The sequence below is a fragment of the Acinonyx jubatus genome, chromosome C1 (genome assembly GCF_027475565.1).
Source record: "Acinonyx jubatus isolate Ajub_Pintada_27869175 chromosome C1, VMU_Ajub_asm_v1.0, whole genome shotgun sequence".
In the NCBI taxonomy this organism is placed as follows: Eukaryota; Metazoa; Chordata; class Mammalia; order Carnivora; family Felidae; genus Acinonyx; species Acinonyx jubatus.
The window spans coordinates 69,299,400-69,443,578 of record NC_069381.1 but is presented as its reverse complement, the minus strand read 5'-3'; the positions used below and the strand labels follow the sequence as shown (position 1 = coordinate 69,443,578).

The 144,179-nt window shown below is 41.0% G+C and overlaps 2 long non-coding RNA genes across 4 annotated transcripts; one reads left to right on the top strand and one right to left on the bottom strand.

Moving 5' to 3' along the window:
• The first annotated feature begins 38,126 nt into the window (after positions 1-38,126).
• Positions 38,127-82,774, top strand: LOC128313909 (uncharacterized). 3 transcript variants are annotated; one of them, XR_008295006.1, is made up of 4 exons: positions 38,127-38,420; positions 61,126-61,311; positions 78,668-78,876; positions 80,921-82,774. It is a non-coding gene; the product is annotated as an uncharacterized LOC128313909 (long non-coding RNA). The 3 variants fall into 3 exon arrangements; XR_008295007.1 differs by lacking the exons at positions 78,668-78,876; positions 80,921-82,774 and adding an exon at positions 77,831-78,251; XR_008295005.1 differs by lacking the exons at positions 78,668-78,876; positions 80,921-82,774 and adding an exon at positions 71,431-74,994.
• A 9,211-nt stretch (positions 82,775-91,985) lies between these two features.
• Positions 91,986-99,680, bottom strand: LOC128312042 (uncharacterized). Its single transcript, XR_008290815.1, has 3 exons — positions 99,101-99,680; positions 95,986-96,238; positions 91,986-92,340 (listed from the first exon to the last, which is right to left on the bottom strand). It is a non-coding gene; the product is annotated as an uncharacterized LOC128312042 (long non-coding RNA).
• Positions 99,681-144,179: the final 44,499 nt, after the last annotated feature.

Sequence of the window (144,179 nt, the reverse complement as noted above, 5' to 3'; positions counted from 1 at the left end):
CTCGGTAAAAATAAATATTTATAAAAGACATATGCACAAAGGTCTTGCGGTGTTTCTGCATAAAACTTTATTTACCAAAGGCTCAGTTAATGGCACTATGATCCACCCTATTGTCCAGGCCTGAAAATCTTGGAGTCATCATGAATGTTTCCTCTTTCCCTAATCAGTCACTGAGTCTTGTCATTTTTACTTCCTGACCACTTCTCAGCCATGTCTTTTCTTCTGCTTTTCCACTGTCACCGCCTAGTTCAGGAGTCAGTCACCTTGCCACCGAAAACATGCTCCATGGACAGGAGCATCAGCCTCACCTGGGCGTTTGTCAGAAACTGAGAATGCACGGCCGCCTGGGTGGCTCAGTCGGTTAAGCGTCCGACTTGGGCTCAGGTCATGATCTTGCAGTTTGTGAGTTCAAGCCCCATGTCAAGCTCTGTGCGCCTGGAGCCTGCTTTGGATTCTGTGTCTCCCTCTCTCTCTGCCCCTCCCCGGCTCACACTCTATCTCTCTCTCTCTCAAAAATAAATAAACATTAAAAAAAATTTTAAAAAGAAACTGAGAATGCAGTGACTCCCTCAGCACCGGGAAAAATCCAAATTTGCATTTTAACATGCCCCCTAGGTGATTTGTGTGCACGTTAAAATTTAAGGATCACTGAGCTAGACTACCAGGGGCGGCTGTATAGTTTGCTTCCACCATTCGGTTCCTTTCCGTCAGCATTCTCCCACACCTTTCTTTATGAGAGATTGATCTGATTATGTCACTCTTCTGCTTAAAATGTTTCTATACCTTAAAATGTTTCATTATCTGCAGAATAAAATCCTATAGCAGATAGGATGTTTTCAGTCTTCAATACGGAGTGGTCCCCAAAGATACAACCTTGTTTTTGTATACAGACCATAACTTCCATGTCAGGTTTTCTATACTCCTGATGGTGGAAAATGCTTCTAGTTAGTTCTAGATGAGCCCAGTCACTTTGTGTTTTTCTTCGTCATTTCACATCAAAACTCAGTTGGTCGTGATTTGCCCTTCTTTACTTTTCACCTCACTTCTCCTGGCATCAAAATTTCTAGGGAATTACATAGTTGTATGGCATTGTCTGAAAGTTCATGGGCCATTCAGCGGTGTCTGTCTGTGCCGGGGCAGGTCTTGGGGCATGATCACCGCCCCTTGTTGGTGTCCATCAAGCAGCCAGATTCCCGTGTTTCTATACTGTCCCCGACGTTATGGTCTTTGCTGCTTTCTCTTGTGGTACTTCTCTGTGACAACCAGGGAGTCATGTTTGGGCCAGCTGGCTTTCTCTCTTTTTCAGTTAATTTATGAGCCCATCTTGGGGGATTGGAAAGACTTCAGTGCTTTTTTTGTAGTTGAGAGAGATGTAGCGGGGCTGCCCGGATCCTCTGTAATCTAGACACTTCCACAGCTGTCTCTATTATCCTCTAGCATTTGTGCCTGGGCACCTGAGGCTGTTTTTTTTAATCTACTTTTCAGCTCTTCTTCTCACTTCTTCTGCCACCCAAAGTGTAACACTGTGCCTATTGGAACGTTTAGCAACTAGAATAGCAGATTTCTCCTCCGTACCATCAGTTTTTTGAGAACACGCCTTTCACAGACATTGCATATAGGCTCACAATCAATGGATCAATCATAAAGATATCCTACAATATATTTATAAAATGTTTTGTGCATTGCACAGCTCTTTAAAATTCTCACCTTCCCCCCCCCCCAACTCATTCCATTCACATAGAAGCCCTGTGAGATAGGCAACGTAGATATCCCAGGATATCACCCCCAGATGGAGAAACCTTATTTCAGAGAAGTGAAATAACTTTCCTGGAATCACCTGATGCCTCAAAAGTACAGGGAAAAATAACCTTGAGGACTTCTGACTCTGGACCTACCAGTATTCCTTGCAATGTACTATACAGAAAACTAATTTCTAGTTCTCCCACTCAGCTCACGAGGTTTTTATGCAGATCGCTTGGATTCTCTGCATCCCTTGCCAATCACATTGCGAAATGCTTATGAGAATGATACTTTCTGCCAGGTAATTATGATGTGCTGTGAGCCCCCTGGGAAAGAGAAAAACTGTAGGTAGCATTTGCATTTCTCAATTCCTCATATTTTGTCCAGAAATTTCTTTCCACTTTATTTTTACACATTTTATTTCACCTCTTAGATATTAGGCAACCTGTTGGGAAAGGACTATTTCCATGCTTTCTTTTACATCTTCCTGGTAATTAGTGCAATATGGGGTAGACAGTTGGTACCTAATGAATGCATATCAAATTAATAAATAAAGAGAATCCTGTTCCTGTATTTGCTGAACCATATGAAAGGCTCTATATCTCTGTGAAGTTTGTGATATGTCTTGTTGCTTTATTCAAAAGTGTCTTAATTTTAATATCACAAGCTGTTTCTTAATTTAAACCACTGACACTCAACTTCAGAGTTCCAGCTGTATCTTGCCAGAGGGTAACATCAAGTGTTCTTGTGGAGGGCAACAGCCTTCCAGAATGAAACAGCCAAAAAGTTTCACTTTTACTTGTGTAAAAAAATTACTTATTACTTGTGCATATACTATTTATTTATTTATTTATTTATTTATTTATTTATTTATTATAGGCAACAATCTATTGTTCTCTCATTTTGGAACCTCTAAGTTCAGCTGTTGACACATAATTAATCACAGAATTTACTTATTTCCCCCTGATTTACTTAAATCCTTTCCAGAGAGCAACTTCTGGAAATCTTACCTAATTTCTCAAGACCTGATTTGAAGTTTCCATCTCCATGAAGCTTAAAATCCTTTTTGTTGGTCTCAAAAGAATGTGATCCTGTATTTTAAAAAATTTACTGTATTTTAGCATATGTATACTTTTACTGTTTTTCTGACCAGATTTGTGTTCTTTTAAGATCAGAAACAGTATGTTGCTTCTTTTTATGGCCTACAAAATGCCATATTTAACTGTCCAGAAACTATTTGAATTTGGTTAACTGAAATAATAAGCTTTTCTAGTTTTATTTTTGAACATGAGAAAGAGATTATTTCTTGGAAGGAATATTATGGTAACTATCAATTAATATTTTAATCGTATAGCCTACTTCTCCTTCTAAGATTCCATCTTAGTAACTGAGCTCTCAAGAAATACTGGAATACGTTTCAGTGAATATGCTATTTGCAAGAAAATTATGGGAAGAAGGGAAGGAGGAATCTCTGATTTTTTCCCCCTAGTGCCAGACTGTTCTGGGCTTCAGGATAGAAAGAATTTATGATTCACTCAAAGTTGTTTTTCACATATTAATACAATGATTTATATACCTCTCATTGCCAGTGCCTTAAATCATGAATGTGTCAATATCTGATATTCATTCTGCTCCTCTAAGAGTCTACTTAAACTTTCTGGAAAAATAGTCATGGATCTTATGAACTGATAATGGGTAGCCCGATTGAAGACCCAAATCAAGAAAATTTCCTCTATAGAGAGAAAGCTACCTTTTAAACTAGATACTATCAGTTATGAAATACATAATCCTAGTTAATGTACTTAAAAATGAGATTGAGACTACATTTTCAGTGTCAGGGAACACATTGAAAACAGGTGAAACTATCTTCTCTATGTTACAGAAATAAGATAAGACAAGTTTAGGACAAATAGGGGGTAAAATATTATAGTTGTTGAGAGTACTGAACTAGCTTGAAGGTATAAATGGGCTGGGGTTTTCCTGATACACTCAGAGTTAAGACCTGATGAGGAATGATGTGACGGTAGAGTTAAACTCCTATGTCTAGCAGTCTGGGCTGTGCACTTTTCAAATGATCAAGTATTCAAGCTGGCCAACACATCTCAGTATACGGTGGATCTTGGTGTTATAGACTAAATATTTGTGTCCCCCCAAATTTATATGTTGAGCACCCCCCCCCACACACACTATGTGATGGTGTTTGGAGGTGGGGCCTTTGGGTGGTAATTGGGATTAGATGAAATCATGAGGGTGGAGCCTCCCCGATTGGAATTAGTGCCCTTATAACAATTACTGAATCTTGCTTCCTTCTGCTGTCTGCTGTGTGAAGATACCATCTGAGACCCAGAAGAGGGCTCTCACTAGCACTGGACCATGCTGGCACCCCGATCTCAGACTTCCAGCCTCCAGAACCGTGAGACAGAAATTTCTATCGTTTATAAGCCACCCAGTCTATAGAGCTTTGTGCCGGCAGCTTGAATGGACTGAGACACTGGTGCTTCCTTCCTGAGTACTCCCTTTGTTAAGTAGAGTATGGTAAGCAGAATACGAGGAGGATGTTCAGGGAAAAAAGAAATTGTACGTGGAAGACCAAAAGCATTAGTGAAAAACCACATATATCCCTCCCCAGCTTCTTTCTGGGGCTTAGTGGTATGTATGGGTTTAGAGAAAAGCCAGACTGCCTCCCATGAAACAGCGTATCCAGGAACTTCTGTTAAATGATGATCCCACTCCTTGGCTTACCCATGGATTTCCTAAGGGTCATTCTAAGGACACGTTGTTTCCTACTGAATGTAATATGAGGAAAGGGAGGGTTCATATGGCTGGAAGCTCTAGTTGCTGTTAAAAGGAGTGCTGTGGGTTGAAGAGTGTGGTGAGTTACATAAGCCAAGGATGTGGCTGGGTTTGCTATGTGTGGGAACTGGGCAGTGGGCACTGGGCAGTTATTCTTCAAGGATCCAATTTATAATAATTGATTGTTAGCCTTAGGATGGGTAAATCAAAACTTGGACAATATTAAACAGTTCTCTTATGAGTTTCGAGACCTTCCAGGAGCTGCAGTTGAATTTTCTGTAGCACAACAGTCCACAGAAGCAGGAAATCTCTTCAGTAAGCAGGGGTGGCAGTAACAGGTTGGTGGAGATGAAATCTCTCATATTCTTGTTTCTAATCTAGGGCTTTTATCTACTATTCTGACGTACCTGATACTTGTGAAATGGAAAAGGAAAAGTGCTTGAAAAATGATGACGTCCCCCCCACCCCAGGATTCCAGAACAATGTCACCTGCTATAGTCTAATAGCCTGTAATGGGATAAGCTAAGAGGCAATATGAGATTTTCAGGAGTCAGACATCCAGAAGAATACCAACTCAAGTGGAAATAGAGGCTCCCGGTACTAAACCTCTCTAGACCTACTCGCCATATTGGAGAGTGCATGATGTTTGGAGTAAAGAAAAATAAGGTCTTCCTTTCCTGGGATGCAGCAGTGGCCTTTGGGCCACACCAGAAAACAAAATTACTAGAGAAAAATATACAAAAACAGTAGAGAATAAGTGGCCAAAGACAGAGACCCGTGTAACCTGGAGTGGCTCGGTGTCGGTTTGCCCTAATGACATCTGGGGCAGAACCCCCTTCTGGGAACCTTCTGGTGGACAGATTTTATTCCAGAACACCACCTCAGTGTTTTCAAATACACATATCTTAGAATTGACCTGGAGGTGGTAGCATTGGGTAGTTGATAAAGTCTCTGGATCATGAAATGTCAGCTAGACCGAGCATGTTGGCATATCATCAGGTCATGTCTCCTTAGTTTCAGGAGGTTAAGATGTTTAAGATGTTTTTCAATGAAAGCTGGGTTGTGGTAAAGTTGAAAGGTCACCTTTTACTTATCATCAGATATCGATAGGGTTGTAGGTGTCCTGGACATCTCATTTTGTAAAGACTGTATTTTTGGTGCCTCTGGATCATTGGGCACTGATAATGTTCTTAGACAGGTAATATTCACATGGATCACTGGGGTTTCCTGGCAGAAGTAGAGTACCCATTTTTTAGAAAGATCTGGGACCCTTATAGGGGGAATGAAAAGCTTGATGGCCTCCTTCTCTGAGTTGGTGTCCATACACTTGTAGAACATCTTGTTCTTGAGTTTGGAGAGAGATAAGGACATAAAATGTAAATTCTGCATTATGTGTAATCATATTTGCAACATGGGGCCAACTCCTCGGGTTTATTGCTAAATGAACTTACCTAAGAATTTGTAATGGTTGATATTAGAGCAAGGGGAATTCAGTACTCAGTAAGACAGGTAGACAATGATGGTGGCAGATAGTTGAGATCAAGAGAAATCCTGGGTTTGCAGACTTTTTTTATCAGACTCTGGCTGATAAAAGCCTGGAAACAAAGGAAAATATAGACATCAGATAATGGAAAGCACCAGTTTCTCGCCATGCCCAGTTTAATGGCAGTGGTCTCTTAGATTATTGATATCCCAAGAGAGGAGCCAGGGGTTAGGACAAGGCAGTAAGTTGACAAAATGGCCTAGAATCTGGTCTTTGTACCTGCCATTAGCCCCTCAGACTGTGACTGTTCATCTCAAAGTGTCAGCCAGACACTTTGAGCACCATACTTCCCCTTCTGGTGGCTAAGGACTAATGTGTGACAGGGGCTGGAGCTGGCAGCTTTCTATTAGGGTGGGTGGCACTTCTCTGAAATGTAATCTGTCAATAATGGTGGACATCACAGTAAAGGAACAGCTGCTCAATCTGAAGGCACAGGGTATCCTTAGGCATCAATAGGGCTATGACTGACTGGCATAGGTTTTTCTGTCTCTAGGTCATGGTGGCCTGATCTACTAGCTCCTAGGAGCCTTAATTTCAAAGCTTGGGTTTTCTGAGTCTTTTATGTGACTGGACCACTGGGCAAGTGAAGAAGAGGACTCCTTAGAGCAGTGGGACGCATTCCCAATCCCCTTGGATCCTGCCAGTGTATCATTGACTATCTCTTGCTAGGCTGGCCACAGTAATGCCACATGTCTGTGGTCTGTGTGGCCAGAGAAAGACCTCCTCCCTCTATTATCTCTGCCTCATGAAAGGGCCAACATCTGCTGCCTGCTACATGCACACACACACACACACACACACACACACACACTGCATATGCTGCATTTAAACCAGGCACTTAGTGTCAGAATGACTAAAAAGTTAAGGGCGTTTATTGGCTCAAGTCACTTGCTAATAGGAATAGGTTAATCTGGGCCCTTTATAAGTATGTAAACCACCATTTAGTTTTGGTATTTTAAAACAAAATATATATTGATGCTTAAACATACTTATCACTTTTAGAACATTTGGATTGTTCTGAATGAGAATACAAAAGAAATCTTCGTTTTCTACAAATTCCATAAAATATTAGGCAAAGTATAAAAGACTTAGCAATTTGGTCAGATTATTTTGTAAAAAAAATATATTGTGGATGAAGTTGGTTGAAATTACATTCCTTGAGGATTTTGGAAACACTCTATCTTCAAATAGATGCCTGGTCTGCCAGATAGGACCTATGTGAAATCCTGCTTTGATACAGGAGGATAAAACAGAGAAAGTCTCAGAGATCCCTCTGTCTCTACAATACTAGGAAAATGCATAAGAAAGATTCTGCATTCTTCCTACCACAAAGCAAATAGTAAAGCCACACACTTGAAACATAATGTCTTAATCTTACAGGCTGCTGTAACAAAACACTACAGACCAGGCAGCTTGTAAACAATACACATTTATTTCTCACTGTTCTGGGAAGTCTAAGAACATGTCACCAACAGGATCATGTTCTGCTGGAGGCCCTCCTCCTGGTTCATAGCTAGTGCCTTCTTGCTGTGTCCTCACGTGGTGGGAGGGGCTAGGGATCTCTCTGGAGCCTCGTTTATAAGGCACCAATCCCATTCATGAGGGCTCCATTTGTATGACCTAAGCACCTCCCAAAATTTCCTCCTCCTAATGATCTTTGGGAGTTAGGATTTTGCCATGGGAATGTTGAGGGTACACATTCAGACCATAATAAGCACATAGTTTTTGTTGTTGTTGTTGTTGTTGTTGTTGTTGTTGTTTTTGGTGACTTGGTATTATAGTCTAAGACAGTAGATAAAAGCAGGAGACAGGAATCCAGGTAAACTGACTTTTGATCTCTGCTGTGCTCTGTATATGCCAGGTTACTTTGGTTAAATCATGTAACCACTCTTAACCTGTTTCCTTACCTATAAAATGTAGATAATAATACTTACTTTTTTTCTGCCTCATCAAGTTGCCATGAGGATCAAATACAATATGTCTAAAAGTATGTCTAAAAGTGCTATGAAAACTGCAAAGCCTTTCTGAATAAGATATTCTTATTACTATCACTATTATCTTACTGATAAATTTACCTGAAAAAATTTATAGTGTTGGTCAAGCTATTTAACATCTTTTACTCTCATTTTCTATCCTTATCCAGATTGGTCTCTAATAGCTCTTCCAGCTCAGCTTTGTTGTGTTTAATTCTATTTTTTTTTTTCCTGGTAACTATTGAATAATGTTTGCCCACTTGACAGAGTTAAGGGGCACAGCAGATTTACAATGGCCAGCTTTGGCCAATAATGCTGAGGGTCCACAGCAACCACATCCCTGATGCAGTTCCTTGGAATTTAATGATAATAATTATAACAATGCACAGTATTTGTTTGGTGCCCTGAGCTGGTTTATTTTTTACGCGCAGCCTTGGGCGTATATAAGTTTATAGGTTAGTTTGTGGACATGCTTCCTGAGGAAGAATGTGCACGACTCAGAGAACTGATGAGTTAGCCAAGGACATTTAATTTGGTGGCAATTTCAGGATCAGAAATCACATATCTTGATCTTCACAGGGAAGGATTTGCAGTTATTATACTTTTAGTTTTAAAGGAATAACTAGAGGCACCTGGGTGGCTCAGTGGGTTGAGCATCCGACTCTTCATTTTGGCTCAGGTCATGATCCCAGAGTTATGGGATCGAGCCCTATGTTGGGCTCTGTGCTGAACATGGAGCCTGCTTGAGAATCTTTCCCTCTCCCTCCCACTTGTGCTCTCTCTCTCTCTCTCTCTAAAAATAAGATAAAATAAAATAAAATAAAATAAATAATAAAAAAGTAATAACTGAGTTAGTGAGAAAATGGCCTCCAAAGCTAATGCAGAAGGGTTGCCTTTGATGGTGGGATGTTTTGAGCTATCTGGATGGTTAGGAAAATGAGAAAACATCTCAGAGATGTAGGACCTTAGAACAGTGAACTGTTACGTTTGTGAACGAAAGACGTGCTCTGTGAGAAACCTGCCTATGCCTTCATTTTAGACGGAGCTTTTATCTGTTTATGTTTTCAGACTATAAATAGGGGTTCCTCTGGCAGAAATGATGATGGTGATGACAGTCACTCCATAACAATACCATGAATGTGCGTTACTTGTTCTCTGCCGGGCCCTAATATAAGTGCTGTACACATATTCTCCCCATTGATCCTAACTACAATTTCATGTGGTAGGTACTGTTATTATTTTCTCTTTGCACGCGAGGAAACTGAGGCACAGAATGGTTAATTAACGTGTTTGAGAGCACATAGCAAAGTAACGGACAGAGCTGGGGTTCACATCCAGGCAACACTGAAAGCACACTTACCCAGTAGGACATACCACTTAATGCCATCACCACCAATTTGAACAACTAACTCTACTGATGTTTTTACAGTTGTGGGCATGTCACTTGTTAACTTATTTGATCCTGATTACACTCCTATGCAGTGGGTCCTATCACTATGACCCACAGTCTTATAGATGTGAAAACTAATGACCAGAGGAGGGGGCTCCAGAGTTTGTGCTGTTAGCTATTATACTATAACAAAATAATATAAAACAGTGATGGTAAACACCTTAAAAATAATAGCAACAAGTACTTGTTGGGTGATTTTTACAGGCCAGCTATAAAATACATTGTAAATATTATCTATATTATAATTATATTAAGTGGGAATGGCTTTTAATCCCCATTTTACAAAGGACAAAATTGAGACTTAGAAAAATTAGGAAGTTTGCCCATCATCTCATAACCTCATAATTTTGGAACTGGAGAATCAAAACTTTGGAGACTGATTCCAGAGCCCATAATCCATGCATTATTTTATTTATTTATTTATTTATTTATTTATTTTTATTTTAGAGGGGGAGAAAGAGTGTGAATGGGGAGAGAGGCAGAGGGGGAGAGAGAGAGAGAGAGAGAGAGAGAGAGAGAGGGAGAGAGAGAGAATATCAAGCAGGCTCCATGCTCAGTGCAGAGCTTGACGTGGGGCTTGATTCCATGACCTTGGGATCATGACCCGAGCCAAAATCAAAAGTCGGATGTTCAACCGACTGAGCCACCCAGGGCACCCCTGAACACGGTTTTGAACTATGTTCAGCTCTGGATTTGAGATACATCATTATGAAGGATTGGTTTTGACCATGACATTTATTCATTTATTCATTCAACAAATATTTATTGGGCACCTATGTACCAAGTGGTATGTCCCCATGGCTTCTAGATAGGTTAAAAAATAGTGCACAGTATTTCCTCAATCATAGACAGCCTCCAGAACGATAAATAAATTATGGCGAAGATGTTTAATCAAATGCAAAGGTAGGGGCGCCTGGGTGGCTCAGTCGCTTAAGCGTCCGACTTCGGCTCAGGTCATGATCTCGCGGTTCATGAGTTCAAGCCCCGCGTCGGGCTCTGTGCTGACCGCTCAGAGCCTGGAGCCTGTTTCAGATTCTGTGTCTCCCTCTCTCTCTGACCCTCCCCCGTTCATGCTCTGTCTCTCTCTGTCTCAAAAATAAATAAACGTTAAAAAAAATTAAGATAAAAACAAATGCAAAGGTAGATCATTCTAGGCTTGATCCCAGAATATACTTAAATTCACTAATTTCATCTTAAAACAAAATATTTAAGTTAAGCAGCAGCCAAAAATTCACAAAAATACAAATATAAACTGATCAGGGTAACAAGTTCAAACGCTTTCATAAAGAGCCCCCTTCACCACCACCCCCCATTGCAATAACTAAGTCATTAAGTCACAGAAATTACCTCATTCTGGGTTTTGAAAGCTCACTGCATAGGTTCTCCCACTATTACTTCCAGAGTGTGAATTGGAGAAGGCCTTGGTCTTTGTGATGAGAAACTGTCTGGGAGCCACGAGTGACAACGAGAAAGTCAGTCACTTTATGACTAGGAGAGGTCACAGGTGTCCTAGCCAAAGGGCCTTTGGGTGATCAATCCTATCCTCCCTCCCCTGTTGACCTTTTATTTACTTCTAGTGTTTCCTACCTGCTTGATAGCCTTGGGTTTTTCATTTCAAGGAAACGAATTTCTTGGCAGGTGTTTTTCATTTAAGTGTAGGAATAAGTCTAGTTGTTTTTTTTCTTCTGAGTTTTAAGAACAAAACTATTTCCTAATTGTGCATTAGCTGTGAACTATACAGGTTTCATAAAACTTTTGTTAACTAACCAGCTGGCAGAAATAGGGCTACGTGGCTAAGGGTGTGTATCTATCTATCTTCCTCTCAATTTCAAACATGTGGCATTTTTCCAGTAGTGCCTTCTAAATAGTAGGTTTGTTAATATATGCTTGCTGATTTGGAATTTAAAATTTAAAAAAAATTTTTTAATGTTTATTTATTTTTGAGACAGAGAGAGACAGAGCATGAACGGGGGAGGGTTAGAGAGAGAGGGAGACACAGAATCCGAAGCAGGCTCCAGGCTCTGAGCTATCAGCACAGAGCCCGACACGGGGCTCGAACCCACGGACCGTGAGATCATGACCTGAACCGAAGTCGGACGCTTAAGTGACTGAGCCACCCAGGCGCCCCGGAATTTAAAATTTTTAATTGGCATATAATTAACATACAATGAAATGCACACATCTCAGTTGTTCATTTGATGAGCTCTGACAATTCTTTCCAACCCTGGAAGCACTGCTCCCACCAAACACAGAACATTTTCACCACCCTCAAAGTTTGCTCACGTCTCCTCATCAGGTCCCACCCCATGCTTGAATTCAACCACTTCCTACTTCCATCTCCATAGATTGGTTTTGCCCATTATTAGAATTCAGACAAATGAAAACAGGCAGGATATTTTTGCATCAGGATTCTTTTTCTCATCTTAATGTTTTTGAAATTCATTTGTGTTGTCACTTGAATTGGTACTTCACTGTCTTATTACTGAGTAGCATTCTGTTTTATGAATATAATACAATTTGTTTATCCATTGTTTTGGGTTGTTTTTAAAGTTTATTTGTTTATTTGGAGAGAGAGAGCCAGAGAACGCAAGTGGGGTAGGGCAGAGAGAGAGAGAGAGAGAGAGAGAGAGAGAGACAGAAAGAGAATCTCAAGCAGACTCCTCACTGTCAGTGCAGAGCCTGATGCAGGGTCCAAACTCATGAACTGAGAGATCATTACCTGAGCTGAAGCTGGATATCCAGTTCAAGCCACCCAGGTGCTCCCATTGTTTTGTTGATAGCCACTTCAGTTGTTTCCAAGTTTTGGCCTATTGACAGTCTGGTGCGATTGTTTTTGTGGATAATTTTCTCTTGGTAAGTCTCTAGGATGGATTTCCAGGTTTATAGGATGGATGTGTATTTGACTTTACAGGAAACTGCCATGCAGTTCTTTAAAGTGGTCGCCCCATTGTACACGTCCACCACTATGAGAGTTCTAGCTGCTCCACATCCTTACTGATATTTGGTGAGGATATTTCAATATTTAAAAATTTCTTCACTATAATGGGTGTGAAGTGGTATCATATTGTGGATTTAATTTGCATTTTCCTGATATTGAGCACTGATGGGCACTTATTGACCATTTGTTTATATTCTTTTGTAAAGTGTCCCAGTCTTTCGCTCTTTTAAAGTTAGCTGTCCTTTTATTCTTGATTTGTAGGAGTTGTTTATGTATTCTTTATGTGTTTATATATTTACATGTCCTTTCAAATAGACATACAATATACATAGGTGTTTTAAATAGTTTTTCCCAATTTGTGGGAATTCATTTCCTCAATGGTGTCTTTTGATAAGCAGAAAAAAATCATTTTGATCAAGTCTAATTTATCAAATATTTCTTTGATGGGAATTGCTTTTCATGTCCTGTCCAAGATATCTTTGCTTAGCTCAGGTTTGTAAAAACATTCTCTTGTGTCTGTGTTTTCTTTTAGAAGCTTTATGGTTCTGGGTTTGGTTTTTGCTTGTTTGTTTGTTTATGTCTGTGATCCATTTAGAATTAACTTTTGTGCATGGAGTGAAGTAGGGACTCAGATTTGTTATAAGTTTTTCATATAGCTATCTGGTTGTTCCCAAACCATTTGTTAAAAAGATGTTCTTTCCCCATTAAATTGGTACTGTGGTCTAAAATCAATTAGCCTTATATATGAGGGTCTATTTCTTGCCTTTTCTTTTTTTTATATTTTACTTATTTATTTTTTAATTTATATCCAAGTTAGTTAGCATATAGTACGATAATGATTTCAGGAGTAGATTCCAGTGATTCATCCCCTATGTACAACACACAGTGCTCATCCCAAGTGTCTTCCTCAATGCCCCTTACCCATTTAGCCCATCCCCCTACCCACTACCCCTCCAGCAACCCTCAGTTTATTCTCTGTATTTAAGAATCTTTTATGTTTGGTCCCTCTGAGGGTCTATTTCTTGACTGACTTTTCCACTGATTTGATAGTCTGTATTAGTACCATGGTATCTTGATTTTTGTGGTTTATAATAAGTCTTGGAATCAGGTAATATAAGTCCTCTGGCTTATTCCTTTTTTAAAGATGTATTATCCTATTCTGTATCTGTCGTATTCCATTTGATGTTTAGAATTAACTTGTCAATTGCTTCAAAAAAGCCTGCTGGAATTTTGATAGAGATTGCACTGGGTAAAAGATATATATAAGTGTGGGAAGAATGGGCATAGAAACACTGTAGTCTTCCAACCCATGGGTATGATATATCTCTCCACCTATTTATGTCCTTATTAACTTTACTGAGCTGTGTTTTATAGCATTCGGTATGGTGCTTTTGCATATTTTCATTAAATTTTTTCCTAGGTATTTGATTTTTTTGGTACTATTGTATATTGCGTTTTTTTTAATTTCATGCTCCAATTGTTCATTGCTAATATATAGAAATGAAATTGATTTTTAATATTGACCTTGTATTCTGTAACCTTACTTACTCAATTCACTTATCAGTTGTCATTTTTGTGGATTCGTGGGGCTTATATTGTCTATGTCTAATGCCAGTTTTATTATTTTTTCAATGGTTCTGTCTTTTGTGTATTTGTCTTCCTTTATTGCACTAGTTAGAGCTTCTCATACAATGGTAAAATGAAGTAATAAGAAGAGTCATATTTACCTTGTCTCCAATCTTAATCTTTGACAATTAAATATGATGTTAGCTATAGGTTTTTCCTAAATATCTTCATCAGAGTGAGGAAATGCCCTTTTATTCTTAGTTGGCTGAGAGTTTTTAATCATAGATTGGTGTTGCCAATTTTTTTTCCTGCTTCTTTTTTTTTTTTAATGTTTATTTACTTTGAGAGAGAGAGTGAGAGAGAGAATGAGCAGGGGAGGGGCAGAGAGAGAAGGGGACAGAGGATCTGAAGCAGCCACAATACTGGGCTTGAACTCACTGAGCTGAAGTTGGGCACTTAACTGACTGAGCTATCCAGGCACCCCTTTTCCGGCTTCTATTTAAATGATCCTCCCTGTCCCCCCCACCTCCATCTTCTGCTAATGTGAATTACATTGATTGATTTTCAAATGCTGACCTGACCTTCCATTCCTGGAGCAAATCCATTTATTTGTTCATGGTATGTTTTGTCTTTTATATATTTCTGGATTTAATTTGCTAATATTTTGTGAAGGATTTTTATATCCATCTTCAGGAAACATATTCATCTGTAATTTTCTTCTCTTGTAAAAACCTTGTCAGATCTTGATTTCAAGGTTATGCTGGCCTCATAAAATTTGTTGGAAAGTATTTCTTCTTCTTCTGTATGCTTGAATAAGTTTTTGTGGGATTAGTATTATTTCTTCCTTAGTTGTTTGATAGTATTCACCATTGAAGTCTTCTGGCCCTGAAGTTTTGAAGTGAGAACATTATTGCACATTCAATAAAAAATGAGTTTTATTTATTTTTGCTGGGATGGCCTTCTGAGGGAGGGAACAGAACATCTTGGGTGTACCTCTGCTTCCTCGGTCTTCTGCTGCCTCCAGAGAGAGCTTTAACACCCTTCACCACCCCCCCCCCAGGTATCCTGCCTCCAACTGACCCTCTGTCCCCCTCATGAATTGTGTTCATCACCCTCCATATTGGAGAAGTCACCCTGTGGCCTGAGGAAGAAGATTGGTCAGACTGAGAAAGGACAGTTTTCACTCTTAGAAGAAGGAAAGGTGGGAAAATGTGGCAGGTGTGAGGAAGCCTGGGGACAATGTCTCCTGTTCTGACCCAGGCCTGTCCTCCAGGTGTAAGTAATTACCACACACTTAGTAGCTTAAAACATCAGGTATTTATTACCTCACACTTTCTGTGAATGAGGAAGATAGGCATGGTTTAGTTGAGTTCTCTCCTTCAGCCTTTCTCACAAGGGTGCAGTTGAGGTGCTGGACAGGACTGAAGTCTCCATGGCACAACTGAAGAAAGATCTGCTTCCAAGCTTATGCGGGTATTGGTGGCATTTAGTTCTTTCAGAAAATATGCGTCTCAATTCCTTGCTAGCTGTTGGTTGGAGGCTCCCTCAATTTCTTGTCATGTGAACCTCTGTACCTGGCAGTTTCACTAAGCTGACAAATGAGAGCATCTGTAGAGAGTCTGTTAGCATGACAGGAGTCACAATCTTATATAACACAATCAAAGAAGTGACATTCCCTCTGTTTTGCTGTATATATGATTAGAAGCAAGTCATAGAGGTCCCAGCCACTCTAAAGGGAAAGGAATTACATAAAGGCATGAATACTAGGAAGTATTGTTGGGTAATTATTAGATTCTGTCCACTACATATGGGGCTACTTCAGATTTTCCATTTATTCCTATGTCAGTTTTGTTAAGGTGTGTTTTTCAAGGAATTTTTCATTTCATCTAAGTTGTCAAATTTATTGGCATTTGGTTGTGCATAGTATCCTCTTATCTTTTTAAATATTCATCAAGTCATATCCCAGTTTCCATTCTTGATATTAGTGATTTGCATCTTCTCTCCTTTCTTTGCTTTATCAGTCTTGCTAGGGGTTCATCAATTTTACAAGTATTTTCAAGGAACCAACTTTTGACTTTGTTGATTTTTCTGTTTTCTCTGTTTTCTAGTTTACTGATTTCCTAATTATTGTATTATTTTCTCTATTTACTTTCGGTTTAATATGCTCTTCTTTTTCTAGCTTCTTTAAGTCAAAGTTTAGATCGTTGATTTTTAATTATTTTTATTTTTTAAAATATAAGCAAAATTTTCAAAACACTGTGACTGTGTGAATAACATTCTTTGGGTTCTAGGCAGGACTTGGGAAGCGCCTATGCAATTGAGAGGCTGAAGCTTCATTAGGCTCATAATAATCCACCTCTTCTATTACCGCCTTTCAGTTATTTTAAGATGGACATTTCTGCCCCCTGACCCCACATTTTAACGTCTCTGAAAATGGAACATGGCTTAGAAGCTGTGGCATCTTGTAATTGCTGTCGGCCAGGCAGAAGTCATGGCACAGTCGTTGTTGCCTATCTGCACGACCTTCGTCATGGCTGGCTATCCACACCGTCACCACGTCTGCTGAGTCAGACGCAGTTTTGGTACCTATGTTGAGTTTCAGTGTGAAATATCGCAAAAATGATTACATTATGATTCAGCACAGAAATCAAAAGGTAGTGTCTGTCCAGAAAAGTTAAGAAAAGTCAGTAAAATGTAATGTTCATGAAGCAAATGGTATAGGAGGACCGCTCATAATAAAGCAACAACCAATTTATTTCACTGTGTTTTCCTTTTTATGTATGTATAATGGTAATATTGGAGAGAAGCTATGTCTAAATCATAACGAAAATGAAAATTTTTAGTGATAAGAAGGCGGTGAGCCATAGTTTAATCGGTTGTTTTTCTTTTTTCTGATGTGACTTATACGTTGACTATGCCTTCGATGGATGAAATATTAGGTAGCTCATTTAATTCCCACATAAATGCCCATGAACTGACTTACTAGTATTATCCATTTTTAGAGATGAATAAACTGAAGTATTGGGGGTTGACTTGTCCAAGGTCACAGCTAGTCGGTGACAGATCTGGGATTAGAACATAGGAGTCTAAGGCTTAGGTCTACGCTCTTCAGAGCCCACTATGTTGTCTTGGTACATAAGGGGAAGGGAGGAGCAGTTTCTCTTTTGAGATTCTCATCAATTAAACATATTAGATATTCCATGGGGAGCCCGGATGACTCAGTCAGTTAAGCGTCCGACTTCGGCTCAGGTCATGATCTCATGGTTCATGGGTTCAAGCCCTGCATTGGGTTCTGTGCTGACAGCTCAGAGCCTGAAGCCTGCTTGGGATTCTGTGTCTCCCCCTCGCTCTGCTCCTCCCCCGCTCATGCTCTCTCTCGCTCTCAAAAATAAATAAACATAAAAAAATTTTTAAATATTAGATTTTCCAACTATTGGCTTTGTCCCTCTCCTACTGAGAATTCTTCATTAGCTCTGTTTTATTTTTAAGTTTATTTATTTATTTTGAGAGAGAGAGAGAGAGAGACAGAGAATGTGGGCACACGAGTGGGGGAGGGGCAGAGAGAGACGGAGAGAGAGAGAATCCCAAGCAGGCTCCAAGCTGTGAGTATGGAGCCAGAAATCATGACCCATGAGATCAAGACCTGAGCCAAAATCAAGAGTTGTACACTTAACTGAGTTACCTAGGCGCCCCTAATTGATCTTCCTTTCACTCTTAAAAGCCTCTAGCTATTTTTTGCTTATCTGAAGTTGTTCATGTTAACCCCTTGTGCAAAAAAGAGTTGATATAGCAGTCCTAACAGCTATCATTTGTAAGGCCTAGTTACAAGGTTGTCCCTGGCTGGCATCTGGAAATGTGGATTTCAGGAGGGTTCCAACCATTCCTAGAGCTGATAATTATGCAAATAATATGGTTCATGCTGAACACTAATTTTCCTTCTAAGAGTCTGGAATGTTGGTGTGTTCAAGATAGAGGATGCCTGCGTGGCTATCCTCCAGTAAAACTCCTGGGCTCTGTGTCTCTAACAAGCTTCCCTGGTTGACAACATTTCACACATGTTGTCACAACTCTGCTGGGTGAATTAAGCAGACCCTGGGTGACCCAGTTGGGAGAAGACTCTTGGAAGCTTATTTGTGGTTTCTCCTGGAACCCCGCCCAGGGGGTTCTCTTTGTATCCTTTCACTGTAATACTTCACAGCTGTGAGTATATGCTGAGTCCATATGTCCTTCTAGAGAACCATAAAACCCGAGGAGGGTCTCGGGGACCCCAGTGCAACCCCTCCACTCGAAATCCCTATTTACCTGCATAACCTTTTCCGAGGAGCTGCCTCTAAATCTCTGTCACAGCATCCTGCTGTATTTGGTGTTTTTCCTTGGAACTATTGTAATATACTGTCGCTGTCTCTATTATTGTACTTACCATATCATTTTATAATTGTAGGGGCATCGTCTTTTAGTCCCTTGAGTTTCTTGAGAGCACAAACTGTGTTGTTCATCTTCGTATCCACACACCTGTCATGTGGTGGTGGTGGATTAATATTTTTTGAATAAATGAACACTGGACAATCTGGGATGCCTTCTGATTGTTAGTAGCATCCATAATAAAAATAATTGAGATAGAAGTTAGGAATGTGCTTTGAGAACACTTATTTTTCTTTTTGCATATCCTTGCCTACATAGTTAGTTATTAAATTGTTTCTTCATTCAGTAGATGCTTACAAAACACTTATGTGTCTTTTATGTTAGACGGGGGCTTGGGGTATTTAAAAAGAAAGGAAACCGATAAGAGGTCTGAGTTGATGTTAAGAAAATTAGGAGAATTAAATGTAGGCCTCAGCTTTGTGATTCTGCAAAATGGTGCTAAGGATACCTGCTTTGATTTAAACCCACAGTCACGACGAGAGATAAAGTAGCCTAGGGTGATGCTTTGAGAGGAGGTACAAGGCAATTCCAAGTATTTATTAGTAACTCGTGCTTCATTAGTTCCAAAGAAAATACATCTATCTTCTTTCATAGACTGCTCATTGGCTGGAAACGTATACTCTTACTCTGGGGCACTTCATTTCTTGATACCTTCATAAAGATGGTATTTAGATTTATTTTTTTCCTTCCTTCATTGTTTGCTAATGCCTTACTTTTCCCTCCCACGGTTATATAATCAGCTTGCTATTTTTAATACTGCTTTTCTGACAAAACCAAGTCTAAGCTTTAAGAGATACATTTTCATATCTTGGAAGTTGCCTCAATGATTCACTCTGCTATGAACTGAATACATTATACATTTTTTGATTGTTCTTACTCTTAAAAGGGATGTTGGGTTTCCTGAGATGTGATTTTTCAAGTTAAAATTAGAACTAGGAACAGATACCCTCCTTTTGGGGGCTGGGGGGCTTGGATAGCAAGGAGTGGAAGTGGTTGGTAACTCAGGATAGACATAGTGTCAGTTAAGCTCAGCCAACATTGTAATTACATCTTGTATTTTCCATTCACAATATGGATGAATATGTGGAAATGCCTGGTGTGGAATTCATCAGTTTCTGCACCATTCATTTTGTTAGGACTTAAACTGATCGCAGTCTGTTCAAAACACCCTTTTTATGTACTCTCCCCGGACATTAATGACCGTTACCGCGTCAAGGAGAAAATAGTGCTTGAGACCCTGCTTTTGGCCATGTGAGGCTCATGAATTTAAAGCCATCTAGAGAATTGCTTACTTCTTCTCTTCCTTTTGGCTTCTATACCAAATCATCTACAATTAAAAAAAAATTATTACACATGGGGCATGGGAATATTTTGGATTATTGTTTTAATACTAGCGAAAGGAGATATTTCATAATAGAAAATCCAAATTGAGGCTGAATAATTCAGATATAAACTTACAGAAACTCCTGAGAAAATCTTTTAAAAACCTTTATTTGAATTTTTGTATTGCTCAAGCATTACTTAATTTTTACCAAGAAAAAAAAATTATGTCTAAGTCAAGTCTATCATCTATATGACACAGGAAAAAATCCACAGAGGCTAAATAATAAAATTGCATTGGGCAAAGAATGGGCAGCCTCACTCCCAAATGTTCTTGCACTGGCTCTCTTTCCTTCTTTCTCTCTCGCTGAATTATACCATGGAGTCTTTAAATTCTCTGTTTTCTAATCAGAAGCTTTTTAACCTCTTTAAAAACACAAAGTCGGCAGACTTTTGGTGACGCTTTGATTTTAAATTTTGACATAGTTTGGGGTTTTCGTTTTTTTTGCTGGATCCATGCACTGGCCCACATTTTCGTTTTGTGCTTCTATTTACAGCTATTGAACGATGCCTAAGTGGTATAGCTTAGTATAATCCTTTGCAGATTTTTCAGATTTTTTAAATTCTGATACAGTCTTCACTGCTGACTGTGGTACTCTTTCAGAAATCCTATCTTCAAGATGTTTCCTTTATGAAAGGAACAACTTCCTCAAATTCTGATATTGCAACATAAAATTACAGTTTTGCATCAGAACGGGAACTGAACCAGTCTCACAAATTGTATGGTGAAGCGAACACAGCATAATAGCTGAGTGATGCCATCAGTCTGCTTGCTTACTTCTGTTTCTTTTCACAATGTTATTGCTCAACTCGGTAAAGAAGCAGGAACAAAGACCTATTGTATTAGCGTAGTTTCTCTTCTACAGGAAAACAGCTAAATGTTCAACATCTCAGTGTGAAAATAACTATTGGAAGAACAAAAGAATCAAAATGAGAATCTCTAACTCCTACTCGAAGAAATATTTTGGCAATGAAGTTTATGCTGCGTTATTCATAGGAAGCTGACTTCTTTCTGGTCCTAAACACTGATCTGTGAACCAATAAAGACTATTCTAATTATTATTGCCTCCTGCCCCAAGATTTCTCATCCTTGCCTTTACATTTCTGATTTCTTATCAGAATCCCAGCCCTCTGAGGCAGGCAGACTCTGGGCACTAACAGCTCTGGGAAACTGAGCGGCGTCTGAATCCAATGATGGATTCTTGCTCTAATTGAGATGGCTTTGAACGAAAAGTTACCGTAGGAGAAAGATTACTTCTTCTAAAACAACAACCCAAATAGTCATATTTTCAAGAACACTGTGGCTTGATAATCATCATTTTTCTACATTTGCAATATATTTGTAAGCCTGAAGAAAAAAACACAGCATTGGCAAAAGACTAATTGAAATGTAAAGATATGCGTCTATTATTAGGGTAGTCAAGGTATTATTTTTCACTGCCTGTTTTATGAACATACATCTCATGTTACACGTTGCTTTAATCTTCTTTATTAAGACTAGCTGAAAGGTCCTGTCATTATTTGTCGTTTCAATGCCTCAGGTTCCATGTTTTGTTCTGAATTTTCTATGCCAACTTCTTTTGACATGAAAGTGAAATATTGTTGTTTGGGTAGATGTGCGAATGGGTCTAGGGTGGGTGTTTTATATAAAAACAATCACAGAAAATCAGTTGTGTGAGCAAATTCTATCTTCAGGCAAAATAACACTTTTGCTGCAAATGCTATCCTACTGCAAATGTTCTCTGATCATAGCTTTCTCTGGGCTAATGTGATCCTTTCTCATCGCTTCCCCTCCCTGCCATGCCCCCCAACTCCAATAAAACTGGAAATAGTATGGTGCAAATGGAGAAATGCACAGACTTCTCCTTTCCAGAGGCGCTTTTCTCGAAAAGGGAATACACCACAAACTGTTTTACCACTTTGACGCGGCTTCTGTAAGGAAGAAAGAGTAACTTCTCGGTCTGCAGCTGATCCGTGCTTAAGCAGTTCACTGGGGCATCATGGTTATAAATGTGATAGAGTATCCCAGGAGCCTTGCATGAGTTTATACTATTTTTCATAAATAAGTAAAAATGCATCAGAAGGCCTTCCCACTTCTCAAGGAATGCACAATTAAAGAAAGTGGGGGCGGGGGGGGGGGGGCAGACCCGGGATATGGACTCCGGTTTCAGTCCTGTGGAGGAAAATGCATTCACTTTTTGTTGCTGTTGTTGTTGTTTGCTTTTGCTTGCCTCAGTCCTCTGATTGAGTAATGACAGTAGTTCAGTAGGAAAGCACACAGAAAGAAAATAATGCCCCAGAGCACATCAGTAGTAAAAGTAATTAGTTCATTGTTAACATCAGGGTGCTGTTAACAAGCACACGGGCCTTGCTCTCTGGCTAAGCTGCCACATACTATGAGAGTCAACTCCAAAATAAAAATGATTTTGTGCAGACGGAAGGAGAGCAGGGATTATAAGCTTGGAAAAGACTAAGTTTGGGGATCGGAGATATTTTTCAAAAGCATAATCAGAATCCACAAATGCAGTCTCGCCTCCCAGATCTGGTCATTATGCACCACATGTGTATTCAAAGCATGCATGCTTATGCGGAACACAGAGACACCGAGAGAAAGAGAGGGAGCCAGAGCAAGCCAGCGAGCGTGGGAGACAGAGCAAAAACCATTATTATACACAGCACCTAGGGAACACAAGATCTAATTGGAGAATCAATAACTGAAACCCCATTTTAAATATTCTGCTCTATTAATTCTTTAGGTTAATAAAAACTGCCCGCATGATGATATTTTGGGATATAGATATTCAGAGTTGGATTACTTTTGACAAGAGCGTAAGGAATCTATTCAAAGCTGATTTTTCCCCCTTTTGTTCACCGAGGACCTGCAGAATCTAAGATAAAAATGGCAGTTGTCCTGAGGGCACCCTGAGGCATGTCATTAAAATCGGAATTTGATCCTCTTTTCATGGTTACTTGGGACAATCAAGCACAGGAAACCTGAAAACTCATCAGTTTTCCAAAATATGACATGCCCTTGACTTTGTCAGTATTGCTGCCATGTAGCAGCCCTGGCTATTTCAAAATCCCTTTAGATGTCACTCTGTCTTCAAGAATGCACGTTGCACATCTTGTGTGAGAAATGAGACTTAGTGCTGCCTCTTGGCGCCTTTGCCCCGTTGAAACTCTCGCTTCTCTTCTTCCCGTCAAAGACAAACTCCATCTCAGTCTTCCAGGAAAAGGCTTGTGTTTAAAAAAGAAGAAGATGAAGAAGAAGAAGAAGAAGAAGAAGAAGAAGAAGAAGAAGAAGCAGCAGCAGCAGCAATTTACTAATTGTAATTAATGTCAGTCTGAGAAGTGTTTTCAATGCACTTGTTCAAGCATCCCAGGTAACGGGTTACTCTGGTTTTTAAAGCTGCAGATTATGTAGATTAGGTGGATTACGGGACCACAGAGAATCTTGGAGATACTTCGTTGCCATATAAAATTATAGGGCTTACTATTGTCCATTTGTTTTTGTTTCTCTGCTCTGCTTTTTAATTTTAATTCCCACTGATAAAGGCTTTTTTTTTTCCATTTTCTTGTTTGAATTATGCAAAGTTGGTGACTCCATAAAACTAGAAATGTAGCCAACTTGAAGCGTTAGGAAAATGAAATGTGCCGCAAGGCACTCTCCAGGCACCAAAGTTTTCTTTTAACTAAAAAATTCTTTTTTTTTTTAACTAAAAAATTCTTAAACAAATCTTTGAACCAAGGCCTCTTCCCTCCTTCTACCCTAACACTTGTTTTTCCATGAATGGTGAAGAGAGTCCACACCTCTGAGCCTCCTGTATTACCTTGCCCTGAGAGATATTTGAATATTCCCAGCCTTGAGAACAGCTTTTCATGAGGAAAGGCCAAAACTCTAACCCCAGGGCAAACAGAAGGCCTCCCTGGGGAGGGAGCATATAGGTTACCTATTTTGCCCCTTGGCTTAAAAACGAATTTTGCTATCTATAGAAGTGAAAATAAGAAAAGAGGTTTGGCTACAGAAGTTTATCTGCCCATGAAAGCCACCTGCATTTTGGTAGATGCTGCCTGTAGCCGTCAGTTCAAGACTGTACAAGGGGCAGCCATGTGACGAACCTGTGTGGACTATAGAATGAAGGTAATTCAGCATTGCTGGCGAGGACATTCTTGTTGTGCTTGGGCCTTATACTTGGGATACTCCTCTGCTTACATAGAATTTTATGTGGTGGAATTAAAAAAAATTTTTTTAATGTTTATTCATTTCTGAGAGAGAGAGAAAGAGAGAGCATGAGCAGGGGATGCACAAAGAGAGAGGGAGACACAGAATCCAAAGCAGGCTCCAGTCTCCAAGGTGTCAGCACAGAGCCCGACATGGTGTCGAACTCACCAGCCATGAGATCGTGACCTGAGCGGTAGTCAGATGCTTAACCAACTGAGCCACTCAGGCACCCCTTGTTAAATGGAATTTGATTGGTTAAAGCTAGTGTAGCAACAGGAAATTTCTTTGTGAATTTAGCTCCTTTGTTGCCATGAATCTACTATCCATCATATAATAAAATTCACCTTTGGCAAACATGGTTAGGAAGAACCATTTCCACAAATCATCTCATTCCACAGGGCTAGCTTCTCGGAACTTTTTGTTAGACTATGGTTCTAGTTCTTAAGCTAAATAATGTGTACAAAAAAGAGTAACTTTGAGCGAACAAGGTCTTGTGCAAATCTTTGATATTGTGCCTTGTTATTTACCAACCGTTTCATGTAAGCTAATCTACTTGTCTTTTGCTTTGCTTTGTTCTATGGCTTTGCATGTTTTCCCTCCCACCTGGGATGCCTTTTCTTTTCTCTTCCCCTCTACATACTCCGCTCTCAAAAACCAGCTCTAAAATCAGCTCCTACTAAAAGCTTTTCCTGATACATTCGACTTGACAAGGATCACTCACCTGTGCTTCTCATTTTATCATTGGGGTGATGTTAAATCTCATAGTTTATTACTGCAGAAACTTGAATATATTGTAGGTTAACACATGTGCCCCTGAACCTAAAAGGAACATTCTATTATAACATTTTCTGCTGCCTGGTGTTAACATTATCAAGGGACTGCTGTGGACCAATTAGACCTCTGGGTTTGTTTCTTGAAAAACTCTTTTCTCAGGTGTGCTGTTGAGCATAAGTAATCAAGGCCACCGTCTTCTTTTCCTTTATGTTCTGTAGGGTGCATAATATAGTGCCTAGCACAACTTATAACTCCTCAAAGTAGTACTGAGCACTAACTACGTACAAAGCCCCTGAGATAACATGATAATGATGACATATCGCTCTCTGGTGGTCACTTAGATATTAGATCAGGGATTGACAAACTGTACAGCCCCAAATCTGACTTGCCATCTATTTTCTAAAATAAATTTTTATTGGGGTGCCTGGGTGACTCAGTCAGTTAAAGCATCCGACTCTTGATTTCGGCTCAGGTCATGATCTCATGGGTGACGAAGCCCCACATTGGGCTCTGCACTAACAGCACGGAGCCTGCTTGAGATTTTCTCACATGCGCCCTCTCTGTCCCTTTCCCACTCGTGCTCTCCCTCTCTCACAAAATAAATAAATAAACTTAAAATGAAATAAAATAAAATAAATTTTTATTGACACCCAGCTCAGCCCATTCATTTGTCTACATATTGTCTTGCTGATTTTGTACTCCAGTGGCTCAGTTGAGTAGTTTTAACAAGGACCATATGGCCCACAAGGCTAACTTATTTATTATCTGGCCATTTACAGAAAAAGTTTGTTGACCCCTGACCTACATCTTTGCATTGACTATAGTAAGAAGACAATTACTGGCTTCAAGTACAATAAAGACTAGTGTAAAAATCAACCCGAGTGAACCATTAAAAGATAAATTATACAAATGTACAGTCTTGGACAACTTTAAAAGGCAGCTGCTTTCTATAAATAAATATTTTGGAACTTGTATTTTCAATGGGAAAAAAAAACCCAAAACAAAAACCCAAGGCCTTGAGAGTTGGGGTTATCATTCCTCAGATCTACTTAGAACAAGTGCTGTTCATATAACTGCCTATGAAGTAGTCATTCCATGTATTTATTCAGTAAGAATTTCTTGAGGACTTGTTTTGTTCCAGGTACTGATGCCTGGAATTCACGGTAAGCCAAAGTGGGAATCAATACTCTATTCCGCATTTCTGTATGAGAAAACTGAGTATCTGCAATAAATGGCATAGCCAGGACCAGATCCAAGAATCATTCAAGTCAGTAATCATTGCTATGAGATATGAAGGTTGGGAAAAATATTGTACAGATTCATTACAAACATCATTTGTTCATTACAACAAATTCAATGGTAAATTTATTGGTTGGTGGTACCATGTGTATTTTTTTTCACATGGTTTTGACACTAACTAGCTGTATGACTATAGTTTTTCCGAACCTCAATTTCCTCACCTGTATGATAGGGGTAAACAATCTCTAACTTTTAGTTTTTGGAAGGTAATATGGAAGGGCACTGTCCACAATAACTGAAAAGCATAGTCTTGAGCCGTTTAGTGTTAAAAATCAGGACTTTTAACCCTAAACTTAGAGAATCTCTGCCACCAAGTAGAACATATATAGATACAGATTTATGCCGATCCTCACAAATATTCATGGAGAGCCTACTGTATGTAATCCAGCCTGGCACTCTCATTTGCCAGCTTGTGACCTGCTTGCTTAACTCCTAATTTGCTTAATACTTTTTCTTCATTGTAAAGAATGGGGAGAAACAATACTGGCCTGACAGAGTTGTGAGTATTGTCATGAGATACATCCATCAGGACGTCAACTCTGTACTAGGGACTCAACATATGTTAGTTCTCTCTTCTGCCTGTACCCTCTTGACTATTAAGGTGTTATTCCCACAATATTAGAAAGCAAATCAAGTTGTAAAAATATGAAAGGGAAGAGAATGACTACATTTCTTACTCTGCCCAGGTACATGGTAAAAGTGGTCATATTTTCCAAGGTGATGGTGTTGATGAAAAAGGCAGGAAATTCCATGTGATGAACATCCCTTCAAAAAATCGTGTTTCTCTGCCTTGGCTTGAAATTTGAAGACAGAAGAAAATCCCTTTTATCACATGAGTCGCCAGGAGTGATTAGACAAATCACACATAAAAATAATATTTAAGGGTCAGGCGATGATTCTAGTAACTTGGGGGAACTATCTTCGTATTAGAAGGAGCACTCCCTCACCTCTTCTCAGTCCTGAAGCCTAAACTTCTTTAGTGCCAGCGTGCTTTAAAATCAGATGCCACCGCTGCTGGCTGTCGTTCCATGATGTTAGAGAAAGTGTTGAACGCTTAACGAATTCAGGGGTGTGTTTCTAGTGATGATAAGTGCTGTCTTGTGTTAACAGTGTCAGTACGAGAGACTTGAAGGCACAAAAGACTATGTTTATGTAGGTGCTCTTTCATGTCGGGTGTTATACTTATTGCTTTTGATTAAGATGTATGATTGAGTTACTGGATATGACATTTGTTGAGAGAAGGAAGATTACCATGGGTGAAGTGCGAGAGAGTAAAGAATGAGGTGGTGGATGAAGTGTGAATGAAAGGTTACATGCACTGATGTCTTGTTTATTTGATTTAGGAGTTTGAGATAGAATTAATCTATTTCATTTTTTTAGCATGTTAGGAGAGCTATCTTAAAAATATGCTTTCCAATACATAACTGAAATATATCAAAACAGAATTCGTAAAGTAGCTTTAACTCGGTTTTCGTTGTACAAAAGTGTGTGTTGGGGAGTGGGGATAAGAGCCGGGACTCTGTTCTTAGGAAAGCCTAAACTGCTTTCACGTGTATTATTCTACTTCTATTCACAGTACTCCAGCGCAGTAGGGAAAGCCAGATTTTTTTTTTCATGAAGTTTAAATATTCTCAATGAAAACCCATCTTATCTGTGATTTTTCTGGAACACTGTGAACGCAAACCCAAACTCATCATCCCTGAACACAGAAATTAAAGAATGAAATGGGCTATAAACTGAAGCCGAACAATCTAATTTCACTGTTGCAGTTAATATGGTGAGAAAACCCTCAAAACCATGGACATTTAACGGACAGAAAATAAATGCAGTGTTTGAGGTTGAATTCTCTAAATAGCACCTGGATTTTGGCAGCTGAAAACGATGCTAGAATTCACAATGAAGAACTTGAAATTCTCTCAGAACGAATCATGCCCTGAATGTTGATGCGCCCTTTCTCAGACCGTTTGCTAATTCTGCTTTGCTAAGGGGTAAGCTGGGCATATTACTGCCCCCATTTTGCAGATGGGGAAAAAGAAGAGTGGAGTTCTAAACTGTCCCAATTTACGAAATGATTCCATGGCAGGGTCAGAATAGACCTCTCGGTCTTCTCACTCGCAGGCCCTCCCTCTGACCATTCTAAATACGTTGGTTTATTTGCATCTACAAAATGGAGCACAAGTGGCCGGATAAACCTGCAGTGCCCTTCCACTGGCCTGGGCTGGCTTCCCACTCCCAGATGGCTGACATCCTCAGAGGAGACCTCGTGCCCCTGTTCTGGTTTCTAGCAGTACTGTCGGCTTCAAAGCGGTCTCCCCCACCCTGAAGCCTATATGCTTCATTCTGTTTTGGACAGTATTACAAAATGACTAAATAGTTCTTGCTAAATTAAAAAAAAAAAAAAAAACGTGGAAAAGTGGAATATAGTTTTTCAACTGTGTATGTCTTCATTTTAGAAAATTTTGAAAGTAGAAACAAAATAAAATTTCATAGTTCACTAGGAAGTAAGTCCTATTACAAACAAAAGAAAACATCTTAATTTTCATTTTTCACTAATTCAGATGGTTTTCCTTTTTGGTTTAAAATTGGTTTAAAATGGGAAGTGTTTATTGCATAGATACATGTGTATATATGAATGCATATGCCTTTATAAATACTTATACACATACACAGAATCAAAGGAAATATTTATCCTTTCCTACTCTCCATTACTATTATTTTTTCTCGATTTTTCCATCCATTTAAAGAGAATGGTGTTGCTAGAAATGTGAGGAGGAGGTCAGTAAGTCGGGTAGTGAACTTCCTTTGAATCCCAGGGCACAGAAACCAGCCCTAATAAACACTCCATTTTTCCTTCTCCCCCATACAAGGTAATTTAAAATTGCATTCATTTTAGGATTTCTGTTGAAACACACAGAACCAAAGGCCTGAAACTGTCTATCAGAACAGCCTGGAATTTAGAGATGCCAGCCTTGCTCAAATGACTGCCTGACTCACTGGGACCCCTGATCAAGTGATGTGCCAGAGGGCATGGACAGAATCTGATATTAAGGCAGCCTATTGATTCTTTAGATTACCTCCTTGGGAAAATAATTATCATTTAATCTTTATATGGGTGAATTTTTATATTTTAAAGTCTACTTTTTTTTTTGTCAACAAGAGAAATATTAGTTTTGATCCTCAAAGTTCTTGTCTCTGATTTTAAAGGGATATTGCTTTAGTTCTCCATCCTTTATGGTATCAATAAGCTAGTGGAAATGGTGGCGAATAAATCCCATAGAAAGTAGTTAGAGAAGATCAAACATAACCTTCACTGCAGCATAGAGGTGCCTATTCTTTTTTACTGAAAAAAAAAAAAAGATCCTGACTTGGAGATGCCCTCTTCTTTCAGAGAGCCAACGTATTCTCTTCTTCTTTCACTAATATTTACACGAAAATAAACTGTTTTATTGTCTGCTGTAATGGAATGAAAACTGATAAATAGGGGCAGATTTAAATCACAGACCCAAAAGCTCTATTAAGTGTGTTCTTAACCAAGTATCATTATAAAAGCACAAATAATACCATATGTTTGGCCACTGGAGAAAGAATATTAATAAATTATTAACTTTTAATAAATGAGAGTGCTAAGGATTTTAACACAATTTAATCTTGCCGCGGTGCATTCAGCCGTGTTGTGTTAATAAATTACTCTCCAACTTGAATGTTGGGGGGGTCATTTCATTTTTCAATGCCATGAGCAGAGATTTAAAGATACTTCAGAAAGATTACTCTTTGAAGTGTATTTCATTTACCTTCCTTTAAACACATAAAACATGAGTTTTTCACTTAAAGTTGTTTGTGCCTTTGGAATTTCCGAATGCATACATTTTATCTGCAATATCCTATTATTATTATTCCGGTTCGAGTTTTCATGACAGAAATAACTTAGTGCCTTGGCCAGAAACGTTATCGCAAAGAACTTTATGCTAACGTGGCAATTGGGTAATGAGGGGTTTGTAAACCGAGTCAGAGCATGTAATTCTCGTCATAGGTTGCTCTCTATCTAGATTTTATGACTTTAAGTACTTCATGATCAGTAAATAATAAATTCAATTTACCGGATAGAAGTTTTGTCACTTAGAAATACTCACTTGGAATATATATTTCTTAATTGGCATCAATGGCACATTTCCCAGGAAGCATAACAAAATGGATCATTTAATAGATGCCCAATCTCTCCATCCATCTATCTATCAGTGCGGCACATGATGTTTTGACTTTAATATGGTAATTATCTCAGGCTGACTTCAGAGCAGGAAGCTGCCTCCCACACAGCAGTGCTTAATTACTTTAGACTTCAGCTTGCCAAGTGAAAAATTGACTGTTTTTTTGCACATTGCATGGAATTGAAATGATTTCATTGTCATTTCAGTTGAAATACAGCCTGACATCAGCATAGAATCATGGGAAAGATAATGCAAAATTTCTCTGAAATTCTAAGATGGTCTGAAAGCTGCCTTATTTTTTTATGAAGCTGCATTTCATTTTCAGAATGTTAATGAAGATCCACTTCATCTTGAGAGAAGCAAACTTTTAGGAATTCACTTCTGTGAATAATTCCAACGGCAATTCAATAAAGGGCCTACGTTCCTAAGTAGCTACAACTGAATGTGCACTTTGACAATTAGGGGGCAGGAGGACAATTGGAATTGGTATTGACATAATCAGTAGGAAAAATTGTTAGCTTGGGCATGCAACTAAGAAAATAAAAGCAGTAATAACTGCCTTACTCAGAAAATTTAGGAAAGTGCACCTTTATGCGGATGCTGCCTACTTCTAACATGCTGTTGTGTGACAAAAACTAAACATTTGTCTAATAAAGTGGGAAAGTAAATCCAGGCTATATTCGGTTTGAAATTTCTTAAAACTTTTTTTTTTCTTCAGATTTCAGCTGTCAATCACGTGCTACTAATTGAATACTTTTCATGATACCAAAGGCAGATTTCATGAATAACATGTCCACAAAAATGTTGGAGAGAGGGAGAAAGTAAGATTATGAGGGAAGGCATTGGTGTAATGGAGCAAATCATACGCAAGCTTTTCCTTTGGCCAGAAGCGCTCGGCAAGTAGCAATGACACCTTTGCCATGTAAACCGCAGGGGAAAGTAATTAAATTTAACAGAAGCTGCCCTTGATTTAAAGCCACAGGGGAAGTAATTAAATTTAATAGAAGCCACTGCTTCTAAACAAAGATATATGGTATTTCTAGCACCCATTATCTTGTTAAGCCAATTCGGTGTCCTGGCTTGGGAAGAAACAAAGTTCTCCTTTCCTGAAATGTGTGCTTTTATCATCAGGCTTCTCCAAGCTGGGCCACAGGGACCCATATGTTTTCTTCCACGTTGGACCAGCGCAGCCCTGTATAGGACGCTCACTGAGAATGGTGGTCTTTTCACCAACCCTTCTCCCTGGGCTCTGACAGCCTGAATGAAGGAAAGGGTACCTTCTAAATTTTGTGTAAGGGGGGAGCGTCTGGGTGGCTCAGTCGGTTAAGTGTCCGTGTCTTGATTTTGGCTCGGGGTTGTGAGTTCAAGCCCCTGCATCGGGTTTGGCACTGACAGTGTAGACAGAGCCTGCTTGGGATTCTCTCTCTCCCTCTCTCTCTCTGCCTCTACCCTGCTCGCGTGCTCTCTCTCCCTCAAAATAAATAAACTTAAAAAAAGTAAAAAAAAAAATAATAAAACATAAAATGTTTTGTAAGGATCCCCTGCTCATCAAGCCATGCATCTTCTGGACTTTAACTCACAAAGGCCCATGAGGGCCAGCACAGCAGGGCTGCTCCTGTCTTCCTTTCCACGTTGTGTTAAAGGCACCAACAATAATGGTTTTTCTGCTGTTTTTACCTAATCATATTGGGAGGTGTAGCATTGATATAGGGTGAGAGGATTCATTTCTCTCCCTAAATTTAAGACTAAGAAGACCAGAGATACCCTGCTTCCTTAGAGTCTATGGGAGAAGCAGCAGTGGAACAGGTGTAATCCATAGGAGCGGCCCCGGCGACACTCAGTTGTTAAGACAGTTTCAATTTTAATTCAAGGTAGTTTACAGAGGCAGAGTGAAGAATAGCTGGACTCTGTGCTTCCACTCATTTTATTGTCTATAAGGTGGAAACAATAACAGTATCTACCCTACAGACTGTGGAAAGGATCAAATAGGCTCATATATGTAAAGCGCCCAGAACAGCTCCTGACACACAATAAACACTGTCTAAATGCCGACTCTTATTCCATACAATATATGCTGAAGTTCATTGCCTATTGATGGTAACAGTTCCACATCATACCCAGCACCATAAAAGAATATCCCCCATGGTTTTATTTGAGTTCCACACTCCAAACTACATTGTAAACATGGATCCTTGTATATTATGTTTTAAGTGGACTCTTTATGCAGCCACAGTTCCTTTTGCTCAGATAGAAGAGTGATGGTGGTCTCCCTGGGAAGTTGGGTAGGGGGCCGGGGAAGGAGGGCGGGTGGAGGTATTGAGGGGGTACGATGGAAGATAAGGTTATCTAGGAGGTATAGTGTGAAAGATGGAGGTCAGTATATCTTGGTAAAGCAAAAGCCCAACACTGCTTCCTTTTCAGTTGTGGATTATGCCAGTTTTCCTGGTTAGTCCAGAACCGGCACCACATAAGTGAAATCAGTCACTCTTCCCTCCAGGGCCGAGCGCATAGTCACAACACATTTGTCAGCCATATATTTTCCTGTCAAGTAGTTGTTGGATGGAAAACCACTGAAAAAGAATTTTTCTTTGTCAGATAAACTTTTCACCATAGAAGAATGGAGTGAAGGCTTCTGAAATAAATCTAGTGGCCCTGGGGAGTTTACAAATACTAGCATATTAATATACAGCTAAAATAATAATAAAAAACACCATGCTGCTAAAGATGTTTAGTATTATCAGCTCACTGCAGGAGTTTATTAGAAACTCCTGCTTTCTTTTATTAAAATTTCAATTGGCTTGGTGAATGAGATCCTATGTTAGTGTCATAAAGTGAGAAGCCAGAAGGAGAGGATATTGGCATTTAAGTGCAGATTTCATTTTAAAAACACTTTACATTATAAAAGAAGATTGCATATTGTAAATATTACATATAATGGTAGTGGTGTTAAAAGAAGTGTTAGTAATTTTTAAAAATTCATCAAATTGTCTTTGTTTATGATGATATCTGGCAGATTTTGCATTTCTGTAGTAAAGTGAAGTTTTAAATTTATCCCAAGGTGTTTTTAGTTATAGGCACCAAACATGGTTTTAGAAAAGTTTTCGTGGAATGATGCATGAGTGTGACTTAATGGGAATCCTCTTTGCCAGGAGCACATGACAAGTGCTCAATTTTGTAATTAGCTGATGATTTTCCCTCTGCATTTTGGAAGCTTTTGTTAAACTAACTTAGTTTATCCGGGCAGCTGGATGGATCGCAAACGTTAATCTATGGTGGAATGATGGGCTGGCAGTGTCGGAGTAAATGATATGGAGCACTTGCTGAAGGAAGCCCACGATTTTCTTTGCCGGCATTAAATGGTCACTGTCCCTTTACCTGGTGAAAAGCTGACTGTGACGATAGCAGCAGGCAAAGTCCGAGTTGCAACAGCTGGGAAGCCAACGTGAAAACCTCGCTTCCTCGTCTCAACATCTGGAGTCTTCATGGAAGTAGGAAGTTTGCAGGTTTGCAGCTGCAGCCCTTTCATGACAAGTTCGGTAAATTTTACACATGGTTGCTTGCTTCGAAAATATTTTCCAGATTTAACATGTTTACGGCATTGACATTTGAAGCTGAAGCCCCTTCCTTCTTGATTAGAGCGCAGAGTACTCAGGCTGCGTTCTAACTTTATGGGGCTGGAAATCTGGGAATGGGTCATTTACAATTTTCAAACAAATCAAACTGCACTTTGATCTCTAGTCCAAGTTTCTTTAAATGCAACGAGTAATAATAATAAATTAGCCCAACGTAGCTATTTTCCCCTTAAATACGGTCATTTTTAATGTAATTATTTTATTGCATTCTAAAATCAACCAACATATTTAATCCATCTTATTCAAAGTATATATTTTCTGAGAAGGAACATTAACTCAGCAAATTAGGTAGAGGAGAGGCTGTGAGTGTGTGTGCTTGTGTATGTGTATTTTTACATTTTAAGCTACATGCTCTGTGAGAATATGTATTGATAATAAAAGCAACATTTACTTTTGCATATATTTTCTCATTGGAATCTCTTGCTTTATGTACAATCCTTTAGGTGCCCTGAATGTTGTCAAAGCAATACATGGAACGTTCAGCAATAAGATACATTCAGAACAAAGACAATGTGCTCTTTAACTAAGTTCCCTAGTTTCAAGAAAAATTTTAGTAGGTTTTACATTAATAACATCAGTTGTGGTTAACGTTGATTTTGGTCTTGCATTTGAAATAACATGAGAAATAATTTATATTGATACAATAGAAATTTTTTCTAGAACCATAAATATTCAGTCGACTCTCACAATGCTCCTAAATTGTTAACGGCATGAAAACAGCGTTCATATGATGTGATACATTTTATCATCCTCATCTCCACAAGTGTAAACTCTGTTGCTTTAAACTGGATTTACTGGAGTCTAGATATTTAATCCTAAGAATTTTCCTTAACATTAGTTACATTGTTGAATACAATGTATCTCCTTCATGATTGAAGATAAAGGCTGACACATACCACATGAAAAAGGCTTTCACAGAATAAACTTTAGGTTATGTTGTATCAAATACAAAACAAAAGCCACCTCTATCCCTCCAACAGAGCAAATAAAAGCAAAACGCCTTGCCACTGTGAAAAAGTGCATTAGGTAGGTATCAGTATTGCTCCTATAATTTGGAAGGGGCAAGGACAGTTTGTTCTTTTCTGTGTACTGTTTTCTTCACCTTCCCTCACTCCCAATAAATAGATATTTGCTTTGAGTAACGTTTAACACAGTCCAGCGATGCCTTATATGAGCAAATGGCTTGTGTTGATTTTGAAACTGATACTTGTAGGAGGATATTTTAACAGGTTTTTTTGAAAGAACACAGCACTTCAAAAATCAAACGCATTTGGGACTAATTGCAGAGTCAAACATCTTAATTTGAACTAGGAGAAAGACAAGAACAAATGAAAAATATGAAGATCCATAATGAAAAGCAGTAAAATAATCTAAGTGAATCATTTTATTAAAACGGCTGTTTCACTATAAATAAGGAACCATAAAAAATACAATTTGTATATTCTGTTACAAAAAGCCTCACTCTAGGCAGCCAACTACTAAAATTTTATATGAAAAATAAGATGCTCCCCTAAGGAAAATGTGCATATCTGCTGTTTCTTTTTAACAAAGATTGAGATGCTTATAAAGAACTTAGCAAAGTCTTCTAAAAATAAAACCTATTTCACCGTCCCTCACCCCCTCCACTGCACACACTGTGTATGTGAGGGTTTTCTTTTTTTCCTATTCACGCGGAATTGTCTGACTCCAATTTAAATTGCCAGTCAGTGTTTCACCGCTTTGCACAGCACTTTCTAATCTTTTCCTCTTGGGCATCTCTATTTGAAATGAAGCTTTACTGTCTCTCGTATATCCGAAACAAACAAGTGTACCTACTTGATGGTTTAATCGTAACTGGCTAAGCTCAAAAACTGAGCAGTGAGTTCAGGAAAAATGCATGGGACACAACCAGCCGATGAAATCAAAACCCTCAGCAGAGATGCAAATGATATTTTATTATTTGAAACAGCTGCTGTATAGCCTCAGACACTAATGTTTTTTTTCTTTATGGATTTTTCCTGAATAACTTTATGAAGGTGTGGTATATCCTTTCATGATTTCCCTGGTGACCAAAGCTTTCGTGCCATTTTTACCTTGCTCCAGGTAATTTGGGGAAATACCACAGACATGTATCATTACAGAGTCTGTATTGTTGTTTAGTTGCTAATTGATTCTCAAAGGAAGCAGAATGATGCTGTCACTATAGTACATTAAAAATCCTTCAATTTAAGCATGGGTATTTTCGTGAAATTAAAACTGCTAGCTATTCTGTATATTTGACTGCAGAAAGCTTTTACGGAGGAGGTTATAATAAATTTTGCCTTTTATTAGCCGAAAAAAGGAAATCTGTGCAAGTTTTCAGGACTGAGATGCTTTTCCACTTAAAAAAAAAATTATACTCTGCTTTTAACTGTTGAAGAACTTGATGTATGTCACGATAAAAGCTTAATCTGGATGCTTTTAACCCGTGGTCCAAGAGGACTCATGCCCTGTAATGAGAATCTCACAGGGCTGTGCAATAAATACTTGTTTTAAAAATGGTTTCATCTGTCTTGAGTCTTTACCAGGTAATCCTGTTGTTAGTGTCTGTGTGGTAATGAATGCTGTGATATAATGGAAACTTCCACAAATAAAGCGTCCTTACTTTAAAAACTGAGCCTGGTGTCGATTTTTTTACAGGTACATTATTTCTGCGAATGGGTTTATCAGCAGTACAACAACATTACAAGACAAGCTAAGCCATAAAAAGGATTAAGTGGTGCTGTGTAATACCGATTAAGTAACAGAGCGATACAGGCGAGCTGTGAGTAACTAGTTCTGCCAAGTCTTCTGAAACAACACAGTCATAAAAGTTTACTTTCCTTGCAGACCCGACTCTTTCCTCTGGGACCTTCTCTAACTGTTCAAACGTGAGCTATTCTACGGTCGCTAAATTCTGCCTCCGTTAAAAACAGTCATCAACAACAAAAATCCTTTTTGGGTCTTCCTGTTTTAATAATGCTTCTGTGATATGCAGTTCAATTCGCGGCTGCCACTTCCCCTCGGGTGTGATTCTTAACCTCTTCGGGTTCCTTACCTGTAAAATGAGGGTAACAAGGCTACCTGAAAAGGCCAATGTGAGGATCAAAGAGATAATGCCTAAAATTCCTTAATACAGTACCAAGCCCATTTTAAGCACAGAAAATCTTAACTGTTATTAAGGGAGATAATGGACAAATCATTTTCCCCAATAATAAATATGTTATGAGCAAGAGACCTGCATTTGTCTTTTAAATCTACAGAGACACTTCAAGTTTTATTTTTATTACAACACTGAAGAGTGGCAGATACCCCCAGGAATATCGTATAATGCCGTGCCCTGAAATTTAAGATTGGTGCAAAAGGAGATTTCAGATACACATACATTTAAAATGCTTTTTATCAATGACTTGGGTTATTTGCCCAAATAATATACTTAATGTCACGAATATTCCCAAACTGGAGTTGACTCGCTGACGATCCTTTACCTGTCAGCTGCTTACAAGAATGGTCAGCCAGCTCAATTTTTATGTGAGAAATTAGTTTCAGAAGATAATTTCATCCATATTACTTGAAATGCTTTTCATATGGGCTATGGAGTGTTATAAATTCTAATTTAATATAAGGCAAAGGAAAAAGGGGGGGGGGGGAGAAGTCTGTGGATTTCACACAAGGAATCCATTCCACATTGTTTTCACTAGTTTTTCCAAGACCCTGAGGGAATCCAACAATAGGTTATATCAAGTGCAATTAGAATCATAATGCAGAAGCCAGTAAATTAAGACAGATGTTGATATTTCAAAAACTAGTCTGTTGTCCTTATATTTGGACACAATTCATGAGATGCGTTAGGAAGAAACAGCGTCTCCTCTTCAATGCATCACAATTATTTTCAGAAAACGGGAAGAATCACCCACCTATCAGTGCAACTCCAAAATCTCACCCCGAACCCTGATTCTACAATAGGATGACCGTAGATTACATAACTGTACCCAAACCTGGAACCCTAGATTTTAAGTGTTTAAACTTCACTTTGCCTGTCACCTTTCCGGGCTGTGCTGCAAACAGGTGTGGGCTGGAGTGGGGTGCCTTGGGGAGGAGGCCGGGGACAACATGGGTAATAGGCTGAGAAGCACCGAGCAACGCTTTGTTATTAGACATCAGTGTGCTGTTACCGACAGAGCGAAACTGCCTTTGCTTCGGGAGGGCCTCTCTGCTCCGGCTGGAGAAAACTGGAGAAGGAGGAACCACCGTGGACGTGGGCTGGGGAGGGGGCAGGGTGTCAGCGATGGAAACAGCTCCTGTGGAGGAAGCAAGCTGATGGCAGGCAAGCGGCCCAGGGAGGCAAGCCGAGGGAGAGCAGAGGCACCAGTTCCTGAGCATTTCCTAGAAAACTACTCTTCGGTTTTCTGTCAAAACAGAGAGTAGCAGTGGAGGGACCAGCCCCAGAGGACCTCTTCGGCAAAAGAAACTCTGACTTTGGGAGGTATATTTTTATTTATTATCACAACACAGACTATAAATTTAAAAGCCGATTTGAGTAATTTCCCCGAGGAAGAAAGCTGACCCCATTCCTACGGCTGCCCTGCCCTCCCAGTGCTAAGTGTGCCACAACACGTTTGGAATGCTTTCTTAAAAGTTCCAGATCATTCGACGACTCCCACTTCAGCAAGTCTTTCAGTGCTGGAACTCGGGCTTATGTCGGAGGGCGGGCGGGCAATGGGCAGGCCTGGCAGCAGCTGTGAGGCTGGCCCCCACCCCAGGAGGCTTGGGGCAGGTGGAGGTGGAGCGGGAGGTAATGACCGTTCGGAGACAACCTATTTAAGCCACTGTTTGTTCTATAATAAAAATGACTCGGTGGCTCTGAGCATGAACTCTCAAAGGGAGGGTGCTGCAGGAGGCAGGTGGAGACTTTGTTTTAACCAAATGAACCAACAGGAGCTTGGGGCTTTGTTGTGAGGAGGGCGGGCTTTGCAGTGGGCCTTCCTCCCTTCCTCAGGCTTGTTTGCTCATAAGGCAACTGCTGCCCCTGAGGGACTCTGTGGATGAGGCAGCTGCAACAGAGGACACAGGGTCAAGGATTGGGAAGGGCTAAGCATAACTCAGACACTTCAGGAAGGGGCTGAACGGAACACAGTTATGTGAGCCACCTTCCAAAACACACAGGTACATAGCACGTTGTCTCCCTTCTGTTATGCACATGTTTTCACAACAGCAGGAGCAAAATAACACCCACACCATATCCTAAAGGGCCCAGAGTCTGAGCTGTGGCAACTGTCAGAAGCAATGATTTCCCAGGGCCCCGGGGAGAGGAATCTCATAGGCCTCTGGAGAGGAGAAGCCCAGCTGAACCCAGTCCCCAGGGAGCCTCTCGTTGCTGCCCCAGAGACACCAACCTTCTCCGAGATTGCACGGGCATCAGGATGCGTGTGGATGCTGCAGGGGAATGTTAGCGTCACAAACCCTGAGCCTCGCCCCATAACCTTCCCCCCAACGCCAATCTGGAATGATTTTTAATATGTGCTATTTGCTTATTTCAGGGAAAAGAGTCAATCTAGGTGCAAGAGGAGGGCAAAGAGAGTCCAGAACATTGGAGCAATAAAAGTGAGGTCAGACAAAACCGTGGAGTCTCAAAGCTTTCCTACAGGCAGGGTTTCCGTATGGATTTTTACACCAAACAAAAGACAAACGACCCATTTGGTCCCGGGAATCACAGGGAGGGCAGCTCTGGTGGCGGAGCTGGGCTGTGGAGGGGTGTTCTCATAGTGTCTGCGGCTGCGGGTTGGAACTGCCCCCCCAGCCCCCCAGTCTCCGGGCGTGCAAGGCTAGTGATTGGAGGACTCAGTCTCTGTCGGCCATCTCTCTGAAGCCGATTCCTGGCTCAGAGAATCTCCCTGCTGGAGAGATAGGGAGTCTTCTGCAGGTCTCTCCTGCAAGCTGCCTCGCCCGCTTTGTATTGTCTCCTGGCGTTTGCGTGCGCCCTGCTTGCATCTAATGTATATTTATTCTCAAGGACTGGGAGCCTCAGCGGGCAACTGAAATTTAAGTGAGTGAATGGCACAGCGGTACTGGGGAAGATTCATTATCTGTACATTTCTAGGTTATTTGACGTGGGAGATTTTAAGCAGTTTATGTGGCGAGGAGAAGGCAAAATGACAATGCGCAAACCTCCTATGATATGCAAAAAACATGCAGCCGACACAGAATTGCCGTTTATTAGATAATAAATGTGATGCCAGATTTTTCTAAAGAGCACCAGGGGAAATAAATACTCAAGGTATGGGCCAAAGTCCAAGGGCCAGCGCTGAGTCCTGCCCGTGGCTCTGGCCACCTCCTAGGGGCTCCACTCCTCTAGATGAGATTTGGTTCTCTTCACTGCAGCATTATGAAGCAGGGACACTAAGACGACTCCTTTGAACATGAAAAATAGAAAGAAACCCCTTTTTAATCTTTGTTTTTATGGCTGCAAACATGATTACATAGAGGAAAATCAATCCCTATGGAACACGATAGATAATACAAAGTAATTGATTGGCCTTTATCATTTTCCGTTACGATATTAAAATAACACCATAATATCAAGCGGCAGCCACTGATACATAAAGGAAAACAGGAGCTGATTATGTCTAAGGGTAATCAGGTCAGGGAAGTGTGAAGGTAAGATAAATAAGGTAAATACAAAAATGGAAAAAGGCTTAAAAAAAGCAAAAGGGAGTTGGTGGCAAAGAGTCTACATAATAGAAGGGAGATCTGATGTTGGGAATATCATTAAGCAATAAGCCACGAGAGACAGTCTATTGCAGCTGTGTGATTGCAGCAGGTCTCGGTTGGTGTCCCAAGCCATCGGGGCCAAAGCTGAGTGACTTTAACTTCTCAGGAAGTGCAGTAATCCTTTCAGAATACAATGCCTGCAGCCTGACTGCTATCAGGCTATGAAATTTAGAAAATAAAATAGGGGAAGCATTCAGCAATTGGTATTTCCCAGGCACTGATGCCACCAGCATGGCATCACAAGCAGCCACTTAGAAAACCTGCATTTGCAGCCAACTTCCCAAACTGCCAGAGACCAGAGCAGCTTTGTCAAAACCCCAAATGCCATGGTTTGTGTCCTAATGGCAAGTAACTGAGGCAGAGCCGTTGAGAAAAATTGCATCAAAAGAAGGCCTAGGTACATTATTCTGTGTTCTCGCCTATTTCCTCTTTCCGTGTACATTTATTCTCTCAACATGTATTCATATTGACAAATACACGCATAGAAGTTATTAATTATACCATTTTACACACCTATACATATATATACACACATATATATTTTACATATGTATGTGTGTGTTAAATAACACAAACACATACATGCTTCATGTCTGATCAATAAATAAATACATTAGGAGCTAGTTCATTAAAAATATACCAGATATTTGTTTTGGTCCCTGTGTCACTACCTAAAATGCTTCTAATTTAGATTTCTTAGCACAATGTCATACATGTGTTAAGCAACCATCACAAATAACCCTGTTGTGGCTGGAAGTCAGTTTTTATATTCACATTTAAAACACAGTATAAAAATGTCATGCCCACCAGAGTGATCCAGCCTTTTGGCTAAGCAGCAATCAGGAATATAGCTTAAGGTGGTGAAATAAATCACCGTATGGGCTGTGAGTATTAGAGCACTGGTTAGCTGTGATACCCTCAAGAGATGTGGGAAGTGGTTGTTTACTCAGCAGAAGGACTCCAGATAGTATAGAATTTGTTCTTAACTTTTCTAAATCCTGGGGAGTTGAACTTACTTGTTCATTCATTCACTTATTCATCCCACTAATTGAAGGCCTATTACAGGTCTAGAACTGAACTTGGTGCTGAGGTGGCAGACATGATCTCAAGGGGCATACAGGCAATTAGGGAACATTGCTATATTTGAACAAATATATGAAAAGGTCCTAGTAGATAAGACACAGTTGCTATGAAACACAGGGCAAACAGAAGGCAGGGAAAGGATTCACAGAGGTAGGTATGGATGGAAAGATCATTTATAGACAGAAAAGATGAGGAAGGGCATTTTAGGCAGCATGACATTCATATAAATGGTCCAAAGACATAAAGAGGGGCAATGTGTTGGGGAAAACAGGAATGGCTGGAATGGTGTGCTGAGTGCATGGGATGGAGTGAGGGGAGACTGACAGTTTTCCCTCTACAAAATGAAAAAGCTGTAGATGTGGTTAAGCAGAGATAGAGTCTGATTGGATTCTTTTAGAGTGATGGCACTTTGCTATAGGGTAGAGAACAGTTGGAGTGGGGAAAAGAGGGACTATCACACCATGCAGTAAGACACCGACCTGGGTGAAGCCTAATGAACTAGCTGTGCTAAGTGCAAAACGATCCCATCAAAACAGTCATACCATGTACATCAAATGTTCTCGGCAGCAAATGACAGAAAGCTGAAGCAGCATCTCATCTATGAGAGGTTCTGTATGTGGCCTGTATGTGGCCCTGTATGTGGCCTGTCAGGGTTCCAGCTCCATTTCTCAGCCATTCTCTTAGCCATGCCTCTTCCATGTGCTGACTGTCCTTGGACTGGTGACAATATGGATGCAGCAGTTCTAGCAGACTTATCTGAATATACAATGTCCAGAGGACATTTTTTAGTGTCTCTTTATTAGGAATGAGGAGTCCTTTCCGCAGAATTTTCATCAGGCCTCCCCTCATTTTCATTGGCCATATGAAGTCAAATGCCTATTCCTAATCCAATTACTGATAGATAAGGTTTTATAACAGACATCAGAGAGTCAACTACTATTCATGTTGTGCTTTCCTTTAAACATCTTTCCTTTTAATCTTGTATCTCTCCTACTGAAATAACTTCTAGGTGGTTCTGTAATTAGAATTGCATTATTCCATGCCATCCTGTGTACAAATACTACTTCATTTCTTTATCAAAATCAGATTACATCTGGTTAATCACCATCCATGAGGATTGATGAGATGTCTTCTATCAATTACTATGCATGGTTTTCCTTCCTTCCTTCCTTCTTCTTCCTTCTGATGCATTGGAATCCTACTGTTTACACAGATCTGGAAGATGCAAGAAGGTCCTGGCTCTCAATCCAGGGTGCCTCCCTGTGGTGCGCCTAACTCAACCTGTGAAGTCTACTCAGATGTGGTTTAAGGTCCCCACATTCTCTTAAAACCTGTAAATCCCATCTTATTTTCAGGGCCTGGAGAACCAAGCCCTATCTGGTATGGAGGGTTAAGTTCTTCAGACAAATTCAGTGTAACGGTCTCAGTTGGTATGCATAGGTCTGTTAGTGATTGTCTGCTGAGATCCATCTCCACCTGACAAATTCCCCCCAAACCTTGAGGACCCAAAAACCTGGCACCCTAGCGGGGGAGACAGGAGGTGTGCTGGGGGAAATTAATTTCATTTCTTCCTGATGAGCCTAGAGCCAGCCAAATAAGACATAATTATTCAATTGTGCAATGTACAGCAGTAAGAAATCCTAAATGCCCTGATATAGTGCATCAGTGTATTGAAGGAGTAAACACAGCCATCTTGGGCCAGCTTGAGTCTAAATTGGTCTTTTAGAGGAAGTCAGATTTTGAGGGTTTTCTAATCCTGCATGTCCAGTATTTCCTTCTTCCATGACCTTTGCTCCTCAAGACCCACCCCCCCCCACAAAACCCCAAAATCAATTTCCTGAGTTTACCGATTTGAGGTGCTTATTAGCAGGGAATGATTTGATTGATTAAATCACATGAAATATGAACAACTGACAACCCTGATTAAAGTGATATTCTTACCAGGGATATTTAAAATGTAAATCTCTCTGGGGCACCTGGGTGGCTCAATCGGTTAAGCAGCCGACTTCGGCTCAGTTCATGATCTCGAAGTCCATGAGTTCGAGCCCCGCGTCGGGCTCTGTGCTGACAGCTCAGAGCCTGCAGCCTGTTTCAGTTTCTGTGTCTCCCTCTCTCTGACCCTCCCCCGTTCATGCTCTGTCTCTCTCTGCCTCAAAACATAAATAAACGTTAAAAAAAATTTTTTTTTAAAAAATAAAATGTAAATCTCTAACCCAGATGAATTGACCTGTAATGGTGGTTTTCAGGCATTAGGGAGGAACCTAATTACTAGGAGAGTTGCAGGTGCGACCTCTTAAATTCACACTATGTGGTTGAGCAGCACCTTTTAAAAAACCTCTATTTAAAATATCGGCTGAAGGGGCTTTCTTCCCCACAAAACAGTCACAAAACAGTGACTCCCTTGAGGGGAGGACAATGCCTCAGCCCCTAGCACAATTCCTGTCACACAGCAGCTTCATGTTGTTTGATGGTTGCTTAAAGCATCTTTTTACAATTAATCTGTTACATGGGCTCTGGGGGTATCAAAAGGAAAATGAAGAGATCACTTTTTTTTCTTTTTCATTCATTAAATGATCCATATTTTCTTAATCTCTCACTGCATTTATATTCTGTAAATCTCTATGTTCCAGTTTGAACTGTCTTAACTTCCTCACAATTCCCTTAAAACGCAGAGTTCCCATCAAGGCTTAGTATTTTCTATCTGGATCTTTAAGTGACCAGTGAAGAAATTCCCATGGTTGAAGTATTCATGCATTGGGTTTGTGTACCAGAGGACTTAACTTGCCTCTTAGCTCCTTTAGATGCCCATATGTGTTTCATAAAGATTTCTTCCAGGTAAGATTTCTCTGGATTTTTTATGTCATTTTTCTAAAGAGTTAAAAATCTATTTCGGCATGAGCTTGTGGTTTGGGTTTAAATTTTGAGGGGTTCGTTTCCTTTGAGCTGGAATAAGATTGTAAGTATATGTAGGTTCTAGGGATAATTCTCACTCGTTCTTTAGCAGAGGTGACACTCTTGCAAGGTGAACCAGCATTAAGGCCTCATACACTCCCCTGGCCTACCTCCAAAATGCTTCATGCTTGTTATTTCATGTTATAATAGATCATTGTGTTGTCTGTTCACCATCTTTTTCTCTCACCAATTGTCCCTTCCAACCTGGTGAAGGTGTTGGTCACAAGCTGTTGCCTCCTCTGCCATGGTGGCAGGCATGTGACTCAACCTGGGCCAATCAGGTTACTCTCCTCTGCTCTTGTGATTGTTCCATAAGTGGGCACATGACCCAGACATAGCCAATCAGAGTCATCCTCAGGAATTTTGCTGAATTTGTTAGGGAAGAAGCCCTTCTCTTTGCAATAAACTGTAAAGATGACAGAAGCTTTGAGTTAATTTACTGGGGACTATTTTTGCCACCAGGTGCAAAGAACTTACCATGTACAAAGAGAAATTAGAACCAAGAGATGGATGGATGGATGAAGGGAGGGAGATAAAGAGAAGGATCACTGATGACAATGTTCGGGGGCCTGACTCCAGCCATATCTAAAAATTTGAACAATTATCTTTTTTTTTCTGTTTAAGCTAATTTGAACTAGGTTTCTATAAATTATGTCAAGATGACCCCAAATAAGCCAACAAATATGTTTCCTTTTTATCTATATAAGTACAAATGATATATCTTTACAAGATAAAGGTGGATATATACATTTTTAAATTTTTTTTTAAGAGAGCACACAAGCAGGGGAGGGGCAGGAAGAGAGGGAGAGAGAGAAAGAGCATTCTAAATGTGACAAGAATGGCCTGTTAGTTACTAGAGCTTAATTTCACTTAGCCCACCTAATTTCTCTGTATTATTATTTCCATTATATAGATGATCACATATAGAAAGCTCACAGTGAGCCAGGCTTTAAAACTAGTTCTAACTTCCCAATTCACAGCTCTTTGTACAACACTACTTAGAAGAGTAACTTCAATCTGAAGATTTTTCAAGCAAAGAATAAATTAATTTATAGAATAAATTCTTTATATCCTTGACAAAAAAAAAAAAGATCAATGCATGAATCAATAAAGTTTAATTCAATTACACTCATCTCTCAATTATCAGCAATAGAGAGGTTATGAGGAAAGCAGATTACTTGCAAATTTTATGTGGCTAAAACTCATAAATAATATGTGCATAACTGAAAGCTGCCAACACACGGCACTCTCAGCTGTAAAAAGAGATTGGTTATAAGTGAGGTGTGATGATTGCCATGTTAGGTCAACTTACTCCTCCAGAGTTTATGGCAAATAATTATTTACCAGATGGAATTTTCCCTAAAAAATTTCATTTACTTGACTTCCTCTTTACTTACCTTATTTCATCATAAGGTTGAGTCTATTTAAAAATAACTTCTGGGATATTATTTGGGAGAGAAACATACACTTACTTTATTCCAGAGGGAAAACAAAAGATTGTCTAAACATCAGCCTAATCCGTAGAATGGAGTAGAGGCACTATGTCTATTCTCCGTGAGGAAGTCTGAGAGAGCAGAATAAATATTGTGTGGAAAATCCAGAAGGGACCTCTGTCATAGAGTCTAAATTATGAGGTGTTTTCAGGAAACATGCATTTTATCCCAGGTCAAGGCCAGCTGGGGTTGGAAAGGCAGTCTCCAATGATTTGACATTTTCCTGATACCTCCTGGAGGAAATATTCAGGTTCCTAGAGGGGAGTGTGTTTTGGGCTGACAGCTCATGTCTATTTTCAAAGCGCCATTACCTATGGCAGGTGATGAAATACTCTGTAAGTTCTGACATGGTGAAGGTTGGAATAATTCAACAGGGTCTTGCCCTCATAGGTTGCGATTACTGCATTCCCTATGAGTCTTTACAGACCTCTACCTCATGTGTCTACATACACACACAGACACAGAGAACCATTCACATGCACACACATGTGCATGCACACACAGACACATGCGTGCCTTTTCACACATGCAGACACTGCTAATTTCTTAACTTTGCACCGTTAAAAAAAAGTCTTTTGATTTTGGTGCTCTGTAGTAGGGATAATACTGTAAAAATATTAAGCTACATATTTTATTGCCCTTTAAATCTTCTTCCCTTGAAGTCTTCTACCTCCAAGGCTGAGCACAAATGGTATGATCCCTGGGAAAGTATCAGTTAGGGAATGTACCACCCAGCATAAAGAAATCAAAACTAAGTGATTGCTAAGAATGGAATGTGTACACCCCACCCCCACCCCATTCCTATATTGAAACCCAAATCTCCAATGTGCTGGTATTTGGAGAAGGGGCCTTTGAGAGGTAGTTAGGTCATAAGGGTGGAGCCTTAATGATGGAATTAGTGCCCTTTTAAGAAGAAACATGAGAGAGCTTGCTTCCATTCTCTCTCTCTCTCTCTCTCTCTCTGTCTGCCACATGAAGACACCATGAGAAGATGGCTATCTGCAAACCAAGGAAATGGCTCTCACCAGGGACCAGATCAACCACCACCTTGATCTTGGGCTTCCCAGACTTCCGAACTATGTAAAATAAATATTTGTTATCTTAGCCACCCAGGCTATGGTAATTTGTTACAGCAGCCTGAGCTAAGTCAATGATGAAAGAGATATTCTGGTTACGGAGGAAGGGATTGTGCTTTCTGTCCTATGGGATGTAGAAGGAGGAAAGGTGGGGCTAAGGAAACAAATTTAAAACCTGTTCTGAGTGACTGATCTGGATCTGGGTGGTTACCACAGGTAGGTCACAGACCTCCAGTTGGGCTAGTGAGATCCAATTTTGGAAACAGTCATCAAGGGAGATGGCCTAGTTGTCCAAGAGTTTTGCTGATTTACAGCTGTTCATTTCAAAGGTGAGCACAATCGGATGTCCAGCCAGGGCACACTCAAAGGCTAAGTCTGTCAGCCTATCATGGACATCTGCCATGAAACCAAGAACTCTGCATCCCCCGATCATGATGGCTGCAACTCATCCTCTATATCCAAGCACCCTTTGATGAAAGAGGGAAAGGAAGAAGCAGTTTCATTAGGGATCGAGCTTTGAATCTACTGAAAAATGATCCCCAAAAACCTATGTAACCAGGAGGAGCTGAAATGTCATTAATAGGCAGATTTAAAGTCAAAGCCTATTTCTACCCACCCTTCACCCCCATCAGCAGCTACCCAGCAGGGGGAGAGCTTATAAGAAAGATTCTATCACTTGTAGAAAATAACAAAGTTCCTTTTTCTTTGCACATCTGGTATGTTAATTGTGACCCTACCAACATAAGTAATACCTGCAGCATAGTTTTCGAATCCCTGCTAGGACAAATGGCATTTTCTGAGTCTGTCATTCTCTGGGCCCAGGAATAGCATCACTAAGTAAAACTTACCAAAGCACCCCACGTCTTTCCCATTTAGCTTCAACAGCCTTCCAAGTTTGGTTGGTACTTGTTCAGAAAATGAAAAATGCCTTTTGGCCTACGTTTCCCAGCACAGATAAAGATCCTAATTGTGCCATTACAAGCTGGTACATAAATCTGTGTCAAGTTTCTCATAATATTATATCTGCAAGTGAGATCTTGAAGGTATTGTTCTTCCTTTCACCTAATGACAGAACAGAATGCTTCATTGAAAGATGGTAAAGAAGGATGATTGAGTTCAACTCGGCCTGAGCATTTGAGTTTGTGTATTTTAGGGGAAATGGACTCAGAAAACAGACCAGAGTTTTCAAACATACCAACAAGACTGGCTGAAACATCTGGAAAAATCCCTTTGAGATTGAAAGCATGTGATGCACAACAAAGGCAACAAATCTATGTTTTTATGGTTTTTTGATTGCAGTGGAGAAGCTGAATTGCCAGCCATCCAAGATCCTAAATTGGTCCTTGTTAATACCTGGGATTATTTGCCAAGATATCAGGGTGGGGGGGACCAAAAACCTCTGAACAAGGAGAAAATAAGGTGTTAAATATTTAATATACACTCCTTACAAATTTAAGGGAGTCAGAAAAAAAAATAACCAAAATATCTAAAATAATTGGATTAGGAGTTAGTAGATTTCACCCAAATCTCACTTTTATTGTGGCTTTTCTTTTCCCCTGCAAGGATATTTACTATAATTAATAAGAAGCCTTTGTATTTATTAGCATCTTTATTCCAAGTAGCTCAGAGGCTCCACAGACATTCTTTTATTATTTCTCACAACATCTCTGTGAGATTTTGGCAAGAGGATGGGTATTATCCTTGTTAAATCTGGTGCAGGAAAAGCAACTGTTTTCAAATGAAATTTACAAAAAGCACCTCTTAGGCTGAAATCTAAATTGCTGTTAAGGAATTCTCCCTCAGGAATGTTTTTCTCCCCTTTCCTCTTTAATTTAAAGTGTGAGACTGTCATTTCTGTCATTAGTTATTGCAGTAACTTTTCCCTCTTCAGACCAAGGTCAAAAGTCCCCCGCTGTTAGTCTATCCATGAAAGTGCTTGAACATACACAGCCTCATATCATGCATATTTATGCTGCAGAAGTATTAGAGTAAACATAAGAGGGATGAATTATTAAGGGCAAAGTAAGACTGATGAAATGCTGTTAGTTTAGATATTTGACTGATTTGTACATTTATGAGCTGACATGAAGTATTTGAAGGCAAAGGAAACAAACTTGGTCTTTCTGCTAAGCCAGCTTCTTAAGAATAATAAATCTTAGGGATTGAGAACAGAACAAAATCTATCTATTTATCTATCTATCACCTATCTATCCATCTATCTATTTGCACATATATGTGTTTACATAATTACATATTAATGGCTTATTTCAAGAAATGCACAAAAGCTTCCACTCCATATTTATCAGGATGCCTAGGCCCTGACTATTCTGCTGAACTGAGGCTTCCTTTGGCCCTTTGTTCTCCTGTAGATCTTTAGTTGCTTTGGACTTTTAAAAATAAAATTGAAGAGTTAGTATTTACTTCCAAGGCCACGTATACTTAATCATCAACCCCCTTGCCTGGAACTAAGGTTCATTTCCAGAACATTGGCTCTGATGTGAATGGGCAAACCTCACACAATTTCCAGGTGTCTCTTTGGTGACAATTCTTCTTCCATGTTAAACAGCTCCAATTGTTTGGTGCTTAAGGGCCATCATGCATTACAAAGCCTAACGTCAACTCTATTGAAGACTAAGAGTCTGGTAAACAAGGGTCAGTAGATTTCAAGAGAAAATAGGTCAGTCCTTTTATCTGCTATACTTGTTCTGCCTTTTTTTTTATGGGGACTCCTCTCTGATTGCTTCGGATCGGCTAGACGGGGACTGCTGATAGCTCCTGTCTGCTGCTGCAGTTTGTTAGAATTGGTGTAAAGGGGTGGCAAAGCTGAAAAGACACATTGGGCAAGAGACTATTTTTCCTGGTCCCCTTTGTAGGTGTTCTGTGAACTAGGTGCTGAAATGACCCTGTGGGCTGGGGAGATGTGGGGCTGAGGATAGGTGGATGAAAGGAGCCAGTTAAAAGGCAGGGGCCGAATTTTATGCTCAGGAAGAGAAGGACAGATTCTAATTCCCAAAGCTGAGTCCCATTTGATGCAATCTCTCGGTTATTTTTCTTTCTGTAATTGAAGAGGTGGTAAGTTACCAGAAAGAAAAAAAAAAATCACAAAATAAAACACGCCACCGAAGTCATGACCTGGAAAAGGCTTTACTCTTTAGTTTTGCAGAAAGGGAATCAGAATCATTTTCTCCAAATCATGGATGTTATTGTCATCTGATGGGAGCGAAGAGGTCTTTCTACCATGATCTTTAGGAAAATGGCGACAGTGACCAACAACTTATTGCTTGATGTGTTTTGACTCTTAAAATTATTTTTCACACTGACAGACTCCTTAAGGCACTCAGGGCAGGAGAACCATGTCCCCACCAAATAGACACATTTCACAAAGTTCCATTTAAATAGAAGAGTGTCACATTGTCCAGGTAGTGCTTATCATTTAAAAAATAATTATTTCTTCCCTATTGCTTATAATGACTACTTTAAAGCTCAAAAGTGAAATCTATTTCCTCACCTCAATTTTCTCTCCTCCATCAGGTTTGCATACTCTGTGGGGCTTCTGGTGACTGCTGGGCTGCTGGCATTGATCTTTTCTTTCCCTGGGGGGGAAAAAAAAGTGGCCTTGAAATTTTTCCTTTGGGGAAAAATATCACACCTTTTACCAGACAACCAGGTTTTCTCTCCTTTCTTCTGATTTGGGTTATTTTGTGTTATTCAACAGTCTTGTGCTGGCTTGGCAGTCATTTACATATTCCTTCATGTATGTATACACTTAAATATTGATCTATTCATTCATGGAATATTTTGATGCCTCTCACGCACCAGGCATTGTGCAAAGTGCCGAAGATGATGCAGTGACTATAGCAGACGCCGCACTTACCTTCATGGAGCTGTAGGCCCATTAGGTTCCATTAAATTGGGGAGAAAATTATACCCACTATTTATTGTGTAGTTGGTTGTTCTCATTTCCATATAAAATGATAAGAATATTTTTGCCAAAGAAGATAGCTGTGATAAGGAGCTTACCTTTGGATTCACTAATCTTGACAATAATCTACTAATTACTCTGTTCAGTTCTCCCACGGTGTAATGGGCTTTTAGAGATATTAGAGCAATTCTGAAAGGTGGGGAAAAAAAAGAAGTCATGGTATATTTAGACTTTCAGAAGTTATGTGGAAGACTAGGAATTAATATAGTATATTAATTTCTCAGTCAGTTCACCTGATTAGTGAAGAGAATTTCAATCGCTTTATTATGCATCTTAAACCTGGATCGGACCTTGGTGCTTTTTTAAGCACTGGAGAAAAGTTAAGTTTTTGTTAACTCAAATGCACAGCTCTGGATCCCAGTGTTTGACCTCCACAAACGCTTTTGAATTGTGTGCCTCAAGTCAAGGCCACGCAGGGTGGCAGCAGCCTTCGTTTCCCATGTGTGAGATTTGGTGAGCAGGATTTGACTTTGGTCTGTGGTTTTACGGAATGCAGATTTTTCTCCTGGACTCTGAACTGTGGACCAGAGGAAGGTTCTACTGCCAAGAGAGTGAAGGGCAAAAGGAGACAAATACTTTTCTGACCTCTCACTTTAAAGCCGCTCACCCCTGTTTTATTGCTCTTTCAACACTGCATCAAAGCAGGAAACTTGAAAGTCTCAGTGAAGCAGGAGGATACAGCTTTTCCAGGGACCAGGGTAGCTTTAATTAAAATTGGGTTGTATTTGGGAATGTTTTGCTTTGTGTTTGAACCAAAAAAAGAAGTGAAGGAGACAGAGAGAAAAGTACAGCAGTGGATTATCTCCCTAATGGCAAAGCAGATCAATTAATTTACAATGGGGGGGGGGGGGAGAAGGAACTGCACTACAGATTTACAAAGTGTTCATTATCTATGGGTTTTGGATATGAACCATCATCAGCCTAATATCCAAGGCAGAGATCTGACAGTGCCCACCCTGAATTCAGGGGCCAGTTGATAAATTAAAAATCATTTTAAAATTTAATATTAAAATTGATACTTGCTCTGTGGGAAATAGATTTTTCTGAACTTCTACCCTTTTCCTGCAGGGCTGAGCACATGCAAGGCGATAAACTGTCCATTTGTCACAATGATAGATAGACAAATCCTACTTTTGCCCTTGGTCCACAGTACTCCTACATTTCAATTAAGGAGAGTAAGTGCTACCATTTGTAACATGTAGTCATATTGTCCTCTATAGCCTTTTAAGGCTCACAGAATTCTCTTTAGGAATGGGAAAAAGTCCCTCGACATACCGTTACAACCATTGGGATGCACTGCCCATGCCTTCAAGGGACATGGTAGGGGGGCTAGAGAAGAAGGCTGGTGATCAAACATCACCTGGGATGGAAGAGATCGAGAACCTGATAGATACTGAGGGTCAACAGTGGAGGATGGGAGATTCTGATTAAACTGATTTAGGATTCTTGCAAAATTGGACAATGCAGGAATGAACACAGCAGCCCAAAAGTTAGGTGCTAGTTGTCAAAAGAGTTCAGGGGAACCTGACTAAAATTTGCTCAAGGAGAGACTGTTTCTCAAGGGAGCTAGAGTAGGTGGCATATATTTCCCATTCCATCGATGTTAGGCTTGGCCACCTGCCTTGCTTTAGGCCATTGGACCATTAGAGGATATGACACTAGCAAAGGCCTTAAGTATGCTCATGAGGTTGGGCCTGCCCACTTGGGTTCCTCTGCTCATCATGAGGAGAGCAAGTCCTATGCTGTTATTGCTTCTTCACCTGGGGCCCCAGAATGAAACACACAGAGCAGACATGCATCTGACCCAAGACTCATAGCCAATCCCAGGCACCCGAATCTGAAGCAGAGGTGCCCCAGACAACCTGCCGACCTGTCAGCATAAGAAGTGCTTGCTGTTGAAAGCCACCAAGTTTGGAAGGTGGTTTATTATGCAGCATTAATTGCAGCCATAGTTGCCTAATATATCATTCCTCAAGGAGAACCTCCAACGGCCTCAACACTATGACGCATTGCAAACATTTATCACGACTGTAATGAATCTGTATCTTGTTTACCACTCTATCTTAGCACGTGGCATACAGGAAGTTCTTCATAAGTGTGTGTTGAAAAATAAATGAAGGCTTTTCCAGGTCAAGTTTCTCTCTATTTCATAACATACCCAATTGCCTTGCCTCCTAGATAATGTTCTTAGTAAGCTGTCTTGAAAGATGTGACTGTTTTCAGCTGTGTCTGTCCTCAAGTATTTATGATTTTGAACAGGAGATAATATGGATTAGTAAGTACTGTGAGAAAGAAGTGTTTGGAGAGCACAAAGTTTGGGGACTGGATTCAGACTGACAACAAGGTCGTTAGGGCATGGGGAATGTAAGATGTCCCAGTAGACCCTGGGGAGGAAATGTTTGAGTCATTTTAGAGATGTCAGTGCCAAATATTGAAGCTAATAGTAGTAGTTAGGCATTTGCATTAAGTGCTTTACATTAAGTGTCTCATTGGAGACAGATATTCTGATTATTCTTATTTTATAAATGTGGGAAGTAAGGTTTAGAAACCTCAGGTAACTTGCCTGAGGTCACAGAGCCAGTAAGTGGTGGAGATGGGCTTATATCCAGGGCTGATTGACCCCAACATCAACTTATAAGATCAAGCAGTAACTATACTATCATCAGTATAGTTATTGATCCTGGGCCGCTGGACCCAAGCTGCTGTCGTCCTTGATCCTTGATTTTATTTCTCTTATTTGGTTCATTATCTCCTGTCCTCCTCCCTCTTTTCTTCAAACAAATCCATTCATAACTATAGTTGTGGGTGGGGAGACAAGTGCTCTTGCTCTGTGCCCGTAGAGAGAAGAGAATATGCAGGAAGGGGGCCACTAATTAGCTGGTCCCAGCCCTTCACTAGGCTAGCATGGTTTCTTTATTTTTAAGGCTTCAAGGCAGGGACCAGGCTGGGCAAAGAACAATGAGTAAGTCATGGAGGTGATGCTTTTAATGATACATTCGCTAATGAAATGGCACTCCATGGGTTCACTTATTAGTAACTTAGCTCAAACAGCCATGTCCTACTGTCAGCTTGCCATTGACGACTCAGTGTGACCTCAGAATTGTCAACTCCACCTGCAAAAGAGCAAATGTTGCAGAAAATACAGGAGCAGCAGCATAATTTGGAGTGGAAAGATTAGCAACAACAGAGAACTTCTTGAATCTCTGTATTTCTAGTTTGCTGTGGAATTGTGCCAGAAGTGTAGTTATTTGAAGAACAGGCTAACCTTGCAGTATTTGGGTTTGCATCTGATTTGTAAACAACTGGATGACTTGATTGAATGTTTTCGAGGCTGTATGACAGTGTTGGCACTGGAGGAGTGGCTAGCAGAACTCCATTCTCAACTAATTATATAGGGTGGCTCTTCTTTATGTTTTCCAGGGCATTGGGGTTTTTAACTTGATGTTCAGAAAATGATTTATGGGGAAAATACTTCCGTACAGACCTTGCTTAATGACCGGAGGATCAGGAATGACACATGGATGTGAAAGTTTATGATTCTTCCCATTTATGTAACCTCATTTATTTGAATAACTCAATGCCCCTTATGTCAATTATTGAATTAAACCTTTTAATATCCCTCTGTCAAATGGGAAGTATGTATTTATTTACTCTTCATTTTACGGTTGGCCATAATGATTTGAACTTTCTTTCTTGGGGGATGAACCAGATCTTACATTCATGTTTTGCATCCCTCATTAAAGGCTGCTCCCTAAATCGGACACTCATACACGAAACGTCCATTTTTAGGCCTCTATACATTCTCATTAACCATTCACGATTCCTGTGCATTTGGTGCTTTCTTGGTGCAAAGCTAAATGAGCATAGTTTTATTTTGTTTGCTTCTGAGCTTTGATGGTAAAACTAGCGATGTTCCAGGGTGAAATGAATTCCTGGGAATAGTATCACATGAAATCTGATGGTTTTCATTCTCACTGGTGATTACGTCGTGTTTGCTAGTAAGGAAATCACGGAACGGGCAACGTACCTGAAGCTTCCTCAGCAGCGTGAGTCGGAGAAGCTTTCCCGGTATCGTGCACATGGTGGACACACGTTGGAGCCAATCCCTTTCTCGTGCCATCCTCTCAGAGTTTCTCTTCAAGGCTTTGCAGGTCCTGTGTCCTCTCACTTTGTCTCCTGTGACTTCAGGGTGATCAGCTCATTTCTCTGAGCCTCTAAAGCAGCTTCATTCACCACCAGTTTCCACACCCTCCCTGCCTTTGGCTATCTAGTCACGAAGCCAAGCAGTAATGAAAATGGGTTTCATTAAACAGGAATCCTACTTATTTTCTCAAACCACTATGCTAATAATCTCCCTTCTCAATATAAAGGCTTAAACACATACCAATATAACTAGTTTTTTTTTTTTTTCCAGCTATTTTTTTTTTTCTAAAGAAGATTATTTCCTGGGGATAAAAATATCTCTATTCAAAATCCAGGACTTTGTTGTTAAAAATGAAGATCTAAAGTATATAGAACTCTTTTTTTTTTTCTCTAGAAGCAAATGGAGCTTGAAACTCCCACCTTTCAGTCATTCGGTTTTGAAAATGACCACAAAAGAGATCTGAAGAGCTAAAACATTTCCTCACTAAAGCATGAATTTTGCAGGCCCTTATAAATAAATCAGGATGAATATTAGAATACAGAGACGGTTTGTAGGCATATGAATGTGGGTGATAGAAATATAATTTTGTTCCCGCAACAACTCAAACACGTACGAGGACACACACTGTATAATACTGAAGGAATAACAAGTTCACGTAAACTCGGATGGGCATTGTGTCTTTTTTAAAGACAGCCACCCACACAGTTCAGGGTCATCCTTCTCTCTTGACAGGCTGCTCGTGCAGATGCCATCTTGATTGGGGTGGAAGTTCTTCAGCCTCTGCACCCTCTACCTAATGCCTGTGGTTTCTAGTTGAGTATATAACTTCCTATTTATCTGGAAGCCTGTTTCAAAATCGGCCTCCTCGGTAGTTATCCTGACATTCGGAACTGCGGCCTCAATCTCCCTTTTTTTTTCCCCCCCCTTGTCATGAAGTTTGTGATCATCAGCAAGAAGTCAATTTTGACTCTTTCGCTCTCTGGAGCTTTTAGAGCTCTTTGCAAATACCAGGAGCATGACCCTGGAAATTTCTTTTCCCCCAGAAAAGGAAAAAGCTCCACTTGTCAATCAGTCATCCTGAGCATAAATTCTTACAAAGGAACTCAGAGCAGCCCCTGTCTAAATCCATCAGGATGGAGGGGAGATGGGGGAGAGGGGGTCAAGTTACTAAATAACTGTGATCAGCTTTAAAGTCTAGCTTCAGGGTTATTACTTACATTGCCTTTCGAAAGTAGCATAGATGCACAAAAGAATGAAAGAACACCAGCTCCTTTGTTACTGGACAAGTTGGAGGAGCAAGGCATTCTGATTAATGGAACTTCTGGTTTGTTGACTGTTAACCTATTTATGGACAGAGCTTACTGAGGGCAGGGGTTTGGCTGAAGATCACAGAAAGATGAATGTCTCTTTTCAGATGAGCATAATTTAACAAGTTACCCCACACTACTTTGTATTTTTCTTCATATTGGTTTTGTTTTATAGTGAGTTGTCCATATATTTCTCTCACCCAGGAGGTTACAAGCAATTTTGGAGTAGAAGTGTTTCTTGCCCTCTTTGTAAAACCTGTAAAATATTTCACATTGTAGATATTCATTAAATATTTGCTGAGTTATATTGATTTTTCCCCCTCTAATATGTGTTTAGATATATTGCTCTACCAATGACAAATGCCCACGATGTACATCAATGCCTTGGGTATGAAAAAAAAAAAAAGGCCTGAAAAACATGTAGTGTGTACTTTGATGACTTCTATAAAACTTAAAAGCAAAACTTTTCCTTAAAACCTCACATGTTCATAAAATAATACCTGAAATCCTGATATATACGCATACTGACACACACACGCACACACACAATCTGTTTGAAATATATTCTACCAGAGATGTAAAAAGATAAAAGTGGATCATAGAACAATGAAGGCCCTAGGAAATACCAGACGTATGATTTAAAGAGACTAAAGGTGAGCCAATAACAAATACTCATTCAAGGTGTCCTAGCTGTACTGTGCCATGCTAGGTACTCTGAGGGTACAAAAATAAGGAAACTGAACATAGGGCTCCTACTTTGTTTTACACACTGTTCTAGGTCCATAAGTACATCGAGGATAAAAAAAGAGATTCCTGCTCCTTGCCACAGAGCTAAAGAGGAGAGCCCAACAGTTAGCAATGAACATAGTAATTTAGCTAGGTATGCAGTGGCCAGAAGGGGGTACATACAACAGACAAAGGAAAAACAGATCAGGGTAAATGAGAGGGCTGTGTAGCCAGGTAAACAGCGTGATCAAAGTTGGCTTTTTTCAGAAGGTGGTATTTGAGCAAAGACTTAAAAGAGAAGCTAGCCAAGCAGATACCTGGGGAAAAGGATTCCAGGCTAAGGGAATGGTCAGTACCAACGGTGAGAGCAAGCTTGGCAGATTGAGGGACAAGAAGTAGGCCAGGGTGGCTAGACAATAGCAGGGCATGAAAGCAGGAGAGTTTCACAAGGTCAGGTGGCAACGGGGTCCCCCAGGACCCTGCAAATGAAAATGAGTAAAATAGAGATCCGTGGCAGGGTTGTTATCAGAGAAGCAATGCCATCTGATGTATACTAGCTGCTGTGCTGAAGACGGGCTATAAAGGTGCTGGAAGCAGGGAGACAAGTGCAGATACCGCTGCTGGCTGTATGATCCAGGTGCAATATGAGTATGTCCAATTCGTCGTCTTCTTCCCCCATTAGATTTCAAGCTGTCTTAGCAAAGGCGCATCTTGTCCAAGTATCCTTTCTAACATAGGTTTTCTCACAAAGTAGGTTCTTAACACATATATTTTGAATGGATGGATATGTAACTTAAGTATATTCTAGAAAATGACTAAAATCCCCCAAAAGTTTAAGATATAGTGCTCCAGACATGCAGAGGAGAGCAAAATCATCTGTAACTTGCAAGGTTTGTAGTGGAGGAAATATTTCACTGATTTGCGTGATGGTAGCAGCAGTAGGGAAATTAGCAGCAGGTACCATTTATTGAGAACACGCTACATCCCAGGCTGTGTGCTAATGTTTCGCATGTATCAGCAATAGCAAACCAGAGAAGGGAATCCCCTTCTCTGGGGAAGGACATAAGGCTGCAAAGATCGGGATTTGAATAGGTGGCTGGCTAATCATTTTGCTTTGTTGGAAACCTGATGCAGAATACATGATGGGAGGTAAAGCTGGAGAGGTAGATTGCGGCTAGATCACGGAAGACCTAAAATTCACACATTATGCAGGTATTTTGGATATGATTCAGGGTTTTGAAGTTTATTTGTTTATTCAGCAGGGGAGTGATAGGTTTAAAGCTGAGCTTGGGAATGATTAATATAACTCCTAGATTACCTTTGGATCATTTAGCTAGAGAATAAAACTAGATGAGCAGTTGTTACTAAGGTCAAAATTACAGCTTTATCATTTGGAAGCACTGATGTAGAAAACAGAAAAATGACACACCCTGATATCTGCACGAGCCTTCGCAGTTTGCAAAGCTCTCGCATTCGCATTATCCCACTTGATCATCACAGCAGCTCTGCTAGGTGGCATTGTAATCACATTTTACAAATTGAGATGATTTATGCAAAAGCGATCGGTGCACAGTCTGGCCTGTAGTAGATACTCAAGAAATGTTAGCTGAAGTGGAAAAATAAGGAAGTACAGGCTTAGAAAGCCTAAGCATATTGCCCAAGGTCATAGAGCTGAAAATAAATGACAGAGCCAAAACTTAAAGCCAGTTTGTCTGAGTCCAATTCTCTTTGCTCATGCCCTAACTGCTTCTCTGCCACCCACCAGAGCGCCTCAGAAGTTCTTGGAAAATGACAGGTAAAGGAATCTAGCGTAATACCTAGTTAACTAACCTAACACAAATCCCAATATGGAAAATGTTACTTAGTATCTTGTATAAAATTTCATTTTAAGGATTTCGAACATATACATAATATGTTTATATTACATGTCTCTGCTTTGATATGTTCTATTTTTATATGTTAGTGTATTTGCATGTACATATGAATGCGTGAGCAAAGGTGTATAGGTATATATAGATGTGAAGCATTAGTTTGCTAGGATTGCCATAACCAAATACCACAGACTGGGTAGCTTAGACCACAGACATTTATTTTTTCATAGCTCTGGAGGCCAGAGGTCCAAGACTGGCGTGGGCAGATTTAATGTCTACCGAGGCCTCTCTTCTTGGTTTGTAGGCAGCCCTATTCTCTCTGGGCCCTCTCATGGGCTTTTCTCTGTGTGCCTGCATTGCTAGCATCTCTTTGCACGTCCAAGTTTTCTCTTCTTCCAGGGAAACCAGTTAGATTAGGGCCAACCAGTTAGATTAGGGAAACCGGTTGGATTGGGGCCAACCCTAATGATCTCACTCTAATTTAATTACTTCTTTGAAAGCCCTATCTCCAAATACAGTCACATTCTGAGGTACTGAGGGTTAGAACTCCAACACATGAATTATGAGGGGGATATATGTCAGGCTACAACATATTTATTACCACTGATTTGTTATTTTTTAAATTTTTTGCTCATAAGCCTTTTAGAAGTATTTGTTCATTAAATATTTCCTGGGGACAATTAAGGCCTTGGCACAATGACATGGGCACAGTGTGGTTTATCAGTGGACATGGTATGAGCTTTGGACACCTGTAACCTTGGTTTTAATTCCAGCTCCATTGCCATTTTTTACCTGTGTGGCCTTGGGCTAGTGACTTAACCTTAGTTTCTTCACTCATAAATTGTGGGTAAGAGGGCCTTCTTAGCAGGTTTGGGTGAAGATTAAAAATAATGTATGTAAACACATCTAGCACAGGGCCTGCCTCTTCAAAGGGGCTCAGTGAACGTTAGCTCCCTTTTGCATCACCGCCCTGAGCTCACAGGGCCCTGCTCCCTCGGACAGAGGGAGACATGCACACAGATAATTTTACTGGAAATTGATATATGCCACGAGGGCTGTATATAACAAAAGACTGTGTTTGCTGGGATGTTTTTTGGTATTAGCTTAACCAGGATGTTTCTGTAGTAAATACAACAGGAACCCAGTTCACCATTCTGTTGAAAGATCATTAGCTAAGCTAAAAAAAAAAAAAAAAAAAAAAAAAAAAGAAAGCTATGTGCTATCCAAACCTTCAAGGTAAATAAAAATTGAGTAATTATAAAACCCCAGACAGTTTATCCCACCGCAGTAGGGCAGCCTCTAAAATTTCCCTCAGTGACCGCCCCCCCTTCCCCGCCCTGTCCCATCTCCTGGTATTCTCACCCTTGTGTAATTCCTGCCTCCTCCGAATGTGGGCAGGATGCAGTGATTCTACCCCCCCCCCCCTTTTTTTAATGTTTACTTATTTTTGAAGGAGAGAGAGACAGCATGAATGGGGAAGGGGCAGAGGGAGGGGGAAACACAGAATCCGAAGCAGGCTCCAGGCACTGAGCTGTCAGCACAGAGCCTGACGCTGGGCTCGAACTCCTGGACCATGAGATCATGACCTGTGTGGAAGTCAGACGCTCTGGCGCGCCCAGGTGATTCCCTTCTAATGCACATAACTCGGCAGAAGTGGGAAGGCACTTCTGAGTCTGAGTTACAAAAAGACTGTGACTTGCTTCCTGACTACTCTCTGGGGTGTCTCTCCTGCTCACTCTCATCTCCCTCTCTCCCCCTGTTCTCTGTCTCTTTCTCTAATGGCCAGTTGCCCCATTGGGAGGACGGCGCGCAACCCGTGGAGAGGCCCACACGGGTGGATAGGAAGTGCTTCTGCCTCCTGCCAGCAGCCTCTCGAGCAGGACTGGGAGCAGGTCCTCCACTGCCAGCTGAATCTTGACGTGACTGCAGCAGCAGCCAACAGCTTGACCCGCCTTGAGCCCCAGGCACTCAGGTCAGCCACACCTAGATTCCCAACCCACAAGAGCTCTGAGGTAATGAACCCTGGTTGTTTAAGCTGCTAAATTTGGGGGTAAATTGTCACACAGCAATAGGTAAGTACTTCCCACAGGGATATTTACACTTCGTTCAACTTGAATCTTTTCACATGATAGTGGAAATCTACGTTTTATTCCTTCACGAGGATCTTTGCACTCAGGTATTGCCTACACCATTAAAAAAAGAAGAGGAGATCTAATCAAAGGATGATTTTATATGAATTTTTCCTTTTACTTAGTAGAATCATTGGATGGAATATTATTAGACTTCATAGAAGAAAAAAATAAGCAAAGATATTTTATTTTTACTCACTAGTAAACAAGTCAGGCATGACATGGCATTGCTAAAAAACACTTTGCATATCACAGTACGAAATCACAACACAGTTTAGGGGCAGGGCTCACAAATGGGATCTGTGCGTGGAACTCTGCTTAGAAAGGTGTTGGAAGTGGGTATTTGGGCGGCTCAGTCGGTTAAGCCTCTGACTCTTCCTCTCGGCTCAGGTCGTGTGATCCTGCAGTCATGGGATGGAGCCCTGCATGGGGCTCCATGTTGAACTTGGAGCCTGCTTGGGATTCTCTCTTTCCCTCTCTCCCTGTCCCTCCCCCACTTGCTCTCTCTGTCTTTCTTTCTTTCAAAATAAATAAAATATTAAAAAAAAAAAAAAGAAAGGTGTTGGAAAGAAACCATAACAGTGGGATCTCAAGAAAAGAAGGAGCCATATAACTGAAAGCCAACATATTTAATTTTTACTCTACTAGATAAAAATGTAAATAGATTCCTCATCCACCTTTTAAAGGATAGGTGCAAAATACATAATAGCATTGACAAGTTGTATTTATAAGGCACCTTCATGTCTGTTCATTATATCTTTCCTATATGACCTATGCTGTTTCATAGTTCAGTTTGAAATAGGTCAGATTCAATGTTTTTTGCTCCATTTTACAGATGAAAAATAGAGATGTGATTCCAGTACCTTGGGAATACAGATTGACTAAACCATCTTTCATTGCAACAATTTGAAAATTTTAGTTCGTACCTCATAAGACAAGTATCTATCTGTCTATCTATCTATCATCTATCTATCATCTATCTATCATCTATTTATTCATCCATCTATTCACTCACCCACCATCTTTCTATCCTCAGTACTTATCTACAGGTCAGTTACCTGACAGTTGCAACCTTCTGAAAGACAGTCATGAGCCTGGAGGTAGGAAAATGTTCTGGCATTGGCTAAAATATGAGCCAAAGACACTTGAACTAAAACGTAGGCTCTGAAATGGTAATACTAAACTCTTTAAGAGTTTCTTAGACTTTCTATGCAGAACCCGGAGGCACTTTTAAAAAACACAATTCTAACAAATTTGGGTTTGTTAATTTGTTTGTTTCCAAGACTGGAAAAAACTAAGTGAGGAGACACAGAAATGGTAGTGAGAAAGGCTGACACAGGGACAGAATTATCTGATAGCCAGGAGGGCTAGAGAAGTATTTTTAAAAGCAACCATAAAGCCAGAGAATGCAGTTTAGGATACTTTTATAGCAATAATAAACATTGTGACTCATTTTAAAATACTCTATAATAATAAATGCTCATAATTTATTAAAATCATTAAAATGTCAAATGTTTAAGGAGACAAACAAATTGTAGCTGGCATATTTGGAGTATTTACTTTGTAGCAAAAACCATGCTAGGTGCTTTACATCCATTATCTCTAATCCTCTCAATGCTCAAGGTTTTGGAGATAGGAAATGAAACTTCCAGAGTTTAAGCCATTTCCTTAAGGTCATACAAGTGCTAATAAGTGAGCCAGGATTCAAACTTAGATTTCTCTGATTAAAAAATCTCCACTCTGTCCACTATTCTACACAACCTGAAAGATGCCAATCAAAAACTGTTTAAGATTAAAAAAAAAAAAAAAGTATTTTAGTGCCTAAGGGTATAGTTTGCTAATCTGGAAACTGAATCAATCCTGTTCTATCCATAATTCCCCCAAAATAACACATAAATGAAATGTTAATCTTTGTGTACTTTTTGGTGCGGAGAGGAGTATATTTTTCTGCTTGACATGAACAGGGTATTTTTTAAAAAGTTAGACTTATAGCAGCAAACAGGCTGCTTTGTGAGGCAGTGGGTTTCCCATCTCTGAGAATATCGTAGCCATCACTAACATCTTCCAGGAATGCTGAAGATGTTATTTCTATACAGAGTAGGAAGTAGGTTGCTAAAGACCTGCCTCATTTCTAAGAATCTGCGTCTCAAAAATCCCATTTCATCCTGATATGCAGTATTTCTAACTTGTAAGGGGGAAGAAAGATTTGCTACTAGATGAATTATTATTCTTCAGAGCACAAAAATAGTGAGTTCAACCCCCTTGGCAGTTGCATTTAGCTAACCAATTTTTTGTGTCTTTAATTCTTTCGTGTCAAATGGATCACTGAATGTTCAATGCTTAATTACCGAATCTTCATCATCCCCAAATACTTCTGTGCTTAATATTTATTAAAACCCTTTTTTCAGTGAGACAAACCTCATCTACCATCTGAAATCTAATTTTCTTGACATTTTGTAGCTAGTCGTTATGAACTAATAATATACAGTGCTGTTTGAAACATCATTCCTTATGTTATACTATGAAATTAATTTTTCCCTTTTGATTTTTAATACATTTCTCTTGTTCTATTCAAAGAATGGTAGGGTGCCCTCCTAGTGACAATTTTGACCATTCATTTTAAATTGCTATCCAAAACAGACTGAGTAGTGTTTCACACGAACATTTTTATTAAATTTCCCATGATGTTACATATGATTAAAAAAATAACTACTGTGGCAAAAAAAAAAAAAAAAAAGGAAAAGAAAATAAAGCCAAAGGAATATATAATCAAACATTTAATATCTTAGAACAGATGAAATAAACCTAAATCAGCATATGTAAGTAAAGATAAATATTTGTAAGATGACTTTCATTGATTAAAAAATTTGGCCATTTATTTCAGGAGTGGCTTATCTGTTAGGCTCAGTATGCATAGTATGTGGTATCCACAGTATTTTCAGGAGCGCACAAAAATGTTTTAGTTTAAAATCAGAGGTAAAAAATTAACTTAGGTAAAAGAAAAAAAATTGTAATGAATTTTTAAAAAAATATTTATTTTTGAGAGAGAGAAACAGTGTGAGCAGGGGAGGACAGAGAGAGAGGGAGACACAGAATCCAAAACAGGCTCCGCCCCTGAGCTGTCAGCACAGAGCCCCACACGGGGCTCAAACCCACAACCCGTGAGATCATGACCTGAGCCCAAGTCAGACGCTTAACCAACTGAGCCACCCAGGCGCCACAAAAGAAAATGTTTTAATAGATGATATTAATATATTCATCTTTATACCAATATGATTATAAGATAGAATTTTAAAAAATGGAAAAAAGTGACCCAAGAAGGCAGAAGTGCCCAGGGCCCATGCAAGATATTATGTGGTCCAGATTCACTCATTCTAACAGGATTTCTGAGCTCCTGCTGTTTGTCAGGGACTGCACTAGAGCCGACGTACGTGGGGGGCAGAAGAAAGTGGGGTGAAATGGTACAGGAAGAGGACCCAGCTTTTAACCTCAAAGAAGGTGTGAATTGCTAATGAGTAAAGAAAGTATGAGAATGGATCATTACAATACAATGTGGCAAGTGGTATTATAGATAAAGACAAAGTGCCAGGGGGCTACTGAGAAGGCAGTAACAAGTTGTGCCTGGTGGCCGTGGGGGAGGTGGGGTTCATACAGCACATGGTAGTTACACTGAGTTTTAAGAAAGGAGATTTCTCTTTTCTTTCTTTCTTTCTTTCTTTCTTTCTTTCTTAATGAAATAGGTTAATAAGGAGGTAATGAGGGGGCTGTGTTCTTGGCTAATGGATGGCATGTGCAAAGGCCTTGGAGCATGATAGGCCTTGGTATTTTCCAGAAACTGCAGATGGTACATTATGCCTGCATAGAGTATATGCAGGTGGCCTTAAGGGTGTAGAAAAGGTCGGCAGGGTGCCATCCTTGCCCTGCTAATGAGATGATGTTATATTTTATAGGACAGGATCTATGTTTCTTAACCTTGGCATTAAATACTTTTCCCATTTGGCTCCCATTGGTGGTACCACCCCCCGAAGACGCTCTACCAAAATGCTCTAATGCCAGTCACCCGAATGGACTTGCTTTCCTACTTCTGCTCTTTTGTACATGTTCTCACTTTATCTGTAATGCACTCTGTCCTTCTCTGACATCATAGACTTCGTCCCTGAAGCCACCTTAGCCCCAGGCAGCACATTTACCAGGTCACACAGTACAGAGCTGAGAAGGGCCTGTGGGGTTATCCAGTCATTAACCTTCATTTTGCTAATAAAACTGAGGCCCAGAGAAAGCAAGCAACTCGTGCCAGTTCCCACAGGAAGCAGAACAGAACCAAATTCACCTGACTTTTGGTGGTACCGAATTCTGTAGCAACTGTCTCCACATTTGGTGATTAATCATGTGCTGTCTTGACATAGCTGGTGTCATCTTCAAAGATTTACTTTTACCATTTGATTTGTTTATACACTGTTATGGTTTTCCATCCAAATGTCATTCCCCTGTGGGCTGGAACTGCCTCTCATAGTGATTTCCCACAGGACCTAAAGCAGTAAGCCCTTAAGTAGTTAATAATCTGGTTTAGGTTTCTCATCGTCATGAAATGATTTGCCTGTATTATAGAGAGTATTAAATCTATGGCAAGAAAGGAAAAGCAAAAACAAAAACAACCCAGCACCTGTCTTAATTTGGGTTTTCAAGGATCAGAGCCTGTGACATTCCTGTGCCCTTGATTTATTGAGTGTGTTCTTCAAGAAACAAAACAAAACAAAACAACCTGTGAAAGGGTGAGGCTAGAGATGGGGAAAGGGCCAGTCTGGCCTTGGCAGCCTGACCTGTTTGAAAGAGGGAGTTCTGGAGCATTAATAACTGTGCAGAGTTGTCCAGAAGGGGCAGCACAAACCTCTCCCACCTCCTTGCTCTAAGACACTGTGGGCTGCCTCCTGGGGGCTGGGGCCAAGAGGGGTGTGTGAGTGTAATTTCCTCGGTGAGAAGGGGTTCTTGTCTGCTAAGGACAAGTCTTGAAGTTAGGGCCTGGGCCGCTGTGAATCACCGTACACCATAATCACAGACGCCCGGGACCGGTGGACCTATTCGGTAGAGGGAATCTGAGCAGGGAACCAATTGCATCTTTCATCACCTTCACCTGCGGGACAAAAACCCCCAACAAACAAAACAGCAGAAGAAAACAAAACGAAAACAAACATGATAGAACCCAAGAACCCATCTTCTCCATCTGCAGTCTGACCTCTTCTGGGTCGCTCATAAATTTTCTCAAGTTATTCCCAAGCAGCTTCACCTAACCTAATGCCCAGAGTGACCCCTTTTCTCAGAAGAACAGATTTAATGTACAAACAAATGATTCAGTTCTTCTAATGGTGTGGCTTAGGATGTCAGGAATGCGATCACTGCTGGGGGTAGGAAAAAAAGCCGTAGATCATCAGAAATGTGATCATTTCCAAGGTTTTGAAGAACAGATACTGCAATTTTTTATTCTGCCTCCAAATAGCCACAGTGACTGAGGAAAACACCAAACCCCCAAATTAATCCTCTCTGCACATCGCAGAAAAAAAACACCAAATAATTTGCCCCACAGCTAACAACAGCAACAAGAAAAAAAAAAAAAAAAAACAACCCCACAAAAACAAACAAACCAAAAAGCAAACAACAACAATTAAAAACAAACAGGAAAACAACTAAGGCCCATATAAATGGAGAGTTTTCTTTAAGATCTCATCAGGCATAAAAAATGTGCAGAGGCACAGCTCTGAAATTAAAACACAATCTGCCCAGCAGTGTGGGGTCTGGCCGTGTGTTACAATTCCTGAAGACACCCTCCCTTTGAACCTGGAAAGTAATTTTGCTAGTTCTAATCTTAGGTTGAGCCCGGCAATTAGGATTCTTTCAGGTCTCTGCTACTTCAAATGGCTCCTGTTCTCATTCCCATTACTCTCAAAAACGAAGTCCACATTTTCCTCAAGCCCTGGGCACCTCCGTTTACTCCTCTAAATCTGCATTGCCTCCAATGGAGTGCATGGTTCTGCATCTGAATGTGGGATGTTAGCAACCAAAGCAGGCTTTGTGCTTCCAAAAGCTTCGCCCAGCGCCCAGCGACACCAGGAAGCAAAGAAACCACTTGGGCCCATTATGTGGTTTCTTTCTCTGCAGTAATCTTTGCCTGTTGCTCCTGGGTTGATTTTTAAAATCTTCATTATTTTGTATCCTTCTCACAGTGTGAGATTTAGAATAATTCAGCTTTCTGTTGGAAAGATATAGGGAGAGGTTCTCACAGATTTCCTTGAGCACCCTGAAGCTTAGCGGGGATCCCGGCCTCCATGCTATTTCCTTTCTTAGCCCCCAGTCAGACTAGATGCCAGGCCATCCCTTTGCACACGAGGTTGTGGATATCGATTTGGAGAAAATAATAACTGCTAATAATTTCTAAGAAAACTAAGGTCAAAACTTCTCTAATGTCTACTTTTCTGTGGAATTTGTACCTGTTACATTATGTTTAAAATATGACAAACTCTTAATACATTTGGCATAGAAAGAAAAACCAGTTAGCAAATGGACATTCAAAAATGTTTCTCTGAAAAACCGTTTATCAGGCAACCTCCCTAATTACAGTTCTTTAACGCTCAGATTGTGTTGGAACTCATGAGAAGCTAAATAAACCGTCAAAATGCATGAATCCTTCAAAATTCCCTAGCTTGTACTTTGCTTTGCACAATTTTTTTTAATTAAAAGAAAAAAAAAACACATTTAAAGTGGGTACATTTTCCCATGACCTATTGTCAATAATAAATTATTCCCAATAACAAATTTATTTTTACCAATAATAAATATTACCAATAATATTAGCAGAATGAGTTTTAACTAAAAGGTCGTGGAGGAGAGAATGGTCTTAGGTAACCCCAGCCACAGAGGCTGGAGAACAGGAGCAATAATGAATGGGAGTTTGGGAAAGCGAACTATTTCGGTACCAAGATGATGTTGATTTTGTATATGGAGTATTTGAAGTGACTGGGGACATCCAAGTGGAGACTCCATTAGGAACTATGAAGGGAAATAAAGACGTGATGAAAAATCAGGGAGGCATGGCCATCTTTTGTACCTGTGGACCTCTCATAAACGTCACAGATTTGCTTGTCCCCATTCACTCACCTGTATTTAAGAGAAAGAATGTGCCAGGCACCCAGGGGTTGCACAAGAAGTTCCAAGTGAAGCAACAGGCCCGTCAGGACCATCGAATGACAGCTGAATCAGTACATCCTTGAGGGCCAGGGGAAGGCTGCTGAGTGACTCCTGCAAGCCCCACTCTATATGCTAATGCTTTTAATGGGTTTGTCCTGATGAGAATTCAGAAGTTAGAAATTGGCCAATTTTCATTCCCATTCAACTGATAAGGGGTGGTCAGTGAGCTACTTTAAGCCCCAGGAAGATTATGGGTTTTGGCTTCGCTGCCCACCTGTCTAAAGGAGGCGACAATTTCTGATAATTCCTACTCCTGGAGGGGAGAGAAAGGGAAATGGAGAAACTGTTAGTCTGGACCTAATTCTGAACCACAAGGGGGAATTGGTTGATGAAGTGGAAGTGATTGAAACTGAGGGGGAAAAGTGTCCATGGTGCGTCAGCCTAAAGTGATAACCACGAGTGAGGAGGTTGGGCCTGGCGGATGTATTCCCTGGATCTCAGAAGGACTGGCATCTTAACAGGAGAGGAGAGCAGACAGATGTAATTCCACAGCAAAACTGTGAAAGGGAAGGAATTTTAAGAGAACTGGAAAACAGTCAGGCATAGGATTCTAACTATGCAGCTTCAACTTTATGGAGGTATAATTGACAACTACAATTGTAAGCCATTTAAGGTAGACAATTTGATGATTTGATACATGTATGCAGTGTGAAAGGATTTCCCCCATGAGGCTAATTAACATATCCATCACCTCACATATTTTCCTCTTTTTCCCTCTTTTTTTGACATTTAAGCTCTAATCTCATAGCAAACTTTAATTACACAGCACGATATTATCAACTTTAGTCACCCCGTTAGATACTCAGACCTTATTCACGTTACCAAAAGTTTACACCTTTTTACCAGCCTCTCCCTATTTCACCCACCTTCCAGACCTTCGCAACTTCTTTTCTACTCTGTTTCTAGGAGTTCAACTTTTGTTGTTTTAGATTCCACGTATAAGTGATATACAGTATTTGTCTTTGACTGGCTTATTTCACTTAGCAACATGCCCTCCAGATTCATCCATGTTGTCATAAATGATAGGTAATAAAAAAAGAAGAAATGACAGGTAATATTTCATCACACACACACACACACACCTCACACTCTTTATCCATTCATCTGTCGATGAAAGACCATTGTGGATAAAAACTGTGCCATTTCAAATGATCTTAGAGTATAAAAAAGGGAGACTTTTATTAATCAGAGAACAGAAAGTTTCTGACAAGCCCAAATTTTCATTTGGGCTTTTAATAAAAGAGGCATAATTCATCCAAATGAATGAAACTTTGGTTCTCAGGATACTAAGATTTGTTTACTTAGACTGAGCTTTCTGATTTATTTTTTCTACTCTTGTTATTTTAGTTGAGGAAGACTGAGCCCAGAGTCTCTACAAAAGTGATTAAGGTCCGTTTCTTATTAGTGATACACCATGACTGCAGCCCAGTGTTTCTGATTCTTAGTCCAGGCCTCTGTCTGCCACATGACTGGTTTCTCAACAAAACCAGTCTGCGAATTCGAAGAGATCTGAAAGCTTTTCTGGAGTGAAAGGGACGCCGAGTGAGCCGTGCTCCTGTTGGTTTCACCCCTCACCTCCCCATCCTGCTTTCAACAAGAGTTTACTTTTCTTTTCTTTTCTTTTTTTTAAAGGTTATTTATTTTGAGAGAGAGAGAGAGAGACTGAGAGAGAGAGCACGTATGAGCAGGGGAGGGGCAGAGAGAGAGGGAGAGAGAGAATCCTAAGCAGGCTCCAAACCATCAGTGCAGAGCTGGACACAGGGCTGGAACTCACAAACTGCGAGATCATGACCTGAGCTGAAATCAAGAGTTAGATGCTTTACCGCCTGAGCCACCCAGGTGACCCAACTCTCCTCTGTTTTATAAATACGGTGAGAAGGTATGGTTTTATTTTGAAAGGCAGTTGTAAAGTCTTTGAAAACCTGTACCTCCCCAGGTCATTTCATTGGTTAGAATTCCAAAAATAAGAGTATTGAACCAGATTCTGTGTGTGTGAACAATGATTAGGATGGAGACTCAAATAAATATATGTTAAAAAAATTAAGTACAAATTTTATTCTAATAAAACCTAGGGCATATAAGCAAAGAGGAGAGAAGGAGCCAGATCTATAAGAACCTCCAGAAGCCTAGAGCTAGGAATTGATTGGAGTTTCTAAAAATGGCAGTGAAAATGCATTTCTTAAAATTATATTTGGAAGATGATGATCAAGGACCACGACTTTGCTAAATTTTGTTTTGTTTTGTTTTGACTCGATTCTGATAACTGGAGTTAATCTCTCTGGATCTCTACCACATATGTAGGCATCTATTACAATCATAAATTTAAAATATTTTTTAAATATTTAACCACAATTTATCCTAAATTTAATGGCTTTTAATCTGGCAGTCTTAGACAAACACTTTTGAAAAATCAGATTCAGCTTTCAATCTCCATGGTCAAAGGTTTGGCCAGAAAGTGTGTGAAACTTGGCATGTTCCCTTAGGTGTTCCAGTTTCTTTTCTTCGCCTGCCTCTACCTCCCCAGGTTTATTTTGTGTGCATGGCTAATGGAGTTAATGATGGCCCTTCAGCTTTGGGGCTGCTGCACCTGGTTAACGGTGAACCCAAGCCTGATTTATTTATTTATTTATTTATTTATTTATTTATTCATTCATTCATTCATTTATCTATCTAGCTATCTATCTATCTACTTATTTATTTATTTATTTTGATTCCTCCTCCAGAGAACTCTTCCAGGGTGCTTCGTGACCTGCCAGCTTCTTGCTTTCTGCTGAATCTGCTTGTGCAGAGGTTGGATCATGTCAAGTCCTTGTCTCACCTGGCTGCCAACAGACTTCTTGTTCAGCACCTATTGAACCTGCTCATGTTTATTTAGAAAATAAACAAAGAAAATAAACCAAAGGAAAAAAGATGGTTTTCTGTGACATTGGCAAGAGGAATCTTCATGGGGAGGATGGCTGGATTCCCGCCTCAGAAAGAAAAGGTGCATGGGCCCTGTAGGCCATCTGCTGCTGGGCATCAGAACCAGGGTGTTCTATTTCATTTTTTCCAAGATTGCTATTCTACCCTCTGCTCTGAACTAGTGCCAAATGTCCTGAGGGGCTTGCCTTATGTGAATTGAGGGCTGCAGCATCAGCCGATGGACATTGTGCTTTTCATGCCTTTGTGTATTTCGCTCCCCTGGCTCTGACTCTGCCCGTGATCTCATTCATTTGACTCCCAGTTTTCTCTTCTGAAATGTTTAATTCATGCAGCTCGTGACCCTAACCTGATCTAATATCTGCAGCCTCATCACCCTGTGCTCTGGCCACACTGAATTAACAACTGATCACTAAACCTACTAGACCTTGATGTGATTGTGCATCCTTGAGAGCTTTTGTCTTCCCTCAAATGCCCTGCACCTTACTCACCAGGCAGACTCTTACGCTGCTGCCGAGAGCCTGTTCGATTGTCTTTCCCTTTGTGAAGATTTTCTGAGCCCCTCAGGCAGCTTGCTTTCCTGTTTTGATCTGTCACAGTATTGGACACATTTCTTCAGTTTGTTTATTCATTCATTGATTCAACAGGTTTCATTAATTCGTTACTGTGTGCCAACCACTCTAGGGCACTGTGAACAGAGTGGTGAATAAGGCAGATATAGTTTCCGATAGCAATGATGATCAAAGGCATAGATGATTTTAAAAGTATCAATGATTAAATTAGCGTGAAGAAGTATATCACATATGGGAACATAGATTGGCGGAGGGGCAATGTAATTCAGGGCTTTGAGAGGGCCTCAGGTAGGAACAAATGTTCGAGCTGAGAGTTGAACCCTCGGTGTAGGCAGAATGGTTCATGCACCGTGTGTCTTCATACATAGAACCTGACAGTCACTCAGTAAAAGCTTGTGGAACCAATGAACGACTGAATGTACTATACAACCACAGTGGCAGTTTGAGGACTTGCTTAGAGTTTAATTTCTGCCAACTCATTTTTTTTTTAATTTTTTTTTTTTAACGTTTATTTATTTTTGAGACAGAGAGAGACAGAGCATGAACGGGGGAGGGTCAGAGAGAGAGGGAGACACAGAATCTGAAACAGGCTCCAGGCTCTGAGCGGTCAGCCCAGAGCCCGACGCGGGGCTCGAACTCATGGGCCGTGAGATCATGACCTGAGCCGAAGTCGGCCGCTCAACCGACTGAGCCACCCAGGCGCCCCTCTGCCAACTCATTTTAACAGTGTAAGGGCTCTGTAATATCCAGATAAATGTGCATATGTGTATATATGCATATTCAGAGAGAATTTAGTTAATACACATACATGTATACCACATGACCTTGAAAACTGTTTGACGAATATTAGGCTAGTTTGAGAGAACCTACAACTCAGGAAACTGGCTTTGTAGCAGGCACTGCTAAATCTGGAGCCTCATCTCCCGCGGAAGGAATGAGTCTCCCCCAGCTTCTGGGAAATCTGTTCCTTGAAGGCCTCAGGCCTCAGCCCTCTCAGTGCAGTGTCCTTGGCTGAAGAGAGCAGTCTCACTCAAGGTCACCCCCCTTCCTTAGCATCCAATAATTGGTCTGTGGTGAAAAGCAGAGGCATAAAGGCCCAGCCCCTTCATCCCAACTAAGTAGAACTCTGAAGGGACCATCTGAGGGCCTGAGCTCCTCATATAGTTGGTTGACGGCCTTGTTTTCCCTCTGCCCAATCTGGCTTCCTTCTCTTCTGTCACAGGTGATATTCCAATAGCATTCCCTAATAAACTTCTTGTACACTAGTCTCTATCTCAAAGTCAGCTTCCCAAAGGAACTGGCAGCAGGCTCAAGGGGCCCAATAAATAGCATCTGTCTTACCTGCTTGAATTCTGAACATACCCAAAATAAGACAAAAGAATAAAAGAGATTGGAAACCAAAATATCATTGTTATTACAGATAAAAACTGATATTGCAAAATGTGCAATACAACCGTGAACTGTGCTGCCTCATCCTGAATAATAGATTGAGACCCATGTATTCCTCAGCGGCACAAGGCTGGGCAAGACTGACCCCACAGAGACAAAGCCTCATCCTGTAAATTACAGCAAAGAGGGGCTTTCAGAGGGATCCTGCATGCTCAGATCCTACACCTGGCTTACTCTTGGAGAGGAGTGAGGGGGTGCAGAAAGAGGCCGGATGGTTACCCTAGTGGCACTCCCTCCCTGTGAGAGGCACACCAGGAATGGGCAGAGGCTCCCAGCCCTCTCCTCCCTTAGCACGACCAGAGAGCCAAGCTCCTGGTTTCAGGAGCAAGAGAGGCCACAGTTCTTGCAGGGTAGTGGATGTGCTTTTGACATTTGTTTCTATTGTTCAAAAGAAACGGTGCAATTACCTACTGCTCTCTTAGGAATGGAAAGCACAGAACCAAAGGGAATTTTCAGTGCTTAAGTTCAAGACTCCAGGATGAATTCCGTTGCTACTCGTCCTGAGTGGCGCTGCTCCTGTGTACATTTTGATAGGATCTATTTTCGATGGAGGAGAAGTGACGTACATGTATACATATTCACACAAGTAAAAAAAAATGCTTATTTTATGTCTATATCAGTATACAGTGGAAATATATATGGGCAAAGAGAAAGAAATAAAGACTAGCTTCTTTTTCTCCTAGATTTAAATTTATTATAAAAATGATAGTATTAAAGGAAGCTTTAGGAGAAAACAATTGTGTTTTGCTAAAATTTTATCACTGCAACATGTTTTGTATTTTCATCATGTTTTGTCCATAAATATTAGTGGTTTTGCATACACACAATTTGGAGCACTTTCCGTTTTGTTACTTGGTCTTTTTAATGGTCACTTTTAATGCTACATTAATACTCCATCTCGTTAATTTACCATAATTTATTTAACTATTCCCTTCCAACTGGATATTTAAAGTGTTTCTAAATTTTGCAGTGATAAATACCTCTGCTTTTAAAGTTAGCAGACACAAATATAATGCAACAAGTAATTTAAAAAACTACTCACTTCAATTATTTTACAAATGTACAAGCCATAAATACATTTGAAATCTTAGAATAATGAAAGTTTGAGCTTTACTTTAAAAGAGGGAGTGGGCCTAATGGCAACTGCTTATCTTCTCAGTTAGATCTCTATACCATGCTTGTTGATGAGAATGTGGATGCTTTCACAGCAGTGACCATATCGTGTAACCTTATATCTGGAAAGCTTGGTAGAATGTCAACTGCATAGTAGGCGTTCAAGGAATGTTGGTGCATAACATAATTTAATAATAATAACAATGAAAAAAAAAACAGATGAACATATGGAAATCAGGGGGAAAGAGAAGAGAGGGAAACAAACCACAGGAGACTGTTAGTGATGGAGAACAACTGTGGGTCGACGGAGGGAAATGGGTGGGGGGATGGGCTAGATGGGTGATGGGTATTAAGGAGGGCACTTGTGATGAGCACTGGATGTTTTACGTAAGTGATGAATCAGCGAATTCTACTCTTGAAGTTGATATTGCACTGTATGTTAACTAACTAAAATTTAAATATAACAAACAGTAAAGAATGTAGGGAGTGGGGAGTGATGACAGATAAATCCAGATGGTCTGGAGGCAAATTTTCTTCCTCCTTTAGGTAGCTTAGCAGAGAGCTGCCTCAGCTTGATCAGAGAAAAGACATTTGGTTGTTGGTGGTCCTGCCAGGCAAAACTGTTCCCAGGGACCTCAGAATAAAGACCTTGACGCTCGGTCCATACACTTCTTAGCAATGTTTCTCAGCCTGGAGATCCTTCCCTATCTTTGTTAGAGATCTCACTTAGAGAAGCTAGGTGTTCTTTAGCTCTTCCTAGGCTATCCTATAAACATGTATCACAGTGTGGAGCAGAACTTGTTCTGTCTTGCTGTGCTCCTGGGAGCAAGTCCAGCCTGCTGGCTGAGGCAGGCCCTGCTTCACTGAAGCCTTGTTGTTTTCATGTAAACGTATTTATGGAACAGACATGGATTCAGGAGCAGTGTGCTTCTTTTCTGCTTCTAAGTGTTTTCCAAATAAGCCCCATATCATACATACACTGTGTAGCTTTGGGGACCCCCTTACATAACAGGGAGAAAGAAATAAAGTCATGGAAGAGAAATAGGCTCTAGAGATAGGTTCAGTCAAGAATCAGATCCAGAGACAAAAAAGAAAAACTAACAAAATCACAGAAAGGAGAAAGATAATCATATAAAGATATTAAAATTAGTGGAGTTAGGGGAGCCTGGGTGGCTCAGTCGGTCAAGTGTCCAACTTTGGCTCAGGTCAAGATCTCACGCCTCGTGAATTCAAGCCCTGTGTCGGGTTCTGTGCTGACAGCTCAGAGCCTGGAGTCTGCTTCGGCTTCTGTGTCGCCCTCTCTCTCTGCCCCTCTCTCGCTCATGTGCTGTGTCTCTGTACTTCAAAAATAAATAAATATTAAAAAAAATTTAAAGATTAGTGGAGCTAAAATTGAAGTATCAAGACTTGGGGTGTGGTATTTGTGCAAAGGTGGACAAATAGACCAAAAAGACTGAATAAAGAATGCAGAAACATACCCACACATATATGGCCACCTACTCTACAACCAAGACACCATTGCAGTTTGGTAGGGGAAGGATGGACCTCTCAGTGAAGGGTGCAATGGGATATCAATATGGAAAAATAATTTATTTGACATGGATAGACCTGAATGTGAAAGGTAAAGCAATAAAGTTTCTAGAAGAAAACACAGGAGAATCTCACAACCTTGGAATAGGCTCTCATTTCTTAAAGAGGACACAAAACTCACTAACCATATAAACGAAAGATTGATAAATTGAACTTCAATAAAATTTAAGACTCCTTTTAATCAAAAACACTATTAAGAGGGTGACAATGCAAGCCACAAAGAGAAGAAATTGACAATACATCCGCACAGCTAGAACTTATATCCAGATGTATTATAAATTCCTAAAAAATTCAATTTAAAGACAGGGACGGACCACCCAATAAAGTGCTGGACAAAAAAATTAAGTAGGCCTTCACCGATGAGAATGTCAAAAAGGTCAACAAGGCTATAAAAGATTGTGCAATAATCATCTGGACAATGCGAATCAAAACTACAGTGAGATGTCACTATGTACCATGATGGGTACACTTAAACAGACAGATGATGCCAAGTGTTGACAAGGATGTGGTGCAACTTGAACGTTTATATTTTTCATGAAAAGGTAAATTGGTACAGCCACTTAGGAAAATTGTTTAGCAATACATATTGAGACTGAACATACGTTTATCTCATGACCCAACAATGCCATTCCTAGATAAATGCCCAAAGACTATCCTGTGCTATATAGTCATGTACTATAATGCACTACTCTGTTCATAGCAGCTCTATCATCCGCCTTCCCACCCTCCTCCTCCTCCTCCTCCTCATCAAAACACAAAACAATCCAACAATCCATCAACAATTGAATGGATAAATTGCAGTGTATTCATACAACATAATATCCCATAGCAATAAAAATATGTACAATTGCTACCTGCAACAACATGAATAAGTAACACAGATACAATATTGAGTGAAAGAAGCCAGCTACAAAAGAATGCATACTGTATGTCATTTACATGAAGTTTGAGAACAGTCAAGACTAACTTATGGTGACAGAAATCAGAATAGTGATTATCTCTGGGGGTGGAATATTGACTGTGAAGGGGCCTGATGGAGACTTTGGTGATGCTGGAAATGTTCCATATTTTCATTTGTATATGTATATGTATGTATTTGTGTATGTTCCATATTTCCATAATGTATAAGTAAAGAATTTGTTGCCCTATTACTTAAGATATTTGTATTTATTGTATATGTGTTATACCTCAAAATAATAATTGTAGGTTTTTCTTAATCTCATATTACCAATTTTCACTAAAGCGTAACACCAAAAACGAAAATTGCCTGCCTTATTCTCATCCCCATCCAAAGATATCACTGCGGTATATAGCAGCTACATGGGTGCTCAGGTGAAGTAGCACGTGATTAAGGAAAGTTAACTTGTGGCTTAGTCAAAAACTTGATCTAATCCCAACCAGATCACTCTCATTGGCTAGAGTCCCACTAAGTTCATTTTAGTTAATGTCTGACTCTTCCCTCTCCTCCTTCTATTGCTAGGACTGTGCTGTCTGCTCACTTTTGCCAGATTACTGCTACATCCAACTCCAGCTCCAAGTTCATGAATTCAAGCGATAGCTCTGCTGATAAATTCTTCAGTGGGTTTCACGTACCGTCTTTCTTCCAGCCTCCACATACGGTACTCGGTACTCGTGTTGGATTGTCTTCTCTTAACATTGTTTAACCATCTGTTAACCCAGCCTCCTGCCCAAGGGGCTTCGTGGGGAGGAATGATTTGAAGTTTCTGCCGAAGTGCTTTACAGTTGGGGATAGTCCATTAATTGTTGATTTTGTTTGTATTCAGCATTCTGCTTCTATCTGTGGTTTTAATTGATGTGAACGTGCCCAGGGGCTTGTGCTGGACCCAGTTGTATAAATCAAATAAAGAAATAAAGAAATAAAGAAATAAAGAAAAAAATGAAGTAAATCTCCCCTGGAATAAATAGATAACACAGCTTTCTCAATCTTTTTTTTTTTTTTTTCTTTCAACAGTGCTTGTAAATGTGCCCTGGGGCTTATATGTGAGAAATGTATCCAAAGTTTAAAGATGTAAATAATAAGCATCCATAGCCAAAGATGCAATCACATAACAATCTACACTCATCGTAGCATGGACGCTATGGGGAGATTTGGAACATTTCCTTTCACCTCATTTCACTCACCCCTTTATTCTAGATTGTTCTGAGATTGCCATTTCCTCTGATAGTTTCTTTCGCAGGTAAAACAAAAGCAAAACAAAATGAACAAGCCAAAAGTAAAAGGAAACAAAGTCTCAGTGGAGTAGTACCATTCATGGGCAATGGAGAATTCATAAGAACTGATTTTTTTCTCTACCAGGGGAATGGCTGAACTCTGCCGCGGTTCAAATGCAGGCTACTGAGCGGGCACAGAGCCTCCTCTGGCGGAGAACTGAGTGCAAGCAAATACGAAGATGCTCACATCTGAAACAGAGGCTTTACATGTGCTTTGGAGCTCCTGCCCACACATGAACAACATGCCCAGCTAGCGGTTGCTCCCTGAACTTGCAGCCCAGAATGAGAAGCGAGGTGAGGCCAACAGAACCCTACTGGCACCCAGATCCCTGGGTGAGATAAAGGTTTTTTGGTTGTGAGATGCAGATTTTGGGGGGGGGGGTGTTTGCAGCAAAAGCCACCTGATACAGAGACTATGGCTTCTGCAAATTTCCAGAGATAGGACTCATGAAGTCTCAGAATAAGTAGTCTTGCTTATGGCAAGTACCCACAGTACCCCTGGGGTTGGTCACACTTTGTTCCCAGAGCTTAGTTTCAGGGCAAAGTGCTGACTGTTAGAATCCTCCTTAAGTTCGATGGCCATATGTTGGGAGGCAGTTTTGTGTAAAGAACCTAGACTTTGAAGTCAAACTCGACCACAGCTTCCTGATGCGGTAGAATAGAAATACTACTACGCACTTCATAGGATTAAGTGAGATGGTGTATATGTACACCTGGCACATAGTAAGGACTCAAGAAATGGCTCTTACTCGTCTTCCCTTGGACCTCATAATCTAATCCATCTTCTATAGGGCGAACTTTCAAAGAGTTGGACACTCTTTTTCAGCCACTGTTTTTGTACAATTGGTTCTTTGTACCTCGGTTTAACTCTATCCAGATAAAATCTGTTCTGGCTAGGCGTGGCTCACTGGTGGCTAGCTTTTGAGATACGAATTCTGCCACCTAATGCATTCACTGTAACTCTTGGCTTCGCATCAACCACAAATTTGATCAGTATGTTGTCCATTTCCTCATCCTAATTGTTAATAAATATACTGCAGGTGTTTCATTAGACAGGCTCTTGGAGTCCTTTGGAGCTGTAAGCTCACACGCATTCACACGGCACTCAGATGTTCAAAGAAAATGTAGTTCCTTTATTTCCAATAACCGATCTAATCTTCCTTATGAGCTTCTCATCCCAGTGCCTTGCAGATGAAAATAGCTTTATTTTAAACTTTCCAGTCTGAAATATCTCATTTTTTTTTTGTGGTTAAGTGGTCTTGTTTTGAACGCAGTCTGGAGGGAGTGAACGCTCAGCCTTCCGGATTTGCTTTCTCCCTGGCTCTTTTTTCAGATGTGACCTGGTAGAATCTTATGCGACCTGGTAGAATTGGGTTAAAGGGCTTGGACCCTCCTAACCTTGTGCAGGTCCTTGGGCTGGTCTCTCCTATGGTGGTAGTCGGAGGTGCTCAGTTTAGTAAGTGTGCCCTGGTGAGTGTGCCTGTTGAGGTGTGGTAGTTCTGCCTCTACCCTGTTGTCCACACTGAAGTTAATAGCCGACACAACTCAGTGTCTGCTGTCTTGCATAGATAAGACTCTCGGAGAGCTTGGTCCCCTTCCTTGTCAACTTGGACTCACTTTACTCCGCTCTGGCTCTGTGCACCCTCTAAGGTCTGGCTCTGACTCTCATCAGGTCTCAATTTCAGAGGCCCAGTCTGTATGCATTGGCCACAGGGTCACTCAAATGACACTCACTCAACAGGTTTCTGTTGCTCAGATCCACAGCCAGATTTTCAGCTAAGTTCTGTGTCCCTCATCAGAGTAATTAAAGAAACCTTCATTAACAGCACGGACTCTGGAGCCAACCTGGGTTTGATGGGTTTGATGTCCAACTCTGCCATTTACGAGCTTAGTAACCTAAGACAAGCTACTTAACATAACTGTGCTTCCATTTGCTCCTCTGTAAAATGGGGTTATTCATAATACCTACCTTCTGGGTAGAAGCCTTATGAGGGTTACAGGAGTGACTACATGAAAAGTGTTTAGAATTGTGCTTGGTAAGCACAGGGTACGTGCTTAGTAAGTATTAGCTAGTAGAAAGCTAGAAAATAGGATGTGGCAAGTTATTTAACCTCTCTATGCCTAAGTGTTCCCATATGTAAAACAAAGATCATAATAACTCCCTCATAGCTTTCTTTGAAAATTAAATGACTTAATATGTAAAGAAATTAGAACACAGTTTGGCACAAAAGAAGCCTTATCACTGTTATTTTGTTGTTGTTCCCAGGCCGCAGGAGAGCCTAGGGCAACGTGGTTCACTCTCCAACTCAGACTCCCTGTCTGTCTGCCCTTGCTGCAGGTGGCCAGTAGGACGGCTGGGACAGTCCTTGAGAATGGGATAAAAGCCCCTTCTCTGCCTGGATTCAGCTTTCCCCTCACTCTACTATCAGATGTCAGGCTGAAGCCATGCCTCTCCAAGGTCACTTTGACTCTGTGTCTCCCATTTCCCTTTTCCACCAACCAGATAGGACAAGCTCTCCTCTTCCTTCTCTTTCCAGAAGGCACCTCCCTTATGTAATACTCTATTGTCAAGTTGCTCATGTCTGACTCTGTTTCTTGGTTAATTAAAACCTAATAAAATTAGGATTCCTTTTTCTGTCTCTATAAATTTGATTCTCAAGTCTATTTCCAGTCTGCTGACTCAAAACAGGAATAAGCTTTGAAATGATGACCCTCAAGTGGATAAATACCATTAATTCAATGAGGGGAATTCACAAGACAATGGGATAAATGGAAGATGAAAGTATATGTGAAAGCATTTAAAAAATATTCCAGTATGACTGACAATGATGTCATTTAAAGAACCCTCTGACACCTTCATTTTAACTGCTGCTGCTCAAATGTGCCCTAGAATGGCCAATGCAGGAGAGGGATGAGGTTTTCAGCCACAGAGCATCTGGGACTCAGCATTTATTTCCTGCTTCTGCAATGAAGACATGGAAAATAACATTGAGTACCTTGTTGGTGTCAGTCACTATACTTGGCGGTTTACACATGTTCAGTAATTCAAGATCATGCATTGAGCCTCTGATATGCCCCACGTGAGTCATAAAACAGTAGGGATGTGGTGGTGAAAAGGATATGTTCTATTAGAACTAACAATAACTCTATGTAGTGGTATTATTATTGTCTTTATGTACGGAATGCCGGGATGAACGTTAAGTGAAGTTAATGGACTTGGTTAATCTCGTGGAGCCGTTCTAGCCGCCAGGCCCATGCTCTTTCCACAAGGTGTAGCAGTAAGCTTGACTACTGGAGCAGGTTGACCCAGACTCTAGGGACTTGAGTTCTGGAATCTATGGAAGGGTTGACTAAGAATAAAAAAAACATATGAGATTTAATGCAAAATTATGCTTGCGTGTTGATACATGCATTTCTTTTTCTGGAGAGAGGATCTATAGCTTTCATCAAATTCTCATGAAAGCTCTGTCAGTGCAGACCTGTTTTTCTCCCTAGAGTGTTTGTGGATAACTTCCTCTTGGCATTACCACTGCTCTAAATATGTATTTTCTCAGGCCCACTGGGAAGCACAGTTCTAAGCAAATCTATTGCTAGATAGTAATGGAGAAACACAGAAGGTGGGGAGAAAGTGGCTTCAGAAACTGATATTCAGATAAAGCACTGAGTCTTTTATATAGTCAAACTCTAACCAGCAAAAGGGTGGGGCCACCACTTGTCTTTCACATGCCACCTGCTTGAATGCTGCCCTCGATGCTCATTGTCCCTGGTCTCCCTGCATAAAAAACTGGATGTGTGTGTTAATTTGCAGCAATGATGAAAAGAACAACAGTCTGATTCACTTTATGTCCTATTCAGGCTGGCTCTGGCCTACATCCTAGCAACTTTATGACATGCATGGATGAGACTCATTGGGAAAAAGAAAGAGGGTATGTGGGGCAAAAGACCAGGCACAATTGACTGCTGGTTCTCCTCATGTTGCCAAGACCTGCCTACTCAGCATCTGAAAGAGGTTGACCACGTTCTCCTAAATATTATTCTGTCTGTGGACTGGGCATCAGGGACTACTCAGGGAAGTGGACAGAACAATAATTTGTATTCTGAGGTGGGGCAGCCATGTCTATAAACTTCCAGATGGAAAGAAAAAAACAGAGCCGATTATATACCCTGGGGTACCCTGGAGGGTACCCCGTAGTGACTTGTTTATTATTGTTGTTATACTTCATATCTTCTGATTTCTTCCTTCCCCAGCAGGCTAAATACTCATGGATAATCCTCATAGATCTAAATATTGTATCCCTTGAGTGCTAAATATATTAGTTTGGATTAGTTTGGATGGATAACTTTTAAAAACAATATTATCGTAGCCTTCTCTAAGCACCTTTAAATATAGAGGACAGCAACAACAAAACCTCCGTCTCTTTTATTCTTGGAAATATGATTTAACCAAGCCAATGTTTATTGTAGCATAAGATCTGGAAACAATTAGAGATGTCACATATATTTGCATTTTTGATGACATTTGCAATGTAAATGATAGAATAATGGAAGACTTTGGGAGAGACATTTGTTCCCCTCTGTGCTCCGAGTACGTCTTCCCACAGAGGACACTGATTTAAGGAAAGCAGCTCCAAAAACAGAATAGATAATAGAGGTGAGAATGTTATTTTAATTTTAGATTTATGCATTTCTCTTTTATTGGATGAGGGAGAAAGGCATAGAATAAATGTCACCCAAATGACAGGTGTTAAATGCTTTTAACGTGTGTGCATGTATTTGTCTGAGCATGTGTCAGTACCAGAGGGGGGTGTCTTTGGAGGTATGTTCGGGTCTCGGTGTCTTTGGTTGTTTTGTGTGTGTTTTGGGATGCATGTCGGTAGCTGTGCAGGTGGTAAGGGGATGGCTCTTGAAGAGCATCTGGGAAAATCTTTGGGGGGCCAGATATCTGTGTGCATTTATGGTGGTAGCATTTTATGTGTATGTATTTGTTTTCTATGGGTGTATGAGTGGGTGTTTATTGGGAATGAGCGCTTGAAATCATCATCTCTGATAATCACAGGGGTTTTTGCAGGTCATTGAGTGGAACCTCCCAAACAGAAATCTCTTGTCTATTGGGAAGATGAAAGGCTAAGCTGGAATAAATGACCAAACGGTGAGGCACTAGCCAGCGAGTGGATATTTGATAAACAGCTGTGTATCAGGCACAATTCTTGACAAGGTGGATGCAGTGACAAAGGAAGTAGTCCCAGTCCTCAGGAAAGTTTATAGTCTAGGGAAGAAGATAGTCATTCAACAACAACAACAAAGAAATCAATTATTTAATTATGTGTCTACAGTGCCACGGAGGAAGAGTACAATATTCTAAGGAAGCATATAACAGGACACCCAACTTGAGTGGGATTAGGAAAGCCTTATAAAAGGATGTGACATTTAAATTGAGAAATCTCCAGTCCCCCTGCATGGCAGTTGTTCAGTGCCCTCTCACACCACCCATGGGAGTGGTGACCAGTGCCGCTCTAGCCCCTACCTCTAATGTAGGACTCAATGCCACCCACCTCTGCCTCTCATCTGCATTATGGTCACAGTGCTTCATGTGAAGTTTTCAGTTATCTTCTGCTCCATACACTGTGTATCTTACTTATTTTGGTCATCTAAGCGAAGAGCTTGTGTGTCTTCGCATAGGCCGACTGCCAAAGCAAATGACAAGCTAAAAATTCACAATAGAAGTTGATATCTTGTTTATGCAACAATTAAGAATAGGCATTCCTCATTTGGTGCGCTTCTGAATTGCTCTCATCTCAGCAGGGATGCAGGCTCGGGCTCCGTCCATATTGAGCCTCCATTCTCCACAGAGTTCTCCACTTTACTTCCAGGCAGAGGACGAACAGAGAATGGAGCGTGCCTGCAGGAGATTTTGTGGGCTGAGCCTTGGTGGGGGGCACATCCCTGCCGCTCAACAGCTACCTGGCTAGAACTCAGTCAGACGCCCTATCCAACTTCAGGGAAGAGTGCGAATGTAGTCCAGCTGCCTTCACACAAGGAAGAGAGTTTGGGTGAAGACTTGGCAGTCTTCACTATGGTTTAGTGAATTTAGTGAATTTCTGTGCAATGCCCCAGGCAGAGTGTGGCGGTGCCTTTAGTCTGAAATTGGAGAGCCAGGTGTCCACTTTTTAGCAAGGGGAAGTGGATGACACAAAATCACAGATGAAATGACTTTTGATGCACTAAAACCTGAACTAATTGCTTTGATGGGACAGATGTTGTCTTAACTTTCAGAGGGCTTTTATTCTGTTCTGTAGTACTTTGTAGACACGAAAGTCTTTGGAGGGAAAGACACAATCGTTTGTATTTCAAAATTGTGATTCATCTGAGAATGTGCCATGAAAAAAAATCCACCACGGATAAAGTTGCTTTACTAATATTCCACTAGTTATGTTATAAATCCCATTACCAATCCACATACTACCCATCTCTCTCTCTCTTTATCAGGATTGTTGGCATATACACAAACCATTCCTCCCTGCTTCCAGTTTAAAAATATTTCAAAGCAATATTGAAATATTGATAGGTAGTCATGATTCTCAGAAGGAAGATACCTTGTTCTACTAAGCAACAGAATTTCCATACAGTCAACTATTAGGCCGCGTGGTATTTGTAGCTTATTGTTTAACATGATCATAAGATCACTGCAAAGAGAGAAAAGTTCTTCCCAGGTTACCTGGAAAACAGCATTCATTCTGCAAGAATCAGTTTATTATCTCTTTGTCATACCTCCTTTGACCCACTTGGGCCAAGTTGAGCATTCCCTCCTTTGTGCCCACATTGTATCTGGAACACACTGGATTGTTATAATTTAGATCAGCATAGGAGCTCTCTGATACCATATTCTTATCCCCATATAATATTTCAAACTCCTCCTTTGAGGAACTATTCCCCTATCAGATGACTGCTCTCGTAGGGGCTCAGGAACTATTTGACGAATAAAAAAGTGGGCTAATGAATGCAGTAGAGTGATTTACGTGTAGCTGTAATTAGAGGAAATAAACACACCTCATTCCTTTGGGTTAAACCAGACCTGACATTGGAGGATCCTTGGTTTCCTGAGCCAGCTGCCTACATTGCTGGCTTGCCTCACCTGTGCAAACAAACAACACTTGCAACGGCTCTGCACGTGCTCACACTGTCCCATCTGGCAAACCGTGTTCGAGAGGCTTGGCTTCACTAGGGAGGATGCAACAGCAAAGAAAAATGCAGGGAGTGTGGCCTCTTTTCTAAAGACTTTTCTTTCAAGACAGTGAGAGAGGTCTTGCCAGATTTGGATGACTTCTTCCATAAAAATGGTAACAACCCCCAGCATAGGATTATGGTGAGAATGAATCCACATAAAAAGCTTAGCCTGAAACTTGGTGTGAAGCACGCATTCAGTCAATGCTGGCCATTCTTCTGATGCTGTCACCACTGCTTGTCTTACTATTTTAACACAGGCCTTATGCCACCATCTTTCTAACCCAGCACACCCTAACTCTGGAGAATGGGGAGAAGGAAGTCAGGTCCCTCCATCGTGTTCCATCAGGTTTCGTGAGCTTTGGTTATTGACCACAATGGCGTTCATTAACTACTGCTATCACATACTCTCGACGACAGGCGGAAAATCTCAACTTTCTGATAGCCATCGGTTGGACCTCCCAATTTCACATGCTGAAACAAGAAGCTGACCATTCAAAATCCCACAAAGTCGTTGTCTCTGGGTAGTCTGCGATTGTGTTGAAATATAGAAACTGTAGCTAGACCCAAAGTTAATAAAATTGTGTGACACATAAAGCTCTATGATGGATGGCAACCAATAGTCCAATACTGTTTTATTCTCTCTAATATACTGTTTCTCTGCAAAGGCCAAGAAATTAAAGAACAGTTTTATTCTCCCCTTCCAGCCTGTGCAGGGTAATTATGTATTATTAATAATGCAGCAGCACAAATGATATTAAATGAACTACATTTGTTAATGCAGATCTTATCTAACTGCTTTTTCCATCAGTGGACTGTTTCTCATCAGGGGGTACTAATTAGCTGTAATATGTAGAAAGATGGGACAGAAATCCAATCAGATAAATGGGATCTATTTGGAGAGATCCAGGAAGGAGGAAGAAAGGCATTCATGATTCTGTGAGAATTACTACAAGTGGAAAAGATGAAAATTTCTGCCGTTTCAACTTCATTTACATTTTGTGGCCGCAGAAGTTAAAATGCAGTACTGTTGGATTGGCCAAGCTGCAAAGGCCTGCAAATAATTTTATTTATCATGACTGTAACAGTGTTGTCTTTTGCAGTAATAAAAGTGCATATGGCTCTATAAAAATCCCGAATGGTTTACATGGCCCTTGCAAACATTAAACCTAATGTATTAGGGTAAAAACTGATGTTCTCCAGCTTTCCCCAACTATTGTGGGCTTACAGGAAATGCTGGCCTCTAAACTTTTTTCTTAGAGAAGGATCACCTGAAGCCCTCAGATGATATATTCCTGATAAATCCCAGGCTACCGATAAACCTACCTTCCAGATTCTCACCCTTCATAAAACTCTTGGGAAAGTCCCCACGGTGAAGGGTTGATAAGATCCTTTTTGGATTTTGCATCAGCTAAGTTGGGTGGACGTGTGGCCCAACTCAAGTATTAGAGCATCACTGTTCATCCTGTTTGCTCACCTGAGCCAGCTCCTACTCACCAGTGTCTGGGCTCCATCAGTGAGCCATTTACAAATGAAGTGCCTTACCAATCCGACAATATATTTATCACTGCTCTTGGGGGGGACTGTGGTCTCTTTAGGCCACCTTGAGTGGGCTGGTGGGGACATAGGGAGTGACACGTACTGCCATGTGAAAACAGATGTAAATGTGAATTGTTTCATTTGGGCTAGCTCAATGCCTCAAATGTAGAGAAAGTCTTCCCTACTCAAAAGCTTGCTAAGAAAAAGGCTGATCACTAAAGGTGATTCTTAGATAAAGCCTCCCACCCCCCCCCCTTTTTTTTTTGCCAGCCAATGACACCTTTTTGCTACTTTCTAAATCCTAACCCAGTAGGCACCCCAACACTGACTTATATATTAGAAAAAATATATTTCTGGGAACTGCTATCTCTTTACAGGGCTATCCTGATCCAAACCACAGCACGCACAGTCAATGCCTGAAACTCGTGGGATGGCATTAATACATTTAAACCTCTGAGTATCTGAACTTGCTTATATGAATCCTTCACAATTATCAATTGAAAACACCTATTTTTTCAGTTCTCAGTGACTCTGCAAAATGGCACAGCAACGTTTTGAAAAAATCGGCCTCATATTTTAACTGCCTTTAAAATGTGACATCATCATTAGTTGGAACAGAATTGGGATGGACACCAAAGATTTTACTAGCTGAGACTCCCCTGATCATTGGAAACGAATGAAATGTGACCTGGTCAGATAGAATGAGACCTGATGCCTCAGCAATTTGCAAATATTCAACACCTTTTTAGCAAAGTAATCATGAAAATTCAGGAGGCATCATTATAATATAAAATCATCCAGGCATCAAGGGAAATATATTTGTATACCTCATGACAAAAGTTGAGTGGAAGCTCAGGAGTACTATTTACATTTATATATACTTATATCATGTAATTAAAGCCAACAGATAAACACATCAATATGTTAAAACAGATGTAAAAATATATAGATAGACATATTGCACTGAAACCTTGATATTGCATCCAAATGAAATCCTGTATTCCAAATATGCCCCGTAGGAGTTTTGCTCAAGGCTATGCTTAGGTATACTCAAAAATTCCCGATAGCGAGTCACTGGGGAAAACATGTTCTTTTACAGATAATTGCTACTGGCAGCCAGAGACCTAGAGAATTTGATGTGCAGTAATGTGACCTGACTATGTATTAAACTTTTTTGAAGGACATGTGTAAAGTAATTTTTATGTGTCTCACACACCTTGGGTTTTTTTTCCCCCACTTGCTAGCACATTTTTAAACAACTTTTCTATTTCTAATATATCTATTAGATTTTGTCCTAATAGTTTTCAACCATAAAAGATATTGGTATTGTTTTCTTCTTCAAAAAAGGAAAGCAACCCAGAGACAAGGAAAAAAAAAATCCCATCTGAGTTGTAGGGAATATGTAAATAAAGCCAAGTTATTTTATTGGTAATGAACTTCAGGAAAAATGTGAGAAATAATAGTTGTTTGTTCACACAGACAAGAGAAATTAGAGATTAACTGATTTCAGTAAGGTGGGGAGGCATCTCTACTGCTATTTAAGGCAATAATCACCAGCTTTTCATTAAATCTAGGGACGTTTAGGAGATGGCTCCTGAGGTATTTTAAAAGATACTGCTTCAGAAGCTATAATTAATAACTTGAAAAAATTATAAATTGCCAAGTACACATATGTGCAATGATACAATTCAATGAAGAAATATCATAGCTGCTAATTACTCTGGTTCTGTTTTGTGTGTGTGTTATTATGTGGTCTGTTTTGTGTGTATGTGTTATTATGCAGTCCTCATTTTATCGTTCAATATTAGCATGTAAACCTTAATTAAGAATAATGTCAGAAGGTTCCAGGAATATTGCTAAAGATTGCACAAGGTAGTTCAGAGGCTTGTTTGGAGAGAATCCTTGGATCAACCAGGGAGTGTTATCTGTAAATAATGCACTTTTGTGTCACGAGTTACATGAATCATTACGAGCTGACATTGGAAATTAGCTTTTAAGAACAAAAATCCAGAGGGGAGAAAAATGAACTCAAACCAGCATGTAGTACAAAAATCAGGTGTGGGGACAGACTGCAGGAGTTGGGAATGTCACATTAGTTCCTTTAATGACAGGCAAGTGGCTCATAGATTTACATGCTTGTATTCTGGCGCCAGGGAGATGAACATCCAAAATGACAACTTATTAGGAAAATGATATATTTCTAGTTTCCATTAAGATCATTAAAAGCCACATTCCTTCTTCAGATATGCAAATGGATTTTCTATAGAAATCCATGAACAAGAGTAAGATTTGGCCTAAGTTCACTAAAGAGCTGCAAAAAAAAAAAAAAAGAAAAGAAAACAAGATTCTAGATATTTAATGGATAATCTAGGCCACATCTTGGCACTGTTTTTTCACTTGTGTTTTAGTTATTTCAGGGTCAGTTAGTACTAATGCCAAGGAAAACAGGGTGAAACTAAAGTGAATAATTTTGTCACATATTAAGTTGTGGTAAAGGATGTAGTGGGATAAAAATCAAAGTGAGAGCAAAATTTAGTCCCTCAAACTTCAGGTGGCCTTCAAAGTTTAGCAGGCAAAATCAGGATGTAGTTGTCATAGTGAATTGTCCAATATCACTTCCGTGCAACAGTGCGGCACAGGGTTAAAAGTCAGTCTTTTCAGCCAGAATGCTTGCGTTGATCACTACTCCCTATGGGCTTGTTAGCTGTGTGACCTAGGAAAATTTACTCGACCTCTCTATGCTTCAGTTTCTCCATCTGTAACGTGAGCGTGAATACTGTTTCTGCCTCATGGAATTCTTGTGTTATATGATGTCTTACATGCAAAGTATTTACCAGTACCTAGTACATAGAAGGTGCTATATAAATGCTCACTATTAATATTTTTCAAATCCTGAAAAATATCTTTCAGGACTTCACAAATCAGTGATTTGTGCCTAGGGGTTTCTTAGCAATGAAGCCATAGTGTTCCCTCAGTTTAAACTTTGTAGAAAAGTCACTTCCAAAAAACATACAAAACGTGATGGAAATATAATCTATATCATGCCCCTTTTTTCGTTATGATACTTAAAACTTGGTCTATTAAAATTCTATAAACAGAGGAAGTTCCACTTTGCCAGTTTTTATTCATTAGGAGTATATTCTCCTTGAGGGCAGAGAGTATATAATTTTATGAGTTCTTGTGCAAACTGGGAGCACTTCATAAATGTTAAACTAATCTCAAAACAGATTGAGTGTGTTGGACAGGCAGTGTTTTAAGAAAAGAAACCAGACAATGTTAAGGAAAAACCAGTGCATAAAAGTGGAAAGCAATCTTTAAATTTTTTTTAAATGTTTATTTATTTTTGAGAGAGAGAGAGAGAGACAGACAGATCATGAGGCGGGGAGGGGCAGAGAGATGAGACACAGAATCTGAAGCAGGCTCCAGGCTCTGAGCTGTCAGCACAGAGCCCAATTTGGGCTCGAACTTATAAGCTGTGAGATCATGACCTGAGCTGAAGTCGGACGCCTAATTGACTGAACCACCCCGAAAAGCAATCTTTTTAATAACTGACTTCATTATAAATATGTCCAAATTTTATAAAAACTGATTCTAGTGACTCAATCATGCCAAATCTCTTGAAAGGAAACTAAAGAATCACATATTCCTCAATGTCAGTGTTTTAAAATTGTTTTTCAGAGTGGTAGAAAACAAAAAATCTGGTGTCATTTCTTAACCAAATTTTAGAATAGCAATGTTCAATAGAAATATAATACAAGCCATGTCATTTTAATTTTTCTATTTGCTGCATTGAAAAAAGTAAAAAACTGGCAAATTTAATGTTTTAAATTAGAAAATGTTTAATGTTTCTGTATTTTTGAGAGAGAGAGAGAGAAAGCATGAATAGGGAAAGGGCAGAGAGAGAGGGGGACAGAGGATCTGAAGTGGGCTTTGCACTGTCAGTACAGACCCTGATGTGGGGCTTGAACTCATGAACCGTGAGATCATGACCTGAGCCGAAGTCAGGCGCTTAACTGACTGAGCCACCCAGGTGCCCCCAAAATTAATTTTAAGTAACATATTTTGTTTAACCCGGATGTCCAAAATGTTTTCGTTTCACATGTAATCAGTGTAAAAAATTATCAACGAGATATTCCATATTCATCTTTTTCCATACCAAGTCTTTGAAATCTGCTGTGCAGTTTCCAATTATGGCACATCTCAACCCACCCTGACCACATTTCAATTGCTTGTAGCCTCATGTGGCGAGTGGCTACCAGACTGCACGGCACGGTTCTAGAGCAAGGGGTGCGGGGACTGTGCTTTAAAAAGGCAGCAAGGTGGCATCTGTTGGCCTTGGTAAGAGCTATGCTTCAAGTCTCTACTCAAAAGGAAATGTTAGTAGGGCCTTTGCCTTTCCGTGTCATCGGTTTAGACGCATCACCATTTTTGTTTGTTAATTTTTCTTTTAAGTGTTTACATAGTACTCGTGTACCTTTCTGACGTCTTGTAGTGAGGTCTGTTCTTACAGAACAAATGGAAATCGGCTTTGGAATTCATGTGCCTGAAGAAAACTCATCTCGACAGCTGCTGGGGCAGCTTCAAGCACACGCAAGGTGAAAGAAAGACACCTGGGATTTTTTTTTTTAATACTAGAGGTGAAATAAGGAGATGGAGGGATGCCTTCTTATAGTGCCAGATGAGACAAACAGGTGGCACAAGGAAGGAACAAATAAAGGATGAAGGGAAGAGCAGCAGGTTAAGGCCTCGGGCAGAGCAAATACAAGATTCAGCTGCTGCAGGTTCAAGCCTGAGGCAGGATAATAGAGCTGACTGTGGCAGAAAGAAAATCAGACCTGTCAACAGTGCAGTTCATCCATGAATGTAGATGGGTAGAACAGTGTAGAAGGAATGCAGTGCCTCTTAGCATCCAGCATCCATGTTCGGCCTCAGCGTCCATGAAAGCCACACCACCTCAGGAAGCAGCTCGAGACGCCTCCGGTATTAATCAGATGACACCTACACAAATGAAATTGTGATAAGGGCCACGAAGGCTTCCTATTGTTTAAATTTTTCTTAACTCGGCACACCGAAGGGCTACAGGCAGCCGGCCCCCAGAGCAAGCAAATACACCGTAACTGGAAAAAATATGAGGAGAAATAAAAATGTTTCCAAAAATATTTCTCCATGAGGGGCCCTACATATAAATGAGGAAAAACCAATAACCTCACTCTTCTACACAAATAAATCATCAGAGAGCCACCCCAATGCCTTCTGCAATGAAGCCCAGCACTAAGAAAAATAAATCCCTAAAAAATAGAAAGTATGTGCAAAACTGATCGTAGATCAGGGAGTGAAGCACGTTTTTCTTTTTCTTCCCTTCACATCCACACACACTCAAGGGATATAGGAACACAAATGGCAAAGAACTGGCAAGACAGCGCCAGTGTGAAGGGCGTCGTAGAGCTGCGAGGCCTCGCCTTCTCCCAGGAAACCCAATGACACGGACTTAACACTGATGTGCTCTGGAATTGCCTGCACCAAATTTCATGGACAAACAGTTCTTCAATAAGTCCCAAGATATGGTATGCTTGGCATAAAACTTAGAGAAATCACCTGGTCTCAAAGTAAAGGAAGAGTAGCCTTGAGTTTTGGAATGGGTCCAAATCCTGCATGGAATTAGTTATGTTCTCAATGCTGTTTCTTTCTCAAAAAGAAAAGGAAAGGAAAGAAAAGAAAAGAAAAGAAAAAAGAAAAGAAAAGAAAAGAAAGGAAAAGAAGAGAAAAGAAAAGAAAGGAAAAGAAAAGAAAAGAAAAGAAGAGAAAAGAGGGGAAAAAAAGGAAAAGAGAAAAAGAAAAAAAAGAACAGGGAGAAAATGTGCCTGAAAGCTAACCAGTTGAGTCCCCTCTACTCCACTCCACTTCTTTTCTCTGAGTCCTTCCCTTGTAAGAATGACCTCTGAGGAAGTTCTTTAATTTAACTCATGAGCCCCAAGATCAGACTCTAACCCTCATATAGCTATTGAAAACTGCAAACGTGGCCTTGCACGAGAATAGGCCCCTTTATCTGCAGGGATCATGTGAGGGGTGGCCCCACCCCCACTCAGAGGCCACTCCGAGGAGAATGTAGAAAACTGAGCTTCAGGTGAGAGGGGCCAATATATTACTGATGCCTATCTGCCCGACACCAGGGCCCAGTAATCAGCCAGGCTGCTTTACTCTCAGCTCTCCTCACATAGAGTAATGAGAGTGCTTTGCACAGCCTTTCCCTGGAATCCCAATATTTTATTTATTTTTTTAAATGTTTTTTTAAATTTATTTTTGAGAGAGCACCAGCAGGGGAGGGACAGAGGATCTGAAGTGGGCTCTTCACTGACAGCAGTGAGCCTGACGTGGGGCTTGAACTCACGAATGGCGAGATCATGATCTGAGCCGAAGTCAGATGCTCAACTGACTGAGCCACACAGGTGCCCCGGGAATCCCGATATTTTAGCATCGGCTTGTATCGTTAGGGTCAACTTTTCTCATAGATAAGAAAATTGAGGACCAAGGGGAGTACACTGTTAGCTTCCAGGACCTGGATCATAGGACCTCTGTGTTTCCCACTGGCCCCTTCAAAGTACACAGACAGGCTTCCATATGTCTAAACAGAACACCCAGCTGTCGGTAGAAGTGGGAAGTCATGTCAAATAAGAAAGAAGGAAGATTAGGTGAAAGCTAGAAAGATCCTATGCAGACAGAGTAATGACCTATGCTTGCCCTTATCCTGGGAACCTGTGAATTGTTCTCTTACTTGGCAAAGGGATTTGCAAATACGACTAAAGTTAAGGGCCTTGAGATGAGATTATCCTGGATGATATGGGTGGGCCAAATCTAAACCACATAAATCCTTACAGAGAGCCTTTTCAGGCCGCATAGAACCAGAGAAATGGTGGCATAAGAGAGAGTTTCAACTGGGCTGGATCTGAAGATGGAAAAGACCAGGAAATAAACCCTCCCCTTGAACCTCTGGAAGAGAACACAACCTGCTCCTCACAGCTTGATTTTCACCCAGACAGAGCTGGGTCAGATTGCCATCCTACATGGCTATAAGATAATTCATTTGTATTGTTCAAAACAACAAATTCATGGTAATTTGTTAGAGCAGCAATGGAAAACTCATACAGACAGAACTTCTCATAGCAAATATTTTCTCCACTCAGCAGTTCTACCTTTTTTAAATTAAAAACAAATTTTTAAATATTTATTTATTTTTGAGAGAGAGAGAGAGAGAGAGAGAGAGAGACAGAGTATGAGTGGAGGAGGGAGAGAGAGGCAGAGAGAGAGACAGAGTGAGGGAGACGGAGAATCCAAAGCAGGCTCCAGGCATTGAGCTGTCAGCACAGAGCCCGACGGGGGGCTTGAACCCATGAACCATGAGATCATGACCTGAGCCGAAGTCAGATGCCCTACTGACTAAACCAGCCAAGCGCCCCAGCAATTCTAACTTTGGACAGACCGTGGCTGGTGAAGGAGATCCTGGGGTGGGCCAGCGGGTGTGAAGTGGATGGCATGGAGGCCAGGAGGGAGGAGCCCGGGGACTTTGAAGGTAGTAAGAGTGAGCAAAGATAGTAACTACCGCACCAAACTAACTGCCCTCGGGGCTGAGAAAACAAAGGGCAAGGGTTGGAGTTATGAGAAACTGGAAGTTCAGAAGGGGGCCCATGGAGCTGGGGGGGACTCAGCCCTTGGAGGGTGGGGGCATGATGGGCTGGTGAGAGGACTGGAGCCTGGGAGAGCTGCTGCCGAGGGGAGGGTTGGGTGGTAAAGGCCCTGCTGGGGCAGTACTGATGGGAGCAGCTAGCATGTCCACGAAGCAGATCCCTCCTCCCGCCCCTTATCTGCACTCTTTCTCATACTGTTCATGCTGCCATTAACAAAAACCACCACAGACCGGGTGGTTTACACAACAGACATTTATTTTCTCCCAGTTCTGGAGGGTGGAAAGACGAGATCAAGGGTAGGCAGATTTGGCTTCTTCTGCGGCTTGTCTCCTTGGCTCACAAAGGGCTAGCTTCTCACCGGTTCCTGAGAGGGCCTTTCCTCTGTGTACATCTCTGGGGTCTCTCTGTGTGTTCAAATTTCCTCCTTTTATTAGGGTACCCGTCAAATTGCATTAAGGCCCATCCTAAAGGACTCATTCTAACTTAATTACTGCTTCAAAGGCCCTATCTCTAAATCCAGTCATGTTCTGAGACATTGGGCACTAAGACTTCAGAGTAAACAATTTGGAGGGGTGCAGGGGGCAAAATTCAGCCCAGAACAGTCTCCCTCTCCAAATCCCTGTTGGCAAAACCTAGCAGGGTGCCAGCTGACAAATGAGAAACATAATTTTCAGAGTCCCAGCATCACAAAAGCAGAGTTATAAACAGGTAGGATTTGGAAATTAGCAACTGACCAAGGAAGGGGCTGACAATGGAAAGAACAGCCTTGGGAAAACCTGCCTTTGGGTAGTGAGGTGGAAAAGCAGTCTCAAGACCCCAAGCAGGATCTATGTGGATCTGGTGAGTCATGTGACACATGTGGCTGTGGGGGGGTGGGGACAGCCACCTGTTTCTATCCTACCCCCTTCCCCATTGGAGGCCAGGCTCTCTGAGAAGCAAGGGTAGAAATATGAGCAAGCACCTGTCTCCTAACTGTCGTTCTTTGTGGAGCCAGATGGTGATTGCTGAGGAAGAGTTCTAAGGTCATCATCAGGAAAGTGGGCCACCGAAGCAAGGTATCAGCATCTGAACTGGCCCAGCAGCTCAGCAGCATGTCAGCGGATGGGAAAGAGTGGTTTCCTCAAGGGCCTGGATGGATACAGATGTCAGCAGGTACTGTTGAGGTGACTTCCATGGGAGTCAGGAAGAGGCCGGCCAGGTATGACTGCCAGGCCCTGAGGGGTTAAATACAGTGGACAGAGACAGAATAAGGGAAAGATATAAACCAAAATCCATGTTGGTCCACTTTGCTCCCTGCTTCCTTAAAGGGGCCCCAAATGAGACAGAAAGATGATCCTTTTCTTTTCTTTTCCTTTCTATTTCTTTTCCCTTCCCTTTTATTTTCCTTCCTTCTTTCCTTCCTTCCTTTCTTCATTTGTTCCTTCCTTCCTTCCTTCCTTTCTTTTCTTCTTTCAATAAGGTGAATTGAAATGAGTGAAGTAAATCTGAGGTAAGTGCTAGCCCCTGAAAAAGGCCTTGAGTGATCATAAAGTTTAGAATCCCACGGAAAATAAATGACAGGTGTCAGTCTGGGGCATGAGACCACTTTTCCCAAGGTCATCACCACTGCTTCTGCATGCAGTCCTCACAAATGATCTAGAATTGTAGGGAATATTAGATATACAATTCTAGAGTAAGCTTATTATTAAAAAGAGAAAGAGAAAGGGAGGGGCACCAGCTTTGGTGAGCATCCTAAGCACCAGCTTAGGATGAGCTCTTGTTCTACAAAATGAATGCCCCTGTTGCAGGCAAAGAAATAAACGTTGAACTTTTTCATTCATTCAACCAACATTTACTGAGTGATTACCATGTGCCAGGTATAGTGAGGTGGCTTCTCCCTTCACTGTGTACCTAAGGAACAGTAAATCTGGTGACATAAAACTAATAATAGCAGCTAACATTTAGTGAGATGCTATGTGCACATGTGCGATCTAGTTACAATGCCAAGTATTTTACATACATTACCTCATTTAATCCTCAGAATAACCCATAGAGATAGGTATATATTTCCCATGCTTTCCATTTGAGGAAACTGGTATTCAGAGAGTTTGACCTAGCTGCTCAAAGTCACAGAGCAATTAAATATCAGAGTGAGAATCCAAAGTAGTCTTGTGTAATTCCAAAGTCCATACTTCCGGGTCAACTCTTTTTTTTTCCTATTATGGTTTCCTGGGCAGTGGGCCCCATGATTTTTCAAGGTAGTAATGACTAAATTTGAACACTATACTGACATGTGAATAGAGATGGCCAAGAACAGTCCACATGAAACTCGCTAGACGTAGGCTGCCAAATATAAAATACATTCTAAAGAGCCTGTGGTTTTTTGGGGGTGGGGTAGAGTCAAGGGAGGGAAGAAAGGCAGGAAGGAGAGAAACTATAGAAGGCTAGGAAGAAATGTTTAGCAGTGATGGATATGTTCATTATCTTGATTGTGGTGATAATCTCATGGGTCTATTCACCTATCAAAACTTATCAAGTGTATTCTTGAAATATGCAAAGTTTATTGTACCTCAAAAAGGTTGTAAAAAAGAAAATAACACCTATGTAACAGTTGGCTATCACTGCCTAACAAACCACTCTCAAATTCAGTAGCTTGGAACAACAATCATCATTTTTAGAGCTTATGTCACTGTGAGTTGTGGCTAGAACTTGGCTGATCTAGGCTGGGCTCAGCTGGGGCAGCTCTGTGCCAGCATCTCATCCTCCTTGTACCAACTAGGGCTAGCTGGGTATAAATTTCTCATGGTCATGGCAGAGGTACAAAAGGGCAATCAGAAACATGGGAGGATATTTATTGGCTTAGAACTGGCTTATTGTTACTTACATCCACATGTCATTTGTCAAAACCAAATCTATGACTGAGCTCAAAGTCAGAGGTGGGGAAATGCTCTTCCCACAGCGAGGCCGAGACAGGGGTGTAGATGACGGGAGGGGTAAATTAGGGCCAATCATCTCATCTACCACACAACATCAGAAACTTGCAAGGGCGGTTTGAAAAGATGAAAAGATGGGATCTCAGAATCCAGAGACAGTTACCTACTTTTCTAAAAGTCAGTGTTTGAGGACCTCTCTGGCCTCAAAGAAACAAGACCCAGAAATATCAGCCGAATATGAGAATGCTCATATTAGGGTATCTCTCTCCAAAGGAGTCACTGGTGTTCTCAGAAAAGTGACGGATTCCCCTGAGAGCTGGGACATAATACAGGAACACATGCAGGGGCAGAGCACAAGTCCATTTGGGGAAAGAGCACTAAAGTGTTATTGTCTTGGAAATGTGATGAGTAAAATGCATTACCAAAGGTAATTAAAACAACATGAAGGAAGCAACTTCCCTCGGTTAATTTATTCCAAGCAAGGAGAAAATCTCCGAACTAAATTTCGTGTTGGAACCTTTTAAGTCAGTTTGCCTTTCTTCAACTGCAGCTAATTTGTATAGTTTGGATTGTCCTGAAAGTTCTCATTGTCATCAGTGACTTAAAAATACTGCTACTGGGCAAAAGAAATCAATGATCTCTACATTGCAGGCTGAGTAATTACATAATAATGATTTGCATTAATGAAAAGACAAGTTGGTCCAGATCCAGATGTGCCAGTGACCACAGTTCCCTGCGACGTCTAAGCAGAATGCTGAGGTCGGAGAAATTTCAGCGTCAGTTGTGAGACAAAATGACTGGTTAAAAAGTCTTCCCTAATCAACATCACTTAATAGCTCTTTAATGACTGACTCATCATTTTTCTCCAAGTAAAAGTAAATTTAAATTTCAAAATAAAGCAAATTTTACTTATATCTTTGGCACAGAAGCAGATGTTTCCCTGACATGTGCACACAAGCTGTTGACTGTGACCTTGCAGGATAAAGCAGTTTTGAAAATTAGCTTTTGTCTCCCAATCTGGGGAAAACAATGCTGCAGTGAAGATTTAATAAAAAGTCATAGCTTCTCACAGAAGCTTATTTCAGCAAAGTAAACTATTAATTAAAATAACAAATGTCAGCTGTTTTGGAGGCTGACAGTTAACACAACGCAGCATTTGCTTACCTTGATGTACAGGATGCATGGGACACTGGAAGGATCCATAATTCATTCTGGGTATGGCTCTCTCATGCCCTAATATAGTGATAACAGAGTGATAAATTAGCTCCCGTTCAGCAGTTTCGTTAGCAAAAGCACTTGGGGACTTGGGGAAAACCCATCTAGAGAGGGCCTTTTGGCAGGCTGAAGGAATACACCCTTGAACAGCTTGAGTGAAAGTTTCGTGGCATTCCTGGGAAACTTGAGGACCAAGAAACACAGGTGGGGAAAATGTAAAACTAGGTGAGAGACAGAGTAAAAGCAGTGCATCACAATCTGCTCTTGGCCACAGTGGGGGAAAGAGTTATTAAGTGTGGGAAAGACTGTATCACCTCCAAGAGACTGGGGGAAAAAAGAGGTTGGGGGAAAAGAGAGGATCAGATTTCGGAGACAGATCAGGGAGGGAGGGAAGGAAGGGAAATTGACAAACATCCTTCACCATCTCTGAAGTCAGCAACTTAAGAGATTTGGGGGCAGATGAGGCAGAAGTAAGACATGTGAGGAAATTGGTTCCAAGCTGTTTCCTAATATGATTACATAGGTGAGAATAATAAATAGAAAAAGCTACACCGACTCTACGAGGCATACTGGTGGGGAAGTCTGTTTCAGGGCTTTTTCACTGAGACAGCTCAGTAATACATTATACAATTAAAGAGAGAAGAAAAGTCCTTTTAGTTGGGGCACCCTGTAAAAATGTGTATGGAAAGCCTGAAGAGGTGACAAGTGGAAAGGGAAAGGTGACCTGGAGGAAAGGTCTGGGCAAAGCAGATTAGCAGGGCAGTGGGGGTGGTGTGGGCCTGGTGGGTGGTGCTGAGGGAAAAGCAGTTTACTATTCAGGTAGGTGCACTTAGGGACATGCAAATCGCTTCAAGTAAAAGTAGTTCTGCTACCTCTCTCCGTGTTGCAGAAAACAGAACAAAAGCATGCATCCCACAGTTCAGGTATTCCGTGCTTCTTTTTAAAAGAAAAGAAAAAAAAAAACTTACTAAATCGGAACCAATTAAACCAGGAGCTGGCTGTGTGAGGAACCCGCTATTTTCTTGTACAAAACCTAGGATGGGCCAATGAGGGTTTCATCTTCTCCCCCATTTCTGGGATGGTTTTAATACGTTGTTACAGTGGAGACATCTACATTTTAAAGCTCACTTATTATCATTTCTACTGGAGTCAAAACTTAGTGCATCGTTAAGCATGATCCAGTTCACTGGTCCAAAATGAACCAATAACAATTAGAGTCCAGAACAACCCTCGTGCATCATTCCTGTTCCTCATTATTCTCTTGTTCCTCATTGGCTTGGGGACTTTAGCTAAGGTCGGGGCTGTAGATGGAAGGTATTTGGCATTCATAAAAGTGAAGAACATCACAGGCACATGAACATGGTCACGGACATGGGCTTCAATCAAGCTAGAAGCCTGCCCCAAAGTAATGACAGGAATCAATATGCAAGGCACAAAGGAGGGTGAGCCAGTTTGGATGAAATCCTATCTGACCCTTTATGTAAAATACAAAACAAGCAGGATCTTTTCAAATGATCCAAGAGTCAGCAGCCTTCAACTCTGAGATTTCTTGTTGGCGGCCAGAATTCTTGGTACTGGGTAGTGCTGTCTTTGTTAAGTATGGCGGAGCTGGGCCCTGAGTGCTCTCTCACAGGAGGCCTCCTCCAGACACCAATCACATGCAAGGGCTACAGAGCTACCTGCTAACCAGGGGTCCCCCAAGCAGGGAGCACAGATTTGCATCCGTTGTAAATCTGGCAGGGGCTTCATGCCCATCTCCAAAAAGGATCCTATCAGCTCACACCTCATGTAAGAAACCCCTCCACAGCATAGCTCTCCTTTTCTCGCTTTGCTTTTGCTAAAACACCGTGCAAGTTTTAAGGCAAGTTGGGTGTGGACAGTGTTACTACAAACTCCCTGAGCACCGGAGAGAATCTGCCATTCCCATACAAATCTACTGAAAGCAGCCTAAATCAAGGGCAGCCGGTTTTGGATGATTTCTGCTTTCTCCCTTTCTTTTTCCCCTGCAAATGCTTCTGCAACACTAAGTTATCCCATTTGATGGGCAATTTGCTTCTGTGCCGTGCTGCCATTAGCACTTGTCTCCAAAGCGCTTCTCCCTCAAGGGGCTTTTCCACCAGAGTTCAAGTCTATGGCAAAGTGCTGGCTGCAACCATAAGTTTAATGCTTGTGTAAGATATGCAAAAAGAAAAAAAAAAAGGTTGGAATACCATTGAAAAACTAGGACATGGATCTTTGCGTTGCATTTATTTTGGGAGGAAAACCGAATTCTGCCACTGCTGCAGTGTGTGGATACTTTACCTCTGTGTAATCGCTGAGGAATTAATGTGATTTAATAGCCACAACAATAAATATAGCCTTGACAAGGTGATTATCCCGTAAGACTAGAATCATGATATAGCATAAATCAATACCAGCCTAAGTATGTCTCCGAAAGGGGTATATATTTCTACATCCACTGCTAGCTGTTGAACTAATTTTGGAATTAGGAGCTGTATGAAATGCAAAAGCTATTTTTCTAAGTGAAAAATTACAGAATATGTATGACGATCACTCAGAATATATATTGCTCATAAAACGAGTAGAAGGAAATGAGTAGGTGGGAGTAGTCAAACTTTTAAAGCTAGCTCAAGTTCATATCTCCGCTTCTGGGGGCATGCTGCTCTCACGCCAAACCGACCCAACTCAGCTGAGGCCCCTGACTGTCCTGTTTCTGCCCCGTCTCCCGCCTGTGGACCACCAGGCCATCTGAGAGACCTTTCTTGCAGGGACTAGCCCTCTCGGCCTATGCTACTTAGGCAAGTCAATTGATTCACTTGCTTGAGAGAGCTCCGCCTGGTGCAAAGGCCTCTTAGAGAGTCTCTGTGGCTGGAGTTGAGTCATACAGAAGAGGGTATTGATCAGGAGCAATCTGGCTTAGCTCTTCTGGGGACGTTTCCCCAGGGACCCGGGCACTTTTCGATTTTTGAAGGTCAGTGTTAGCAACTCTCTGAGCTGTCCGCTAACTGAAGTAATCCCAGTTGAGCTGGCTTTTCTGGAAGCCTGGCTCTGTGCATTTCAACCACCCCCTCCCTCCAGGGAATCGGGTGGAAACTTACTTGTAGGCCAACTGCCCCCCAGCCTTGTCAGTCCTGTTCAGACACAGGGACCCCACCTCGCCCCGCCTCTGCCCAGCAGAATTACACTGATGGGCACCAGACCCCTCCCAACCTCCGCAGCAGCTCTTGCTTCTTGAAGAGGGCCCTAAAAAAACTATTTAAAGCCTTAATATATGAAGTGCCTTCTTTGAGAGCTGAGTTTCCCACTGCCAGATAAGTGCCGCCTTAACTACATTTTTGTGGAGTAGCTGCAGTAGCACTCGATAGTTGATTATGTTAATCCTTTAGGGATATTCGAGAAAATATCTGCAGATTCTTCCTATAGGAGAGTAATCAAGATTTGATTCAGGTATCAACCACCCGACAGGCTTTCTGACTTACATGTTCTCAGTGTGCCACATATTGTATTTTCACTTTTCAATATTGTACATTTTTCCTGTTTGCTCCCCCCTCCCGCAGTGCACACAAAGATTTCCTTAGTCACAAAGGATTAAATAATTCACCTCTGAAGAATCCTTTTAAAGCATCAGTGCCTGTCTTGAAAATTGCTTCCCCTCCTTGCCTTTTTTTTCCTTGCAGAACAAAGAAAAGTGTTAATCTTTTGATAATTGACTCTATTTTTACTGGAATTTCTCTTGTGATTATTTAATACATCTCCAGTCAATTTCAAACAGTATCTGTTTTCAGCATACATCTCTAACCAGAGACAAGTTGTCCAAGCAGGGTGCTAGGGAGGGCTGGTTTGGCAGAAACAAAACCCTAACACAATAATGAATGCAGCCCGAGCATACTGTTTGAAAATGAAATTGGCATTACTTATTTAGACAAAGAGACAAATGCACTTGTAGCTTCATTTACCACACAGAGCTCTCACAGAGACTGTCTGCAAAGGGACTGAGAACTTCCTACTCTGATAGGCGTATCAGTAGGGATTTTATTTTGTGTCTTCCTGTAAATGCAGGAGAGCTCAGCTATTGATGACTTTAATTCTACAGGCACCGGTGGTTTGTAGTTAGCCTGAGAAATAACATTAAGCGAGCTGATCGAATGGGCCCCGAAAGGTTTAGCAGTGCTGCGATGGACTGGGGTACAATGTGACTACGTGCACGTTCTGGAACCCCTTCCTTTTTCGCACCCCCCAACCCCTGCCATCCTTTACACAAATGCAGAAAATTCAACGGATGTACACTACTTCCTTCATTATTTAGGCTAATGCCGCACTATCCATTCAGTCTGTGCTGTCGAGGTTGTGAAAATCTGTATTAACACATGGGTTAAATGGAAAAATATTTATTTAATGTTTTTGTTTACTCTTCCTCCTGCTCCTGACCCTGGGAAACACGCAGAGACAGGAGAGGCCCCAGCCGGGTTCTGTCTGGCTCCTTCCTGGGTTAATCACATTTCACACATCCCCATTTCTGGCAGATGCAGCACCTGACCTCCCCTTTGTCCCTCTCTGGATGAAAGTGTGAGGCTCCGTAATTTCCCTCAGGCACAAGAACAGTTTGCTTTCCTGCTGGAGGTGAAACTGACTCCCTGAGAAGGCACAGCTGGGGCTTTTATCTCCCCTCCAGCCAGTACCCAGCGGCTGATCTCTCTCACTTTGCATGAAAATAAGGCTGAGGTTAGAGCTGCTTAATTTGGCTCTTCACAAAGTCGGGGGCAGGGGTGGGGGTGAGATGAACCTTGGGGGCTTGGTTCACAGTGTAGGAATTAGTCTGGGAAGGGAGCCCGCTCCTCGGGAAGGAGGTGGCGGTGCTCCCGCCAGGGGCCGCGCTGTGCCGCTAACGCCACTGCAGCAAATGGAACGTGCTTTGCGGGAGTGAAAAGTGTTGGCACAGCTGTGAGAGCTGCAGGAACTGCCTTAAGGGTGGGAGGTGGAAGGGACAGATCTGTGACAGCAACTTGCGGAGCACAACCGATCAGGAGCTCACTTACAAGGGCACTGCTCACCCTGGACAGCTCAATGATTTATCGGAGAGGCATTTCTCTCCCTTCTTCCTTCCCACTGTTTTAAACACTCCGTAGGCTGGCTGACCCTTGCTCTCCACGGGTTGGCCTGCTGCGAAGTCAGTAGCCGCTCTCTGTGGGACTGAAGTCAGCAGATCCATTAGGTTGACTAATGGTGATGGAAGGATCTGTGGCCATTGGGTTAGGGTGACATTTATATTTGGACACCCTATTATTACTGGCAGGCCCCCGGGTTGCTTGCAAAATGTTCTGGGAGCTGGGGCCGTGGAACACCTCCCTGCGAGGGTGGCAGGGGTGAGAGACGAGCCGTGACAGGGAATGCGCCCAAGTGGCAGCGTCGCGTTGGAGGCTGTGCCGAGTGGCAGCCGCTCGCAGACGCCTGGCAGTGGAAGGCCGTGTCCTAAGGTGTTCTGCCGACATCCACCAGAGCAGCTGGCGCCTGGTGGAAGGCAGATGGTGTTGGATCCCCCAAGTGTCGCTGTCTAGCAAGATGCCATGTCCACTGATTAAAAATAATTAAACATTCCTTCCTCCAGTGAAGGAGAATGGCACGCACGCCAGGCAGGGAGGTTGACAATGGCATTACGCAGCAAGACATGGCAGCAGCAGTGAGCGCCCAGGGTAGCAGGTGCGCCTGGCTTGGAGAAGGTGGAGTGGGAGTGGGGCGCCTGGTTGAACAGTGACAGCAGGAAGAGTTTAGTGAGGATGCATATGCATGAGGGATGCATGAATAGGATCATATTGGATGACTTTCTACTGCTCAGCTAGTTTATGGAGAACATTTTCTAATTTCTAAATGGAAATAACAAATTTGATGTTCATGACCTAATCAATGCGCTGATCACCTGGTATGTGTCTCCGGGCCAGGTGCTTCTCGAACAGAATATACTAAGAGATGACAGTGTCCATAGCCTCGTCATCCTTACTTTAACTGAATCTACTCACTTCGTTTCTCCATCCATGTTTTTTCTTCTGCAAGAAGAGAGGCCTGGAAAGTTTGACAAAAGGGTCAATGATTCAGCTGTATTCTTGTGAATGAGATGGTTTTCCAAATCTACCCGGGCTATAAATATCCCTACCCTGCCGTCTTCCCGTACCACATCTCATCTGCGTACAGCCCCTTTCTTCCCTTTTGTGGGTAAGCTCCTGAATGTTCTCAGGAAGCGACTGAAAAGGCAGGTCGGTTTACCGTTGTATTTGTCAGTTATTTTGAATTTGTAAATGGCTGACTTCTTTTCCCAAGCTTCGAAGACATAGGAAAGATTTTTTTTATAATTTTTTTTTAACGTTTATTTATTTTTGAGACAGAGAGAGACAGAGCATGAACGGCGGAGAGTCAGAGAGAGGGAGACACAGAATCTGAAACAGGCTCCAGGCTCTGCAGCTGTCAGCACAGAGCCCGACGCGGGGCTCGAACTCACGGACTGCGAGATCGTGACCTGAGCCGAAGTCGGGCGCTCAACCGACCGAGCCACCCAGGTACCCCAACATAGGAAGGATTTCAATTTGGACTGAATGAGTTTGATTTCAGGCCAATGGGCACGTTCTAAGTGCCCATTGGCTCTAAAAGGAAGTTTCCTCTTCTTATTTGTATTTGAAACGATCAGTATTTATTTGGTAGGTATCTATTGTACGGGCATTACGTGCCACTCCATTGTGAGAGGTGAGCTGCACGAACAGTGTAACATGTATATGAAGCCAGAGTAAACTCTTGTAACACCAACATCACTCAGCCTGGGGGGTGGGGAGACTGAGGAGTTTGGGATTGAAGGGGTGATCACAAGATGATAGTGTTACTTAGGGAAGTGAGGTATAAGTTGGCTCTTGAAATCTGGGTTTGCACACATATTTGTAGTAAAGAATAGGAGAATTTCCTAAGAGAGATTTCAGCAAAGGCAGAAAGAAAGGAATGAGTGAACCAGAAGTTCGACTTGCCCAATGGAGGGAGTCCACATTTGTTAAAGGAGACCAGGAAAAGAGTACTTCCTTGAATATTACCCAAGTAAGGACAGCTGTCTACCCAATAAGGCATCCTTACAGTGTTCTGTAAGGACTGAGGGAGAGATGCTGGAATGTTGACATCTCAGAATTCCCTTGGGTGGACTCTTCTTGGCTCTTTCAATACCCATTCTTAACGGTTTCCTAGCTTGAGTCTTACCTCACAGTTACTTGGAAAACTAAAACTTACATTTCTCCAAGTCCTTTGTAGCTAAGGTTTTCTGCATGCTCTAACTGGTGCTGAATTCGTGGGACTTAGAAATGGAGATGAGCTCCATGAGGCAGCAGATGCCAGAGGTAAGCCCCAGTCACCAGGTAAGCCCAATGACAGGGGTATCTGGTTCTTCAGGGAAGCCTGGGTAGAATTTCTAGAGTTACTCTGGAGTGACTAAGCAGCAGGTGCCAAGCAGCAGGTCTGGCAGCAGTGGTGTTTCTCTAGACCAGTCCTTAGTGATTATATATTTTTCTAAGCTGCACCGTTCCTGGTGGTAAATCTTCTAAGCATGGTTTTCTGGTTCTACTTGAGATTTTATAAGCTATCTGATACCTTTTACTAAAACTTTTTTTTTTAAACCTTAAATTAGGTAGCTATTGCTCATAAGAATACTGATTATTATAATTTCCTTATGAGTGTTCCTTCTACATGGTTCTAGGTAAATGAAGAACTATTAGGTACATAGAAGTGACCCATGTGACATCCCACCCCACCTTGGACACAACTGATTGGATCAGGGAAAGGCATCTGACCCAAAGAGAAAATTGATTGGTTGATTAGTAGCCAAAGGGGTGGCCTTAAAAGAGACATTTGTCATATAGAGCCAATAATTAGAAACTAGACCAACCAGATCTTCTTTATCACGAGTTTGAACTGCAAATACCCAAAAAGTCAGCTGACAGGGAAGAAAATATAAAAGTCTTACAGAAAAGGATGTAGCCATGTATAACAAGAAGCCACAGGCACATACAGAACATAGTGCTCTTTGGTTAATAGTAGCAAGATTAGCAAAATAATGTTCACGGTTTTTAAGAGTATGTCAAACACGGTGCCTGCTATACCTAACCACCCCTTCTAGATGACTCTACCTCATTCATAGCCTCCTGCTTCAGGAAGCAGGGCTAGTCTTTTTTGTTTGTTTGTTTTGTTCAAAGACAGTCATGAAATTGGACCAGGGGCCCATCTGCAGGTTTGCAGGTGATTTATGAGATCACTGGTTTGAGGTAATATTAGCCAAACCAATCAGACCAGTTTATTTTGGGTTGGGTTGGCAAGACAGGAATGAGATGAGAACAGAGCAGACATGAAGAAAACGCAGAGATACATGAGAAAGAGAGAGAGCGAATGAATGAAGCTGATCCTAAGCAGCCTCTGTCTGGCATGGCTTTTCCATCCCAGTCCACGTACATCTCTAGGACAGCCCCTTTGCTGAAGGTGGTATCAGGGAGCCTACTTGTCCAGCCCAACGGGGTTTCTGAGCACACGGCCACAGCCAGAATGAGGCTGATTTGCAGAAGGGCACTGGATCCTAAGTAACCTTCCAGCCTCCAAACTCTCCTGGCTCAGCAAGACCAGCTCCATTATGCTTTCTGACACCCTGCTGGTTTACTTTTCTAAGTTTTTGGTTGTTGTTGTTGTTGTTGTTGTTGTCGTCTAGGCCTGGCTACCCAACTGAGATAGGTACCCCCTGTTACTATGAAAATACCTGAGGTTATGCTCCCATCACACCCACAGCACTTAAGATACCTTGAGAGCCTATTTCTTGCATCCTAATGAGCCCAGATAACATAGCACATTCAACTTAAAAAAAAAAAAAAAAAGGCCATTGTTCTGCTTTGCTCTCTTAGAAATTTCAGAAGTGGAAAAAAGAACAAAGGCAGACATCCTTGACTTGGATTTAGAAAAATCTGAAATGATTTGATTTTAATTCTTCTGCATTTAAATGGAGGTGAATAACCTTTGGAAACAGAATGTTGCCCAACTGATATGTGGGCCACCACTTAAGTCCCCCTTTAAATGTAGTACTTGATTACCACGCCTACTGAATAAGAGCTCACAACTAACATTATCATCAATAGAAGCCACATGAGCAGATCTCAAGACAAGAGTGGAAACGTACCCTTAAATTAAACTATTTTGGCCTCTTTGAAAGTCAAACCATTTTTAGAAAGTTCTTTCTGAAGCCTCATTATTATTATGACTAGTACTAATTTATACATATATAATGCACTCTGCTTTACTGTATTCCGAACATTATATTTCAGAATAATTTTACCCACCCGGAGAGAAGCACAATAGCTACTCCATAGCACTCAACAATGTCTCAGGCCTGGCAGTGAACAGAGGAAATGGCTGTAAATATGCCATTTACAACGGAGAGGTGGAACATTCTCCCAAAGAGAGCTTGGCTTTGATGGGTGGTTCAAGCTATTTGGGAGGATTGTATTTCTTCATCTGCAACTGTCATTCATCCTGGCCTAGTTGGGTGCAGAAAGACACCCATCAGCGATTTTTAACTTTGGCTGAACACTCAAATCTCCTGGGGAATTTTATAAAATATCTATGCCTAGGTCTCAGTCTGACCAACTGGAACTATCTCTGCAGGTAAGGCCAGGGCTTAAGTATTTTCAACTTCACAGATTACTCCAGTGGACAAGTGAATTTGAGAACCACTGATCTACAACACTGATTTTCAAATTTTGGTTTTCATCATAATCACTGGGGAAGATCCTACCCATACTTAATCACATGATTCTGATGCACAATAAAGTTTGCAAACGACACACTTACACAGAAAGAATTTGGTTCTTTCTGTCTCAAGGCTTCTGCTCCCCTCTCTCCCCCCCAAATCCTGCCCCAGTCCTGGCAATAGCTACCATTATATATCCTGGTTAAAATGCAATAATCTTAATTGGAGTAATAACATATCAAACTAATCAGCCATCATGAGAATATTCTTAGCGGAGTGCAGAGCCCCGAAGGAATGAACAAAGGACGGGTAAATTTTGCAGATAATAAGTGTGGTCCTCACTTCATCAGGTTCAAAACACATCCAGCAATCACTGTTCTCCATAATCAAACACCGAGTCATGGCTCTTTATTTTTTTCCTGGCAAAAATAGAAAAAAATATTTGTTATTTCTTAAGGGATTACTCCAATACTGGTATTATCTCTATTCTTACCATAACCTCATTAGGTGTGTATAATTATTTTCAATACCCAGATGAGAAATCTGAATTTCGGAGAAATTAAGTACTTGTCTAAAGGCCTATTACGATTGAAGATCAGACCTCAAGCCCCTAGACCAAGGCTGTTCTCTTGACTTCCATATTATCTTGCATCTGGCAGATAGTATAAACAGAGAAGAAATCTGGGTTCAAATCCTTGAAGGGCTGCCATACAGAGGGAGCAGAACTAGGCTGTGCTGTTACAAAGAATAGAATATGGCTCAGTAGGTAGAAGTCAAGAGAGACATGTTTTGCCTTAATCTATTATAATTAATATCAGTTAAAGTATTAATGATTGCTATTTCTTGAACACTTTGTGTTCAGCGCTGAATATTAAATTAGTGCATCTCACCTGAGACTCACAACAACCCCGTGCTAACAGAGGTACTATTATTAACCTTATTTTGTAGGTCAGGGAACTGAGTCTCAGAGAAATTAAAGAAGTCACTGGTGGCTGTCATGGCAGAATCAGATGTAACATGAAAGAGAAAAGGAGTTCGAGCCAAGAACCTCAAATTACTTAGGACAGGAGTTCAGAGTTACCGCCAACGTACGCCACACGCTTGGACTTGATTATCATGTCACGTTCACAAATGAAGATTTTCCTTATGATTCAGGATCCCCATCCTAATGGGCAAAGGAAGTTCTGTTGCTTCATTAGTAACCTGGCGCTGTGTATGCTGGAGATATCCCATCGGTAGAGAGTCCAGCAGCCTTCAGGAAATTCAGCGAGCGGAGCGTTTCAGGAAGGGTTACCCCCATTCATGTTCACACTGGGACACACAGTGTCATTCCGTGCCCTGAAGGGCAGGCAGAGCAGGAAACTTCATGGTGAGATCTAAGGGGCATGGAATCTGTACCTGCCCTCCTCTCTCATCTTAAAATGTGTCTCTGTCATCTTGCCACAGAGGCTTCCAATCTGTTCACTCAGGGCTTTCCAAACTTTTCTGAGAGTACACCTAAAACTATGGGTAATGAGTGGCTCTCAGTGGCTGCCTAAGATAAGATATTTTCCAAAACCCAGTGTTTTAAAAAGTTTCTTATGAATCTTCTTCTGCATATCTACATGTGATTTATTATGAAAAAAAGTTCTTTTCTGCTATTTTTGAGTAAAACATATCTGTCAACATCTATCTATGTCATGTTTAGTTTGTGATGAGTGTACCCTTGATAGGTCAAAGCTTAACTTGGACACAGCATGGCTACTGTTTAAGATACCGTGTCTCGCTGAATATTCTGTCAAAATGTTAACTTTCTGGAGGAGATGCCCTAGTAAGCCCTTAACACCTTAGCCTAAATCTACTTTCATTTTTCTTAAAAACAAATTTTTTTTTAACATTTATTTATTTTTTAGACAGAGAGAGACAGAGCATAAACGGGGGAGGGTCAGAGAGAGAGGGAGACACAGAATCTGAAACAGGCTCCAGGCTCTGAGCTGTCAGCACAGAGCCGGACGCGGGGCTCGAACTCACGAACTGTGAGATCATGACCTGAGCCGAAGTCGGACGCTCAACTGACTGAGCCACCCAGGCGCCCCTCTACTTTCACTTTTCTAAGGTAATTTTTATATTTGTCAAAATATTGCATACATATCACTAAAGATATTAACTACTAAGAAGATCCCTAGCCCCTCTTTGCCATGGGTTTTTCCTAGACATCATTGATTCTAAATAAAGACCTCTTGGAATTATTTCCCTTTAAGTGGGGGTAGCTCCACATTCTGGACAGTCCTGAATTATGTTTTATCCCAGTGTAAATTATTATCATTATTTCACTCCAAAGTATCTTGATTTGGACCTAAAATTACATGGTCGCTGTACCCACCCAGAGGCTACCTAGCAGTTACCTCCGTGTGTTTCAATTTATGGTTATGTCCTTGTTTCTTCATATTGCGTCTAATTTAGACATTTCCCACTGACTTCCTGCTCTCATGATTAAGTATTTTGCTCACATATACCTCCATCTTTTCTCCTCACTTCCTCTGAATAAATACATTGCTCTTTAGTTCCTCTGCTCATTAACTTTGTAACTCTATTTCTTGTTCCATTTATTATAGATAATTTCTCTTGAGTTCCTAGTTTTTATGATAAAGGTATTAGCCCCTCCACACTTTTCTTTACCTGTCTTCCCTTTTTCTTTTACCTTTACATCCTCAAAGTTGGTAGCATTTACATTCTGTCCTATAATCAAAAATTAATCCTGTGCCTAACCTATAGGATGACTCTGAATGTTGAAGATCAGTGGTAGCATTTATGCTATTATCCATGTATTTATTCACTACTAAATAATAAAACAATGTGCTATAATTTCAGGCTTTTTTTTCCCCAATGACTTTCTGTCTGCTTCAGAATTTCCCCTCTTGTATTCTCTGCCTTTACTTTTAAATTCTTTCAATGTCTCCAATGTACCATCTATTCTACGAAATCATCCCTCTCCGCAGAGTCCTCCCTTCTGGAACCATCTGTCCTCCTGCTCCAGTCTGGACTTAGTGCTCACCAGATCTGCTATAAAACCATCATCCTGAGATTTGGCTTCCCGGCACTTCTGGTTTCAATGCAACATTCCTCGGATTCTATGTCTCCCTCCTTCTTGGTTTACTCTCTTTTTCCAGTGGGCATTTTGATGGCCACACAAACATTTGTTTCATCCACCTCCATTGTGCAACAGCCATACAGTCTGAGAAGGACTGCCCTCAATACCAGTTTCAGAGGTTGGCCCTAATGGGTTTAAGCCAATCAGGATAAGCTCATCCCTCTTGGTCACAATGATAGTTTCAAGCTGGGCTGAGGGGGCGGGGATCTCTAGGCTTCTGGAATGTCCTGCCTGATAGGAGTGTCTCTGGCCACCAGGCAGCCTAAGAATGTGATTTATGATTTATGATGGGGGTTTTGGGTCATGTGGTATCATTTCCTACCTCTGAAGGGACTAGAAATCAGCCTGACCTCTGGACGGGCAGGAGAATAAGGGTCAACCATATAGGCAGTATGTGGTCAAGCCCCAATAAAATCTGGACATCAAAGGCTTGGATGAGCTTCTCTGATTGAATGGCAATATCCTGTACATTGTTATACATCATAGCCAGAAAGAGTTAACACTCTCCTTAATTCCATGGGGAGAGGATAAGTGGAAGCTCTACATTTGGTATTTCCCCTGGACTCTGCCCTATGCATCTCTTCCCTTGGCTGGTCGTAATCTGTAACCCTTTCTTGTTTTGAACATAATAAATGGTAACCATGAGTATCACAGCTTTTAATGAGTTCTGTGAGTCCTTCTAGTGAATTCTTGAAACCGAGGGATTTTGAGAATCTCCCCAGTTTGCACTTGGTATCAAAAGTAAGGGAGTCCGAGGGACTAATTTTACAGTTGGCTAAACTGCAGGTGGTGAGGACAGCTTTGGAGACTATGCCCCCAAATTCTCCTCAGGATTTAACCTAATCAGGCTATGCATTCCCCCGGATGCAAAGGTGGCCTAAACAGTGTAAAGCTTATGATTTTAGTACAATGTTTGAAGCAAATCATATTCCCTCTTCTCCTGGATATTACTGAAGTATCATGTGGCCACCAATGCTACTGCAGGCATATTATAGCCATGAGAGGAGCCAACCTTAGGATAGAGCCAAGGAGGGTAGACTGAAAAATCACAAGGAAGCACAGCCAGAACTCTGACTGAATTGCACCATGAGTCTACTCTGCTTCCGATCTTTTCAGTTCTATAAAGGACTAAGTCATCTTTATTACTTCATATCAGTTTGTCTTGGGTTTTCTGTTCCTTATAACTGAAAGCATCCTGACAGATCACTAATTTAACTCATCTACATCCTCAAATAATTTCCTAAGAAAGGGTACAAGTGAGGTAAACTTTTTTGGTTTTTTTTTTTTTTTTTGGTCCTGGAATTTTTTTTTTCTTATTCAAGAAAGACTTATCTAGAGATTACATTGTGACATGTTTTTAAAGGGATTTTATGAAAATTAACTCATTTAGTCCTAACAGCAACACTGAACTTGAGGGCTATTATGATCTTTTGACAGGAAAGGAAACTGAGGCACAAGGAGGTTAAATCATTTTCCCAAAAGCACAAGTTATTCATCATAATCAAATTTGAACACAACAGCTGGTTCCAGAGTCAGGGCTCATTTTGTCATTCTTCTGGGCTACTGCTCAATGGCTAACATGTCTTTACTCTTTGCTTTTGCTTTAAATCCAGTTACTGATGGAAAGTCTAAGGCCAGTCTGGTGGTTGTTCCTTTACCAATGTTACTTCTTGCCTCCAATCTCTACTCCTCAGGATATTCTCTTTATTGTTGATATTCTGAAATTCCACAATAAATTGTTTAAAATTTTTTTAACATGTATTTATTTTTGAGAGAGAAAGAGGGAGACAGAGTGCGAGTGGGGAGGAGCAGAGAGAGGGAGGGAGACCCAGAATCTGAAATAGGCTCCAGGCTCTGAGCTGTCAGCCCAGAGCCCAATGTGGGGCTTGAACTCAGAATGGTGAGATCATGACTTAAGCCCAAGTTGGATGCTTAACTGACTGAGCCACCCAGGCGCTGCTCACAATAAATTGGTTAATGATGGGTCTCTTTTTTCAGTAACTTCGGTCATTATTTACAAAATCCTTCGAATTGGAAGATTCATATCCCTCTTCAACTGTAGGAAATCATTTTTGTTCTTTTCACTGAAGTTTTTGCCCTCACTGTTTCCACATCTTTCTAGAATTCTTATTAATCACATATGGAATCTACCATGCCTCTTACGTCTCTTATCTTTTATCATGTTGTCTCTTTGTTTTTTGATTTATTTTAATCCCAGAAATACTCAGTGAGCACCTTACTTCTGAGTGAGGGGCACAGAAAATGGATAAGTAAGCAAATAATCTGATTTAGAAAGAGGTAGCTATATAAAGAAAATAAAGCACAATATTTGGGGTTACTTGTATCTTTGTTTTATCAACTGTGAGATTTCCTATGCTTTATCCATTTCTCTATGGAATGTTTAAAATTTTTTTTTAATGTTTATTTTTGAGAGAGAAAGGCAGAGTATGAGCAGGAGAGGGACAGAGAGAGAGAGAGAGAGAGAGAGGGATACACAGAATCGGAAGCAGGATCCAGGCTCCAAGCTGTCAAGCACAGAGCCCGACGTAGGGCTCGGGCCCACGAACCATGAGATCATGACATGAGCCAAAGTTGGACGCTTATCCAACTGAGCCACCCAGGCGCCCCTGGAATGTTTAACTTTTGACAATGATAGTTTCGTTTCCAAAAGTTCCTTCCTGTTCTTTTTCAAAGACGCCTCTTTTTGTTTTATAAATGTAGTGGTTTCTTACATGTCATGGCATCTCATAATGTCATATCTCTAAGGATAACAAGATTTTGTGAAACGTCTTTTTAATTTCTAAATAATTCCTAGTTATTCTACTTTTCTCCCTTCCTATTTTTCTTATTGTGGTATTTCTCTTTCATATTTCTGGCTTTTCTCAAATGTCTTGGCTTTCCATTTATATTTAGGAATGAGGCTACAGAGAGGTTATCTGGGAGCCCCGTGGATGTGGTCATGGGTTGTCAACTGGCAGGCCATAGTATAAAGGAAGCATGAGTGCTAAGATGCCCAAGAATTTTATCTGGGATGCTGGAACTTATGTCATAAACCTTGTCTTTTCAAATGATGCGTTCAATTTATTTTAAGAATATCCCTCTAGTTTTATTAAGACTGAGATATAATCTTGTGGTTTTGGATCATCCTGTATACACAGGTGAGGAAGGGACATCAGGGCTGTTTCCATTCCAAATTAACCCCCATTCTCTAACTCTCTTTTCACTCCTGCCCTCAATTGTAAAGACTGCCTTTGCACATCAGGCCTAATAAGGATTCTGCTAGGCAGGTGGGCCATCTCTTTGCTGTACCTCTGACATCAGGGAACCACAGCTTCTTCCACTCTGTTTCAAAATTTCCAGCTTCTAGAATATTTGAAAAAACTCTCATCTTTTTATGGCCTCCCACTTTGGTTATTTTTTTCCTTGACTGCAAGTGTATTGGGATTTTAGAAGTGATAGGATAAAAATGTAGCTGTTCAGCTTACCATCAAATTCTCATAAATATTTTTAGAAGGTGGTATTATAAGGGTGGGTTTTAAGTCCTGGGAGAGAGGAGCTCTTGATGGGAAAAAAAAAGGCCTAGAAAGATCTGAAGAAATACTGTTCCTGGGAAGGAAAAGCTGGGTTTGAGGGGCTTCATGGTTCTTAAGGAGCCATTTGTTATGGACTGAATTGTGCCCCTCTAAATTTGTGTGTTGAAGCTCTAACTCTCAATGTGACTATCAGGAGATAGGGTCTTTAGGGGATAATTAAGGTTAAATGAGACTATAAGGGGGGGTCATACTCTGATAGGACTATAGAATAAGAAGAAGAGTAAGAGGAGGAGGAGGAAGAAGAGAAGGAGAGGAGGAAGGACTCTTTCACCACCATGTAAGGACACAGTGAGAAGGTAACTATCTGCACACCAACAAGAGAACCCTCACCAGGGATCCAATCAGATAGCACCTTGATCTTGGACTTCCCATCCTTCAGAACCACAAGAAAATACATTCTGTTGTTTAAGCCACCCAGACTATGAAGTTTTGTTATAGCAGCCTGAGTTGACGAATACATCAGTGATAAGCACAAAGTTCTAGGAAGAAGGCACAAGAGAAGTTGTTGACATATTTATTAAGGTTCAAGGTACTCTTAATGAAAGAGCCAGGAGACCTGGCTCCACTATTAACCTCCATGGCATGGGCAAAATCGCTTAACCCACCAGCCACAATTTTCTAATCTAGAGAGTGAAGCTAATAATTCCTATCCTGTGAGTCTTGGTGTGAGTATTAAATCTGTTGTGTTTTATAATAATCATTTATTGTACCTAACTACTTTTTCACAGTTGGCTTCCATGACTGATCTGTAACAGATTTGACAGTTGAGTTTGTGGGCTAGAAAGCATGGACATGTATTAATGAAGAAGGCCAGCATGGTGCTTGGCACTCAGTAGGTACTCACTAAATTCAAATGTAAAGTCTGGTAAAACTAGGTGGTTATGAAAGTTTGCGGCTTTATGATGGCGATTTACCACCAAGTAAGCTCATGGAATTCATGGAAGCTACCATTCTTTGGAAGGGTTGAAGGTCCTGCTGCTTGCACTTGGCCAGTCCAAGACAGCACTTCTGGCCTCACCACTGCTAAGTATCTTAACTCAGCTTTCTGCATTGCTGGGAACCCCTATCTCTACCTATATTTAGCATCTTTATATTTAACACTTTTAATCAAAGTGATCTAGTTAACCCTTACGTCTTTCTTTCTAGACTGAGATCTCAAGGGTGTGGACTCTAAATAAATTATTTTTATTCCCAGTGTGTAGCCCCCATTGCCCATCAAACAATAGGCACTCAATATATATTTGATTCACTGAAAATTCTTATCTTGGAGACATCAGGACTTCTGCTTTCAGCAGCTTGTTCTTTAAAACTGTTTGAGGTCCTTCCATGCTTGTCCATCTTTCTGTATATGTCTAGGACAATAGGTTTCATTTCCAGTTGCACTGACCTAAATGCGATCAGACTGTGTGACTCCAGGGCCATGTTACTGCCATTTTTAACTTTATATTTGATGTGAATTATGGCACAATGGTGGATTCTGTTGAGACTGTTGACGAAGCTATATGTATCATGTGTGGCAGCATCTGTTCCCATTACCATAGACCACAATGAACACAACTGCTATGCAACTGACCTTTAACCTGAGTCTGGAGATGAAAGCTTTGTTGACACTATGCTTTGTCAGCCGTTCTCCCGAAGAACATCCTGGCCTATCGCTACCTTTCCCTACTTTGAACATAACACATAATCTGTCATTGTTCTCTCAAGGAAGTGAAAGTGGAAGCAATATTCAATTCTCCATTTCTAAGAGCAATATTGGGATTTTTTTAGTGTTAAGTGATGTTAGATCACTTATTTCTTAGATAATTAGAGCATGGCACTTTATAGAATCTGCAAACTGGTTTAGAATTGACTAGTTTGTCTCTGGTGTTTACGATTTCAGAACTTAACAGATAACTGTAATAAACAAACTCTTTCATTTGTCTTCCTTTGTTCAGCAAACATTTATAAAGAACCTTCTCTGTCAGGTAAAGTATGAACTTCCGGCCTTCTTAAACTCACCTTTTAGCTGGGGATGTTCTCAAGCTATTAAGCTGAAAAAAAAATACAAAAACATTTGGCTACTTCTAACATTAGGTCTCATACAGTTTTCTGGGTAGTAATACTATCTATTATACAGAAGCATATCTGTATAAGTATATATCTGCACACTTATGTTCGTATATATTGCTAATACTAATATCTTCAAAAAGTACATGGTGGTTTTTTTTTTTTGATTGATAAAGTACTCACGCATTTTTTTAAACTAACCCAATTTCAGTAACTCTGGGAAGTATTCAGGATGCATGGCATTTCCACATGACTAAAATGGGTTTCAGACTTAGATAGTAACTTGCCCAAGGGTATAGCACCAGTAAGTGGCAGAACTGTGCTGGGTTGATTATTAAGGTGATCTTCTTTTTACTTGAGGCCTTTGCCCTCAAGCACTTGATGGTTTAGATGTTATTTAAGACACGCGTGCACACACACTAATGAGTTAAACACTGCTTGGCAGGATGTGATTACATGCCCATTGTAAAATAAATGCAACATTTTCAGAGACAAAGCAGAGTGGCACCGGCTGGAATAATTGAAGAGCTTCATGGAGAAATGGTAGATCTTGAAGAAAATATATACTCAGGGGTGAGGAAATAAAATTGGTTAACTCAGTTGAGAAGAGAAAGTACAGTCTTGAATATCAGGCTGAGAACTACAGAGCTTTATTCTGTAACTAGCAGTAATACTAGTAAAGGTATTTGAATAGATAAGTAGCTTGTCACAATACATAGCTTCTCTGCGACAACCTGCAGAAAGGATGAGAGTAAGAAGATTCTGGAGATTTTGAGTTTTGTTGTATGGGAGAGTGGTGACAATACTGTGCTGTCTAGTTCTTAACCTTTCTATCTTCCTTTGATCCACAATTGGGACCATTTGGGGCCTGCTCTGTCTGATGAGCCCTGCCTGGCTCCGGTGAAAGGCTGAGTTTTGGGTCTCCACCTTTTGAGTGTATTCATTCCTGGTCAGTGAACCAGAGTGAGCCTGTCTCAGCCTGAAATATGCCTGTGCCATGGACTTTGTCCATAAATACTAAGACAGCTCAAGTCTCAGTGTCTTGATGAGACGCTCTAAGAATCCAGGCTAACTTACTAGCTGATAGATTCTTAATCTATCACTACTGACAAATATGACAGGTACACAAGCTTGAACATATTTTTGGTGGGTCTTTATTAAAATGAATCCTAGCAGGATCTCTTTAAAATTTAATATTGCAGGATTTCCCCCATATTACTTCAGTCAGCTTAATTTTCTTTTTTCTTCTTAAAGATAACAATCCAATATTCTCAAATACTGGGGGCATTTGTGTTGCACTTATTTGCTAAAGGGCAATATGAGTATATATTTAAGTAAGCCCTGTCAGCTCTTCTTGGAAGCTTAGTCAGCCGAGATCATTTGTACCATATGGAGATGTGGCAAGGAGAGGGGCCCTCAAATAAACAATTGCAGTGTTACAATCTTGGGTGATGAGGGTTGAACTTCACTCACGTAAGGCCTGTCTAGGGGCTCTAGAGAAGGGAATAACGTTAGTTTACATGGGGAGGGGTGGCGGTTAATACAGGACCACTGACAGGTGTGTCATGGGGCAATAGTGTTATCAGATTGGATTTTAGAAATGACTATGGGTTGTGTGGATGAGGAAGTAAAGAAGGGTAAGAGGGAAAGGGTCCTGGAAACAGGAGACCAGTCAGGGGCTGTATTAGGGTTCTCCAGAGAAACAGAACCAATAAGAGGTGTATGTGCGGGTGTGTGTGTGTGTGTGTGTGTGTGCACGCATGCGCATGTGTCTGTGCATGCGGATGAGGCTGGCAAGCTGGAAACTCAGGGAAGAGTTGATGTTGCAGCTTGAGTCCAAAGGCAGTCTGGAGGCAGAATTCCTTCTTCTCTGGGGGACTTCAGTCTTCTTTCTCTTAAGGCCTGACTCTCTTAAGACTGATTAGCCTACCCGCCCCCCGCATTATGGAGGTTAATCTGCTTAATCAAAGAATACTGATATGAATGTTAACCTCATCTAAAAAATAGCTTCACAGCAACATCCAGACTGGTGTTCAGCAAACAACGGGGTACCATAACCTAGCTACATGGCACAAAAAATTAACCATCGTAGCAGAGAGTGAAACGTTATCCTCCAGGTGGGAGAAGGATCATACCAGAATTTAACTGGATGGACTTGTTGAGCAATTGGATGAAAGTTGTGAGAGAGCAGTCTGAACATCTGGGGAATGGATCCCATCCCGCCGATTTATCCGTAGAGATGATCCCTTCCCCTTTCCTCCTTAGTTCCCTAATTCTATCCATTTATTGAGCAACAATGTGCCTGGCACTCTGCTAGGAACTGGAGACACATGTTGATAGAACACATTGCTTACCTTAAAGGGTCCTGTAGTCTATCCATAGCTCTGCATTGCAGCTTTGCAGACCAGACTAAGAGCCACTTCATACATTTAGCCATTCCTCCTGCCACTCAGGCCGTTGCTGGAAATGAGGGCAAGCATGCATGGTCAAAACAAAACAAAACAAAAACCAAGCAAACCAAAAGCAACGCAATCTTGTTTACACTACTTCTAGTACCTTTCTGTATTTGTGGGTGATGGTGGAGTCTGCTTTGCTCTATTAGCAAGTTGGTCACAGACTCATCAGTCCTGCAGAGAAGACTAGTGTGGCAACTGATCCACCTATGCCTCCTCCCTCCTGATGAACAAACAGGCTTGCTCACTGAGAGAAGGTCATGCTGTAGGGTTCTATGCATTTCCTGTAAAAATGGAATCTCCACAAGTTCTTTTGTCCTGGTCCCTAAGAGGCTTGCAGAAGTTGCAATCAGAATGACAAGAATAAGAGTTAGGAGGAAAAACAACAACAACAAAAGATTCTTTGCGGAAAGATATACTTTAAAACGTTTAGTGTAATGTTATATGGGATTCCACATCTGGTTTTTCCACATTTATCATGCCAATAAAACATGCACCTGTTAGTTTTTCATCACAAGCCATATTTCTCATCTGTCTTGTTTGACCTTGTCACAAGGCATTTCCCTTTTAGCACTCACTTGGATTTTTGTACTGAGTAGAAGTTGGAGGTGATTGCAAAGGAAGGCAATTTCTTTTGACATCTTGTGTATGACCCATTTATCTCCTTATGGAATATAGGGAAAGTATTAGAGGGGAACACTAGAGAATAATAGATATTTGTACAAATATGTAAGACTCTAGTTTCCTCTTAGGTCTGTCTTAGTGAACTTAGCCAAAAGATACGGTGTTAATTGTGTGGACGTTTGGATCTGGAGATTTGGTATACTTTATGGGAGGGAAAGGGACAGAGTAAAAGGCAAACTGTTTTCTAGATTCCTATGTACTGGCCTCTTCTTATTCTTCTTTTTTCTTGTTTTCATTCTTATTTTTCATTTTTATTATGGAAAATTTCAAACATGTAGGGAAGTAGAGAGAAAAGTATAAAGTACCTCATATACTCATCATCTAGCTTCAACAGTCATCAACAAAGGGATAAACTTACTTCATCTCTACCCTTATTCATCCCCACCCCCTTTTGGAATATTTTGAAGCATATCCTAAATATGCCATTTCATCTGAAAATGCATATGTGTATATATGTCCCTAAAAGATAAGTAATTTTTTATAACAAAACTAAAATACCATCATTAGACCTAAAACACGATTCCTTAATGTCATTAAATATCTAGCCAATACTCAAATTTTCTTGATGGCATCATTTGTTCAAATCAGAATCCAAACAAGGTCCAGATACTGCATATAGTTGATATTTCTTAAGTATCTTTAAATCTAACCCCTAACTTTTTATCACCTTTTAATTTATATGCTGAAGGAACTGGGTCATTTGTCATGTAGAGCTACTCATACTCTTGATGCACTAATTGAATCCTATGATATTACAGAATGTATTTCTCTGTCTCCCTACCAGCCCCCAAGTTGTATTTCCTGTAACCTAAGATCTGGAGGCTTGATCAGATTTGGGTTAGAGTTTTTGGCAGGAATACCTCATAGGTGGTGTGGGGAATGGTGGTGGCATCACAGTAGGAGGCATATATTATCTGTCTCTCTGCCCCTCTTTGGGTGATGTTAAGATTGATTGATGGGTTTAGGTTCTGTCAGGCTGGTCCATTAATATCAAATTTCCCACTTAGCAAGGGTCAATGACCACTGGCTAGCCCTAGTTATATTTTCATTAGATACTGCAAAGTGGTTATATACTATGTTTATCATTCCTCCTTCGGTCAGTGGGAGACTCTTTGGTTGATTTCAAAGTCTTTTTGATGTGACCAGATTTTTTAACACAAAAATTAAGAGTTAAATGTTTGTAAAGGAAGGAAGCATATTCAATACTGTCACGCTGAGAGGGAAATTCAAAAGCACTGATAGTTTCTTAAAGCAGTAGTTTGACTTGCAAGGACTTTCGGGAAATTCTAATAGTTGAATGTTTAACGCCACAAATAAAGCAAAGGGCAAAAAAGTGGGAAACGAGATGCCCACTGACAAGAGGAAAACTTGAAAAATAATCCTAAGGCAAAATGCCAACGAAAGTCGCTACTGAATTAAAAAATTAGCAACTCAAAATGTCAAACTGGTAATTTAATTTCAAGGTGTTCAACCAAATTAGAAAGATGAACATAAAACCACTTTTACTGCTTTTCTTTTGATCCAACATAGTTTATATCTGGATAACTCTAAAACAGAGACACTTTATTTTGGTTTAAAAAAATTAAAGGCTGAAATGCATATATTTAGATAGAGGAATGTATGATATACTTGGCTTACTTTTTGCCTTTCTAGGTGATTTCAATAATTGTGGCTTATAGACATTTAATATATCAGAGTGGTTTCCCAAGGTTTATTTTCCTGACTTTGTAAATTTTCCTTTGAATACGGCAGCTGTTTACAAGATCTGTTTGTGTCCACTCTCCCTGAAATTGAACCAAACCTTATCTGAATGTTTCTCTTCTCACCTGCAATTTATCAGATGTGGGACAGCAGTCTAAGCTGCTATTTAACACATTAGGCACCGGGTCACATCCATTGAGTTAAGAAACTTGACTTGTTCGCTCCAACGCTGTAGAAGTTGGGAGGTGGAGAAAGAGAGGGAAAGGCAGAAAAGCTATTCAGTACCTTTTAAGTTCCATGTATGTTGCATATCCATTTAATCTCCTCATATTTGGGTGGTTAGGGGTACATATATGTAACTTTTTATAAATACCACGAGACTCCCACTCTTGCTGGATACCTTCACTAAGACTAATTGTTGAAGTCATCATAGAACCATATTTGGTAAATATTGTTATAGTCATTTTGGAGACAAAGAAACTGAGACTCAGAGCATAATCTGTGCAAGTTCAAACAGCTAACAAGGATCACAATCAGAATTTGAACCCACACATCTGTCTAACTCATAGACTGGCTTTTCCCCCTCTGTCTTCTGCCCGCTAGCCTAATGTCCAAAGAAGGGGTGAAAGGCAAACTAGATCAGTTTTCAGAAAATGTGCTCTATCAGTCATTTAGTATAGATTTTATACTTACTGGATGTCACCATAAGCTTTTATTCTTTGTGAAGAATACCCTGTCTAGAAGACAGCATCTGCCAAGGAGGTGCACACTGCCTGAACTGTGTCCTCATTGGAAATATAGAATGTAGAATTATATAAAATAGGGGTAACTTGGTATGGTGTTAGGTGAAGTGGAATTCTGTAAGTTCTGGCTCAAGCAAAAAGTCAATACATTAAGAGCCAGGAATCACCAAGGAGCAATGTGCTTGGAAACTCAATACAGTAATAAGTAACTCAGTATTGTGTCTGTGAATGATCTCTTATTGTCCACCAAAAAAATGTTAATGCACTGCTCCTTGGTGTCAGTCTTGCATTTTAAAATATCACATAAAATATGCCAATAGAGGATTTTTTCTTCCTTGAAGTTTGCCACATAGTCGTGATGATTAAATTACCAGGGCAAAATTTTTAGATGCATTTGTTGCAAAATTGAAATTAAACTGAGTACATTCAGAACAAGCATTTTTGTGTAAGGTTTATAATCATATATGTATAATTAAAAATCAAGAGAATAAACAAGAGTGAAATCTTTCCATTTGTGACAACATGGATGGATGTTGAAGGCATTGTGCTAAGTGAAGTCAGAGGAAGACAGATACTGTATTATCTTACATGTGAAATCTAAAACAAACAAACAAGTACATAGATACAGAGAATATACTGGTGGTTGCCAGAGGTGGGGATTGGGGAGTAGACCAAATAGGTGTAGGGAGCAAAAAAAGTGCAAACTTCCAGTTATAAAATAACTAAGTCATAGGGGTGTAATGTACAACATGGAGACTATAGTTAATAAGACTGTGCCGCATATCTGAAAGTTGGTAAGAGACTGAGTTTTAAAAGTTCTCATCACAAGTAAAAAACATTCTGTGACTATGTATGCTGATGAATGTTAACTAGATGTATTGTGGTGACCATTTTGCAATATATACAAATGTTGAATGATTATGCTGTACCCCCGAAACTAATATAATGTTATATGTCAATGAGACCTCAATAAAAAATAAACAAAATAGACTTGTTCTCCCTACACAGAATACTTTATTTCTATTATTAAGTCAGCATATAAGTGGTGATTATGAACATAGCCAATGATAACAGACCCTCTGCATTTCATAGTTTTGTACAGCCAGGCACCAGCCCACCTTCATCAGGACTCTTGATGACACCATGTGTTTATGGAGTGCCTACTTTAATGCTAGGATCCTGCTAGGCTGTGAGCAAACGATGAGGCATACGACCAATTGCTTCCTTGCCTTGGGTCACATATTACAGGTGAGGACAGCCCTGTGAACAATCAATAATTGTATTGTGTAGTGAGTATTTTGGTACTTTCAGAAGCATAGAACAGTCATCAAATGTAGCCTGGGGCAGGGGTGAAGAGGGGCTTCTGAGAAAACTTGTAGGAGACAGTGACACAGCTGAGAGAAGGAAATTTGGAGTTGGTCAGACAAAAGAGTGGGGTAGAAGGGGCAGGTGGGGGAAGCATGCACATGCCAAAGTGAGTAGCCTCTGGTGAGGTCTAGAGGCTAGTGAGAGCATGGAACGGTCAGGAAGGTGGGAAGGAGGGTGATGGGAAATACAAAGGGCTGGCCCTGGAATGGGAAGTGAAGAGATGAGGCTGGAGAAATCAAGAGCCTTGTACATCATGTTCAGATGACTGGACTGACTCTGAGAACAACTAAAAGGGAAGGTGAGGTGGTCCAGTTTGTCCTTTCGAAGGGACATCTGGCTGCTGGGGCTAGAATGGATGAAAGGAGGTAGAACCACTTGGGAGGCTTTGCAGCAATCCAGGTGAGATATGATGGTGGCCTCACTTGGAGGACAAAGGTGAAGACAACTGACCGAAATGGGCAGCTTTGGTAGTTGACAGGACATAGTGATTGGCTGAGGATAGTGAGAGAGGGGATAGACTCCAGGGTGATGCCTGGTTTCTGACTCGGGCACTAACTGAGGTGGTGCAGATAGAGATAATAGGATGAGGAACTGATTTGCAGGGGAAGGTGATGCATTCATTTTGGGACATGTTAGGTTTGAAGTACCAGCAAATCAATCCTCTTCACTTTCTAGTATTTTCTAAAGAATGAGCTGCATTGTCCCTGGGAAATAACGGATCCACAAACTCACCTGACTGTGTCGGTGCAGTGACATTCAGAAGTCATAAGAAGCCGACTTTCTGATGCTACTCTTTTATACTGACGACAGATACATGTGTGGGCCCTCAGCATTCATGAAGAATGCATTCGGATGATCCCTTTGATAGTTCTAGCTGGCTAAGAATTATAAAAATAGAAAAGCTGCGGTGGCAGCGACGGGTGAGGAATCACTTCTCCAACCCCCAACCCTGCGCCCTCTCTGCCTTTCTCTTCTCTTCCAGGGATGATCAAGGATTTCAAGGATTTGATTGGGAAAGACGCGGAGCTGTACTGAGATGACTGTGACTCACTTCCTGGGACAGGGGGGGCTGCGGGAGTTCCCTGAAGAGAGTGACTGTTGGGTTTATTTATTTTTAAAAATAACTTTATTAAGATTTCATTCACATGCCATACAATCCACACATTTAATTAGTTAATTAATTTTTATTAGGATTTTTATTTTAATTCCAGTGTAGTTAACATACAGTGTTATATTAGTTTCAGGAGTACCATATAGTGATTCAACAATCCATACATCACTCAGTGGTCATCATAAGTGAGCTCTCAACCCCCCTCACCTATAGAATCCATCCCCCCGCCACCTCTCCTCTGGTAACCACCAGTTTGTTCTCTATAGATAAGAGTCTGTCTCTTGGTTTCTCTCCATCTCTCTTTTCTCATTGGCTTTTGTTTTTTAAATTCCACACGTGAGTGAAATCATGTGGTATTTGTGTTTCTCTGACTTATTTCCCTTAGCATTATACTCTCTAGCTCCATCCATGTTGTTGCAAAGGGCAGGATTTCATTCTTTTTTTTTTTAACATTTATTTTTATTTTTTTTAACGTTTATTTATTATTGAGGGACAGAGAGACGGAGCATGAACAGGGGAGGGGCAGAGAGAGAGGGAGACACAGAATCCGAAGCAGGCTCCAGGCTCCGAGCTGTTAGCACAGAGCCCGACGCGGGGCTCGAACTCACAAACCGCGAGATCATGACCTGAGCCGAAGTCAGGCACTTAACTGACTGAGCCACCCAGGCACCCCAAGATTTCATTCTTTTTAATGGCTGAGTAATATCCCATTGTATATATGTATATACCACATCTTCTTTATCCATTCATCTATTGATGGACACTAGGGCTGCTTCCATAACTTGGTCATTGTAAATAATCAATAAACACAGTGGTGCATGCATCCCTTTGAATTAGCATTTTTGTAGTATTTGGGTGAATACCTAGTAATGTTATTGCTAGATTGTAGGATAGTTCTATTTTTAACTTTTTGAGGAACTGTCATACTGTTTTCCACAGGGGCTGTACCAGTCTGCATTCCCACCAACAGTGCACGAGGGATCCTCTTTTCTCCACATCCTCACCAGTACCTGTTGTCAATTCACACATTCCAAGTGTACGATTCAGTGTTTTTTATTATAGTCACAAAAATGTGTAACAATTACTAGTCACTGTTAGAACATTTTCATTACCTCAAGAAGAAACCCCTTATTCTTCAACTATCACCTCTTTATTCCCACTTTCCTCTGGCTTTAAGCAAGCAGTAATTTATTTTCTGTCTCTATAGATTACCCTGTTCTGGAATTCATATGGATGGCGTCATATGTCACGAGATCTTTTGTGACCAGTCTCTCACAGAGCATAATGTTTTCAAGGTCATCGAGGCTGGAGCATGTATCAGTACTTCATTTCTTTCTTATGGCTAAATAATATTCCTTTGTACGGACATGTCACATTTTGTTTATCCATTTGTCTGCTGACAGACATCTGGGGTGTTTCCACCTTTTGGCTGATGTGGCTAGTGCTGCTATAAACATCTGTGTGTATAGTGATTGCTTTTTATTCATCTGTGTGCCTCTAGGCTTAGCTCAAGGAGGAATGACCCCTTCTGCCACTGATACCCACGCAGAGAGCATCCATACAAGCAGCTAGTTCCTAGGCACAATGGTGAAGTGGAAGCATTTCTTCTTGTTTCTATTCTTTGATGTACGTGTCCTCTTCTTGCCTCCCTTCCTGTTTCCATTAGTACCCTGAAAGTCCGAGGGAGCCTTGATTGCTTTCAAGAACTGCTCTTTAGGCTGTCCAAGTGTCTGCCACTCTGGCCTTCTCAGATCCACACTTCCATTCTTTAAGGGTGGCTAAACAGCTGATAAATCCACATGGAGGTGTGAATGAGGCTTCAGACACAAAAATTCTTTTGCCTTTTTTTCACACAAGGGCATTGGCTCAAAGGAATCTCTTACTGTAAGAGGAGAGGTTTTTTGTTTTTTGTTTTTTTAATTTGAGTTTGGGGAGCTTCTAAGGTCTCTTGACTGCATCCAGAAACTCCCTTATCCCGTATCTCCCAGATCCTGTACTTCCTGGTCTTTGTTAAGTCTGAGAATTAAGCCATGAGGCATTACTTGGCCTGGGTGCCTAAGTAAATTTTATTAAAAAAAGTAAATACTCAAAAGTAATAGATCTGGGAATGCAACCAAAATCTTTTACTATTTCAAATAATTAATAAAATGGAAATTGGACAATAACAGACCATGTGTTTGTGTGATCTACATCCCTTGGAAAATGTTCCATTTATAGAAGCACCCGTTAGCTTTGCCTGAATGTGAAGGAAGATTTAGCAAGATTCCTGAAAGTATAATCTGTGTGCCAACTGTATCCAGAATCACTTTGAGTGCCAACTCCAGGGGCCCCATTCCAGCTACTGAAGTAAAATCTCTGGGGGGATGTGGCCCAAGCATCTGTCCTTTGAGCAAGTTCCTCGGATGATTCTTGTTCATATTCATGTATTAGGGCCGTTCAAAAATATCAGGGCTTCAATTATACCCATGCTAGATAAGTAGGGGTTGCCATAATATTTTTCATCTAAACTTTGGAGAGTTAAAGGAGGTGCTATTAACAATCTTGCAGGGAATACAGGTGTAAACGGACTGCCCTGGCAAACTAGAATGTAAGGTCACCTTGCAAATAAATAAATATCACCCTGTCCAAGTAAGAATTTATTCTGCTGTCTTACTGTGCTTTTCCAACTCCCCAGAGCCACATTCTCAAAGCTCACCTCATGAGTCCATGCCTACGAGCTTCCTACTTGTGTTGATTGCATGTCCTCTACATGTAGTCAACTTCACCGTGGCAGTCGTTAGTGCAGCTCCGTATTCCCCGGTCCTCTTCCCTTTTTGACATAGACAAGGCTGAGCTTTCTGGTTGGGTCCAGTCATGGGCTAACATCAAGGTGTCAGTGGGGCCACACTCCCTCTGAAGATTGTAGGGGAGAACCTGTTCCTTGCCTCTTCCAGCTTCTGGTGACTGCCAACACTTCTAATGACAGCATCCCTCTAGTCTGAGGCCAGCATCCTCAAATCCCTCTGTCCTCATCTTTCTATCACCCACTCTTCCCTGTATGTCTAATGACTCTGTGTTACTCCTACCAGGATACATGTGATTGAATTTGGGTGCCCTCCCCCCACCTTGGATAATCTGGGATAATCTTCCCATCTCAAGATCCTTCCTTTAATCACATCTGCAAAGATACTTCCTCCAAATAAGATAATATTTACTGATTCCCAGGATCGGGACTTGGTACCTTTTGGGCCATTATCTGCTCATCACAAATGGCAAATCTTTGTGGATGGTGAGAGCAGACAGACATCGTCATCTTCATTTCACAGTCAAGGTTGAGGTTGAGAGAATTTAAGTGACTTACACAAAGTCATGAGCCTGTCTGATGGGAGACAAGGAAGTAGAAATCACTGTGCAATTCCCTTTAAGCTGTGCTGATTCCCCAGGAGAGACCAGAAGATAGATGGCATACAGTCTACCTCCTGGCCTTCCTGTACACCATTGGATAATGTGCTCCAAAAATCTAACACAAAAAAATGACTCTTGGGGCTGACTTGATGATGGAAACATTAGCCTGTGTAGGACTTTCTTGGCACCATTAGGAACCAGAAAATGCCTGGTGTGGAAATCTAGGTCCAGCTGTGCCATTAATAAGTTGTGTGAGTGTGGGCAAATTTCTATGACTTTCTGCTTTTCAGATTCCTAATATTTAAGCCAAGGGGATTGGGCTAGAAGATAATATGTTAAAATATAGATACCACTGAATGTCCACAATGCACTAAGAATCTCCATGCTGGACTAAGAACTTGGCTTATGTTATTTCATGCACTCCTCACAACCTAATGAGAGCGGCATACTTATTATGTGCATTTTACTGGTAAGGTTTAGAAAGATTGGACAATTTGATCAAAGCCACACTGGAAGCTAGTGGTGGAACTAAATGTGATCTACCTGTTGGACTCCAAAGTCTTCTGACCTTCTGCCTGCTCATTCTCAGCATACTCCCCATCCATAGGACTGTGATGCCATGATGCTGGCCTGGCACAGGGGTCTGGACGATATAATGGCCAAAGACATAATATAACTCTCGTGTCTCTGCTATTTTCCAAGGAGCTAGCTGATGGATGGCAGCCAGATGCAGGATAGTCCTTTATTTAGAATATTGTGTGAGAGAGATGTGGTTCTGAGGGAAGCTAGGAATTTACAGGGAAAATTCTCTCATGGGAATGCCACAGGAAGCAGAACTCTGTGGAACACAGGCAAATCATGGTCTACTTTTATAAGTTAAACAACTTGTAGTCAGTAAGTATTTGGGTCTGTTTTGGTCTATAAAACCTAGGTTCTTTATCTCTGTGACTTTTGAGGCAGCTTTGTAGAACCATTGGCAGGTCAGGCAAGGGAGAAGCCCTGGGGGCAGGGTAGTCTCACCTCTACATTTTGCATTTGAAGGAACGGAGGCATAATTAAAGGAAATTTATTTATCCAGGAAACATTTCATGAGAACCTGTGTTTTGTGTATAGTGCTAAATGCCGGGTACAGAAATGAAACAATACAATCACTGTTCTAGGATCTCTGTGCCTAGTGGAGGAGGCAAGCTCTAAACATATAATTTCAATAAATACGGTAAACACTGCAACTGTGCTGAGAATTCCATGGGATCCTGAGGGAGTCAGCAGAGACTGATGTTTGAGCTAGAAGAAGGAAGTAGGAAAAGACAAACCAGGCAAGGGAAACAGGATCCTGGTTGGGTCAAGTGTATTCAGAGAACAGTGAGATGTTCATGGTGGTTGGAACGTGAGGTGATATGAGAGGAGGTCACAGGGGCTGGGGTGAGACTTGCCCAAAGTCAAATAACTTCTGGGCTGTTGAGATTGAAGCATTTCAGTCTATACCCTCAAGTAGGTTTTAATGACATTTTCCTTTCACTGGGTCTATTTTATGCACCTTGATTTTACTAGGCTAGACTTGGCATCCTTCACCAGGGACACAGGATCACTTTCACATGCTGCAGAACTTCTTAGGGCATCCGACAGGTCTGCTGACCACATGGAACAGTTTTGTGATATGTGGGAATCAGCTCAGGCTCTTGTACCTTGTTTTGTTTCTGTATCTCGCCTGCAGCAAAGTCCTAGCCCCTGCCCATCACGGAGGCCTCAAGTTACACTGTGATCCTGAGAGTACCTGGTACATCTGGGTGTGGGCAACATAGTTGAAAATGCCTTTTGAATAAAGTCATTGGTTTTTAATCGCCGAAGAAGAATAACTGAAAATTCAGAGATTTGCGACTGTTCCATCTCCTATAGAAAGGGGAAGAAGGAGGTACTGCTCCTTCTCTTGATTTTGAGATTAATCCACGGCCCTTTTTATCCCGCTTCCGGGTTTTCCTTTAGAATTCACTGACCACAAGTTGGTTTCCTGTCCCCGCGGTGCTCATGTATATTTGATGTACTTTTACTGGCTGGCTGAACAGCATGATGGAAATGAAGGTGCTGATCCACTACTACTATTGGTCCCATGGCTTTCCCTTGTCCCTGAAAATTGGGGGATCCTGCCAAATTCCTTTCCATTAATTATAATAACAATAATAACAAAAGCTTCTTTGGGGGTCTCCTCCGTGCCTTTACAATGCAGTTCTTTCTCTCCTATATTCCCCTTAGGATATTTTCTACTTAATGAGATGCAGTGATACATATTCTTTCTTGCTGTTTCTCTTCTGGCTGAATGTGATTTTTTTTTTTTTTTTTGTACCTACAAAGGCCCCACAGTTTGAGTCCTGAGTGGCAAAAAATTATTGCTTAAAGAAGGAAAGCAAATACTGAGGCCGAAACTGTGAACTCTGAAGAACTATTATTTTCTTCCTGTAGCATGTTTTGAGAGCCTACTATATGCTCCGCTAGATTTTGAGGACATAAAGATAAAGCAGTCTCTGTCCACAAAGAAGTGAGTTGCATGCAGAAGACTAAGGAGCAAACCAACAGACACACAGAAAGGATGGGCATCCCCAAAGGGCTGTGGGAGCATGGAGGAAGGGCCATTTATTCTGGGTAGTGGGTTGGAGAACACAGGGAATCCATTTCCAGAGACATGCTGAGTTGCTTCTTTTTTTAAAAAAAAATTTTTTTTAACGTTTATTTATTTTTGAGACAGAGAGAGACAGAGCATGAACAGGGGAGGGGCAGAGAGAGAGGCAGACACAGAATCAGAAGCAGGCTCCAGGCTCTGAGCCATCAGCCCAGAGCCTGATGCAGGGCTCGAACTCACGGACCGTGAGATCGTGACCTGAGCCAAAGTCGGACGCTTAACCAATTGAGCCACCCAGGCGCCCCATGAGTTGCTTCTTAAAGAATAGAATTGAATAAGTATTGGGTGGAAAACTAGGAGGAAGGGGAGGAGAGAAAATGGAGGAGGGAGAGATGGCACAAAGGACGGTGGAATAGAAGGAAACATCATTTACTAGGAACTGCGGGTCAGAAATTACATGGCATGCAAGAGCAAGTACAAAATGATGGGTTAAGGAGAGGATAAAGATTTTTAACTAGTATCACTGAGGGCTTACTAAATAGCCTTTCGTATACCATTATCTCACAAACGGTTGGATAAGTGTCTGTGGTAGATATTACTGTATCTAGATAAGAACACTCTAGGCTGAGGACATTAAGTCGCTTTCCAAGTCCTTACAGCCACCTGATAAGTGAGGGAGCTGGGATCTGATTTCACTTCTCAGGTGTTTGGTACAGACACTTTGCAGTGGCCTCACGTGCATTTGCAGAAGCCCTTGTCAGGCATCCTTTCCCGAAAGGAAGGCCCAGCAGCGAGATGGGGGTTAACAACCACATTCCCTAAGATGTTGAGGAAACTTTTGTAATGCGTGTGGTTACAGGTAAGAAATTGAGGGAGGAAAAAAGTGGCTCTTTAGAGGAGGATGCTGGATGAGTTAAAAAGAGAAACCAAGGATGAAGGAGGTTAAGCAGTGATGAAGGAAAGGCAGAAAGTAATTAGAGTTCAGTGAGCTAAAGACACAATTTAAAGACTTTTCAGGAAGGAGCCAAAGTGGGAATGGAAAAGATTACATTGCAAGGTTTCTATGGGCTGGTGGAAGCTTTAGGGTAAATCAAAGGACTGTTACCCATTCAATAGAATTTTATATTATTTTAGGAAATCGAGTAACAGTCCATTAGCTGCAAAGTCCAGGATCAAGAAGACCGCTAAAAGACGGGGCAAGTTCTGGAAGCCTCATATATCTAAGGGTTTCGGCTGTGAAACATGTTGATGTTTTAAGAGTCTCGGCGATCATCTCCTGTGACTTTGACTTTGCAGTTGAGGAAACTGAGGCCAGAGAGATGCTGTTAATTTTATATAAGATTGAGCCCCCTTCTAAGCAGAGACTGGATTATAACACTCAATTTAGTGCTCTTTGCAAGACTGTGAATTTCAGGTCAGGGCATGGGTTACCCTACCCTGTGGTTAGAACACCAACACTCTACTCACAGACCAGTCGTAGAACAGGGGGTTCAGAATCAGGGCCTTGAATTACAAAGAGCAATGGCTTCCCATATGGAAATGTGCCTCAGAAAAGCAAGCACTAGGAGGAAATGACATTACCACAGAAGATTTGGGACATGAAGGAAGGTCAAGTGGTGGTAAGGATGAGGATGGAGAAATGCAGAGGCAAGGGAAAGGGCTGGAACATTGTTAGGACATGTATCAGAAAGACTCTAGCTCTATGGAGAGGAAGTCCTCACTTACATTTTGTTAAACCATTTTTAAAAATAATAAAATGTGGACCTTTTTACAGGAAAGGGAGCATAGTATAGCAGGGAGGTTTGTGGGCTTTGACCTGGGTCAGTCCTGGTTTGCAACCCCGACTCTGACTCTGTGGCGGCGTTCAGGCAAGAACACACAAACCACCAAGCTATTCTGACAGAGATAATTTACTTTAGGGACGCTATTAAATATTATTGAAAGATGGAAAAGCCTAAAAAAGGAACACTGCGGAAACACCAAGCTTCCAGAAGGAGCTGCAGTTCCTTGGGTTGGGGGCAAAAAAAACGAAAGGCCTGGGAGCTTTTGAAGTCAGAAGCTTGAGGGAGGGGCCCCCACAGAGACTCCTGAGAAGGGGACGACTCAGCTGCTGCTGGGGCTGGTGCCCTGCAAGGTGCAGACTCAGACCACAGAGGAGGGGGTATCATCTGCAGGGTTCTGATATCCGTAAGGGGATGCAACGACACTGATTTTAGGAGCAGAGGGGGGAAAAACACACAGGTATTGGAAATAATTGCTGCTACTGGGAGCAGCTACTGCCAGGGTGCATTGCTGGAAGGTGCTGATGGGAATAGTTAGAGAGGGGTGGGGGTGTGGACCTTTCTCCTCCTCCAGTCCTCCAGACTCCCTCTTGAGTCCCCTAAGGGCAGAACTTAACAAAGGGCAATCAGAAATGAAAAAATATATGGTTTGCAGAGTCTCAAACCCAAATTTGAAAAAGTGAAGTATAGAAGAGTGTGTTTGGGACCAAAAGGCTGTAGCTTAAAATGAACACAGCCCCTCGGTAGCTCTGTGATCCCCATGGGCATAGATCTCTGATCCTCAGAGATCAACCTCCCCTAATGTCATAACCCTTTCTGGTTCTGACCCCTTAACTCCTGTTCCCTTTATGGAAAAACTCCTCAGAATGGTGGTCTGACTTCAATGTCTCCACTTCCTCACCTCCCATTTTCTCTTGAGACTTTTCCATGTGGGCTCTCATCTATAACACTCCCTGGGAACCAGCCCGTTTTCCAATCCAGAAAGCCATTCTACCTCCAGTTGTGATTCTAAGTTTTACCAATGGGATGATTTTAGAAGGACATTCTTCTAAAAACGTATTGCTCTCTAAAGAAAAGCTGTAGAGGCCAGAAGGTCAGGAGTACAACTTGACCAGAAAAGCTCGTGGAGGAAAAAAATGACAATAAACCCACCCACTTCTTATTTCATACCATTTTTAGATTGGCAAAGAGTAGATACATCATGTAGGTGGAAAATATTTAGAATTACTCGGAATGGTTTCTTGAGGAGAATGTTAACATTAGCTCCGGCTTTTTAAATGGCTCATTTTGGAGGCTAATCAAAGGTTCAGAGAATTGAAGAAAAATCTGAATTTCTTTCTAGAGGGAAAGTATTGATGATGAAACTTGTTTCTCATTCTGCTCCCTTTCTTTGACAATATCACCATCTCCTCCTCCCTCTCTAATTTATCAATGCAGTTTAGGCTGCAGAGAAATCTGAATAGCCATACTGATTTCACAAATTAGGGGTAAATCCTACAGTTTCGATCTCTCCACAAAATCCCACCAGATCTGAGCAGCACTGACGCTACTTTTAATCCACAAATGACACTAATCTGGGCTCTATATTCATGGGGGGAAAACACACAGTCACCCTGGAACCAGAGCTATGTATTTTCTTTTAAGTAAATAGTTTGAATATAAGCTTTGACAGGCCGGAGAAGATTTCTTTGAAAGAAGCCTTACAAAACATCTTTTCTACTAGAGCAATCCTCACCCAGCTGCACCCCTTTAAATCCTCCTCTAAGCCTTCTCTTTTACTTCTTCTTCCTATATCCTTGAGTTAATACTATAGCTCAGATAGTTTTCCCACATCTTGCAAAGCATATCTTGATCTTCATCATCTGTAGGAAATGAGGTTTTTTTGTTTTATTTGTTTTTATTTTTTTATTTGTTTTTTGTTTTTGTTTTTTATTTTTGAGAGAGAGAGAGTACAAGGGTGAGGGAGAGGGGCAGAGGCAGAGGGAGAGACAGAATCTTAAGCAGGCTCTATGCTCAACACGAAGCCAGACTCAGGGCTTGATCCCATGACACTGGGATCATGACATGAGCCGAAATCAAGAGTCAGGCTTGAGTCAGGCTCAACCAACGGAGCCACCCAGGCATCCTGGAAATGAGGTTTGATGTGAGAGTTAAGATACTATTGTGAATATGGAAGCAGCCTAAGTGTCTGTCTTCAGATGAATGGATAAAGAAATGTAATATGGGTCTCCTGGGTGGCTCAGTCAGTTAAGTTCCTGACTCAATTTCAGCTCAGGTCATGATCTCATGGTTCATGAGTTCAAGCCCCTCATTGGGCTCTGTGCTGGCAGCAGGGAACCTGCTTGAGATTATTTCTGTCTCTCCCTCTTTCTCTGCCCCTACCCTGCTCATGCTCTCTCTCTCTCTAAAAGAAATATTTAAAACGAGAGAGAGAGAGAGAGATAATATATATCATAGGGAATATTATTCAACCAAAAAAAAAAAAAGAAAATCTTGCTATTTGCAACAACATGGATGGACCTTGAGGGCATTATGCTAAGTGAAATCAGTCAGACAGAGAAAGACAAATACTGTATGGTCTCACTTATGTGTTGAATCTAAATAAAAACAAAAACAAAAGAAGAAAAACACATCCCTCCCTAAAACAAAACAAAAAACACAGCTCAGATACAGAGAATAGATTGGTGCTTGACAGAGGCAAGGGTTGGAGGTGGGCAAAATGTGTGAAGGTGGTCAAAAGCACAAACTTTCCAGTTACAAAATTAATAAATCCTGAGGGCATAATGTTCAACATGACTATTATAGTTAATAGTACTGTATTATATGTTTGAAAGTTGCTAAGAGAGTAGACCTTAAATGTTCTCATAACAAGGAAAAAAATGTGTAACTATGTGTGGTGATGGTGACCTACAATTAATGTTATATGTCAATTATATCTCAATAAAAATAAATAATATTATGAAAGAAACTGGTCTTTTAGAAGCACTTGGTAAATGTTTGTTTATTCTAGCTTTAAAGCTGTATTCTAGTTTGTGTATCCACAAATGAATTTTATTTACTTTATTTATTTATAGAAAAATTTTTTTAATGTTTCTTTATTTTTGAGAGCAAGAGAGATACAGAGCGTGAATGGGGAAGCGGCAGAGAGAGAGGGAGATACAGGATCTGAAGCAGGCTCTAGGCTCTGAGCTGTCAGCACAGAGCCCGACGTGGGGCTCGAACTCATGAACTGTGAGATCATGACCCAAGCCGAAGTTGGACGCTCAACCACTGAGCCACCCAGGTGCCCTTCCACAAAAGAATTTTAGGAATCTGTATATTGTCTTTACTTCCAAAGAATCTTCCAGAGGCTAGGGGGGTTTGCATGACAGCCTCAGATGACTGAGGCCAGCCTGACCTGCTCTGCATTTCCAAGAAGTTCCAGCCTTTCTAGGAATAGATGCTGTTAGATTCAGGGCGTCAACTGGCCCTTTTTGCTTTTATTCAAGGCATGAGATAAGCTACCAAGGGACTCTCCACACTGCAATGAACATTCAGACTCCTAAACTGGTCCATGATTGATTAGGAAAATGAGAGCATCTACAGATGTTCTGGTGTCCTCATGGAGGTAATTGACTGTGGTAAGATGCAATGTCGAAGATGAGACAATGGAACAGAATAAGAAAATGTATTTGTTTCTTGATATGGCAATAGGCACATGGACTTTTAAAAATAGGGTTAAATTCTGGCTTGTGAACCATAATCAGAGCAATGCCAATCAGTTACCATTCAGAAACATATAGCTACCAGCTTTAAGTACCCTAGATTAGGAAGCACCTTAAATAATATGTAGGATTCATCTATTTCATATTTTAATAATTTTGCATCACAAACACTTCTATTGTACTGTGCAGGCAACTAATACTTCCAATTTTTCAACAGGTGCAGGATAAACTATTTAATTGATAGTGTAATTACCACTACCCTTATTTGGGTAGATGGAAATGTAACTTTTATAAGACGTTTGAAAAAACAGTCTAGGATTGACCGTAGTTATTTTGAAAGCCCTCTTGGGCAATATTCTTTGATTGCATTCCACCGATATTTTAATCTTGTCATTTTTGTTCAAGGACCAGCGGTGACTCCCTATTGATCCTGACATCCGATACAAGCGTCTTCACTGACTGCCAATTGCTCAGCCCATCTTTCAAATCTAATTTTCATTACAACTCAACATTAACACTCAGGTCTGTCACGTTAACATGCTTCTTGCTTCCCCCAAAGCCAATTATAGAATTAAAGAGTTTCTTTAGAAAGACCATCTAATTTACTCACTCCCTTATTTTCAGATAAAGACAGGCTAAGAGTGGCTGACTCAGATGGCTAGTTACTAACAGAACAAGACTTGGGCGCAGGTCACCTTATGTTCCAGTTAGTCATGGTTCTCCCTGACTATGCTACTGCTTGACTCTCATTTTCGCCTTTGTGCTACTGATGAGGACTGATACTGCCCCAAATGCCATCTACTTTCCTTTTAAGATGTATGTCTTTCCAACATTCCAGAATACTGCTCCAAAGCTCAGCTCCTCTAGAACCTTTGCCCTTTAACCCCAGGTAGCTCTCACATACCTTTATGTCATATCAAAATCTGTCCCCACATTCCCCCAGGGCCTCCTGCAAACACTTCATTCATGTCAAACCAATATGACTTTGGGTTATTCCACTTCTTAAAATGATGTGATTTTTGGTTCTCTAATCACGAATTCCTTAATAAGGTCTTCTCTATCCCCACCTCCTATCCTGGTGCCAAACACAGTGGTTTTTCACACAGATAGAGCTCAATATTTATTGACAGTAAAGCAGAATGGCAGGGGGCAATTTGCCTCATCTTTTCTACATCCTATTGCTTTTACAGCATATAGAATTCTCTCTCTATTGATGCAGTGCCTGTTCAAAGCTGCCCATACTAGACCAAATATATTCCATGTCAATTCTTCTTGGCCTTAGAACTGTGACATGGTTGAAAGGTACATTGTGAGTAAATTATCACTAATAATAGTTATAGCACTGACATTTGGAAATGATTTATATATTTCTTCAAACAGAGAAAATTCAAAGTTATCTAATATTACCCTTACCACTTTACATTCATGGAAGTTTAGAAAGGGGTGGAGTCATGGCTTGAAATTAGCCTCCCTTTTTATTTTTATTTATTTTTAATGTTTATTTAATTTTTTTGAGAGACAGACACAGAATGTGAAGAGGGGAGGGGCAGAGAGAGGGGGACACACAGAATCCGAAGCAGGCTCCAGGCTCTGAGCTGTCAGCACAGAGCCCGATGCAGGGCTCAAACTCACAGACCACGAGATCATGACCTGAACCAAAGGTGGACCCAGGCGCCCCTGGCCACCTTTTTAAAGGTAACCTGGCATAGCTCTGCTCTGCTCTACCATACATTAATTTCGAGTCCAGTTTATTTACCATATTTCTCCATTCTTAGAAACATGTAGTCTGTCAAGAATAGTGAAGGAGCTGAGATTCCACCCTATTTACCAGCTACCAAGTTGGCCTGCCACAGTTTCATCGATGCCAGCAGAAGACATGAGATCCCTGAGTCAGAGACAAAGAATAGTTGATCGCTTATAGCAAAAGCAGTAGTATTAGCATTGTACGGGTTCCCAAGCTCTGTTTCCTATAGAACAACGAGTGTGTTGTGTTACAGAACATTGAACTTAAGAAATCCAAATGCTTTATAATAGGCTACATTGATACATTGGGAACAAACCTACCCAACCTTTGCAGTCAAGGGAGACATTGTCAGTATAACATCATCCTTGAAAAAATAGTCTAAACGAAAGGTCATCAATACCTCTGTTCCGGAGATATAAAGAAAAGGGAGAGAACCATGGAGAACTGCCTCCCAACTAAGCTCATTGCAATCTTTGTACCAAATACATGGCTTCTTGTTCATAGATTAGAGCCATGGAAATGACTATGGTAGGCAACAAAGGCCACATGGAAGGTGTTATGGGCCATGACAAGAAGAGGACCCTGGATAAATCTTTGCAACTGAAGGGAAGGAGGCAAGTGATATCTTGCTTAGTTAAAGAGGCAAAAGAAAGGCAAATATAAACGAGTTGTTATGTATAAAGGCCTATTTCACCTTTCGAATGAACAGGACCATGGTCCATGGAGAATAAGTGGTAGTGACAAAAAAGAATGGTGGACTAACCCAGATGGAGACCAAAAAGAACTTTGATGAGAAATGAGTAAATGCAGAAGGTGAAGTAGGGGACAGGGGGGAAGAGACTGGGACAGAGACAAAATGTTGCTGGTTGACAAAGCAAATGAAAAACTCATCAGCTTTAGTTTTGCATCTATCTCTCTCAAGGAGAACAATGCTCACAATAGAATTGATTATATCAGGGGTCAACAAACTATGGCCTGTAGGCCACAAACTTCCTGCTGCCTATTTTTGTAAATAAAGTTTTATTATAACACAGCCACCCCCACACTTTTTTTTTAATCTTCTATGGCTGCTTTTGTATTACATGGGCAGAATTGAGTCGTTGCTACAGAGAACAAATGGCCTTAAAACCGATAATGTTTATTATCTGTTTTATTATAGTAAAATTTGGTAAACTATGACTAGATGAGCCTACTCAGCTGGATTTGAATCCTGAGTGGCTTGGGCAGAATTTATGGCAAAAACCAATAACTGACCGCTAATTTCTATTCTCCCCTCTTTTGGGCACACAGCCAGGCCATTTTCCCAGATTCTTTTGTTGGTAAGTGAGGCCATGCAATCAAGATCTCTCCAATGAAATGCGAGCAGAAGTGACGTGCCACCATTTTGACCGGTTTATAAAATCTCTACACATGACTACTCCTTTATTCTCCCTCTTTTGGCTTCCTGGGACTTCAATATCCATCATGACCTTACAAGCTATGTGTCGAAGACAGAGCTTGGATCCCCGAGCTTCACTGCTATCCCAAACTCTCACCCTGGACTATTAAATGAAGAATAAATCATCTTCTTGTTGGCTACGTTGTTCTGTGCTGTTGAAATGTTGATATATATATTAGTTATAGACATAGACAATTAGATATATTACTGCAACCTACTCTAACACTAATTGAGAGAGAGCACTTAGCCAAAATCTATTCTCATTGCACATATGGGAATGTTTTTCTCCTAACAGTTAATCTGACTGTGGGGTGTGGTTATTTGTCTTGTTGTTGTTTTTCTGCAGCATCCAAACAACTTTACTACTTTAAGAGAAAATCCCCAAAGAGATGGAACAAAGGGCCCTCCCTGTCTCAATCTATGGATGCCAAAGTGGGGCAGATATTTCTCTTCCTCATCTCTGGCAGCTAGCATAGGTGTTTGACCACAGCTTGACCCATCAGATACTCTACCACTTTGAATCTTGAGCAAGTGGTACAAAGATACGAGGGTCCTCAGAGGTTTTTCATGGCACTTTTGGTGTCAAAAATTGCGTTGTGTGGGAGTGAATGGCCAGTGGTGACGAGTAGTGTTGCACCAGCAGTGTCTTTCCTTCTTTCGGAATGTTCTTGGCCATGTGTTGTTTCTGTTCCCTTTTCTTAACTGTGGTAGTTTATACTGTCCAATTAAACTATGTCTTCTAGAATTTCCTTTTCTGTATGTAACAAGTTATAGTGGGCAAAAGAGGAATTTGTGGAGTGCCTGGGTGTCTCAGTTGGTTAAGCATCTGACCCTTGACTTTGACTCATGTCATGGTCTCATGGTTCGTGAGATCAAGCCCCGCATGATCTATACAGATCTCTCTCTCCCTCTCTCTCTGCCCCTCCCCTGCTCTCTCTCTCTCAAAATAAATGAATAAGCTTTAAAAAAAAAAAGAAGAAGAATTTGTGTAAGACTGTGAACTCAGAAGGCAGAAGTGAAACAACAAACGTTACTCTCTGAAGGTCTTCATGACTAGATGCGGTGACAGAATTAAAGGTTCCAGGCAGTACTTGCTCTCTTACCTCCCACCTCCAGCTTTTCTTCCCAATTAGTGGCCCTTTGACTAACAGCAGCCTCAGGACGACCACCATTCATTTGGTGTGTGGCTCGCTGAAGAGAAGCCCAGCTTCCTTAGGTAATCCCACAAGCCTTGCGATCCCACTTTGGTGGCTGAATGTGCTTGGTGGTTGACTCCTTTCTGATCCTCCCACTTCCTACTGGACGCCCACTTCCCAGCAACTCCTATAATTGTCTTTTGGCCTAATTTCCATAATAAATTCCTCATCATAAAACACACATGGTTCTGCTTCTAACATCTCCCTGTTGATCTCTGAAAACCCACACTGTTTACCCTGGCCAGCAAGGCTTTCTGTGACCAAGGCTCTGACTCTCCAGCATCATCTTGTGAAGTTCTTGTTCTTCAAACTGAGTCTCACTCTAGAATACTCTAGCCTCTGTGTATCTTATATAGTTTCACACCTCTGTGCTTTTTGCTTATTCTGTTTTTCCCCTCAAAATACACTCCTTTTGCACTTTTGTGTAATTAATTTCTGTTGCCTCCTCAAGCTTAGGCCCAGGTATTATCTCCCCCAAGAGTATTTGGGTGTCACCATGGACCAGGTTAAGTGCCCCTCCCTTGGGCTTCCATTGGCCTCTCCATGATGTCCCATATACATTGTTTTGAACCCTGCTATTTCCCCTCCCTGGACTATGTCTTTCTCGGAGACAGGAGCTATGTCACATTTGTTTTTAAATCCTTAGTGTCTGTACAGAGCCTAACACAAAATAGGCTTCCAAAGTGTTTTTTAAAGTGAGCAGAACTAGCTGTTCTAAATGAGTTTGGCTTGATAAATTACATCTCGGTATCTTCAGAAAATCAACACAATGCTAAAACACCATGTATAATAAGAACAAGCAAATGGAGGTAAATATGGTAGAAAATGGGTGGTTAAGGTAGTGGATTTTATGCCCCAATAAATAAAGAAACAGTAATCACTGGAAATCAGCAAAGGGTCCCCAAGAAAATATTTGTTGGTTCCCAGTCATTTATGAAAGATATTCTTTGAGCCAGGCACTGTATTAGACACTCAACATACAAAGGTAGCCAGTTTTAGCCCTGAAGTGAGTTCAAGTTTCATGGGACAGCCACACCTGAGCAGCATCTGCATAGGTATAGTAATAGCTGCCTTCAGGACCTATGGAAAACTTTACCCTAAAGCTGGTGATTAATAGATCAGTGTTTACCCGAAGATACACTTAAAGTAACAAGCACTGATCTTTTTCTCTTTTCTCTTCACCTACTTTTGTTAGTGATATATATCATGATATTGGAGAGAGAGTTATATCGGTGGCTGAATCAAAGTTGGGAGGGATGGTAAAGATGGTAAGTAGGATCTACAACTCTTTGTGGTTGCAATAGTAAAAACAAAATTCAATCAGATGAATGTAACGTTCTGTGCACGAGCCTTAAGTCCCAGTGTCCCTAAGAGGTTACCGCAAGATGCAGTCCAAAAGGAAAGAACTTTCTAACAATCGGAGCCATTGTCCAGAAGTGGAACAGACTATCCTGGGAGATCACGTGCTGCCCTCACCGGAGCTCTGAAGCAGAGGCCGGAAACCCCCGTGGATGCGGTGAGATCTCAGCGTTGTGTTGTTTCACACACCCTGGCCTCAACCACATGAAGAATCTTATTTGTCTGTTGTTGGGTCAAGAGATGTTCCCTCCAGCTGTTGAGAATCTTGTCGCCTGGGTAAAATAACAGGGCATATTTTACAAGAGCTATTAATGTGGGCTGTAAGTGTGCTGTGAGGCACCAGGCCAACAGCTGGATGGAAATGGCAGGTTCTGGGCCAGCTGAAACCCTGCTTTCAAGTGTTGCATGTTGCGCACACACACATAAACACACACACATGTGCGCACACGCATACACACAACCAGCTTGGGAATGTTAAACGGCTCCAGATTTATTTTTTAATATGAACTAAAATGTGGAGTGTGGCCTAGAGGTACACAGAACCCGGCAAGCCTGCTCCTTCACGCCACAGGCCGGAGGCATCTGGCCCAGGCCTAAAAGCTGCTGGAGCTCCGCGAAGATGAAGGGTTCGGGAAGGCATGCCCTCCTCCTCAGCCAGGTGACCGGGCAGAGGAACCGCAGAGCAACCCGGGCCGTCACAGCATCTGGGTGATTACCTAGTCAGATTGCCACCGCACAACAGTGAGATCTCTCTTCTTCAGGCAGTCAACGTCCCTTGGTGAGTCATTAGAAAAAGTAAGATGCTACCTAGATTCTACATAAAATACAAACACTTGTATTTTATGTTCCATCCCTCAGCCATCATGTTCCTGTCTCACAAAAGTCACAGATTTACTCCGGTCATGACCGAAAGGAAAGGGCGGCGGAATGGTAACACATTGCTCTGCAGCTTCCAGAATGTCGTCTTAGGGAAACGGGACTGGGGACTGCCGTTTGCAAGCTTTCGGTTTAAAATGATTAATAAGGGGAGGCGGGAGGCAGGAGGAAGAGGTGTCGTTTTTGTCTCTGCTATTGTTCTGCAGTCGTTTCTGTGATGTTCGGAACGACACTTAATCAGTCGGGGCCCCTGTTTATCAGCTCGCCCAAGACAGGCCACGGGATTTATTTTGTCAATGAGCCTTGTTGTCTTTCAGCAGCCTCCATTCCAGAGAGGAGCGTTTACTAC